General features: G+C 42.5%; 3 protein-coding genes across 8 annotated transcripts; 1 reads left to right on the forward strand and 2 right to left on the reverse strand.

Moving 5' to 3' along the window:
- Positions 1-1,203: 1,203 nt before the first annotated feature.
- On the reverse strand, positions 1,204-68,674 carry LOC115192295 (myosin light chain kinase family member 4). 2 transcript variants are annotated; one of them, XM_029750620.1, is made up of 15 exons: positions 68,410-68,674; positions 53,492-53,786; positions 11,116-11,212; positions 10,540-10,897; positions 10,170-10,396; positions 7,723-7,828; positions 6,150-6,243; positions 5,422-5,531; positions 5,002-5,143; positions 4,322-4,392; positions 4,072-4,200; positions 3,630-3,782; positions 3,420-3,498; positions 3,244-3,294; positions 1,204-3,113 (listed from the first exon to the last, which is right to left on the reverse strand). In XM_029750620.1, the coding sequence occupies exons 1-15, from the start codon at positions 68,472-68,474 to the stop codon at positions 3,051-3,053; spliced, it is 2,040 nt and encodes a 679-aa protein (XP_029606480.1). In that variant the 5' UTR covers positions 68,475-68,674; the 3' UTR covers positions 1,204-3,050. The 2 variants fall into 2 exon arrangements, with proteins under 2 accessions (XP_029606480.1, XP_029606481.1); XM_029750621.1 differs by lacking the exons at positions 53,492-53,786; positions 68,410-68,674 and adding an exon at positions 36,126-36,537.
- On the forward strand, positions 3,680-102,659 carry LOC115192296 (leukocyte elastase inhibitor). 2 transcript variants are annotated; one of them, XM_029750622.1, is made up of 8 exons: positions 3,725-3,801; positions 89,572-89,610; positions 91,289-91,471; positions 92,614-92,751; positions 93,059-93,176; positions 97,390-97,532; positions 97,839-98,006; positions 102,066-102,659. In XM_029750622.1, the coding sequence occupies exons 1-8, from the start codon at positions 3,763-3,765 to the stop codon at positions 102,471-102,473; spliced, it is 1,236 nt and encodes a 411-aa protein (XP_029606482.1). In that variant the 5' UTR covers positions 3,725-3,762; the 3' UTR covers positions 102,474-102,659. The 2 variants fall into 2 exon arrangements, with proteins under 2 accessions (XP_029606483.1, XP_029606482.1); XM_029750623.1 differs by lacking the exon at positions 89,572-89,610 and having other exon boundaries at positions 3,680-3,801.
- Positions 102,660-106,786: 4,127 nt separating this feature from the next.
- On the reverse strand, positions 106,787-118,723 carry LOC115192297 (elongation factor 1-delta). Of its 4 annotated transcripts, XM_029750626.1 has the most exons (10): positions 118,604-118,693; positions 118,085-118,094; positions 113,880-114,000; positions 113,589-113,660; positions 112,954-113,010; positions 112,251-112,335; positions 109,632-109,741; positions 107,633-107,833; positions 107,251-107,445; positions 106,787-107,033 (listed from the first exon to the last, which is right to left on the reverse strand). In XM_029750626.1, exons 3-10 carry the CDS (start codon positions 113,994-113,996, stop codon positions 106,995-106,997), a joined length of 876 nt encoding a protein of 291 aa, XP_029606486.1. In that variant the 5' UTR covers positions 113,997-114,000; positions 118,085-118,094; positions 118,604-118,693; the 3' UTR covers positions 106,787-106,994. The 4 variants fall into 4 exon arrangements, with proteins under 4 accessions (XP_029606486.1, XP_029606485.1, XP_029606488.1 ...); XM_029750625.1 differs by lacking the exon at positions 118,085-118,094 and having other exon boundaries at positions 118,604-118,723; XM_029750628.1 differs by lacking the exons at positions 118,085-118,094; positions 118,604-118,693 and adding an exon at positions 114,482-115,848.
- Positions 118,724-144,179: the final 25,456 nt, after the last annotated feature.

Raw genomic sequence — 144,179 nt, forward strand, 5'->3', positions numbered from 1 at the left:
TTCTATCTAGGAATCATCACAGAAAAACAAACTTGGAAAAACAAGTCACATATTTTTGAACAATTCACAACGCTTTTCCACTTTGAAAGGGTATAAGGAGAACAACTTCATATCATGGAGGGCACATCTGACCAAGAAATAATCTGACAATCAATCAATATCTGACCAAATAATAATCAACCCACTATCCACAGTTTGAGAATAGCGAGGCAATAATACACACATTTTTATTTTATTTAGATCTACAGTAGAATTACTCAAACACTTCAAATGTAATCGGTAGAACACAAATAAATAAATGAGCTCTTCTTTTATGTGTTTATTCTCTCCTGGGTCTTATATACTATTATATACCCTTCTCATGGACGCTAAGCCTTGCGTTTCAAGTAAAATCTGTTGAGGAACCAAGACAACTCATGAACATAAATTCTAACTTCATAGCCTGGTCCCAGATCAGTTTGTGCTCTTGCCAACTTCATTGCTGTCAGTGTCAAGCTAATTATAATTGAGATGACAATGAGTGACAACAACTTGATGTGAGAGCACAAGTAGACTGGCACTGGTTGAATCAGCATTGTTTCCACGTAATTTCAACCCCAAAAATCTATGTGATGATGTTGAATCAACATGTAAAACTTTACGGAACAAAAATATAAACGCAACGTGCAAAAATGTCAACTATTTTACTGATTTACAGTTCATATAGGGAAGTAAGTTAATTGAAAATAATAAATTAGACCCTAATCTATGTATTTCACATGGACTGGGCAGCCATGGGTAGGCCTGGGAGGGCATAGACCCACCCACTGGGGAGCCAGGCCCAGCCAATCAGAATTAGTTTTTCCCCACAAAAGGCCATTATTAAAGACAGAAATACTCCTTAGTTTCATCAGCTGTCTGGGTGGCTGGTCTCAAACAATCCCGCAGGTGAAGAAGCCAGATGTGGAGGTCCTGGACTGTTGTGATTACATGTGGTCTGCGGTTTTGAGGCCGGTTGGACCTACTGCCAAATTCTCTAAAACGACGTTGGAGGTGGTTATGGTAGAGAAATTAACATTCAGTTCTCTGGCGGACAACAGCTCTGGTGGACATTCCTGCACTCAGCATGCCAATTGCACGCTTCCTCAAAACTTGAGACATCTGTGGCATTGTGTTGTGTGACACAACTGCACATTTTAGAGTTACCTTTTACTGTCCCTAGCACAAGGTGCACCTGTGTAATAATCTGGGGTGCAACTTTGGTTTTAGAAGTGGGGGGGACCATAATTATGATTATTATTTTATAACTTGTTTTCAGTTGGATAAACATTCCTAACAGCCTACCAGACTGCCCGGAGGCATCCTAAAACACACCGTTGCCTTGTTTTGTATCACATTCCAATGATAAAACTGGGGGGGACAAAAATGCAATTTCAGAATGTGGGGGGGACATGTCCCTTGTTTCAGCTTATGAAACATGTGACCAACACTTTACATGTTGCGTTCATATTTTTGTTCAGTATAATTGGATTTGCGTTATCAACATAAAGGCATTTAGTATTTTTTTCACCAAACTTTTAACCTAAATCTTTTAGCCTAAAAAATGACTGAATTCACGTTAGTTGGCAACTGAACGAAATGTAAATCAAAACTAGACGTTGAACTGACATCTGTGCCCAGTGAGTGGCTACTAACTTCAGTGATAAACATGAATTATTCAATTATATAGGTAGTGTTCTGTAGATCAGTAGTATGCCTTCATGGAAGGTGAGAGGGCTACTCCAAATGGCCAAAGCAAAGCAGGGTCAAAGGTCAAGCCAACAGCATGCAAGCACAGAGGTGGTTTTATAGTAAATTCACACCAGTGGTGCCAGGAGAAAGTAAAGTTAGCAGCAATGGGAAGAGCCAATACTAAGGAATAATCTGTTAATTTTCCAATTTCAATCAATTAATACAACAAACTTCAATGGGGCAAATAAAGAAGAAATGGACAGTATTGTCAAATGTAAAGAAAATAAAAGCACTCCTAACTCTAGAAACTATGCTAGGAAAATACCAGGAAAAGAAATGCTCCCACATTAGACTTCTAATTCAAAACCTCTCAAATAAATAAAAAGCAATGGTATGACAAGACTTGGTAAACTAGACCTATGATAAGGTATTTCACATCCACAGTATGCTGAAATGTACATAAATAATATGATGGGGGTTCCGTTTGTATTTGATAGAGATCCATTAAAGTTCAGGGCATGATGCTTATAACATGTGACTATGCAAAATACCTTTATTAATTACACAAAACTATTATGAAGGTAGCCATCATATTAACACATACGTTTTCTTTATCAAGTAATGTCGAGTTTTAGGTACCTGTTACACCACATTAACTGCAATATGATAAATACTACATTAATACTGGGTACAATTTCTACTGGGGGAAATGGGCACTCCACTATTTCACTCCACGCCTCATCTTTCATTCAGCAGGATGATGCCTACTGGGTCCGAGGGGCTGTGCGTGATGTCCTCTCAGACTAGAAGCCCTCCTCCTAACCCTCAGCCCAGGGGCTGCACACGTCAGCCCTGTCCCAACTGAGTTCTTTCAGTTACCAACTGAAGCTAGGACAGCAATACACTGGCCCATAAGGGACATTCAGCTGTTGAACAAAGTTGTTGGCCACCCCACCTGCAATCCCCTCTTCCCTTGTCATGGCGAAGGTCCCTTCTTATTGTGCTTGCAGGACTGAATGACCGCATGGTGCACCGTGCCACTGTGGACATTGTTAGCCGGGTTGTTAGCTGAGTGTCTTTGGTGATGTTGTGGCCAGAGTAACAGAGTGGGATGGGGCTGGGGTTGGAGGTAGAAATGTAACCCTAAACTTCCTGCCGGCCTCACACCCTCCCATCTGTGGCGAGAGCTATAGCGAGCCGCGGTGCAAAGCTAACGGATGCGAGGATGCGAGGCAGCGCAGAGAGTAGTGATCGAGTAGCCGTACAGGTACAGCAGTGTTGGTCCAGTGTTGGGTCCCGCCCCTGGCCCCAGTGTCATCAATAGGCAGCGGCCCATGTCATCATAAGGCGCCCACAGGGTCTTGGGCGTCATTTTGGAGGGGAGACTCATTCTGGATGGGGGACTAAACCAATAGAAAAGAAAGACTGAATAAGCCCCTGATGTTTGGCACCTACAGTATATTTGTGAATATAGATGAATGAAAAGTCAATAAGGTTTGTGAGCTGGTTGGCTGGGGGGTTTTGAGGGCTTACCTGTCTAGATTTTCGGGGAGGGTGAGGGTGTGTTGAGTGGCACTTATTTTTCTGTAAGAAAATGTACTGTGTATTTACCATGTTAGTGTATTGTGATACAAATGGGTTAAATGCATCATACCAAACAAATCTCAAGGATGGAAAGTAGTGTGTGTGCGTGTGTGTGTGTGTTTTACCTTCTGATGCAGGCGGTAGTGAAGATTACGGTCCGACAGCCAGGAATGTTTCAGTGACTGTGAGGCACTCATCCTCCAACTAGGGAACACAACCACAAACACACACATGCATGATTAAAACACACACAATCACAGGGATACACAGGTCTACAACTGAATAATACTACAACCTTAGATAGCACACACAAAGTAACACACAGTAACTTTCACCTATTGCTCTTGATCAGCAGGCGCGCGATGAAGTCTTTGGCCTCCTCAGAGATGTCTGTAAACTCCTCCTCCTCAAAGTTCCACTGACAGGCGAGGATGTTGTTCAAAGTCTCGTTGTCATCATCACCCAGGAATGGAGACAGACCAGTCAGCCTGGAGGCACAGCGGAGAGGTGAGCCACAGTGATGACATTGAGGATAAGTGATCACAAAAATTCTGACAAAGGCTAGGAGGCTGAAACGTTAGCTATTAATACGATGCAAGCTCCGCTCCCCGGGGAGCTTGTTTCCTTTGAATAGTGTTATTTAGGTGTCAGCACATTGAGTTAAAACCATGTCACTGTAGTGTATTTTTAATGTCACCCATCCACATCTTAGGGTAGGTAGCCTGTGTATTGTATGTGAGTATGAGAACGTAAATGTTATTGTTTATGAGGACTCACAGCATGTATGTGATGACTCCCAGACTCCACATGTCTGTAGGGAATGAGACAAATTCATAGTTGATGACTTCCGGAGCTAGGAATTCCGGCGTTCCAAAATTAACCCTCAACTTTTCCCTGGGCTTATACCTGAGACAGGGACAGAGGAGGGAATGAGGAGAGAAGAGTGTTAAGAACGTGTAGAGAATGCCCCTAAAGAGAGACAGAGAAATAGACCATATATACTGTACTGTAGATATTTGTATCTTACCTTCTTGCAAGCCCAAAGTCTATTATTTTGATCTTGTTTGTAGCTCTGCTCACACACAGAATGTTCTCTGGCTAGGAAAGGAGACAAAAGAGTGAGACAAAGAAACTAGCTACCTGTTCTAAGCCAATGACCGAAAGCTGGTGGTACAGGCATGGTCATCAAAAGATAAATAGGGAGGAGTGCACAGGTGGAGGAGAAAATGGGAAAGAGATAGATCCTCAAAAAGTTCTACAGCTGCACCATCGAGAACATCCTGACAGGTTGCATCACCGCCTGGTATGGCAACTGCTTGGCATCCGACCGTAAGGCACTACAGCATGGCAAGCGGTACCGGAGAGCCAAGTTTAGGTCCAAAAAGCTCCTTAACAGCTTCTACCCACAAATCCATAAGACTGCTGAACAATTAATCAAATGGCCACCCAGACTATTTACATTTACCCAACCCTCGTATATTGCCTCCCTGTTGTTATTTTATTGTGTTACTTTTAATTTTATTTTGTACTTCAGTTTTTTTAGTAAATATTTTCTTAACTATATTTCTTGAACTGCGTTGTTGGTTAAGGGCTCGTAAGTAGGCATTTCACAGTAACTTATACACCTGTTGTATTCGGGCGCATGTGACAAATAAAATGTGATTCGATTTGAATAGCAAATGAAGACCTAGAGAGTGGGTCATATACCTTGAGGTCTAGATGTAAGATGTACATCTTGTGCATGTACTGTAATCCCTCACAGATCTGTCTGATGAACAGCACTGTGTCTAGCTCTGTCAGGTTGTAGTTCTCGTCTATGATCCGGTCAAACAACTCCCCTCCATCCACACTGTATAGAGGTGAGAAATACAGTCACACACATTCTGGATGGTAGAGCAGAGAGAGATACCGTCACACACAGGAATAGAGACAGGTGATATATGGTGTAGCGCAAAGAGGAGAAATACACACACTTTAGATATTTGATTTGAATCTTCAAATCACACTACAAACAAAAGGATTCAAACATTTCAAAGGCCACAGATGCAAACTCATGAATACACACACACACACACATATATATACCTGTATATATACAGAGAAAAAGAGAGAGAGAGGGAGACCCACTATTCCATGACGAGGATGATGTCGTGGCTTGACTCGAAGGCAGCGTAGAGCTGGATCAGGTTGGCGTGATTGAGTTGGTTCATCACCTGGATCTCATTCTTCACCACATCCTGGGAGACAGGCCAATACGTTAGACATTAGATCCACAGACAGACTAACAGACACACAGACACACAAACCCAGCGAGGTCCGTTATTGAGACCTACAGTATCACACAGAAACTTGAGCCAGCTACGGCTTTGAACCTGGTTTCGGTAGGCTAACTAGACTTTATGAATATCTGAAATGATAACGTAGCCATTCAGCGATGCACTGCCACAGACATCTGACCGCTATCTCATCTCACATGGCACACTAAGCTGAGATGAGACTGACTCATGTGCCGTGAGTATTAGGGGGGATTAAGCTATATCTATTTAAAAATGTTTCTCTATTCTTTATGGCGTTGTGCTATTATAAAATATCCTTCCATCTTCATGGAGGGGACATTGGACACATACTGTACAACTGATATAATGGCTTCTTTCCAAATGGCACTGTATTCCCTATGTAGAGCATTACTTTTTACCAGGGCCCTGATCAAAAGTAGTGCACTAGATAGGGAATGGGGTGTCATTTGGGATATACAAATTCTTTATGACATATGCTATCAATGTCTGAAATGTACACCTGGGAGGCCTCTATTAAAGTATCTGTTTCAGGTCTAATATTTAGATCAAGGTCTTTACCTTCTCTTTCTGGCTCCTGGCTTTGATAATCTTGGCGGCAAGCTTCAGTCCAGAAGAGTTCTCTACGCATTTATGGACTTGTCCAAAACGTCCCCTATGAACCCAAAGTCACAAACAGAGAAACACGTTCATAAACAATGATGACACCCTGTTCTTTCTGTCTAGGCTAGGCTAAGGATAGTACAGTAATAACCTTATAGTAATGTTTATTTTCTATATCAGGCTTTTGGGGTTGTCATTGTAGGGCGTAGGCATGGCAAATGCACTCTCTCTCTCTCTCTGTAATGACGTCAATCAGTAATATGAATTATGTGTCACTATTGCAGCTATCTGGGAGATGTGTTCGCGTGCAGAGCAGTAATACAGTAATCAGCAGATACAGAGCCTGGGTTTAACACTGGCTGACTGGCTGGTTGCATCAGAGAGGCCTGTCACACACACACACACACACACACACACACACACACACACACACACACACACACACACACACACACACACACACACACACACACACACACACAGGCTTTAACACTGGCTGGTTGGCTGTTGCATCAGAGAGACCTGTCACATACACACACACACACACACACACACACACACACACACACACACACACACACACACACACACACACACACACACACACACACACACACACACACACACACACACACAGGCTTTAACACTGGCTGGTTGGCTGGTTGCATCAGAGACCCCTGTCACACACACACACAGTGGTGTAAAGTACATTAAAGTACTACTTAAGTCGTTTTTGGGGGGTATCTGTACTTTACTATTATATTTTTGATTACTTGTACTTTTACTTCACTACATTCCTAATGAAAATAATGTATTTTTTACTCCATACATTTTCCCTGACACATTTTGAACACTTATAAAAAATGCTTCATTTGTAAATTATGTCTGAGTCTTGGAGTGTGCCCCTGGCTAACCGTAATTTAAAAAAACAAGAAAATTGTGATGTCTGACATGCTTAAATATAAGGAATTTAAATTATTTACACTTTTACTTTTGATACTTAAGTATATTTAAAACCAAATAATTGTATACTTTTACTCAAGTAGTTTACTTGGTGACTTTCACTTTTATTTGAGTAATTTTCTATTAAGGTATCTTAACTTTTTGACAAGTATGACAATTGTGTACTTTTTCTACCACTGTGTGCGCGTACTCACACACACACACATTCTGTCATTGCGTAATAAATGCCCCCTGGGCCGTCTAATCATCTGCCATTAAGAGGGCATTTAAAACAGCTCTGGAAAATACTGTAACTGGCCCCACCACAAGTGTGAGATTTCCCCTGATTTCATTCCAGCTGGGGGGGAGGGGCGGGGGGGGGGGGTTCACATACTGTGGAGTAAAAATAAATGGCCTGACTGTGATGTTATGAGAGCTGAGGTTGGGGGTTTCAGTGTAGTGTGTGTTTGAGGGTCTACTTGAACTGTGAGTGTATTATGGATGCCCTGCCTGGGCCTGCCATCCTCTCTCTCTCTCTTTCTCTCTCCCTGTCTCTCTCCATGTCTCTCACACTCTCCTCCCAACTCACCCTCCTAGGACCTCCTCTCTGTTAATGGCGTAGAAGGTAGTAACCTGGTGAGGTTTAGGAGTCACGATGCGGTGGTCAAAGGGGGCTGCTGGTGGAGGGCTAGAGTCTGGAGAGAAGAGAGATAGATGGAGGAAAGGAGAGGGATAAGGGATATCATGTACATGGGGAGAAAGGGTGTGAGGGGACAGAAGTGGGGATAGGGAGGAGCATACAGAAGATAGAATATTTTCTGTTCTTAGTAACCAAACAGATCATATGGCGTAATGCCAGCATTTCATAATCCAATATGCCAGCTGTGTCATGTGCGTGAAGTTCATACATGCATGGTGTTAAAGAGATACTTTCGGATTTTGGCAATCTATTTCCCCAGAGTCAGATGAACTCGTGGATACTATTTTTATGTCTCTGCGTGCAGCTTGAAGGAAGTTGCTAACTAGCATTAGTGCATAGTCTGGAAGTCTATAGGTACAGTTGAAGTCGGAAGTTTACATACACTTAGGTTGGAGTCATTAAAACTCGTTCTTCAACCACTCCACAAATTTCTTGTTAACAAGCTATAGTTTTGGCAAGTTGGATAGGACATCTACTTTGTGCATGACACAAGTAATTTTTCCAACAATTGTTTACAGACAGAATATTTCACTTATAATTCACTGTATCACAATTCCAGTGGGTCAGAAGTTTACATACACTAAGTTGACTGTGCCTTTTAACAGAAAATTATGTCATGGCTTTAGAAGCTTCTGATAGGCAAATTGACATCATTTGAGTCAATTGGAGGTGTACCTGTGGATGTATTTCAAGGCCTACCTTCAAACTCAGTGCCTCTTTTCTTGACATCATATGAAAATCAAAAGAAATCAGCAAAGACCGCAGAAAACAAATTGTAGACCTCCACAAGTCTGGTTCATCCTTGGGAGCAATTTCCAAATGCCTGAAGGTACCACGTTCATCTGTACAAACAACAGTACGCAAGTATAAACACCGTGGGACCACGCAGCCGTCATACCGCTCAGGAAGGAGCCGTGTTCTGTCTCCTAGAGACGAACATACTTTGGTGCGAAAAGTCCAAATCATTCTCAGAACAACAGCAAAGGATCTTGTGAAGATGCTGGAGGAAACAGGTACAAAATCATCTATATCCACAGTAAAAGGAGTCCTATATCAACATAACTTGAAAGGCCGCTCAGCAAGGAAGAAGCCACTGCACCAATACCGCCATAAAAAACCCAGAATACCGTATCATCATTTTTTGAGAAATGTCCTCTGGTCTGATGAAACAAAAATAGAACTGTTTGGCCATAATGACCATCATTATCTTTGGAGGAAAAAGGGGGAAGCTTGCAAGCCGAAGAACACCATCCCAACCGTGAAGCACGGGGTGGCTGCATCATGTTGTGGGGGTGCTTTGCTGCAGGAGGGACTGGTGCACTATACAAAATAGATGGCATCATGAGGTAGGAAAATTATGTGGATATATTGAAGCAACATCTCAAGACATCAGTCAGGAAGTTAAAGCTTGGTCGCAAATGGGTCTTCCAAATGAACAATGACCCCAAGCATACTTCCAAAGTTGTGGCAGAATGGCTTAAGGACAACAAAGTCAAGGTATTGGAGTGGCCATCACAAACCCTGACCTCAATCCTATAGAACATTTGTGGGCAGATCTGAAAAAGCATGTGCGAGCAAGGAGGCCTACAAACCTGACCCAGTTACATCAGCTCTGTCAGGAGGAATGGGCCAAAATTCACCCAACTTATTGTGGGAAGCTTGTGGAAGGTTACCCAAAACATTTGACCCAAGTTAAACAATTTAAAGGCAATGCTACCAAATACTAATTGAGTTTATGTAAACTGGGAATGTGATTTAAGAAATAGAAGCTGAAATAAATCATTCTCACTACAAATTTTCTGTTATTTCTGACATGTCACATTTTTAAAGTAAAGTGGTGATCCTAACTGACCTAAGACAGGAAATGTTTACTGGGATTAAATGTCAGGAATTGTGAAAAACTGAGTTTAAATGTGTTCCGACTTCCGACTTCAACTGTATCTACTAGCATACTAGTTAGCATTGGCTATTGAAATTTCCTTTAATTTCCTGTATTCTGGACACAGACATAAACATGTTATACACGAGTTAATCTGGCTCTGGGAAAGTAGTCAGAAGAATCCCGAAGTATCCCTTTAATGTAATGTGATCTGTGGTGTGAGTGACTGAAAGTCGAATGTCCCTAACTAGAAATACAGTAGTAGTTAGGGTTTCTGAATGTTTATCAGCCTGCTTGCGCATCCAGGGTAATATCAAGATACTTAACTTAATTTACAGAAGATATCTCAATACCCTATTTTATTTTAGGAATTTTGCCACAATGGCTACAAAAGTCCAAATTAGCTTTGTTTTCAAACATTTGTCAGTTTCCCATTCTGCAAAATGATGAACCTCACCAATAATGTACTCATTTGGCTGTCCATCATCCACCTCCTCTTCCTTCTCCGTCTTCTCTGCCTCTGATTGGGCAGCCTGAAGCTCTGAACCCTCAGGAACTCCTCCTTCCTCCTCTTCCCCATCTTTCCTTTCCTCCACTCGACTCTTTTTCAAGTTGTCTTTCACCCAATACTCCTCTTGGACGCCACGTTTACTGCTGGCAGCCACCTCACCTAACTCCTCGGAACTAAATAATGAACAAACATCAAAACGACTATCAATTGTGTTAAGTAAGTAACTTCCAGTAGTTCTTTTGGTAAGCGTGTACAGAAGTTGAGATTTACAGTCATAGTAGTAACGTCATAAGATGGGTTGAGTGTCGAAAGGTACCTTTCTAGAGGTTCTGATGACTCTTTCTCCCCTCCTTCCCCTCTCTTCTCCCCGTCTTCCTCTTGAACGTGCTCCACCTTGATCTTCAGTGCCTCTCCCTCTCTTCCCTCCTCTTCCTCAGGGTCAGATTCACCAAATATATCCCCCTCCTCTTCCTCTTCTTCCCTGGCCCTCTGCTCTTCCTCCTGGTCAGGGGTTTTCCTCTTCTCCTCCTCCTTCCCCTCTAGCTCTTCCATGTCCTCTGGTTGGACAACGGGGATGCGGGGCATGTCCAGAACCACCCCATTACCATGGGAACGCTCAGCATTCTGCCTGTTGAGCTTCTCTACCTGGTCTAGAAGGAGGGCCTCTACAGAGTCTGAGGAGGGACAAACAGAGCAGACAACATCATGCTTTGGGGTAGATTGACCCCATCAACATCTTTATTTTCCTGAAACAATCATCCTTACTTTCAAAGAGCAGCCTTCATTGGATGTGTATTACCAAAGGGCACTCCTGCTCTAGTTCATTTACATTTATTTGACTGCTTCATTGTGTTAAAAGTTGAGGTGAAGTTTGTGTGTCTATCTCTGCTACCTGATGCATCTGGAGGCTTCTTCTTCTTCTGGGCTTTCAGGCACTTCAGGCTGAGTTTGGCCTTGTCCTTCCCATCCCTCATCCCATTGTCCTTCAGCTGACAGGGAGAGAGGAGGAGACAGAAACATTAAACTCTCATAGCAAACTGAAGAAATCCCCATCAGAAGCTGTCTGTTTAAGCTAGAGATTTTCGTTTCTTTGCATGGGCTGCGTCTCAATCCCCCACATCCTCCAATGTCGGCCTTCTGCATCTTAGCTAGAAGGTGGCCAAGCTACAGCTGTCTTTGTCAGACCAGAAGACATGTCCGAACGGTTTGGCCTACAAACTAATATGGAAAGATGAGACTCAACATGGACACTGACATGTCACCTGTTTTGCTCAAGGACACCAACAAGCATCACGGGACACCTCTGAAGTCGGTACCGCCGATCTGCCAACTTCTGTTTGTAGCGTCCGAACAGTTTGGGCTACACACTAATATGACCCCTCTATGGAAAGGTGAGTATTGTTTTGCTCTAGAACACCCACCAGCCTCACAAGACTCGCCTGAAGGCAGCCTGGTACCAGTTTTTTTTTTTTTAAAGTGAAGTATACAGCGCCTTCAGAAAGTATTCAAACCCCTTGACTTTTTCCACATTTTGTTGTGTTAAAAATTAGGATTCAAATGAATTTAATTGCTGTTTTTTTGGTCAACGATCTATACAAAATACTCTGTAATGTCAAAGTGGAAGAAAAATAGGAACATTTGTGAAAAATATCATGAAACATAAAACACTAATATATCTTGTCAATACATGTTAGAATCATCTTTGGCAGCGATGACAGATGTGGGTCTTTCTGGGTAAGTCTCCAAGTGCTTTCCACACCTGGATTGTGGAACATTTGCCCATTATCATTTTTTAAATGTTTCAAGCTCTGTCAAATTGGTCATTGCTAGACAACCATTTTCAGGTCTTGACATAGATTTTCAAGCAGAGTTAACTATGTAACTGTTTTAAAGTCACCATTGGCCTCATGGTGAAATCCCTGAGTGGTTTCCTTCCTCTCCGGCAACTGAGTTAGGAAGGACGCCTGTATCTTTGTAGTAACGGGGTGTATTGATACACCATCCAAAGTGTAATTAATAACTCATAACTTCATGCTCAAAGGTATATTCAATGACTGCTTTTTTAATTAATTTTTTTACCCATCTACCAATAGATGCCCTTCTTTGTGAGGCATTGGACTCCCTGGTTTTTGTGGGTGAAATTCACTGCTCGACTGAGGGACCTTACAGATATTTGTATGTGTGTGTGGTACAGAGATGAGGTAGTCATCAACAAATAATGCTAAACACTGTTATTGCACACAGGTTGAGTCCATACAACCTATGATGTGACTTGTTAATGCTATGATAGTGAATGTAAAGAGAAGGGAGTGATGGAAAGAAATTTAGAAGGGAAAGATTTGAGACTCCAAAAGTGTTGGCACATTCATTTGCACCTCCCATTACCAACAATTCGCACGTATGGCCAGGATGCTTTAATTATCTGTGAAAGCTATTAGTTCAGATTTCATGCATGTATTATATAACATAGTGTGTATACAGCAGCACATTTCCGATAGCAACAGTTAAGTTGTATCTTCACTACTCATAAACAGATGCATGTGTTTGTAGCCGTTGCTATGGTTGCCATCATAACTGAAGCATGGTTGTCATGTCATGGCGGACAGATCCTCTCCTCGACAGGAACAGTAGAGGGCTTTCATGTCGTGTGTGTGTGTGTCTGTGTGTGTCTGTGTGTGTGTGTGTGTGTGTGTGTGTGTGTGTGTGTGTGTGTGTGTGTGTGTGTGTGTGTGTGTGTGTGTGTGTGTGTGTGTGTGTGTGTGTGTGTGTGTGTGTGTGCCTCTAACTCGTCTTGTGGGGACCAGAAGTCCCCACAAGAATAATTAACAAACAAAAACTGGAAAGGGTTAGGTTTAGGGTTAGAGGTTAGGGGAAATAGTATTTTGAATGGGAATCAATTGTGTGTCCCCACAAGGTTAGTTAAGCAAGACTGTGTGTATGTTTGTGTGTGTCAAATTTTATTTTATTTTATTCGTCACATGCGTTGAAAACAACAGGTGTAGACTAGCAGTGAAATGCTTCACTCCGGTCCTCCCCAACAATTTATTTATTTATTTTTATTTCACCTTTATTTAACCAGGTAGGCAAGTTGAGAACAAGTTCTCATTTACAATTGCGACCTGGCCAAGATAAAGCAAAGCAGTTCGACAACATACAAAAACACAGAGTTACACATGGAGTAAAACAACATACAATCAATGATGAGGTAGAAAAAAATAAGACTATATACAATGTGAGCAAATGATGTGAGATAATGGAGGTAAAGGCAAAAAAAAATGCCATGGTGGCAACAATGCAGAGAGAAAGAAAATAGAGAAATAATAGAAATGTAAATATATAATAATAAAACCCAAAAAATACAATATGAGTAATGAGAACTTGGCTATTTACACAGGGTACCAGTCAGTGGCGGTCGGTGCCGTTTAAGATGAGGGAGAACAATCTTTTTTTTTTATGAGCATGGCCTTATTTCTATTACAGCATGTTGGATGACTGTCATTCATATTCCATTCACACAGTTCAATGTTACATCAATAGGTTTAGGCGACTACATGATACTCAAATATTTCCTATGCCCATCATGGGGTTGCTACAACCTAGCATATGTTGGTGACACAGGTTGAGAGAAAAGTGTGAGGTGACAGACGGTGACACATGGATAGACAGTGACACATTCAATGACACTTTGCACACACTTGCCTGCATCTAGCTGATATAGGGTGTAATCATTAGTTGCAGTTGCAAACAAGAGTTTCTATTGGACAAATGCAGGTATGTTTATCTCCGTTTTATTCCATTTGCTTCCGTTTAAGAAACGTTTTTCAACAAAACACCCCTGGTCACAAGTAAACACAGTTCACTTTCATAGCAGCCATCTACGCACTTTCCTCCTCTCACCTTTTCCATTCATTTGTGGACTTCAATGCAAAACACATCAGCTGTCTGGGACTAGGCGACAACAAAAAAATCCAACAAAAACCTTGATAACGTAACCGCTAACCGCTACACACAGGCTGCATCGTTGTCACCATATTAGTTAAAGTAACGTCATTGTCAGCATAGCTAATATAACTAATGCATTAGTAAACCCACTACAATCATGCAGTACTGTGTACAGTCAGTAAGCAGTTTAGCAGTTACACTAGCGGGCCCCAGTGGCAGTAAATTAGTAAAACCAAAAGCTTACCTTGACTTGGAAGAGTTCCAGTGTTGGATAGTCATAGCCAGCTAGCTAACATAGCATGACGTCTGTTTGAGCCGGGTGTTTGAGTAGTCTAAACTAGCAAGCTGCATTAGCTAGCTAAGTAAGTGAAAGTGAAAGTGGAAAAAAATATTGCTAGTGCTCTCTCTCGCTCTCTCTCGCTCTCTCTCTCTCGCTTCTCCTTCATTTCTGAAGAAATTGATTTGTTCAAAACTGTTCAACTATTGTCTTTCTCTCTCTTTGAGTCAACTACTCACCACATTTTCTGCACTGCTAGCTAGCTTATGCTTTCAGTACTAGATACATTTTCTGATCCTATGATTGAGTGGACAACATGTCAGTTCATGCTGCAAGATCTCTGATAGGTTGGAGGACGTGATCCGGAAGTTGTCATAATTACTGGGTAAGTTTATGGAATGGGGGAAGAACCATGAGCATCCTAGGTTTTGTATTGAGGTCCATGTACCCAGAGGAGGACGGAAGCTAGCTGTCCCCCAGCTACACCATGGTGCTACCCTACAGAGTGCTGTTGAGGCCACTGTAGACCTTCATTCAGCTCTTTTGTCTTGCTGACGCTGAGGGAGAGGCTGGGATGATGGTGTTGATGTGAGTCCTGACTTTCAAAGCATTTCATGGATACAGATGTGATTGCTACGGGGCAATAGTAATTTAGACAGTGTACCATGGCGTTCTTGGGAATAGGGACTGTGGTGGTCTGCTTGAAACATCTAGGTATCATGTAGGTATTACAGACTTGTTCAGAGAGAGTTTGAAAATGTCAGTAAAAATACTGGCCAGCTGGTCAGCGCATACTCTGATTATCTGTCCTGGTAATCCATCTGGCCCTGCAGCCTTGTATATGTTAACCTGTTTAAAGGTCTATCTCACATCGGCAATGGAGAGTGTGATCACACAGTCGCCCGGAACAGCTGGTGCTCTCATGCATGGTTCAGTGTTGCTTGCTTCAAAGCGAGCATAAAGGTATTTAGCTCGTCTGGTAGGTTCACGTCACTGGGCAGCTCGTGTCTGGCTTTGCATTTGTAATTTGTGATAGTTTGCAAGCCCTGCCACATCTGACGAGCGTCAGAGCCGGTGTAGTATTGACGTTCTGTCTACATGATGGTTTGTCGGAGTGTGTAGCAGGATTTCTTATAAGCTTCTGGATTAGTGTCCCGCTCCTTGAAAGTGTCAGTTCTAGCCTTTATCTCGGTGCTGATGTTACCTGTAATCCATGACTTCTGCTTGGGATATGTACTTACGGTCACTGTGGGGACAACGTCGTCGATGCACTTCTTAATGAAGCTGGTGACTGATGTGGTAAACTCCTCAATGCCATTGGATCAATCTTGGAACATAGTACTTCCTGTTTGAGTTTTTGCTTGTAAGCAGGAATCAAGAATATAGAGTTATGGTCAGATTTGCCAAATGGAGTGCGAGGGAGTGCTTTGTATGTGTTTCTGTGTGTGGAGTAAAGGTGAGCTAGAGTTTTTTGCTTCTAGTTGCACAGGTGACATGTTGGTAGAAATTAAGTAAGACGGATTTCAGTTTTCCTGCATTAAAATCACCGGCCACTAGGAGCACCTCTGGATGAGCATTTTCTTGTTTGCCACTGAGCATTTTCTATACCACTCCTTGTATGTGGTTTTAGTGCCAGAATCGGTTTGGGCGGTGAATAGACAGCTACAAAAAATATAGATGAAAACTCTTGGTAAAAAGTATGGTCTACAGCTTATCATGAGGTATTCTAACTCAGGCGAGCAGAACCTCGAGACTTCCTTAATATTAGAGATTGTGCACCAGCTGCTGTTAACAGAGACACACACCTCCCCACTTGAGCTTACCCGACGCTGCTGTTCCGTCCTGCCGATGCATAGAAAAAACAGCTAGATGTACAGTACATTAAACATGTCCTTGTTCAGCCATAACTCTGAGAAACATAGGATATTACAGTTCTTCAGGTCCCGTTGATAGGATAGTCTTGAATGAAGCGTGTCCAGTTTGTTCAACAGTGAGTGTATAGAACGGATAGAACGGAGGTGGATGAGGTTTATGTACTCGCCGATGTAGTTTCGTCAGGGTGCCTTCACATCGGCCTCTCTTACACTGCCTTTTTCTCTTCCGAGTCTTGGGGATTAAGGCCTGGTCCCGGGTGAGGAGTATGTCCTGTGCCTCGGATTCGTTGAAGTAGAAATCTTCATCCAAATTGAGGTTAATGATAGCTATTCTGATGTCCAGAAGCTCTTTCCGGTCATAGTAAACAGTGTCAGAAACATTATGCAAGTTACGATCAATGCAAAAATAAATACAAAATAGCAGAATTGGTCAGGAGCCCGTAAAACGGCTGCTATCCGTTACAGGGGTACATGCCATGTCCCTACAAGAGCTACTGAATCAGCAGAAGGCAGGTATAAATGATACCGGTACCTCAACACACGCACACGAGCACACACACACACACACACACACACACGCACGCACACTTTCGCACATCACGCACACTCGCACACACACACAGGGAGTACAGTATTGTTCAGTTCACACAAACTTACAGACACACAACGATAAACACAATGTAAATATGAAAATAGCCTGAATACATAAGCACAAAGAAAACAGACACACATGGTATACGGTTCGACATTTGTTAAACCCAAAATATGTTGGCTGCTTCTAAAGTGTTAATAAAATCGACACCAGTCATCTAAAACCCCCACAAGCGCTCCAAATGCCTTTAGTTCTAGGTTGGGGCAATATTATCTCAGCCTTGAGAATAGGACTTCCATACGCCCTCCAGACAATGGTTGAAGGATAGTCAAATGACTAAGCATGGCTGACATGCACAGTGTAATGCTGGATATGTGGATATGCCTCCACAAAGCCAACTGTCCAACTGGTAGACTGATGAATCATGAGAAGTCATGTCACACATTCAGAGAGTTATCCACTAACACAATTCTCCTCTATAAATATCTGGCTCAGTCTCTATGACTTCTAGACTCCTTCACTGGACAGCGTGAATTTAGCTCACATAATGCTGAGGAACCCTAATCTTAACTTTCAGAGACAAATGATTTATCTCATTTCACAGACACTATAGTCCTCTCCATTGCTGTGTAGATGATATGACCAGGGTTGAATATGGGCATTTAAAGATTTGAGTGGTGATTCAAGCTAGCATATACATCTACAACCTAGCAAAGCCTCTGATGAAGATACAAAGAGGACCAGCAATGGTGTGTGTCAGCCCTGATATTAAGATACAGAGCCCTGATATTAAGATACAGAGCCCTGATATTAAGATACAGAGCCCTGATATTAAGATACAGAGCCCCGGCTTCAATATAAAAATGGAAAAAAAAGGGTCAGCACTCAATTGATTATGATTTACAATTTAAGCTTTTAATTTTCTTTCATAGCAACATGTCTTTATACACCACACACTGGCATGCGTTTCAGCTAATGCCTTCCTCAGGGCATGTGTGGTATGTGTAGTGTCCCATACAAACTCACCTTCCTGGCTTGTTTGGCCTTAGCCCCCTTACAGCCTCCAGGCTTTTTAAACAGCAGCTCAGCCAGCATAGAGCTCTTCACCACCTCTCCGATGAAACCGATGACCTGATGCATGCCCTCCACCAGCCTCTCCACTCCCTCCAGCCTCTGCCCCTGCTGCTCCACTCGCTGGCTGGCCTCCTGCACCACCCCCTGGAGCACCCTACAGGCCGCAGCCACCTCCTGGGCCTGACCCTCCACCTCCACCCCCTGGGTCTGGGTCTTACCCTGGGTCTGGCCCAGACCTCCAGCTGACCCCCAGGCCCCGGCCCGGAGAGAGGCCACCTCCCTCCCCACGCCCCCCAGGTCCCGGGACAGGCCGTCCAGCCGGGTGAGGACGGTCTCCTGGAGGTTAATCAGACGCTCCATCTGGCTGCTTAGAGAGTCCATGCGGCTTTCAGTCTCAACGCACCATGTAGCAATGACCGGAGAAGAGGAGGAGGAGGAAGAGGGTGAGGACGGTGTCTGGGGTTGTTTGTCAGGTCCAGTGGGTGAACGTATCAGCTTTGTCCCGGCTAGTTTCTGACCATGAAGAGGGTTGGGGTCGTACACCTTGGCAAGAGAGTTGACCAGGCTGGAGCTCATGGTGGGTTCCGCAGCAGAGCGGTCAACCATGGTCAATGGCTGGTTAAACCTGTGTTCTTCACGCACAGCAGCTACGGTAGGTCTTCCCTGCTCTTCTCAAACACAAGCAAGTTCCTTCCTTGGTTAAACAACAGTCAATGGTTGGTTGAAATGAAATGTAACCCTCCTTGTCCTGTATTTACTCTAAATGGGAACCCAGGGTGATTGTTCCTTTTCCTTATCTTAAACCAGCACCTCTTTCAGAGTCCAGTCCACTAATTACAAGATGATACTCTTTCACTCAGCAGCTAGCTCATCTCTTCCCTGCTCTCCTCAAACACAGAAAACTCTCTCTGTGGTTATAGTCCAAACAGAAAACCGTCAGATCGTCCAACCAATTGACTGTTCGACCACTGTACCCTCTTCACAATTGATTAAAGTCCAATAAGTCCAGTTCCAGCTTGTTTATGAAGAACAATGAAATTAAAATAATTTCCCAAAGACAGAAATACAGTCAGAGGAGACTGTGAAGAGAGACAGAGAACAGAGAGAGATGCCAGTATGTCCTCTTTTCTACACAGCTCAACAGAGGTAGAGTTTTAAGAATAGAATGGGGCGTAGAGGGTGTCCTCCGAAATACAGTGCAGCCCGCATCTGACGTCAGAACCTCACAGTGGTGAGTGGCTAGTGATGGGCACTAGAGGCTGGGGGTTGAGCACTGGTGGGTGCGGAGGGGGATGCAAGGGATATCTGTGTGACATCTGAGATGCTTCAAAAGCTTCCAGTCAGATGTCACTATCCTGAGAATGTTCTTTTGAAACACAAGCCACGTCTACAAAACAAATCAGCCAACATCCAAAGACAAAAAAAATAGAAATACAAACAGCCGCTGCAGTGAAGAGGGAAAAAAGCGAGGGACAGTTCAGACCATTTGAACCCCGTTGGTTTGAAGACAGGAAGTTGATTATTTAATGTCTTGGTTGGTGTGTAAGTTGTTGCTCTCACATTGTTTGTGTGTGTGTGTGTGTGTGTGTGTGTGTGTGTGTGTGTGTGTGTGTGTGTGTATGTGTGTTGAATGCATGCAGTAACAGGTGGGAGTGCATGCAAGGCCACTAAGACTCTATTAACTCTTCTGAACCTGTGTTACAAACACTACACATCGGGAGTATTTCTGAACCTCTCCAAATGCCAACCGGTCATTTCCAGGGTCAAATCTTTCCTGGAGAGCCTGCCTTCCGCTGATCTTCCTGCCTCCCGTGTGGCTCAGTTGGTAGAGCATGGTGTTTGCAACGCCAGGGTTGTGGGTTCGATTCCCACGGGGGACCAGTATGCAGAAAAAATGTATGAAATGTATGTATTCACTAATGTAAGTCGCTCTGGATAAGAGTGTCTGCTAAATGACTAAAATGTAAATGTAAAAATGTAAGTCTCGACGCCTAATTCACGTTGACATTAAAAGTTTTCAATGAGCAACTATGATGAGACGAATAGTATAATTGCTGAGTGAATACAAAAATGAATAACAGACAAGAGTAGGTTTCCAACTTCTTTACTTAAAGGGATAGTTCACCCAAATTACAAAATGACATGTTGGTTTCCTTAGTTTGTAAGCAGTCTATGGACAAGGTATGACAGTAATCAATGCTTTGGTTTAGTTTCCCTGGCATTGTTTCCACATGCTAACGTTTGAGCATTTGTGGCACAAATCCCACTTTAAGTCATGGGATGGATATTAGCATTTTTCGCGTATCATGTTCACATGATCTAAAAGTGACTTTGTTAAGCTTCACAATCAATTTGAGATACTTTTGAATGATTTGGACATGATGTGCAAAAAATGTAATATCGGTCTTATGACTAGAATCGGATTTGTGCCACAAATGCTAAAATGTTAGCATGTGGAAACAGTGCCAGAGAAACTAAACCAGGGTTACTCATCAACTAAACCAGAAACTAAACCAGGGTTACTCATCAAGACCAAGAGACAAAGTCAATACACAATGCTTATTTTAATCTAGATCATCTGTATTCTGCACACCATCCTGTAACACTATACGCCATCAGCTATCCCCTCAGTCAGCCCACAGTAATAGACTGAGTTCACAACATGGGAGGAGGGACTGGGAGCATACCTCAGCCTGAACACAAGGCTACAATAATAGCCTCAGATGAAGAGGAATAGAATTAAGCCCCGCTAGCTAGTCATGCTAAAATAAAGGTATCTGTTACATTGCATAGAAGGTTCAGACTACACAGTATGAGATAGCTTAGCATAGCCACTTGCTACATAATTAGAATTCAGTTTTGGGTTACATATAGGAGATAGTGTAGCATAGCTTAGCCACTAGCTACAATACATTAATAGCCATTGTAGATTACTTATCAGGTAGATGACTTGTCTAGAATGTGAAGGTAGAGAAGGAGAGACATCAGTAAGAGTGGACAAATTGTCAGAATAAAAACAAACACACCCCACACACACAAGCCTAACATGTCCTGTACACTAGCACCCTCAACCCACAACCCATCTCTCAAGCCTGACATTATGTGTCACTGGCTTGTTTATGTTTGTCTGTTTGTTACTAGTATGTATCGGTATGTCCTTTCATGGTCATGCTGACTGGACTGTGTCAGTGACGTCCAGATATGACACGTTCTTCATTCTGAATGTCTAAATGACCTCAGAACCTGATTTAGTTGAGAGATTGTTTCCATGTAGAGGTAGCTAGTGATGTCAGCTTTGTGAGCTGCTCGCTGACCGACGGGCTACACACTAAATTGGCCACTCTTGCGGACACACACACACATTAAACACACAAACATAAACACACAATGACCTGATAGTTACTGGTTCCCAGGATTATATTATGTAACTTTGCTTATGCCTTCAAGACAACTGTTCGGAAAAGAAGTACCCATGAGCCGGGTATTCTGGGTAAACGGTGCTTTCTGACCCTGTGGTATGAGCTGTGGGACTGACTTCTCCTCCTAGCCCCGACACATGCATGCACACACACACGCGCATACACACACAAACCAAGGCCACACCGAGAAGGCCAGGGTGTTAAAAGAATAATAACTCTAGCCATCCTCAGTTACCCAGTTACCAGTTACCCCTGGTGAAACTTGAGATACTTAAAAACCAAAACACATACCAAACTCATAACAGGATATGATTTAGAAACGTACTGCACATACCTAACTTTACAAACTACCGTCAAAGGACAGTCTAATGCAAGTCAGCATACTCTATCCTGGTTCTCACCTGTAATTAAATCTTAAGTGTCAATCAAACATTAGCCAATTAGCTGGATTAGTCAAGAACCATCACTCATCTTTCGCTCCAACTGGAGTCAGAGAGGGTTACACAGAATTAGTTACTCCTGTCCTTCCTTCCCCGACCACTAGAGATCAGGAGAGACACACAAACTCTCCAGGATGCTACAGAACTGGCCTGGTCAGTCACACCGACTGAATCGTTTAAGTACATGGTAATCCATTGGTGTCCCTGGAAATGTTGTTAACTAATCATACATCAGAGGGGTATAGCTGGGTTGGCTCTGTAGTCAAGTGGTTGAATAAGAATAGAATACAAACATCCCACTGGGTACAGACGTCAGTTCAACATCTAGTTTTGATTTACATTTGGTTGAATTTAAATGGGAAATCAACAAAAAATGTCACCATGTCATTGGATTTAGGTAAAACACTGGGGGTAAAAAAATTATTGAATAAATGCCCTTGCATTAATGACTTTTTGAAATTCCAATCAGTTTTCCACGTTGATTCAATGTCATCACATTGAATTTTTAGGTTGAAATGACGTTGAAACCACATTGATTCAACCAGTTTTTTTCCCAGTTAGATCGCTTGTCCATGTTCACTGATGTCTACTTGTATATCCTTATCCTCTGAATTCTCTCTGTCTCTATCTATCAGTCTGTCTCTTTCATATCTATCCGTCTATCTCAGTCTTTAAAAGCCCAACGCGCTGACAGCCCATAAAGTGGGACTGCAGTAGAATAGCTCTTTAACTACCTGCTGTGATCGTGTGTCAGTCAAAAGCTCAATTCAACCCTTTTCTCTCCTCCCTCTCTCCCTGCTCTTCCTCTTCCCATTATCCCTCCTCTTTGTCCAGTGCTACATGGGTGATGTAAGAAATAGACACTCTTCTGCCCCTTTGACACTCACCTTCCCTCCTTCACCTCCCTCCCTCGAAACCCTCAAAATGTCTCCCTAGCTTCTACTTCTCCCACAATCTCTCTCCCCTTCACACTCACTCGGTATGTTTGCCCCTCTTCCATCCCTCCCTTCCCATCTCGCTATCATTGGCCTTAGGGAGACATGGGATGCGGCTGGGCTGGTCACATGACTCCGGGTTGTTGGGGAGACACACACACACACATACAGTGGGGGAAAAAAGTATTTGATCCCCTGCTGATTTTGTACATTTGCCCACTGACAAAGAAATGATCAGTCTATAATTTTAATGGTAGGTTTATTTGAACAGTGAGAGACAGAATAACAACAACAAAAATCCAGAAAAATGCATGTCAAAAATTGTATAAATTGATTTGCATTTTAATGAGGGAAATAAGTATTTGACCCCTCTGCAAAACATGACTTAGTACTTGGTGGCAAAACCCTTGTTGGCAATCACAGAGGTCAGACGTTTCTTGTAGTTGGCCACCAGGTTTGCACACATCTCAGGAGGGATTTTGTCCCACTCCTCTTTGCAGATCTTCTCCAAGTCATTAAGGTTTCGAGGCTGACGTTTGGCAACTCGAACCTTCAGCTCCCTCCACAGATTTTCTATGGGATTAAGGTCTGGAGACTGGCTAGGCCACTCCAGGACCTTAATGTGCTTCTTCTTGAGCCACTCCTTTGTTGCCTTGGCCGTGTGTTTTGGGTCATTGTCATGCTGGAATACCCATCCAAGACCCATTTTCAATGCCCTGGCTGAGGGAAGGAGGTTCTCACCCAAGATTTGACGGTACATGGCCCCGTCCATCGTCCCTTTGATGCGGGGAAGTTGTCCTGTCCCCTTAGCAGAAAAACACCCCCAAAGCATAATGTTTCCACCTCCATGTTTGACGGTGGGGATGGTGTTCTTGGGATCATAGGCAGCATTCCTCCTCCTCCAAACACGGCGAGTTGAGTTGACGCCAAAGAGCTCCATTTTGGTCTCATCTGACCACAACACTTTCACCCAGTTGTCCTCTGAATCATTCAGATGTTCATTGGTTCATGTGGTCATTCTGACTTCTGTTACTAAACCTAAGCAATTTGAATATCTGTCTTTCAACCTAAACCTTGGCTCATCTTTAAATATTATAGAATGGAATAGAATCTTGCTGTTATAGACCTCCATCTGCTACTGTTGGCTCTCTGGATTGTATTTTCAAATTGTTATCACAGAATGTCAATTCTGAGTTTGTCCTGATGGGTGATCTGAATCAGGACTGGCTAACGTCTAGCTTTGATTAACTTAAAATTCTGTGCAATACCTGCAATCTTACTCAGATTGTCAACACTGTAACTAGGTTGAATATAAAATATCCTCTGAAATCGTCTTTGATTGATTTGATCTTAACCAATACTCCTCATCGTTTTAATGCTTCTGGTATTTTTGCAAATGACATAAGTGATCACTGTGCTATTGCCTGTGTGAGAGATGGTAAAATTCCTAAGCATTCTCCACGTGTCATTATGAAAAGAAACTAGAAGTGGTTTGATATTCAAGGTTTTTTTTACATGATGTATCTAGCATTGAATGGAATAGAATGGAATTAATCCCTGATGTTGAACTAGCCTTTTCTTACTTCCACAACGCATTCCAGGATGTATGCAATAGGCATGCCCCTTTTAAAAAATTCTGGATAAAGGGCAGAGAGAACAATTGGTTTACTAAGGAACTTACAAAAATCATAAGGGAACGAAATGCTATGTGGGCTAAAGCAAGAGAGACTGGTTTGGCAGATGATTGGATGGCTTTTAAACGTCTTCAAAATATGGGTGTGGCTATGATCCATAAATTGAAAGCAGACCACTACCTGAAATCTACTTCACAAAATGTAAATAATCCATCCAAATTTTGGCAAGTAGTGAAAGGTTTGGAGTGCAGAAAAGATACACAGCTTCCTAAACAATTGTTGGTCGACACTCAGATTGTAACTGAGAGAACGTCCATTCTGAAAGCCTTGAACCAGCATTTTTTAGATGCAAGTAGTTTATTTGAAAAGGTGAAAGGTATAATTGAGCCCCCTATAAATTTACCTGACACCCCTGTGCACTCCTTCACCAGGTTTTCCTTTTCATCCTTCTCTGTTTCAGAAGTGTGTAAGGCCCTGAAAGAAATTGATAAAATAAAACCCCTGGCCCTGATGAACTAGACCCCCGCCTCCTACACCTAGCCACTGACATCATTGCTCCCCCTTAACATGTATTTTTAACCTTACGCTTGATGTTAAGGAAATCCCCAAGTTATGGAAATCTGCTTTTGTACTGCCTCTCCTGAAAGGTGGAGATCCCTCACTACTTGACAACTATCGACCCATTTCAAAATCGTCTGTACTGGAGTCCTTGGTTAGTAGGCAGCTAAAGATCTACTTCCAAGAAAACAATATCTTAAATGGAATGCAATCAGGTTTTAGGTCTGGCCACAGCACTGTTTCAGCAACATTGAAGGTTTTAAATGACATCCACTGTGCTCTTGATAAGAAGTTACATTGTGTGTCTGTTTTTATTGATTTGTTGAAGGCTTTTGACACTGTGGACCATGCTGTGTTAGTGCAAAGGTTAAAATGTTGTGGAAGTACTGGTCATGGTTTATAAATTACCTATCAAATCGTACACAATGTGTAATGGCGGATGGTTGCAAATCTGAGTCCATAGAGGTGTGCTCAGGTGTTCCTCAAGGTTCTATTTTGGGCCCACTGTTGTTCATTTTGTATATCAACAACATTGGGGATCTTATTGAAACAGCGGATATTCATTTTTATGCAGATGATACTGTTCTTTATTCAAGTGGTAGTAGTTTATCTTTAGCTTTTGAAAATGCCCAAAGAGCATTTAACATCATACAACAGAATCTGTATGATTTAAAGCTGATTCTAAATTCGGGTAAAACAAAATGCATGGTATTTTCAAATGCCAGGCATGTTACAAATCCTGTCATTGCTACATTGGCTGGACATAATATAGAGCAAGTTAAGGTGTACAAATATTTGGGTGTGTGGGTTGATGATAAGCAGAGCTTCACTGTGCATGTAGAGAACTTGATAAGGAAGCTCAAGCTGAAAATAGGATTTTATTACCGGCATAAGGCTGTTTTTCTTTTGAGGCCAGGAAGGAGCTGGTACGATGTACATTACTGTCGGTTTTAGATTTTAGTGATGTTATATATATGCAGGCGTCAACCACTACCCTGAGAGCACTTGATTCAGTGTATCATGCAGCCCTCAGGTTCATTACAAATCAGAAACGTCTAACAAATCATTGTGATCTCTACAGCGCTGTTGGCTGGTCGTCATTGACCTTGCGTATGCTTAAACACTGGTATACACTGATTTATAAGGCCATATTGGGTAAAATGCCATTTTATCTCTGTTGTTTTTTTAGTTAGGTCAGTAAATAAGTATCAATTACGGTCCCATTCTGATTTGCTTCTAACAGTACCAAAAATTAGAACAGGTCATGGTAGAAATAGTTTCAGTTACTTAGCACCGTGGTCCTGGAATTCTCTTTTGAACATTTTAAAATGTGATGATCTAGTTTCGTTGGTGGAGTTCAAACACTTGATCGATGTATATATCATAGAAGAGTGTAATTGTTTTTAGGCCAGCTGTTTTTAGTCAAGATGTTTGTGTTTTTAAATGTCATATGTTTTTGTTGTACTGTATGTGTGTTTATAGTTTTGTTTAATGTTGTGTGAGTGTATGTAATTTGGTTTGTCTGAAACATTGTTCCCCTTGCTGCTATTGGACCAGGTCTCTCTTGGAAAATAGATATTTATCTCAATGAGAATAAACCTGTATAAATAAAGGTAAAATAAAATAAAACATAAAAATTGGCAAACTTCAGACGGGCATGTATATGTGCTTTCTTGAGCAGGGGGACCTTGCGGGCGCTGCAGGATTTCAGTCCTTCATGGAGTAGTGTGTTACCAATTGTTTTCTTGGTGACTATGGTCCCAGCTGCCTTGAGATCATTGACAAGATCCTCTGGGCTGATTCCTCACCGTTCTCATGATCATTGCAACTCCACGAGGTAAGATCTTGCACGGAGCCCCAGGCCGAGGGAGATTGACAGTTAATTTGTGTTTCTTCCATTTGCGAATAATCGCACCAACTGTTGTCACCTTCTCACCAAGCTGCTTGGCGATGGTCTTGTAGCCCATTCCAGCCTTGTATACGTCTACAATCTTGTCCCTGACATCCTTGGAGAGCTCTTTGGTCTTGGCCATGGTGGAGAGTTTGGAATCTGATTGATTGATTGCTTCTGTAGACAGGTGTCTTTTATACAGGTAACAAGCTGAGATTAGGAGCACTCCCATTAAGAGTGTGCTCCTAATCTCAGCTCGTTACCTGTATAAAAGACACCTGGGAGCCAGAAATCTTTCTGATTGAGAGGGGGTCAAATACTTATTTCCCTCATTAAAAATGCAAATCAATTTATAACATTTTTGACATGCGTTTTTCTGGATTTTTTAATTGTTATTCTGTCTCTCACTGTTCAAATAAACCTACCATTATAATTATAGACTGATAATTTCTTTGTCAGTGGGCAAATGTACAAAATCAGCAGGGGATTAAATACTTTTTTCCCTCACTGTACGGATAGACCACAGGCAAGAGCTACTAAACACACTCACTTTCACACACACACGAAACACAACTGGCACAGTTTGCAATCATTATAACTTATTGCATGAGATACTGCAAGACTACATACATAGTAAGCGATAGAGGCACCTGTTTCTATGTGTGTGTGTATACGATTTCCTGTATGTGCATCTGCACAGGGTGCATCTGTTTGTGCTCTGAGTTCTGACTATGTGTCAAGCAGCAAGCCAAGTAGGTGCCAGGCTGATCTGCGCTAGTAATGAGTTATGCAAACGTTCCATTACCTGACACCAGAGACACACTGGCGTAACACAGTTACTCTGGACCCCCGCAAAGATGGAGTTCGAGCCCTCCACCCCTCTCCCCCCTCCACAAAGTGTAGACTACCAATCACTGCCTATGGTGCGGTCTATGGTGCTGAAATTGTGAAATGTCTATGCGGGGGCATATCTATTGAATTGATGATACGCTTTCTTTAGTGCCAGGGCATGTATAGCTTTTCTTTAGCTAATGGATACATGTTGATTAACAGGCCTATTTGGTGGTCATATTCTTATGTTAAGCCTGACATTTCACAAAACTACAGTGGCTTGCGAAGGTATTCACCCCCCTTGGCATTTTTTGTATTTTGTTGCCTTACAACCTGGAATTAAGACTTGGTTAAAAACAGTGAAGTCCAAAACAGTAAGACCGCTCTCACACAGTGTTTGTAAGAACATCATTTTTTCACATTGAGGTTTATTTTTCCATATATAGTTAAACCGTATTTTATCTAATAGGGAGCAAATAGATTTTGGACTGTCAAGACAAAATAACACATAAGAGGCTCTAGACAAAACTTCAGCCTTAGTCACCAAAACTCTTCCTTGAATGGACAAATCTCTGCCTAACCATGAGTTGAACTTATTTTTCTATAGCTGAGACAACTGAGGAAAGATTAAAGGTTCTTCATTCTCTCCTTTTCTTTTGTAATTTGTATCCCTAAATAAGTCACTGTGCCTTTGACTGGAATACTGCAAGCTTCAGTGATATCAGTACCTGTCGATGCTAAAAATGTCACACTTTTTCAAATTCAGATTTAAACCTGAGATCTTTGAAAAAGTTGTAATTACGTCAAGGGCTGGAGAATGGACTATTTGGGCAACCTTGCCTCACTCCTCTGTTGACTTCAAATCTAGGTGATGTACCATTGGCAACTTTTACTTTTTACTATTTAGCTGCTATTTATGAACAAAATAAATAAAACACACATCAAATAGCCTAACAATGAGGAAAAAAGTAGTCTGAGGATAAATTCAGCCACTATTTATTGTTGAACTCAGCAAATTTTGTCTGGCTAATAGCCTACACAAATGGGATGCATTATTCAAGGTAAATTCAATTCAATTAAATCTAACTTGAGAGACTCCCCTGAAGTCCTCAGGAGACTAGGTCCAGGTTGCGGCCCCCACTGTTTTCAATACTGAATATTGCCAAGCCAGACAGTCTTTCCCGAGACATTGTGCTACACACAATTTAAACTTAGTCTTGAATAATGCATGCCAAGATATACCAGAGATAAGGAACTGTTTAAAGCCTAAAGAATCAAACACTTCCTGGCGCATACGGAAATTAAAAAAGTTTATGAATTACTTTTTGCGTGGGTATCCAGTACACCAGTGCAGAAACACCAGATAGAGGCCAGAGGAAAGAGAACTCCTCTGGGTGAAAACAGCACATTCTCAAAGGGTCCTGATATGACAGAGAGAGAGAGAGAGAGACACACACAGAGAGAGAGAGAAAGAAGGAGCGAGAGAGCCAGAGAGAGAAAGAAGAAGCGAGAGAGCCAGAGAAAGAGACAGAGAGAGAGAAAGAGAGAGAAGAAGCGAGAGAGCCAGAGAAAGAGACAGAGAGAGAGAAAGAGAGAGAAGAAGCGAGAGAGCCAGAGAAAGAGACAGAGAGAGAGAAAGAGAGAGAAGAAGCGAGAGAGCAGAAGCGAGTGAGAGAAGAAGCGAGAGAGAGAGAGAGCGAGTGAGAGAAGAAGCGAGAGAGAGAGAGAGAGAGAGAGAGAGAGAGAAGAAGCTAGCGAGAGAGGGAGAGAGAAGAAGCGAGAGAAGAAGCGAGAGAGAAAAAGCAAGAGCGAGAGAGAAAAAGCGAGAGCGAGAGAGAGAATAAGCGAGAGAGTGAGAGAGAGAAGAAGCGAGAGAGAGAGAGTGAGAGAAGAAGCAAGAGAGAGAGAGAGAAGAAGCGAGAGAAGAAGCGAGAGAGAAAAAGCGAGAGAGCGAGAGAAAAAGCGAGAGAGCGAGAGAGAAGAAGCGAGAGAGAAAAAGCGAGAGAGCGAGAGAGAAGAAGCGAGAGAGAAGAAGCGAGAGAGAGAGAGAAGAAGCGAGAGAACGATAGAGAGAGAGGAAGCGAGAGAGCGAGAGAGAGAAGAAGCGAGAGAGCGAAGAAGTGAGAGAGCGAGAGAGAGAGAAGAAGCGAGAGAGAGAGAAGAAGCGAGAGAGTGAGAGAGAGAGAGAAGTGAGAGAGAGAGAGAGATAAGAAGCGAGAGAGAGAAGTACTCTGCACATGTACTCTACTGTATGCTTATTTTTATTGATCAATGTATGGTTATTTTGACCCTTGGTTATTGTTGTTACTGTTGTCCCATTGACAATTTTGATTCTCATTTTTTTTCATATTGTAAATATCCAAAATAAGCTTTGGCAATATGTACATTGTTACGTCATGCCAATAAAGCAAATTGAATTGAATTGAGAAGAAGTGAGAGAGCGAGTGCGAGAGAGAGAATCATGCCGTTTTGGGGTCTCTATTTTTTTTCACAGGACCTTGCAAATACACAGGTTCTATGGGCCTAATAGTAAAGACACATCATTTAACTGTATATTTTTGTTATTACCTTTTAATTTAACCAGTCATGATGTTTTCATCATATTGTCAAACAAATCAATTCAAAAAGTAGGCTACCTGAGTATAACACCTGAAAAGGTGCTGAGATTCGGGACTGTCCCGGGGTGACAAGTGCAACGACATTGATATCTTTTTTTTTAACATGACACAGAGGTGGGGGTGTAAACATTGTATTAATGTTTACCACTGTAGCCGTACAAGTTGCATTTTAAACAAATAGGAGAATGGTTAAATTAGCATTATTTAGAGATCCCCAATGTTTGACTTTTTTGAATTTAGGGGGTCTGAGATTGCCCTGGGTCCCCCGTAATTCGCACTCTGGCTGTAGATGAACATAGAGAGAGTAGAAAAGAGAGAGGCAGACAGAGATCTTCACATCTTCTGGGTAAAGTGAGAGAAGTCAAGCTTGTTCTTTAACTAACGTGCCTGTGGTCACACGGTATTACCGGACACACTAATGACGCGCATAGACCTCACAGGAACACATGATGACATATTAAGCTGTGTTCTTTCGCCACTGACACATACCAACCACATACCCACTCACTCAGTCTCTCTGACATACACAGACACGCTCTCTCTTTTTTTACCTCTCAGCTACTGTAGCTGTTTGCCACCCTTCACAACCCAATGATTTGCAGATTATATAGAGTCTAAAATATGATCATCATACTGCAGATAGAGTGCATTCGTAAAGTATTCAGACCCCTTGACTTTTTCCACATTTTGTTGTTACAGCCTTATTCTAAAATTGATTAAATTGTTTTGCTCCTCAATCTACACACAATACCCCATAATGAAAAAGCAATTTAAAAAAATTTGAAAAACAGAAATACCTTATTGAAATATTACATTTACGTAAGTATTCAGACCCTTTACTCAGTACCTTGTTGAAGGACCTTTGACAGCAATTACAGCCCCGAGTCTTCTTGGATGTGACGCTACAAGCTTGGCACAATCTGTATTTGGGGAGTTTCTCCCATTCTTCTCTGCAGATCCTCTCAAGCTCTGTCAGGTTGGATGGGTAGCTTTGCTGCACAGCTATTTTAGGTCTCTCCAGAGTTGTTCGATCGGGTTCAAATCCGGGCTCTGGCTGGTCCTCTCAAGGACATTCAGAGACTTGTACCAAAGCCACTCCTGCATTGTCTTGGCTGTGTGCTTAGGGTCGTTGTCCTGTTGGATGGTGAACCTTCGCCCCCCAGTCTGAGGTCCTGAGCGCTCTGGAGCAGTTTCTCATCAAGGAACTCTGTACTTTGCTCCGTTCATCTTTGCCTCGATCCTGACTAGTCTCCCAGTCCCTGAAAAACATCCCCACAGCATGATGCTGCCACCACCATGTTTCATCGTAGGGATGATGCCAGGTTTCCTCCAGACGTGGCGCTTGGCTTTCAGGCCAAAGAGTTCAATCTTGGTTTCATCAGACCAGAGAATCTTGTTTCTCATGGTCTGAGAGTCTTTAGGTGCCTTTTGGAAAACTCCAAGCAGGCTGTCATGTGCCTTTTACTGAAGAGTGGCTTCCATCTGGCCACTCTACCATAAAGGCCTGATTGGTGGTGTGCTGCAGAGATGGTTGTCCTTCCGGAAGGTTCTCCCATCTCCATAGAAGAACTCTAGAGCTCTGTCAGAGTGACCATCGAGTTCTTGGCCACCTCCCTGACCAAGACCCTTCTCCCCCGACTGCCCAGTTTGGCCGAGTGGCCAGCTCTAGGAAGAGTCTTGGTGGTTCCAAACTTCTTCCATTTAAGAATGATGGAGGCCACTGTGTGCTTGGAGACCTTCAATGCTGCAGAAATGTTTTGGTACGCTTCCCCAGATCTGTGCCTCGACACAATCCTCTCTCGGAGCTAAACTGACAATTCCTTCGACCTTGTGGCTTGGTTTTTGCTTAGACATGCACTGTCAACTGTGGGACCTTAAATAGACAGGTGTGTGCCGTTCCAAATAATGTCCAATCAATTACCACATGTGGACTCTAATCAAGTTGTAGAAACATCTCAAGGATGATCAATGGAATCAGGATTCACGTGAGCTCAATTTCAAGTCTCATAGCAAAGGGTCTGAATACTTATAAGGCAAACATTTCTAAAAACCTGTGGGGGGGTATTGTGTGTAGACTGCTGTGGACTTTTTTTTGTATAATGCATTTTAGAATAAGGCTGTAACGTAACAAAATGTGGAAAAAGTCAAGGAGTCTGAATACTTTCTGAAGGCAATGTACGTTTGTGTAGCGTGTGTGTGCTAGCGTTTGTGTGTATCTGTGTGTCTGTACCTTTGTCTGTGTCTCTTCACAATCCCCACTGTTCCATAACGTGTATTTTTAGCTGTTTGTTTAGTCTGATTCTACTGCTTGCATCAGTTAGTTGATGTGGAACATAGAGCCATGATTACATGGAACTATGTAGTACTGTGCTTCTCCCATAGTCTGTGGCATGTCTTGTGGGGTATGCATGGGTGTCCGAGCTGTGTGCTAGTAGGTTAAACAGACAGCTCGGTGCATTCAGCATGTCAACACTTCTTACAAAAACAAGTAGGGATGAAGTCAATCTCTCCTCCACTTTGAGCCATTAGAGATTAACATGCATATCATTAATGTTAGTGCACCATGTACATTTAAGGGCCAGCCGTGCTGACCTGTTCTGAGCCAATTGTAATTTTCCGAAGTCCCTCTTTGTTGCACCTGACCACATGACTGAGCAGTAGTCCAGGTGTGACAAAACTAGGGCCTGTAGGACCTGCCTTGTTGATAGTGTTGTTAAGAAGGCAGAGCAACACTTAAGTAAAGTAAAGATAGTAAAGATTGAAAAAACTAAGGGGCCTAGACAGCTGCCCTGGGTAATTCCTGATTTTACCTGGATTATGTTGGAGAGGCTTCCATTAAAGAACACCCTCTGTGTTCAGTTAGACAGGTAGCTCTTTATCTACAATATAGCAGGGGACGTAAAGCCGTAACACATGTTTTTCCAGCAGCAGACTATGATCGATAATGTCGAAAGCCGCACTGAAGTCTAACAAAACAGCCCCACAATCTTTTAATCATCAATTTCTCTCATCCAATAATCAGTCATTTTGTGTAAGTGCTGTGGTTGTTGAATGACCTTCACTATAAGCGTGCTGAAACACTTGTCAATTTGTTTACTGTAAAATAGCATTGTATCTGGTCAAACAGAGTTGGTTACAGGCTGATTGGTCGGTTATACTATTCTTTGGTAGCGGAATTACTTTTCCTTCCCTCCAGGCCTGAGCACACACACTTTCTGGTAGGCTTAAATTGAAGATATGGCAAATAGGAGTGGCAATATCGTCCGCTATTATCAACAGTAATTTTCCATCCAAGTTGTCAGACCTCGTGAGTCTGAGTCAGGCTTAAAACTGGGAGCATGTAAACAGTGTGCAGCAACTCCAGTGGCGGTATTCCGACAACTCTCCATTTGACATCAATCAATGATTTACTCAAGTTGTGCACACTTACTACCTCTGAATTGGACACAATGTCTTTGTCATGGTTTTGATCCTCACCAGATCTGTAGCTGCACCATGAAAGCAGACCCTTTTTTTCAGATCTCTCTGAGAGAAAGCTGTCTGTAACTAAATGCAGCCACTGCCACCCTCAGATCACATGGACATAGTTCAGATGAGAGATGGCCAGGTCTTCTTTCCAAGGCCTGTGACATGATCAATCAAACATATCACAGTCTACCCAGCACGTTGTCTCGCCTGGCAGTTTGAGCCTAGTTGTCTTTCCAACATGGTCTCAGAGCATTTTGTATTATTCTGTACATAAATCTGAGAAACTCCATTTAGTATGATGTGTTACATATTGTACGGTATGTATTACCGTAAATTCCGGACTATAAGCCGCAACTTTTTTCCCACGCTTTGAGCCTCGCGGCTTAAACAATGACACGGCTAATATATGGATTTTTCCCGCTTTCAATTTTATTTTATTTTTAAAACACATTCTGTGACGTGCTCAGTTTTTTGGCGGCATGAAGCTTTCATTAGACCAATGAAATTGCCGAACGGGTTAAGGTCAAACAACTTTTTTGTTTACTGTTTAGATTAAATCGAGCGCTCTCAAACTTCCCATCATTCTGATTACGGTAGTCATTTTGTCACCCTCATCATGGCAAAGACACGGAAAAATGCATATGATGCAGCTTTCAAGTTGAAGGCGATTGATCTGGCTGTTGGAAAAGGAAATAGAGCTGCTGCATGGGAGCTTGGTCTTAATGAGTTGATGATAAGACGTTGGAAACAGCAGCGTGAGGAATTGACTCAGTGCAAAAAGACAACTAAAGCTTACTGCAAATGTTTTATTTTTTGTTACAAGCCGTGTTTCGTTAAAGCCTATTTATTTTTGTTACAAGCCGTGTTTCGTTAAAGCCTGTGTAAAGTTAATTTGTTTCAATATACCGGTAGGCACCTGTGGCTTATAGACATGTGCGGCTCATTTATGTTCAAAATATATATATTTTTTTAATTCAGTGGGTGCGGCTTATATTCAGGTGCGCTTAATAGTCCGGAAATTACGGTACTTTGTGGATGTCCATCACCTATTTCGTATGATATGTTACGAATTCAAATTCATATTATACACTACATGAACAAAAGTATGTGAACACCTGCTCGTCAAACATCTCATTCCAAAATCATGGGCATTAATATGGAGTTGGTACCCCATTTGCTGCTATACCAGCCTCCACTCTTCTGGGAAGGCTTTCCACTAAATGTTGTAACATTGCTGCGGGCACTTGCTTCCATTCAGCTACAAGAGAATTAGTGAAGTTGGGCACTGATGAGGGGGCGATTAGGCTTGGCTCGCCGTCGGCGTTCCAATTCATTCAAAAGGTGTTTGATGGGGTTGAGGTCAGGGCTCTGTGCAGGCCAGTCAAGTTCTTCCACGCAGATCGACAAACCATTTCTGTGTGGAGCTCGCTTTGTGCTGAAACAGGAAAGGGCCTTCCCCAAACTGTTACCACAAAGTTAGAAGCACAGAATCATCTAGAGTGTCATTGTACATCCATTTTCTATGTCAACCCAACCACCCTCTTTTCATTTTTGCCTTATATAAACATCTGCCTTATGTAACCATACCAAATGTAACATATCATACTAAGTGGAGTATCTCTGATTTACGTACAGAATAATACAAAATGCTCTGAGACCAGGTTGGTCTTTCCTAGCCATTAGGGCCTAGAATCGTATAAATTGATCCTGCAAACCAGAGCTCCCAATCCAGCTTAGTCCTGGATTTTAAAGCATGCACAATTGAGAATCTTCATTGAAAGTTATTTTTTGTCCAAAACTAGGCTTATTCTGTGTACAGGAAAGTCTCTTTCATGTAACGACAAAGACTACAAACTATCACTGTCTTTACATGTCAAGCCATTTGAGTATGCATTTCAAAGTCGCTATGGATTAACATGTCTGTTAAGGTGATAATGTGTCATCTTTCAAGACATCACTTCCGCCTACAGGCCAACTGGTACTCTCACTTTCTCTCTCTCTCTATCCTCTACCATCTCTACCAATTATGACAGGATGATGAAAAACATCAAAACATCCTGTGTAGAATTTGCTTCACTAACAAAAATGTCAAAATCTGATGAGTCAAAAGGCGAACAAAAACTCACCTCCGCAAAACGATTCTACCAGTCACACCTGCACTACCTGAGCATGCACAAAGCCCTGCAATCATGTACGCTTTTTACTCTATCATGCTGACCTAAACTATACTTTTTTATTTTTACATGGTCCTCCAGCAACAATAGTGGATGCATAAACCAGCCAGCACAGTACACTTTGGCTCAGCTCAGTAGTATGAATGAACCCATTAAGACAGCAAACTACTAGTACCTGTATGTCTGGGGAGGGTGTTTCCCTGCCCCTCTTCCTCTTGTAGGTGAATAAATTCCAGATCCGTTGCCATAGGAATGATGCCACCAGACACACGCTGCCTACTATCCAAATATCCTTATCCTTCAGAAAGTTCTCCATGGTAACTACTGGTGGTTTTAGATCTCAGAGTCGCTGCTCTTCCTCTTCCTCCTGCTCCTCTTTTTAGTCTCAGCTCAGGGCTGGATTATTTCAATCTGTCGCTCTCTTGTCGACGGCGGCGATCGGGTCTCGTGGGGCGATCGGCAGCGGTTTGGGGTTGTTGACATGGGCACCACAGTGGGCGCCAGCAGTTACGAAATAGTGAGGCCTATCTTTCTGTCTCTCTCTGACTGATCTGATCGCACTGTCATTCAGACACTCCCCCCCCACTCCTCTCAGTCACTCAGAACGACAGGCACGTCTCTGTCCAGTCACGCTGTGCCAACCCCCCCCCCCATTGACCATGTTCCCCTGACCCCCGACCCTCCACCCCGCCTGCCAAGGGACCTAAAAGGAGAGAACATGCTGTCTCAGAGACGAGAGGGGGACAGGTGTGTGTGTGCTACCGTTGGCTCTGTCCCAAATGGCACCCTATTCCCTGTAGAGTGCATTACTTTTGATCAGAGCCCTTTGGGTGCCATTTGGGACGCAGCTCATGCCTGGTATCCTTTAACTTCGTCCACAGCACTTCATGCCTGCAGAGTATATTCTCCATACTCTTGCCTACATCCACAAGGCACTAACTATTTCTGTTGTTGTGGAGTCGCTTGCTCCTCACCTCTATATCTTTCTCTCCCTCTATCGCACACGCACACACAAGCTACATACTCATATGCTCCTGTGTGGGCAAGGTGCTAAGTACATATCTGTTGTGCACCTCTCTCTCTCTCTCTCTCTCTCACTGACACACACACGCTCAGACCACACATTCAGTGCCTTCAGAAAGTATTCATACACCTTGACGGACGTATTCCACATTTTGTTGTGTTAATCCCTGAATTAAAAATGTATTAAATATACTGTAGTCCAAAAAACATAAATAGGACAGCACTCTTCAGCGTGCAAGGCAATGACAATCAATGTCACAACATTTCAATTTAAGTTTATTTATAGGAGTGGTGTCCTATTTCTGTTCTATAGTTTCTGCTCTGACCGGCACTGTCAACTGTGGGACCTTATATAGATAGGCGTGTTTCTTTCTAAATCATGTCAAAGCAATTGAATTGGTCACAGGTGGACTCCAATCAAGTTGTAGTGACATCAAGGATGATCAAAGGAAATTGGATGCACATGAGCTCAATTTGGAGTGTCACGGCAAAGATTGATTGTCTATTGAACAATAGCAAGGGATACTTGTGTAAATAAAATAATAAAAAATTATTATCTGCATTGTTGGTTAAGGGCTTGTAATTAAGCATTTCACATAAATGGCTACACCTGTTGTATTTGGCGATTAAATAAAATTTGATATTTCTGTATTTAATTTTCAATCAATTTGCAAAAATGTCTAAAAACGTGTTTTCACTTTGTCATTATGGGGTATGAATTCAGGCTGTGAAACAACAAAATGTGGAATTAGTGAAGGTGTATGAATACTTTCTGAAGGCACTGTTAAAAAATGGCAGGTAAAGCGATGACTTGGGGGACTGCATATTGAGACAGGTCCACTGTCACTGATATCGCCACCCTATCTGGACTGCGGTCTCTGGCACCTATCTGTCTGACCAGAGGGGTTGATTTACGGTCGACCGTGCGACGCCACCTCTACACACTGTGAACCAAATCCCAGCAGTGGTCGAAACCTGGTCTCCTGGACCTTTAACAGGCAACAGCAGGTGGGAGAGCATAGAGCAGGTGTGCTCCCCAAATGGCATCCTATTTCCTACATAGTGCACTATTCCCTGTGGGTCCTGGTCAAAAGTAGTGTACTATATAGGGAATAGGGTTCCATTTGAGATGTAACCAGGGGTTAGAGAGCAATACCTCTTAGATGTATACTTGAAAATAATCTGACCTCAGTAAGGAACAGTGGCTTCATTTATCAAAGATGCGTGTGTACAAAAAATACTCTAAACCTAGCATGCGCCAGTTTTCCCACAAAGGTTGGCATTTATAAATGTTGAACTTGATGGGAAAGTGTCTCCATCTCAGGTCATGCATATGCACAACTTCTAGTGCTTGATCAACTGTATTACAAGCATATTGTTCTTTGGGGGAAATGGAGGTGTTTGATGCATGGGAACAAATATTAGGCAACCATTTATCCAGTGCTCATTCAATAGCCAACCATGCTTGAAAGTAAATAGACTGCTACGGAGGGCACTGTCATTTATCTCATAGGCCTAATATTACTGTAGAGCTATAGCCGCGGAACGACTGTAGTTTGGGGGTGGAGGGGGCTGTGATTTTTGGGGTGATTTTTCTCCAAAATGCTATTTGGAAAAGAGCAAAAACAAACAGAAATGACCACAGACATGAAGCATCACTGCAATATTAGGTTTATATTAGGTTCAAAGGTCTGCGGAATGGCGTGTAAAATGTACTACTCAACCTCATCATACATAGGCTACATTGACTCATTTACTTGTGGAACAGGCATACAGTGCAACACGAAATAGATGCATAAAACATGCTATCAAGGCCGACTTCAAACACCAACATCAATGTGAAAGTAACCAGAGCATAAAACAGCTGACTGTGATTGCAAACTGTGCCAGATAAATCCTACACATGCATTAAAATAAAAAGGCATACATCAAAGGACACACTAAGGCCTACAATCGACAAGGACAAATAAAGACAAACAAATCCGACCAAGGAATTAAGAAAATCATGAAATACAAAAGTAAAATATACACATTAAGGCCTTACCTGTGATTCAGCACCGTATCGGTACAGGTAGGCATAGTGGAGCTCTGTGGCGTGTTGCTGAATGAACAGCGTCTCTGTCTTGTAGCCAGCTACAATTATTCCTTTAGTGGGCAGTTAGACATTTTTTGGGGCACATTTGAGTAGCCTACAATGCTTATATGAACATCATAACTGGCATGCAGAACTTTAGAAATGGTAAGATCAATTATAAATTGGTACTCGTAAAAAAGGTTACAGAACCCCTGCAATAGGCTGTACTTGTGGAACAGCACATGAAGTATAATATGACAGTGTAATTGTGTTGTGCGCTTCCCACCAACATTGTTGCTCTGCATTCAGAGATGTTCCTTATAATGTTTTTCATTTGCCTGTCTACAGTACATTATTCACCAGAGAAATGAAACATTCTGATAATATTGAAGCATTGCATCAACAAGGTGACTCTGAGAGTATTGAAATATTGTATCAACAACAAACAAGGCAGCTCGGAGAATATTGAAAAATGGTCTATCAACAAGAAGGTTTCAAGATACTAATATTGCAACATTGCAGCCACCCTAAAAAATCAGTTTGTCTCTCTCTGATATTAATGTAGTAATATAGACACATACATACATATATATATAGTACCAGTCAAAAGTTTGGACACACCTACTCATTCAAGGGTTTCTCTTTATTTTTTACAATTTTCTACATTGTAGAATAATAGTGAAGACATGAAAACTATGAAATAACACATATGGAATCATGCAGCTTTTCCAACAGTCTTGAAGGAGTTCCCACATATCCTAAGCACCTGTTGGCTGCTTTTCCTTCACTCTGCGGTCCAACTCATCCCAAACCATCTCAATTGGGTTGAGGTCGGGTGATTGTGGAGGGTATGATGCTACAAGCTTGGCTCACCTGTATTTGGGGAGTTTCTCTGCAGATCCTCTCAAGCTCTGTCAGGTTGGATGGAGAGCGTCGCTGCACATCTATTTTCAGGTCTCTCCAAAGACGTTCGATCAGGTTCAAGTCCAGGCTCTGGCTGGGCCGCTCAAGGACATTCAGAGACTTGTTCCGAAGCCACTCCTGCGTTGTCTTGGCTGTGTGCTTAGGGTCATTGTTATGTTGGAAGGTAAACCTTCACCCCAGTCTGAGGTCCTGAGTGCTCTGGAGCAGTTTTTCATGAAGGATCTCTCTGTACTTTGCTCCGTTCATCTTTCCCTCGATCCTGACTAGTCTCCCAGTGCCTACCGCTGAAAAACATCCCCACAGCATGATGTTGCCGCCACCATGCCTCACCGTAGGGATGGTGCCAAGTTTCCTCCAGATGTGATGCTTGGCATTCAGGCCAAAGAGTTCAATCTTGGTTTCATCAGACCAGCAAATCTTGTTTCTCATGGTCTTTTGGTGCCTTTTGGCAAACTCCAAGTGGGCTGTAATGTGCCTTTTACTGAGGAGTGACTTCTGTCTAGCCACTCTACCATGCTGCAGAGATGGTTGAGCATCTGGAATGTTCGCCCATCTCGACAGAGTAACTCTGGAGCTCTATCAGAGTGACCATCAGGTTCTTGGTCACCTCCCTGAGCAAGGCTCTTCTCCCTCAATTGCTCAGTTTGGGCGAGTGGCCAGCTCTAGGAAGTATCTTGGTGGTTCCAAACTTCATCCATTTAAGAATGATGGAGGCCACTGTGTTCTTGGGGACCTACACACAATCCTGTCTCAGAGCTCTACGAACAATTCATTCAACCTCGTGGCTTGGTTTTTGCTCTGACATGCACTGTCAACTGTGGGACCTTATATATAGACAGGTGTGTGCCTTGTGAATCATGTCCAATCAATTGAATTGACCACAGGTTCACTCCAATCAAGTTGTAGAAACATCTTAAGGATGATCAATGGAAACAGGATGCACCTGAGCTCAATTTCGAGACTCATTGGTATTTCATAAGGTATTTCTGTTTTTTGTTTTTTTATAAATTAGCAAAAAATTCTAAAAACCTGTTTTTGCTTTGTCGTTATGGGGTACTGTGTGTAGATTGATGAAGAAAAAACAATTATTTAATCAATTTTAGAATAAGGCTGTAATGTAACAGAATGTTGAAAAGGTGAAGGGGTCTGAATATTTTCTGAATGCACTGTATCTCCCCTGACGTGGGCATGTTTTCAATACAAACTCCTTTTGTCGTACAGTACTCCATATAAGGCATCCAGACCTTTTGAAAGTTGCACAGTATGCCTCTTGTAATAAATCAAATCTAGTGAAACATGACTTGACATATCTGCCATCTATTGTGACATTGTGGGAGGATAACCAACCGTCTAATTAATGGCAATGCATTTCTTAGCTGCAATAAGTGCTAGGTTACACAGTCTCTTCTGTCAGTCTCCAGCATCAACATTTCCAAGCAAACAAAAACAGGGAGGAGGGAGAATCTGTAGACATGCTGAGATGAAAGAACATACTCTTTGCCAGAATTCAGCCAGCCTTCACGTGAACATAACATATGCGAATATGTCCCCTTTTGTGTTTTACACCTCCAGCAGAATTACATCTTTGAGTGCATGATATTCAGTTTAACTGTCATATAGCATGTTCTATAGATGGTCTTAAACTGCAATAATTTATGTCTGATATTATATGAACATGACTGGGCATTCAAACATATCTGTATCCATTCATCATCATCACTTGTGTCTCCCAGGTCTCCCTCACATTTTTGGTTCACATATTTTGTGTCCCCAGGAAAAGCCTCTATCAAACCTTGATACATTTTGGAAATCAACTTTAGAAGTCTGTCAGACTGCCTTAAAATAGTTTCAATCTTTGAAGTTTCTGGCATGTCCAGTGTTTTCTGCACAGAGAGACAAAACTGCGTGACAAAACTGCACATTTAAAAGTGGCCTTTTATTGTCCCCAGTACAAGGTGCACTTGTGTAATGATAATGAATTTCTTGATATGCCACACTAGCCAGGTGGATGGATTATATTGGCAAAGGAGAAATGCTCACAAACAGGGATGTAAACAAATGTGTGCACAAAATGTGAGATAGATGAGCGTTTTGTGCATATGATACATTTCTGGGATGTTTTATTTCAGCTCATGAAACATGGGACGTGTAAAGTACTTAAGTAGTTTTTTGGGGGTATCTGTACTTCACTTTACTACTTACATTTTTGACAACTTTTGCTTTTACTCCACTACATTCCTAAAGAAAATAATTTACTTTTTACTCCATACATTTTCCCTGACACCAAAAAGTACTTGTTACATTTCAAATGCTCAGGCAGGACAGTAATATGGTCCAATTCACACACCTATCAATATAACGCGTTGTCATCCCTACTGTCTCTGATCTGGCGGACTAACTAAACAAAAATACTGTGTTTGTAAATTATGTCTGAGTGTTGGAGTGTGCCCCTGGCTGACCGTAAATTTAAAAATTTGTGCCGTCTGGTTTGCTTAATATAAGGAATTTTATGCATAGTATTTACTTTAACTTTACTTTTACTCAAGTATGACAATTGAGTAAAAAAAAACGAATAATGCAAGCAGAGTAGAATTAAGCTGATACCCGCTAAAATCCAGAAAAGAGCCGTTAAATTCTACAACCCTCTAAAAGGAAGCGATTCCCAAACCTTCCTTAACAAAGCCATCACCAACAGAAGAGCCCCTTAAGCAAACTGGTCCTGGGGCTCTGTTCACAAACACAAACAGACCCCACAGAGTCCAAGGACAGCAAAAAAAATTGACCCAACCAAATCATGAGAAACTAAAAATATAATTACTTGACACATTGGAAAGAATTTACAAAAAACAGAGCAAACTAGAATGCTATTTGGCCCTAAACAGAGACGACACAGTGGCAGAATACCTGACCACCATGACTGACACAAAATTAAGGAAATATATTGTACAGATTCAGTGAGCATAGCCTTTCTATTGAGAAAGACCGCCAAATGCAGACCTGGCTCTCAAGAGAAGACAGGCTATGTGCACACTGCCCACAAAATAAGGTGGAAACTGAGCTGCACTTCCTAACCTCCTGCCAAATGTATGACCATATTAGAGACACATATTTCCCTCAGATTACACAGACCCACAAAGAATTCCAAAACCAATCCAATTTTGATAAAATCCCATATCTATTCATGAAATACCACAGTGTGCAATCACAGTAGTGAGATTTGTGACCTGTTGCCACAAGAAAAGGGCAACCAGTGAATAACAAACACCATTGTAAAGACAACCTTTATTTATGTTTATTTATTTTTCCTTTTGTACATCAATACAACACTGTATATAGACATAATATGACATTTGAAATGTCTTAATTCTTTTGGAGCTTTAGTAAATGTAATGTTTACTGTTTATTTCACTTTTGTTTATTATCTATTTCACTTGCTTTGGCAAATGTAAACATATGTTTCCGAGAGAGAGAGAGAGAGAGAGAGAGAGAGAGAGAGAGAGAGAGAGAGAGAGAGAGAGAGAGAGACAGAGAGAGAGAGAGAGAGAGAGAGAGAGAGAGAGATCTGATTTAAATAGCCAGGAATCTTGAGTTACACTTACATGCAGCCCAGAGTCTAATTGGAACCTTTCCTTGGGCTCTCATTGGCTGTTGCTTGGGCAAACAGTGGTATAAATAGAAAATGAAAGCAGAGCACAGTTCATTTGCTGCTCAGCCTGCTGTGGTGCACAAACAGCTATTTTGTAAGGAGATTTTACTTGAAATGATCTTGATAATTTTGCCTACTTTAGTTGTACGCACTGACAAAAATACATCGCTGTGACTAGACCACTTCGTTTGGATATCTGACCTCTACAAGTACACACACTTATGGGCACAAGTAAAAAAAAATCAACACAGATACACTATAGCGGAAAAACAATTATGGCATGTTCAGTAGCAGCACATTACTGTGGCTTTCTGGTTAACTATTGTGAAATATCCCTACATTTTACTCAGTCCCTAGACACCACCTTGTGGCTCTAAATAGTTATATGCTGGATTCAGTGCCGTCCTCACCATAATTACACTGCAGCTTGTGAGAGGGGCTCTCAATGCAGATTCACAGAGCCATAGCCTCCACCAGCGTTAGAAGTGAGGTATTACATCAGCCTGTGTGTGCTGTGTTGCATGTTCGGCCTGTTCCACATAGCGAACGTTCATGTAAACTTGTGAGATCAGGCAGCTTGCGAGGCTAGAATAGATCCTGCTACGTCCCAAATTGGTCCATATTCACTACTTTTGACCAGGACCAATAGGGTGCCATTTGGGATGCTTATTTAAAGCAGCTGGGATCCTACGTAAAACAAGCTGGTGATACTGATGGGTGTGTAAACGTAGGGCTTAAAAAATAAATGAAGGAGAGACGCACACTCTAGGAGCTCAGATGCAAAAATGTTAGGTCCAACGTTTTGACAGACAAGCTGTCTTCATCAGGGTAAATGTAGCTGCCATTTTTCACCAACAGAGGGCAGTACAACACCACAGTAAGAAAGCACCTGTGCCTGTACAGTACAGAATACATAGAGAAATAAATGCACACCAGTGGAGGCTGCTGAGGGGAGGACAGCTCAAAATAATGACTGGAGCAGAGAGAATGAAATGGCATCAAACACATGGAAACCATGTGTTTGATATATTTGATACCATTCCACCTATTCAGCTCCAGCTATTACCACACGCCCGTCCTCCCCAACTAAGGTGCCACCAACTTCCTGTGATGCACACATACACAGAAAAACACACACACACAAACAAACACATACATAACCGCAGGCTAAAAACAACGCTCTGAATAGGAGAGTGAACACACGGTTTAATGCTTGTCCTCAACAGGGCCACTTTTAGGCTCTATTGGTGGTGAGGGTGTAAAGATAGGGGTAATAGTGGTTTTGGCAGAAATCCTTTGATTGGCCGTAGGGCCAGACAGATTACCAGGACGTGTACTCCGAGCATGCGCTAACCAACTGGCAACTGTCTTCACTGACATTTTCAACCTGTCTCTGACTGAGTCTGTAATACCAACATGTTTTAAGCAGACCAACATAGTCCCTGTGCCCAATAACACTAAGGTAACCTGCCTGAATGTCTGTAGCCATAAAGTACTTTGAAAGGCTGGTAATGGCTCACATCATCACCATTATCCCAGAAACCCTAGACCTACTCCAATTTGCATACCACCCCAACAGACCCACAGATGATGCAATCTGTATTGCACTCCTCACTGCCGATTACACCCTGGACAAAGGAACACCTATGTGAAAATGCTATTATTAATTAACTACACTCAGCGTTCAACACCATAGTGCCCTCAAAGCTTATCACTGAGCTAAGGACCCTGGGACTAAACACCTCCTTCTGACAGGCCGCCCCCCCCCCCCCCAGGTGGTAAGGGTAGGCAACAACACATCCGCCATGCTGATCCTCAACACAGGGCCCCCTCAGGGGTGTGCTCAGTCCCCTCCTGTACTCCCTGTTCACTCATGAATGCATGGCCAGGCATGACTCCAACACCATCATTAAGTTTGCCGATGACACAGCAGTGGTAGGCCTGATCACCGACAACGATGAGACAGCCTATAGGGGGGATGTCAGAGACCTGGTCGTGTGGTGCCAGGACAACAACCTCTCCCTCAACATGATCAAGACAAAGGAGATGATTGTGGACTACAGGAAAAGGAGGACCGAGCACCCCCCAATCTCATAGGACGAGGCTGTAGTGGAGCATGTTGAGAGCTTCAAGTTCCTTGGTGTCCACATTCCCAACAAACTATCATGGTCCAAACACACCAACACGGTTGTGAAGAGGGCACGACAAAGCCTATTCCCCCCCAGGAGACTCACAAGATTTGGCATGGGTCCTCAGATCCTCAAAAATGTATACATCTGCACCATCGAGAGCATCCTAACTGGTTGCATTACTGCCTGGTATGGCAACTGCTTGGCCTCCGACCACAAAGCACTACAGAGGGTAGTGTGTACGGGCCAGTACATCACTGGGGCCAAGCTTCCTGCCATCCAGGACCTCTATACCAGGCAGTGTAAGAGGAAGGCCCTAAAAATTGTTGAAGACTCCAGCCACCCTAGTCATAGACTGTTCTCTCTGCTACCACACGGCAAGTGGTAACAGAGCGCCATGTCTAGGTCCAACAGACTTAACAGCTTTTACCCCCAAGCCATAAGACGCCTGAACAGCTAATTAAATGGCTATCCAGACTATTTGCATTGCGCCCCCCTCCACCCCCCCACCCCACCCTTATACTCTGCTGATACTCTCTGTTTATTATCTATGCATAGTCACTTTAACTCTACCTACATGTACATATTACCTCGACTAACCGGTGCCCCTGCACATTGACTCTGTACCGGTACCCCATTTATATAGCCTCGTTATTGTTATTTTACTGATGCTCTTTAATTATTTGTTACTATTATTTTTTATATTTTACTCATCTATTTTTGACTTAACACTTATTTTTTCTTAAAACTGCATTGTTGGTTAACTTCTTCGGCATACAGGGCAGTGTTCGGAATTTCGGATGATTGATGTGCCCAAAGTAAATGCCTGTTACTCAAGCCCAGGAGCTAGGATATGCATATAATTGGTAGCATTGGATAGGAAATACTCTGACGTTTCTAAAACTGTTACAATAATATCTGTGAGTATAAAACAACTGATATGGCAGGCAAAAACCCGAGTAAAATCCATCTAGGATTTTTATTTTTTGAGGTCACAGGCCATTTCAATGCTAGCCTATGGGATATACAAATAGATAGGACCCAGATTGCGGTTCCTATGGCTTCCACCAGATGTCAACAGTCTTTAGACAGGGTTTCAGGCTTGTTTCTTGAAAAATGAACAAGTAGTTGTAGTTTTTCCAAGGTGTCTCTCATTAGAAAAGTAGTCTTGTTGACGCGTGAATGAGGTGTGCGCTCTTATTTATATTTCCTATTGAACATACTATTCTCTGTCTTAAATAGTATTGTTTATTTTGATATTAGAGTACCTGAGGATTAATTAGAAACATTGTTTGACTTGTTTGGACGAACTTTACCAGTAGCTTTTTGGATTTGTTTGTATGCAAGTTGAACGAGTGGATTACTGAGATCATTGGCGTCAACTTAACTGACTTTTTTGGATATAAAGAAAGACTTTATTGAACAAAACGACCATTCATTGTGTAGCTGGGACCCTTGGGATTGAAAATAGAGGAAGATCTTGAAAGGTAAGTGATTTCTGATCCTCAGATAATCGCATGGTATGCTTTCGCCGTAAAGCCTTTTTGAAATCTGACAACGCGGTTGAATTAACAAGAAGTTAGGCTTTTAAATGATGTAAGACACTTGTATTTTCATGAATGTTTAATATTACGATTTTTGTATTTTGAATTTCGCGCTCTGCAATTTCACCGGATGTTGTCGTAGGTGTCCCGCTAGCGGTTTCACTGTAAGGTGAAATAACATTTGATTTGATTTAGTAGGAAACAACTTTGCCAACATTATCATGTCATCAAATGTACTTTAAACAGATGAAAATGTTACAGTATCATGAGCTATGTTGTTGATGTAAATTGAGAAGAGCGTGGGGCCTAGGATCGAGCCTTGGGGTACTCCCTTGGTGACAGGCAGTGGCTGAGACAGCAGATCTGATACACTGCACTCTTTGAGAGAGGTAGTTAGCAAACCAGACCAAAGACCCCTCAGAGACACCAATACTCCTTAGCCGGCCCACAAGAATGGAATGCTCCACTGTATCAAAAGCCTTGGCCAAGTCAATAAAAATAGCAGCACAACATTACTTAGAATCAAGGGCGATGGTGACATCATTGAGGACCTTTAAGGATGCAGTGACACATTCTTAACCTGAGCGGAAACCAGATTGCATACCAGAGAGAATACTATAGACATCAAGAAAGCCGATCAGTTCATTATTGACACATTTTTTCCAACACTTTTGATAAACAGGGCAAAATAGAAATAGGCATATCACAGTTAGGATCAGCTTGATCTCCCCCTTTAAATAAAGAACGAACCTGCCTTCAAAGCAATGGAAACCTCCCCAGAGAGGAGAGACTCTCAAAAGGTCAATCGATAGGCTTGGCGATGATAGGGGCAGCAACCATAAAGAAGAAAGGGTCTAACCATCTGACCAAGATGTCTTTTGGGGGTCAAGTTTAAGGAGCTCCTTTAGCACCTCAGACTCAGTGACCGCCTGCAGGGCGAAACTTTGTTATGGGCCAGGGGAAAAAGAGGGAGGAGCATCGGGGCTAGAAGCATTAGAAGAGGTGGGAGATGAGGAAATGTTAGATGTTAGATGGGCTGAGTCAAATAGGAATCCTGACATAATGAAGTGGTGATTAAAGAGCTCAGCTATGTGCTTCTTGTCAGTAACAACCACATCATCAATATTACAGTGACTTGCGAAAGTTTTCACCCCCTTAGCATTTTTCCAATTTTGTTGCCTTACAACCTGGAATTAAAATAGATTTTTGGGGGGGTTGTATCATTTGATTTACACAACATGCCTACCACTTTGAAGATGCAAAATACTTTTTCTTGTGAAACAAACAAGAAATAAGACAAAAAAACGGAATATTCACACCCCCAAAGTTAATACTTTGTAGAGCCACCTTTTGCAGCAATTACAGCTGCAGGTCTCTTGGGGTATGTCTCTATAAGCTTAGCCACTGGGATTTTTGCCCATTCTTCAAGGCAAAACTGCTCCAGCTCCTTCAAGTTGGATGGGTTCCGCTGGTGCGCAGCAATCTTTAAGTCATACCGCAGATTCTCAATTGGATTGAGGTCTGGGCATTAACTAGGCCATTCCAAGACATTTAAATGTTTCCCCTTAAACCGCTCGAGTGTTGCTTTAGTAGTATGCTTAGGGTCATTGTCCTGCTGGAAGGTTAACCTCCGTCCCAGTCTCAAATATTTGGAAGACTGAAACAGAGTTTCCCTGTATTTAGCGCATCCATCATTCCTTCAATTCTGACCAGTTTCCCAGTCCCTGCCGATGAAAATCATGCCCACAGCACCACCGTGTTTCACAGTGGGGATGGATTTCTCGGGGTGATGAGAGGTGCTGGGTTTGTGCCAGACATAGTGTTTTCCTTGATGGCCAAAAAGCTCAATTTTAGTCTCATCTGACCCTAGTACCTTCTTCCATTTGTTTGGGGAGTCTCCCATATGCCTTTTGGCAAACACCAAACATGTTCGCAAATCTTTTTTCTGGCCACTCTTCCGTAAGGCCCAGCTCTGTGGAGTGTATGGCTCAAAGTGGTCCTATGGACAGATTGCAATCTGTGTTACTAATAGAGAGTCAGAGTCCCGAGTGTGGGAACAAACATAGTCTGTCCCATGGTTGGGTAACAAAGAAAGTTCATAGTCAACAAAGCATGTAGGAGTCAAAAAGCAAATAGAAAAATATCAAAATGCACAATAATTTTTTTAATATATAACAACTTGGCCATTGTGAGTTCAGTCACTCGCCCCAACATTGTGTACGTGCTGGAGCCGAGCAAAAGCTCGGGAGAGAGGGGGGAGTGTGGTAGAGGTACCTGTACCAGACAGGGGGAGACAGGCCAGGGCAGATGGTTAACAGATCACCAGGTGGAATCCAAGCAGCAGTGCAGCAGGCAACGGGAGTAGGTGTCACACCCTCTTGGGAGAAGCTTTCATTTCTGGAGGTAGATTTCTTGTAGAAGATGGCAGTGGATGGTCTCTGAACAGCGAGAGGGGACTTTAAAGGTCTCTGGATAGAGCAGGCTGCAAGAAACTCCTGCCACTTGTTGGGCCCAAAGGCATCGACACCTCTCACTTCACACCTCAGTGCTAATTGAAGTTGTATCTGGTCTGTCCTAGCAAGCTTGGAAGCCTTAAAAGGATCTGACCCTATTTTTAAATTTTTGCCTAAAATGACATACCCAAATCTAACTGCCTGTAGCTCAGGACCTGAAGCAAGGATATCTATATTCTTGATACCATTTGAAAGGAAACACTTTGACGTTTGTGGAAATGTGAAATTAATGTAGGATAATGTAAGACATTAGATCTGGTGAAAGATAATACAAAGAAAACACTTTTCTTCATCATCTTTGAAATGCAAGAGAAAGGCCATAATGTATTATTTCAGGTTAGGTACAAATTAGCAGTGTATGTGCAAAGTGTTGGACTGATCCAATGAATCATTGCATTTATTTTCAAAATGTTGTTTCAAGTCTGCCCAAATGTGCATAATTGGTTTATTGATACATTTTCAAGTTAATAAATGTGCAATCTTCTAAAACGATAGCATGGTATTATTTCACTATCATAACTAGATTAACAGTTAGATTAACACAAACGTAAGCTTTCTGCCCATATAAGATATATCTATGTCCTGGAAAGTTTTCTTGTTACTTACAACCTCATGCTATGCACATTAGCCTACATTAGCTCAACCGTCCCGCGCGGGGGAGGGGGGGCACACCGATCCCGTAGAGGTTAACTCAGCATTCAGACCCCATAAAGTAAAATATATAATTGTCATGTACTTAATTTTTCATTTTTTCATTTTTCTTCTTGGCTTTCAAAATAGCATCAGACCAAACACTACTCACTCAGTTCCTAATATAACAGCAATAATCATAATAGGCAGCCATAGCCTATATACAGTTGAAGTCGGAAGTTTACATCCACCCTAGCCAAATACATTTAAACTCAGTTTTTCACAATTCCTGACATTTAATCCTAGTAAAACATCGCTGTCTTTGGTCAGTTAGGATCACCACTTTATTTTAAGAATTTGAAATGTCAGAATAATAGTAGAGAGAATGATTTATTTCAGCTATTATTTTTTTCATCACATTCCCAGTGGGTCTGAAGTTTACATACACTCAATTAGTATTTGGTTGCATTGCCTTTAAATTGTTTAATTTTGGTCAAACGTTTCGGGTAGCCTTCCACAAGCTTCCCACAATGAGTTGGGTGAATTTTGGCCCATTCCTCCTGACAGAGCTGGTGTAACCTGTGAGTCAGGTTTGTAGGCCTCCTTGCTCGCACACGCTTTTCAGTTCTGCCCACACATATTCTATAGGATTGAGGTCAGGGCTTTGTGATGGCCACTCCAATACCTTGACTTTGTTGTCCTTAAGCCATTTTGCCACAAATTTGGAAGTATGCTTGGGGTCATTGTCCATTTGGAAGACCCATTTGCTTTAACTTCCTGACTGATGTCTTGAGATGTTGCTTCAATATATCCACATCATTTCCGTCCTCATGGTGCCATCTATTTTGTGAAGTGCACCAGGCCCTCCTGCAGCAAAGCAGCCACACAACATAATGCTGCCGCCCCCGTGCTTCACGGTTGGGATGGTGTTCTTTGGCTTCCAAGCCTCCCCCTTTTTCCTCCAAACACAACGATGGTCATTATGGCCAAACAGTTCTATTTTTGTTTCATCAGACCAGAGGACATTTCTCCAAAAAGTACGATCTTTATCCCCATGTGCAGTTGCAAACCGTAGTCTGGCTTTTTTCATGACGGTTTTGTAGCATTGGCTTCTTGCTTGCTGAGTGGCCTTTCAGGTTATGTCGATATAGGACTCCTTTTACTGTGGATATAGATACTTTTGTACACGTTTCCTCCAGCATCTTCACAAGGTCATATGCTGTTGTTCTGGGATTCATTTGCACTTTTTGCACCAAAGTACAATCATCTGTAGGAGACAGAACGTGTCTCCTTCCTGAGCAGTATGACGGCTGCATGGTCCGATGGTGTTTATACTTGCATACTATTGTTGTACAGATGAACGTGGTACCTTCAGGCGTTTGTAAATTGCTCCCAAGTATTAACCAGACTTTTGGAGGTCTACAATTTTTTTTCCGAGGTCTTGGCTGATTTTTTTTGATTTTCCCATGATGTCAAGCAAAGAGGCACTGAGTTTGAAGGTAGGTCTTGAAATACATCCACAGGTACACCTCCAATTGACTCAAATTATGTCAATTAGCCTATCAGAAGCTTCTAAAGTCATGATATCATTTTCTGGAATTGTCCAAACTTTTTAAAGGCACAGTCAACTTAGTGTATGTAAACTTCTGTCCCACTGGAATTTTGATACAGTGAATTATAAGTGAAATAATCTGTCTATAAACTATTGTTGTAGAAATGACTTGTGCCGTGCACAAAGTAGATGTCCTAACCAACTTGCCAAAACTATAGTTTGTTATCAAGAAATTTGTGGAGTGGTTGAAAAACAAGTTTTAATGACTCCAACCTAAGTGTATGTAAACTTCCAACTTCAACTGTAGACTAGGCTATGGCTGTGAGTCAAAATGCAAGCTGAGTGCAGTTCTCTGCTGGGTGTGGGAGATCAAGTGCGCAATGTATTGTCTGACATCAGTTAAATGATCATTAGCCTATAGTGCCTAACTATTGCCTGTAGTGCCTCCTACTCAGTGGTGTAAAGTACTTTAGTGAAAATACTTTAAAGTACTACTTAAGTAGTTTTTGGGGGTATCTGTACTTTACTATTTCTATTTTTGACAACTTTTACCTTTACTTCACTACATTCCTAAAGAAAATGATGTACTTTTTACTCCATACATTTTCCCTGACACCCAAAAGTACTCATTACATTTGGAATGCTTAGCAGGACAGGGAACTGGTCCAATTCACACACTGATCAAGAGAAAACCCCTGGTCATCCCTATTGCATCTGATCTGGCGGACTCATTCAATTATGTAAATTAGGTTTGAGTGTTGGAGTGTGCCACTGGCTATCTGTAAAATATACTTTCACTACTCAAGTATATTTTAGCAATTACATGTACTTTTGATACTTAAGTATATTTTTAAGCAAATACTTTTTGACTTTTACTCAAGTAGTATTTTAATGGGTGACTTTCACTTCAGTCATATTCTATTAACATAACTTTACTTTTACTCAAGTATTACAATTGTGTACTTTTCCCACCATTGCTCCTACTGGCTCTCCAACACCACTTCCAGTAGCAGCTGGTCTCCCATCCAGGGACTGACCAGGACCAAAGCTGCTTAGCTTCAGAGGCAAGCCAGCAGTGGGATGCAGGGTGGTAAGCTGCTGGGTATGAATCGGGGTTTGGGGTTGAGATGAGAGGATGAGGGGGTACAGGTGAGGAGATGAGGGGTACAGGTGCAGGTGAGGATTTGGTTGCAAGACTTACCTTTTGGAGAGGGATATAGGTGAGGATCTGGGATGATAGCCTTACTCTTTACAGGACTGTTGGAGCTAGAAACACAAGCATTTCGCTGCACCTGCAATAACATCTGCAAATCTGTGTAGGCGACCAGTAAACTTTGATTTGATACAGGTGAGGAATGGGGTGAAGACCCTACCTGTCGAGGGTAAAGGGTAAGAGGATGGATGGGTATAGGTTAGAGTATATAAGAGGGTTAGGGTATGAATGAGGTTTGGGGGTACAGAGCAGAAGATGAGGAGTACAGGTGAGTGGTCGGGCGTAAGGTCTACCTGTTGTGGGTCTCCCTCCAGCTCTACGTGCTTCAGCTCCCAGAAGATCCTCATGGTCTCCACCTTCTCCAGGTGTCTGAAGAACGCCAGACGACCCAGGCGGAGGCTGTTGCTATGGTTACGGATCACCTTTAGCCGCTCCATCTTGTCCCCAGCAGGGGAGGAGTTGGAGCAGGGCTGGGACCATGGCAGCCCCGACGTCTGGGTCTGATGGACTCTTCCGTATTGCTTCCTGCTTCCTGAGGTCGACTCACTACTACAACCCTCAGAGCACGGAGGAGGCTTCTTATCTGACCTACAGCAGCAACGTCAAACAAACAAACAAAATGAGATCAGTTAGAAATAGAATCAAATATTATACTATTTTAATGCTCCTGAGAGGGAATTTGTTTTTCTCATCTGATACTGAATTGCACATTTACAGGTCCTAATACAGTATCATTCAATCATCCATCAGTTTCCAGCTCTGTTGAAGCAGTCTATATCTGGAGATGATGGCAGTGCTTTGAAATACCGGTAGCTGTAAAGCTCTCCCTCACTAATCTTGCTAATCCTCCATGCCAGTGGGACAGTTTTACAATCTAACTCTGTTGAGTGATGATACGGAGGAGGCATCTATACTGATACCCTCTGAATGGCACACATACAATTCATGTCTCAATTATGGATTTAACAAGTTACATCAACAAGGGATCATAGCTTTCAGCTGGAATCACCTGGTCAGTCTATGTCATGGACAGGTGTTGCTAATGTTTTGTACACTCATTGTATGTAACTGCGTAGCGGCAATGATGTCCCAGGCTTTACAATTACAAAGGTAATCTCAACAAGTGTATATAGCATGACAAGTCCTTTGGGGTGAGTTTCTACAAAGCTTCGAAACACTAAGTAACATAATTTTTGTCCGTTGCCTATAATAGATGTAAGATGATCTTTGTGCTTTCAGGAAACCCAATTTTGGCTGGTTTTGATGATTTGGGAACTTGACTGTTCCAAACAACAACTTCAAATTATTCTTAATAGTTCCTAAACTTGCATGAGTCTGTGAGACACTTATATCACCAGATCAGCAAGTGGTAAGCAGGCTCAAGTTAGTATTGTGCTGACCTTAATCATACTGCACTGGTGTAGATATTATCTTATTACACTGTCCATTCCAGCAGGGTTTCCAGCAACTACAGTGTGTTCATGAGCAGGCCAGAACAGTGCAGCTTGGCTCGGCTCATTAGTGTTCATAAAGGATTTTACAGACGTCATCGAGGGCCAGTGGTCTGCAGGTTCAGGTTATCACTAGTCCTACCGTCTCCGTCCCATCCTAAACCTCCCCCTCAAGGTCCTATTTCTTCTTCCTCGGAATCAAGGGACTATATCTCAGTGTTGGATTTCAAGACAATCTCAGTCAGCAGTGTTGAAACCACACAGCCTGTCAGAAACGCACCTGTTCTTCCTGGCTATTTCTGTCCTGTTCCACACACTGTTTATTTTTCCACATTTAATGTAACTTCTACATTATATAAGAAGACACAGGCCTGGATACTATTCCTGCAAGGTTTCACATAGATTCTGCTGAGCAAATTGCCTCTTGTATTACGCATGTCGTTAATCACTCTCTTGAACAAGGCTTCTTTCCCAGGGACATGAAACACACAAAAGTTATACCTCTGTATTAGAAGGGGATAAAGTCTGACCCTGGGAATTATAGGCCTGTATCTATCCTCAGTATAACATCAAAGATCCTGGAGAGATTTGTACATGAGAAAATGTATGAATTATGTCAACAAAGTCTAATGTATGATTTTCAGTCAGGTTTTAGTAAAACATACTCCACTGATTCATGTCTACTTTACTTGACTGACTACAAGTTCCTTGGTGTCCATGTCACCAACGAACTATCATGGTCCAAACACACCAAGACAGTCTTGAAGAGGGCACGACAACACCTATTCCCCCTCAGGAGACTGTAAAGATTTGGCACGGGACCTCAGATCATCAAAAAGTTATACAGCTGCACCATCAAGAGCATTCTGACTGGTTGCACCGCCGACCTGGTATGGCAACTATTCGACCTCCGACCGCAGGCACGACAGAGGGTAGTGCGTATTGCCCAGTACATCACTGGGGCCAAGCTTCCTGCCATCCAGGACCTCTATACCAAGTGGTGTCAGAGGAAGGCCCTAGAAATTGCCAAAGACTCCATCCACCCTAGCCATAGACTGTTCTCTCTGCTACCGCATGACAAGTGGTACCGGAACACCAAGTTTAGGTTTTATCCCCAAGCCATAACACTTCTGAAAAGCTAATCAAATGGCTACCCAGACTATTGCATTACCCCCCCATCCCCATTTTTACACTGCTGCTACTCTCTGTTTATTATCTATGCATAGTCACTTTACCTCTACCTACATGTACATATTACCTCAATTACCTCAACTAACCTGTGACCCCCCACATTGACTCTCTACCGGTAACCGCTGTATATAGCCTACACTTATGTTATTATATTGTTGCTCTTTCATTTTTTTTTTTTTTTTTATTATTTTTTACTTTAGTTTATTTTAGTAAATACTTTCTTAACACTTATTTTTCTTAAAACAGCATTGTTGATTAAGGGCTTGTAAGTAAGCATTTCACTATAAGGTCTACACTATAAGGTCTACACCGGCGCATGTGACAAATAACATTTGATTTGATTTGATTCGTCTGGAAAGAGATTGATGAGGTAAATCTCTGTGGAATGGTACTGCTTGGCCTACAAAAGGCCTTTGATACAGTTAACCACTGTAGTCCTATTTATCAAGTAGAAGCAAGTAGTAGAGGTTAATGGTTCATTGTGTCAGGCTAAACCAATGAGTTGTGACATTCCGCAGGGGAGGGTGCTTGGGCCTCTACTGTTTTTACTGTATATTAACAATATGAAAGATGGTTGTTCTTGTTGTCTTTTTCTTTATGCATATGACTCTACACTTCTGGTGTCTCACAAAAGTAAAACTATGTTGGAGAGCATATTTAGCACAGAGCTTACTAACATTAGCAAAGGGTTTGGAGATAATAAGCTATCTCTGCACTTAGGTCAAACTGAGGGAATTGTTTTTGCATCCAGACCTAAATTGAGTAGGTCCTCTGAAATCAGAGCGGAGTTCGGGTTGAGGTGCTGACTACTAAAACATCTGATAGCTACCTGGGATGCATCCTTGATGGAAGCTTGGGAGGTGTGAGCATGGCCACTAAAGTGCTAGGGAAGGTTGATGACAGGACAAAATGTGGTCGAGAAAGTCCAAGCTGCTTGATAAGGACTCCATGAAAGTGCTAGCCACTGCCCTCATTCAATGACATTTTGACTACGCTAGTACTTCTATCTAAGCTTATGAAGGGGAAGCTCCAGATATCCCAGAATAAGCTGACCAGGGTAGTATTGAAGGTGAGTTCACATACTCAGATAGGCAGGAGCTGCTTTCAGGAACTCAACTGGCTGCCTGTTGAGGCTTGGGTATCCCAGGTTAGACTGGGTTTGGTTTACAGGAGTATTTATGGTTCTGCGCCCAGATATCTAACTGATTACTTTCCCTGTTTTAGGAATGCACACATTCACAGCACCAGATCAGGTGTTGCTAATGTGTGCTTATACAGGTTCAGGTATAATGCTGGGAAAGGTCATTTATTGTATACTGGAGCCTCAGAGTGGAATGAGTTGCCTCTTCCCATAAAAATGACGTCCTCTCTGGGCAGCTTTAAAAATAAAGTAAAAAACTGTATTTTATGCCCATATGAATGACCCCTAGGATGTAAATGCAATGATGAGATAGATGTTCTTCTTTGTTTTTTGTTTTATTATCTCGCTGTCCTACTGTGTTCAACCGTGTTCGATCTTCCCTAGCCATCTTGCTTCAAGAGGACCACAATGGAAATAAGTCCCAGACTTTGTTTATAAGTCCCAGACTTTGAAAGTCACTGACATCTTCAGCAATGCCATTCTACTGCCAATGTTTGTCAAAGGAGATTGCATGGCTGTGTGCTCATTTTTAATACACCTGTCAGCAAAGGGTGTGGCTGAAATAGCCGAATCCACTCATTTGAAGGGGTGTCCACATACTTTTGTATATATAATGTATGTCCCGGCAGGCCCAGTTATTCTGTAAAGTTTAATGTGTGTATTCTGCCTGTCTCTTCTCCTCTTCTCCAAGGTTCCTCGCGCACCTAGAACCTAATGCTTCAATATATCCTAAATATGTATCATTTAACTTTTTAAATGCATTAGCTTTTATATGTGGCATAAATACAACCAGTCACAATGTTTTAATCTAATTAGCCTACTAGAAAGGGCTCCTGTAGGCATATGTACATTTGTCCAAAATATACTGGACAAAAATATAAACACAACATGCAACAATTTCTAAGATTTTACTGAGTTTCAGTTCATATAAGGAAATCAGGCCCTAATCTATAGATTTCACATGACTTGGAAGGGGCGCAGCCATGGGTAGGCCTGGGAGGGCATAGGCCTAGCCACTTGGGAGCCAGGGCCCAGCCAATTAGTTTTTTCCTCAGCACCCCCTCCTGATCAGGGTAGTGACATGATGATCGATGCTTGGCTATCTCTTGACCAATAAAAATAATTCCGCAGTTTTGTCCATAATAATCTCATTATGTAGGTAGCCTACCCCCACTGTATCTGCAAGCTGTTGGCTAGAGCGCATGTGCCAATACCAGAGTGGGCACATTCGCTATACCTATGAAACATTTGTTGTGACTAAACCATCAGTATACCTAGAGTTGAAAATGTGCTGGAAACCCATTTAACTTGTATTTTTTATTCAGTACATGGGAATTTAACCGCAAAAGGTCATTTTAAGTGCACTACGTATTTAGCACAGATTTTTATCTGCAACAAATCAATTTGATGGGGATGCAACTCTGATCGGAAATGTGGTTTTACGCAGATATTAGAAAATTCGCATGAAAGTCTGTCGCCAATTGGAAACCTAGCTATAGACACCCTAAAGACTCTAGCAAGTGTGGTAGTCCAGTGTCATTTTGATTATGCCTGCACATCATGGTTTACAAGCAGCTCCAAACATCTAAAGCAGGGTTCCCCAACTGGTGGCCCGCGGGCGGTTTTATAAATAACTACAAATTAAATAAACATTTTGGTATGGAATTTTCATTGTTGGACATAAGACTGTGAAAACACCAGGAAATCAGCTCAAAGTGATTTTAATTTAAGAAACATGTTCTCAAGTATTCCCATGCAAAATAGAGAGACATGTCCTTGTAATCAAATGTAAGCAAGGTTTGAAATTATTATGTTTTAGTCAAATATCATATCTATTTGGGCTTCTTGTGGTCAATTTGCAGTCTACAAATTATTCGTAATTATGTTCCGGCACCCCGACAATCCGTTCAAGAACAAAATTGGCTGCGGCTGAATCTGGTTGATGATCCCTGATCTAAAGAATAAGCTACAGACAAGCCAAAACCAACTTGTTAGAATTGTACTTTAACCCCCTCTCATCTGGAGGTTGAGCATTTATTTGTCTGAACCTCTGTAATATGTCTGTATCCATGTACATGTATTTATGCTAACAAAAAAAATGTACTACAATGGAAATAAGTCCCGAGGTAGGGAGGGATGTGTTTTCTGGTTGTTGAGATTGACATAGTCTATTTACTGGGTAGGCTTACAAGGTAGGGTGGTCCCGTGTGGCTCAGTTGGTAGCGCATGCTGTTTGCAACGCTAGGGTTGTGGGTTCAATTCCCACGGGGGACCAGTACGGAGAATTTTTATTTTTTGAAATGTATGCATTCACTACTGTAAGTCGCTCTGGATAAGAGCGTCTGCTAAATAATGTAAATGTTTTCTGGTTGTTGAGATTGACATAGTCTATTTACTGTGGTGTTGAAAATGCAAACTATGATATTGAAGTTCCCGAAGTCGGTATGCTTTGTTTATTGGTTGTGTGGTGCATTGGTACAGAAACCTGTTGGCGGAAAATGTGTTGCATATATTTTACATAATTATAAATATGGCATCAAAATGTTGAAAGTCTGATTTCCTCCTAGCTGATCATTGCCTGCAGCTGCCTCTGATCGACCTGTAATTAATGGAACAGGCAGGGAGAGTGAGGTCGTTTGCGGTGGTCGGTGATCCCTCAACCTTCTGGCCCATAGCCTTGCGTGCCATTGACTGTGTCACAAAAGCATGCGGAAGTGGCAAAGTTGATATCTACGTTTATAAACACAGGGTCGCTACAGTTATTTTTATTTGTGGTCGTAAACATTATTTTTAGTATTCTATGGGAGGGGAGGGTGTGTAGTTATTTTACGGTACAAGGGGAGAGTAATGTGAAAATAGATTCAATACTTGGAACAACAGATAGCCCCCCCGAAAAAATCTAAAGGAAGTTTGTTCTGAAGTGTATTTCCTATATCTGAGAGATACAAGAAAGATTAGGAAACATTTGTTATATTTTTTTTACATCTATTTAACCCTTATTTTTGTCACTAAACAGTGTCCATATAATGTACTTCCATTCATTTTTTTCACCTAGTACCAGGGGACCTTCAGACAAGTCTTGTGAGGCCTGTGGATAGGGAGCCACTTAGGACGCAGACCAGAACAGACCGCAGAGAACCTCAGGGACCTGAGTATTCCTCAAGGGGGCTTAGGGTCACCCTAGGGGGAGGTGACTGGGGGTCACCTGCTTTAAAGAGGGTTATTTTGGGGCATCAGAGGGGCAGAGTGGTGGCAGGTCAAAGGTTGTGGACAGAGGTTAAAGGGGTTAAAGGAAGGCAGGCTATCATCAGAAATGGAAAACTCCATTGTCATAAAGTAGTCAGGGAGAGTGTGGGATAGCAACAAAGTACTAAATATAGGATTGACATATAGAGAAGAAAAATGTGAGACAATGCTGTATGCGTTTCATAATGTGTGTATGGGTGGTAAATGTTTGCGCATGTGAGCGAGAAAGAGAGCGCACTAGATAAATAACAAGAGAAAGAGGCTAGAGACTTTGAAGGGGTATATGAAGCCCTGTACATAGCTTAACCATGCACACCGGGATCTTAAGCACAACAAATTCGGATCTGTATTTGAAAACTCAGCAAAAAAAGAAACATCCCTTTTTCAGGATCCTGTCTTTCAAAGATAATTTGTAAAATACAAATAACTTCACAGATCTTCATTGTACAGGGTTTAAACACTGCTTGCTCAATGAACCATAAACAATTAATGAACATGCACCTGTGGAACGGTCGCTAAGACACTAACAGCTTATAGACGGTAGGCAATTAAGGTCACAGTTATGAAAACTTAGGACACTAAAGAGGCCTTTGTACTTACTCTGAAAAACACCAAAAGAAAGATGCCCAGGGTCCCTGCTCATCTGCGTGAACATGCCTTAGGCATGCTGCAAGGAGGCATGGCCAGGGCAATAAATTGCAATGTCCGTACTGTGAGACGCCTAAGACAGCGCTACATGGAGACAGGACAGACAGCTGATCGTCCTCTCAGTGGCAGACCACCTGTAACAACACCTGCACAGGATCTGTACATCCGAACATCACACCTGCGGGACAGGTACAGGATGACAACAACAACTGCCCAAGTTACACCAGGAATGCACAATCCCTCCATCAGTGCTCAGACTGTCCACAATAGGCTGAGAGAGGCTGGACTGAGGGCTTGTAGGCCTGTTGTAAGGCAGGTCCTCACCAGACATTACCGGCAACAACGTCGGCTATGGGCACAAACCCATAGACGCTGGACCAGACAGGACTGGCAAAAAGTGCTCTTCACTGACAAGTTGCGGTTTTGTCTCACCAGGGGTGATGGTCGGATTCGTGTTTATCGTTGAAGGAATGAGCGTTACACCGAGGCCTGTACTCTGGAGCGGGATCGATTTGGAGGTGGAGGGTCCGTCATGTTCTGGGGAGGTGTGGCACAGCATCATCGGACTGGGCTTATTGTCATTGCAGGCAATCTCAACGCTGTGCTTTACAGGGAAGACATCCTCCTCCCTCATGTGGTACCCTTCCTGCAGGCTCATCCTGACATGACTCTCCAGCATGACAATGCCATCAGCCATACTGCTCGTTCTGTGGGTGATTTCCTGCAAGACAGGAATGTCAGTGTTCTGCCATTGCCAGCGAAGAGCCCGGATCTCAATCCCATTGAGCACGTCTGGGACCTGTTGGATCGGAGGGTGAGGGCTAGGGCCATTCCCCCAGAAATATCCCGTAACTTGCAGGTGCCTTGGTGGAAGAGTGGGGTAACATCTCACAGCAAGAACTGGCAAATCTGGTGCAGTCCATGAGGAGGAGATGCACTGCCGTACTTAATGCAGCTGGTGGCCACACCAGATACTGACTGTTATTGTTACTTTTGTTTTTGACCCCCCCCCCCCCCCCCCCCTTTGTTCAGGGACACATTGTTCCATTTCTGTTAGTCACACGTCTGTGGAACTTGTTCGGCTTATGTCTCAGTTGTAGAATATTGTTCTGTTCATACAAATATTTACACATGTTAAGTTTGCTGAAAATAAACGCAGTTGACAGTTAGAGGACGTTTCTTTTTTTGCTGAGTTTATTTATTAGGGATCCCCATTAGCAGCTGCCAAGTTTTTTATCCAGTTTTGGCCCTGACTGGCAGCTCCCAGGCTTTTAACCCAGAGACTAACGTGTAGATCTAACTGGCAGCTCCCAGGCCTTTAGCCAGAGTCTAATGTGTAGATCTCCAAATACCCCCGGACTAATTGACGACACTATCCAAACATGAACACAGTTTACCAGAAAGATCCCAAAGGAGGCCAAGTAGATTGTGTTTGTCCCTTGTCCCCTCTCTTTAGAGGCCCTCAAAGAGAGGATGTGTGATTGTGTGACGTTATCTCTCTAACTGACACTGTGACAGAGTCCACTTCACTAATTAATAGTAGGTTAATGCCAAATAAATTGAATATAATATGTGAGCCATCATCAAGTTTATTTTCTCCATTCAAGCCAACAACATTCCTTGACACACACACACACACACACACACACACACACACACACACACACACACACACACACACACACACACACACACACACACATCAGAGTATCACAGTATCATCACCGTCACTCTTACTGAAAGGCTGGACTGGGGGTGTATATGATTACAACACCTAAATGCTCCATAACCTAACCCCAAGTCTATAGGCCTGCATGTATGCGGCAAACACACATGAAGGCACATGAAACCATCTGAAACCATCTTCAAAGAGTATCTTAAATAATTCCACACTTGCACTTGACTCTTTCCCTCTTGGTAGCTCTTTCTCTATCTATCTCTTCTATCTCGCTCACACACACAAACACAAAAACACACACAAACACACTCGTTCCTCAGCCTTCACACCGGCGACAGCCAAGCAACCTTGCAGAAAGGTGTAACTGTACCCTTCTCCTCCCAACCAATGTACTTTTCCATTCCGCAGCAGAGAACAAAGAAGAGAGTGTCCTTATTTTAGTATGCAGCAGATGGACTCACATTCGCCATTACCAAAAATAATCATAATGGAATCTCACATTCAGATCTCCCTGCTGTGAATTCCTGCATGTGTACCTCATCTCTCTGTGCAGACATGTAAAACTGTAGCAGTTGTAGGTGTTGATGTTGTAGATTCTGCGTTATACTGCAGGTGCTATGGCACTCATTTGCTCCATTATTATTTGCAGTATAAGTAATTATATTGATAAAGTAAAAAAGTGAGGTATATTGAACTATAAGAAGTGGAGAAGTAGACAATATAGCATCTGTTATCATTGCATTTCAAAGGTTCAATTCAGTAAGCGTTCAGTACTGGCAGTTGAATAATTATTTGCTTCAAATATTCAATGATTTGTGTTGTCATATAATCTTAAAGGTGAATTCCCAAAAATGTATATATGCTAATAACCCATATTCTCTTTGATATGGACAACAAGGTGTTGCGGTAAATTAATACATATCTTGTGAGAGAGAAAAAATAACCATCCTTTAAAAAGCTATGACGTTATGAAGTGTCTTTCCTGTCAGTGTGGCCTGCTGACTACCTTCAGAGTACAGTGTTACAAGCAGCAGGGCCTTCCTGATTGTTTTTTGTTTTTGAGTTGAAATGTAAATGATATAACAAGACTTCGCATGCATGCAAATCATGTTTTTGGGTTCATAACAAAGTTAATATTCCTCACTAAGGGCTATACTGTATGCCAATAGTTAAAAAAATCTATTAAATGTTCCATGGGGCACCATGAAATCTACGATAGCTAAACTGTGAATGTTCCTGTGCAGAGTTTATTGTTAGCTATCACCTTGCAGGGGTTGAAACCAACACCATAGGGAAAGAGGTCCCAGCTAGCACATTTGGTTCCTTTGAAGTTGTGGGAATGCATGTTTTTGGTTTCACTTTGGTTGTAGGAACGAAGCCATACATTTGCTGAAAGAAAAGATCCCACACATTCATCCTATTTACCAAGTAAAAATAGCCTTTGAATGACCAAAACATTATAATATTTGTATGCTATTAAAATGTTCAGAAATGAAGAAATTGTACCTTTTCTCTCATCTCTAACTATCAGGAAGCCTGAGTGGGCGGGGAGCTTATATTCATGAGCTCACTTTGACTGATAGCTCCTTGAAACGCCCTTGTGGTCGTTGCCAGGTAACAAGATAAACAATGGCCACATGTAATTGAAGACAAGGCAAACAATGGGCGACATGTCACTCCGCGCCTAAAAAGTATGCCTCAAAAAATGTTCTCTTCAAAATAATCTCATGGTCAACAGAACTGATCATGGACTGTTGAATATCAGACAAAAAGCAGCAATACACAGTTGCATTTCTATTGTTTTGTAACTCATTACAGAATACAGTTCAGTGATACCTTGTTTCATAAGAATTAGTAAAGCCAGGGCCACCTTAAAAAAGTAGACATAAGGGAATGTACATGAAAACAGTATACAATTAGTGTACTCTGCAATATATTGGTGCCTCTGCCTTAATTAACATTATAAATGACAATTTGTTCAGAATTGTATGCATTGATCAGACATTTATTTGATCATATACAATTGGCCAGCATAGCTGAAATATTGATCAACATTAACACTAATGATAAATAAAGTTGAGAAATAATGGTGAGACATAATTTGACATTAAAATATTATTAGAGGCATAAGCCTAATATAGGCACCCGGCCGCCCATTGATTTGTATAATTTGTAACACTCATCTCCCATCCGAATACTTGGGGGAAAAAACTATTCAAAGTAACAAAAATGTGACATCATGTATCATATCACGTAAAAGTGAATTACTTTGGCTTTATGAGATGCAACCAACTACAGAGATTGATGGGGAGAGGAGTGGGAAAGGAGGGGGACCCATGTACCCTGCTTCAATCAAGCAGGCTTCAGTCACCCACTTGGCTTCAGTCACGCCCAAGATTGAAGTGGGAGACAAATCCAACTATGGCCTCCTCCTTATCAGGCCTCTCACACTGGGCAGCAGGGGTGACAAGCACCCCCAAAATATGAGGGAGTACAAAGTATGTGAGGATGGCTGGGGGGGGTGGTCCGGAAGGGGGCTAGGCCCCCTACTGGAAGTAGGAGGATTTGGCATTTTTCAAAGTAGGGGGTTACCTGTTGAACATGACATGTGTGTATTATAACTCAGGCTGATCTGAAATCCCGCAGCTGCAGCCTTGGACTGATTCATGTAAATGCCAGAAGTTATTTTTCGATAATGGATTTTATTGTAACTCCGGCCTTTCAAACCAACGTGGACATTCTGGTCAAACTGAATCTTGGCTAAAGAAGTCTATTCCGGACTCTGATGTGTATCTGACTGGTTATAATGTTTTTAGATGATAGAGTTGGCAGAGGGGGTGTCGCCATATACATAAAGAGCTATTTAAATGTGTTGGTATACATCACCAACTCTGTCCTTAAGCAATTTGAATGTCTAGTCCTAAATGTGGGACTTGGTAAAAATGCCAATCTGAAGCTAGTGGGAATTTATCGCACTCCCTCTGCCTCCATACTGTATGAGTTCTTAGAAAATAACATTTTTGACCTGCTTTCTAACTATGCTCAATCTGATTTACTGATAGTGGGTGATCTTAATCTAGATTGGTTGATGCCAGCATTTGATGGGCTGAAATATATTTGTACCTAGCTAAATCTAACTCAGCTGATAACTAAACCAACTCACCCCAACTTTAAACACCTTGGAAATCTACTCTATTAGATAGTATCCTAATTAATGCCTCTCATAAATTTACAGCCAATGGGATATTTGCCAATGAGTTTAGAGACCATTGTTCCTTTGCCTGTATAAGAGATGTTAAACTACCAACATTTTGCTCACACATTATTACAAAGATACATTTTAGGAATTTTAATGAGCATTTTTTTTTTGTCTGAGCTGAGGTTGAGTGACTGGGGGGGTTGTGTCAACTATCACTGACCTCGGATCAGGCTCTTAATTGTTTTATTTCCCTGTTTAACACTTTTGCAGATAAACATGTGCCGTACAAAAAAATGAAGGGTAAAAGACTGATGTTATCCATGAATTGTCTGAGAAATTACAGCAAAGAAATGTAGCTTGGGCTAAGGCTAGATGGACTGATTCTATGTCTGATTGGCAGTCCTTCAGACATTTGAGAAATAGATGTCTATCCCTGGTTAAAAAAATAAATCAACACATTTCTTGAGTTGTGTCTCAGAGAGTGGTGGTAATCCAGCCAACTTCTGGAAAGTGGTCGAATATTTGAAACAAAACTCTAATCCCTCATTGCTCCAGCAGGTTTTGACAGCCTGTGGTCCCATTCTAGACAAAATGGAAAATGGTAATGCTTTTAATAGCCATTTTGCTTCAGCTGGCCACCTATTTATTTTCATTTCAACCCTTTGATGTCTATGATGTATGAAGTGCTTTGTTAAAGATTGATGTAAAAAAAAAGCATACAGACACGTGATCCCTTCTTACCGCAGCTCTCTTCCCCACTTATTATATAACCACTGACCTATATTTTTAACTTGACAGTTGTTTCTGGTGTTATCCCTAAGATCTGGAAAGCGGCACATGCCTTCCCCCTACACAAAGGAGGAAATGCTTCTGACATAGATAACTACTGTCCAATTTACAAAGTTTTAGAATCCCAGACTAACTTTCAGTTAAGAATGTGCACCAATCTGGTTTTAGACCAGGACATAGTACAGTTTCAGCTGCTACGCTTGTTTTAGATGATGTATTAAATTGCTTGGATCAAAACAATCATTGTGCTGCCTTATTTATAGACCTTTCCGAGGACTTCAATACCATTGACCATCACATTCTTATCCAAAGGTTGACTGATTTAGGCCTGGATCAGGCTTCTTGTAAGTGGTTGGGAAAGTATCTGTCAGACAGGCTATTTGAAGGTAATTAAATAGCATTCTGAGAACATTCTCTAAATGTTGTGAAAAATTTGCTATGGTTCTTATTGAAAGTTTTCTTCAGACTCAAAATGTTTTTATTTTGAATTACACTGCTAGCTTATTTTGGGTAAACTTCTTTGAACTCTAAGCACAGTAGGACACATGGACATTCATTGAATTAGGCATTAATCATGGAAACCATTTATTTTGACATAGCATTTGAACCTATGATCTTCTGTTCTCTACCCCAGGAATTAGTCCACCGCACCACCAGGATGGAGCTAGCACACCATGTTTTTTATGCATACAAAGCTGTTCATTTTAGCACACCTGAACATGCTTAACAAGATAAAGGATAGAGATAGTTTTGTTGACACTGAGAACGGTACATATATGTTTTTAAATAACATTCTTAGAACCGTTTCTGAACGTTACTAAAGTTTTCTTGTGTTTTTTATGGAAATGTTTCTTCATTTTCTTAGAACGGAAAGTATATGTTTTTAAATAACATTCTTAAAACGTTTTCTTGTGATTTTTATAGAAAATTCAAGAACGGAATTGAAAGATATATGATGTTAACATGTAGAATTCAATTTTTTTTGGTTTACATTTCCAGAATATTGCCAAGAACTGCCATAATAGACAACCATATATTCTCTGGACATTTTGAGAACATCGCTTAAGTTACACCATTTTTTAGCACATTTCCAGAATGTAGTAAAAATATTACCATAAATAGAACTACATGAGAACTTGTGGGAATGTTCTGTGGAAGCACTGAAATTCCCACAAAAGAACGTTGTTTCTTAACATTCACGGAATAATTTGAGAACATTACTTAAAATAGAACCATGAGGAAACATGTAGGAAACGTTACGCAGTTGTACTGACTTTAAATAGAACCATGAGGAAACCTGTGTGAAATGTTATCCTTAAGTACTGAAATTCCCACAGTACTTTTCTTAACTATTTTAGAAACTTCCCAATGTCAAACCAATTTAAATTAAATGTATCCATATTTAAAATTTTAAGAAACGTTCTGTTAATGTTAAATATGCTGAGAATTCAAGTTCTGTAAATGTGCTGAGAATGTTCCGTAGACAAGCAACTATCCTGCACCATTCCAAGAAAGTTATGGGATGGTTGTATGCAAAATAACCATAGGACAACCACGCTCTCACCAAGCTCTGAGAAACACATGGATTTCAGAACGTTATTTGCTAGCTGGGGTGTTAACGTTCATAGCATTGTTATTGTGCATGCATGGGATTGCATAGAACCTCTGTAGAATAACAGAGACCAACACAGATACAACAAAGGCTAACAAGAGGTTAAACTTAAAGGGCTCTAATCTGTTTTCATAGCAGAATGCAAATGTATAAAAAAAGTCAGACTGGTTGAATTATTGTTTTGCATTATCAAAGTCTTCTTTTTCCGGTTATCACAGCTCAATTGTAAAAGCAAACTGGATTGAGTGACACTCACCCCTGGTATTTCGGAACATCAGTAATGCCCAAAATCTTCTTCTCTTTCCCTCCCATATCTCTCATCGATGCAGTTCCTCTTTCTCTTCTGTCCACTGTTTCTGTCCCTCTCTCCTGTGATGAGCAGTGGGCACAGTAAGCAGTGGGCACTTCCCAGCTCAGCTGAGCACTGGGGTGACAGGTCTGGTAATAGAAGAGTCTGTTCTGTCCTGTGTGTGTGTTTAGTAAGACAACTCAGTGTACAGGGCTGGAGTTGGAGTGATCTGTAGTGGCCCTGAAGGGATAAGAATCAATACTATGGAGGGGGTGAGGAGGAATATAGAGGGATGATGGGGTTGGGGGTGAGGAGGGGTACAGAGGAGAGGAGGGGTAGGAGAGGTATATAGAGAGAATAGGGGTTAAGAGGGGGAGGAGGGGTACAGAAGCAGGAGGGGGAGAAGGAGTTGTATAGTAGGAGTAGGGGGGCAGGAGGCATACAAACTAGAGGAGGGTCTATATATCTGCACCCCTCCAGGACCACAGGAACAGATGGGAGCGAGGAAGTGTTCCAGGGAATGTGGCTTGTTATAATGGAACGCCTGGAATGCTGTAGCGCCATGTGTCTCCCAACGGGGGAGAGGGGAACAAGGCGGGGGAGGGAGAAAGAGAGGGAGAGAGGGACAGGGGAGAGGGAGAGAGGGACAGGGAGAGAGGGAGGGGGAGACAGGGACAGAGGAATAAGGGAGAATGAGGAGAGAAGAGGGGAGACAGGTGTAAGGGAATTAAGGGTAAGAAAGGGCTGACAACTGGGACTTTGGGTGGTTTAAAGAAGGGACAGAGGATGGGGGTTTAAAGGCATGAACACAAGGGTAAAGGGAGGAACAACAGAAAGGGATTAAAAATGGAATAGAAGAATATACTGTAGGTCATTTTTTTATGTGTGCAGGATGGCTGGCCATAAAGATACGCATATAGTTCTATATGGGTTGTTCCACAGAAACTGTTTCTACAAGAGTTTCTATTGGATAAATGCAGGTAGGTTCCTACCTGTTTTGTTCTGTTTGCTCTAATTGACTCCGTTTGGTTCTTAAAACGGTAAATGGTTTCTGTTGCAAAACAAAATGAATACACCCCTGTTGACGCTGAGAATGGAATGAATGTTTTTAAATAACATTCTTTTCTGAATGTTACTAAAGTTTTCTTGTGGTTTTTATGGAACTTTTTCTCCATGTTCTGGGAACGGAATTGAGAGCTAATTGATGTTAATGTGCAGAATTCTTGTTTTTTTTTACATTCCCAGAATATTGCCAAGAAATTACATAAAGGAGAACTGTATAGTCTCTGAACGTTCTGAGAACATTGCTTAACGTTCTCTGAACAATTTGAGAACATGACTTTAAATAGAACCATGAGAAAACCTGTAGGAAACATTATGCTGAGGTACCCACATAAGAACGTTGTTTCTTAACGTTCTCTGAACTATTTGAGAACACTCCCAATGGCAAATCAAATGTATTTATATAGCCCTTCTTACATCAGCTGATATCTCAAAGTGCTGTACAGAAACCCAGCCTAAAACCCCAAACAGCAAGTAATGCAGGTGTAGAAGCACGGTGGCTAGGAAAAACTCCCTAGAAAGGCCAGAACCTAGGAAGAAACCTAGAGAGGAACCAGGCTATGAGGGGTGGCCAGTCCTCTTCTGGCTGTGCCGGGTGGAGATTATAACAGAACATGGCCAAGATGTTCAAATGTTCATAAATGACCAGCATGGTCAAATAATAATAATCACAGTAGTTGTCGAGGGTGCAACAAGTCAGCACTTCAAGAGTAAATGTCAGTTGGCGTTTCATAGCTGATCATTGAGAGTATCTCTACCGCTCCTGCTGTCTCTAGAGAGTTGAAAACAGCAGGTCTGGGACAGGTAGCACGTCCGGTGAACAGGTCAGGGTTCTATAGCAGCAGGCAGAACAGTTGAAACTGGAGCAGCAGCATGGCCAGGTGGACTGGGGAAAGCAAGGAGTCATCATGCCAGGTAGTCCTGAGGCATGGTCCTAGGGCTCAGGTCCTCTGAGAGAGAGAAAGAAAGAAAGAAAGAAAGAAAGAAAGAAAGAAAGAAAGAGAGGAAGAGAGAATTAGAGAGAGCATACTTAAATTCACACAGGACACCGGATAAGACAGGAGAAATACTCCAGATATAACAGACTGACCCTAGCCCCCCGACACATAAACTACTGCAGCATAAATACTGGAGGCTGAGACAGGAGGGGTCAGGAGACACTGTGGCCCCATCCGATGATACCGATGGACAGGGCCAAACAGGCAGGATATAACCCCACCCACTTTGCCAAAGCACAGCCCCCACACCACTAGAGGGATACTTTCAACCACCAACTTACCATTCTGAGACAAGGCCAAGTATAGCCCACAAAGATCTCCACCACGGCACAACCCAAGGGGGGCGCCAACCCAGACAGGAAGACCACGTCAGTGACTCAACCCACTCAAGTGACGCACCCCTCCTAGGGACGGCATGGAAGAACACCAGTAAGCCAGTGACTCAGCCCCTGTAATAGGGTTAGAGGCAGAGAATCCCAGTGGAGAGAGGGGAACCGGCCAGGCAGAGACAGCAAGGGCGGTCCGTTGCTCCAGAGCCTTTCCGTTCACCTTCACACTCCTGGGCCAGACTACACTCAATCATAGGACCTACTGAAGAGATGAGTCTTCAGTAAAGACTTAAAGGTTCAGACCGAGTCTGCGTCTCTCACATGGGTAGGCAGACCATTCCATAAAAATTGAGCTCTATAGGAGAAAGCCCTGCCTCCAGCTGTTTGCTTAGAAATTCTAGGGACAATTAGGAGGCCTGCGTCTTGTGACCGTAGCGTATGTGTAGGTATATACGGCATGACCAAATCGGAAAGATAGGTAGGAGCAAGCCCATGTAATGCTTTGTAGGTTAGCAGTAAAACCTTGAAATCAGCCCTTGCCTTAACAGGAAGCCAGTCTAGGGAGGCTAGCACTGGAGAAATATGATCAAATTTTTTGGTTCTAATCAGGATTCTAGCAGCCGTATTTAGCACTAACTGAAGTTTATTTAGTGCTTTATCCGGGTAGCCTGAAAGTAGAGCATTGCAGTAGTCCAACCTAGAAGTAACAAAAGCATGGATTCATTTTTCATAATTTTTGGACAGAAAGTTTCAGATTTTTGCAATGTTACGTAGATGGGAAAAAGCTGTCCTTGAAACAGTCTTGATATGTTCTTCAAAAGAGAGATCAGGGTCCAGAGAAATGCTGAGGTCCTTCACAGTTTTATTTGAGACAACTGTACAACCATCAAGATTAATTGTCAGATTCAACAGAAGATCTCTTTGTTTCCTGAGACCTAGAACAAGCATCTCTGTTTTGTCCGAGTTTAAAAGTAGGAAGTTTGCAGCCATCCACTTCCTTATGTCTGAAACACAGGCTTCTAGCGAGGGCAATTTTGGGGCTTCACCATGTTTCATTGAAATGTACAGCTGTGTGTCATCCGCATAGCAGTGAAATTTAACATTATGCTTTCGAATGACATCCCCAAGAGGTAAAATATATAGTGAAAATAATAGTGGTCCTAAAACGGAACCTTGAGGAACAACGAAATTTACAGTTGATTTGTCAGAGGACAAACCATTCACAGAAACAAACTGATATCTTTCCCACAGATAAGATCTAAACCAGGCCAGAACTTGTCCGTGTAGACCAATTTGGGTTTCCAATCTCTCCAAAAGAATGTGATGATCGATGGTATCAAAAGCAGCACTAAGATCTAGGAGCACGTGGACAGATGCAGCGCCTCGGTCTGATGCCATTAAAAGGTCATTTACCACCTTCACAAGTGCAGTCTCAGTGCTATGATGGGGTCTAAAACCAGACTGAAGCGTTTCGTATACATTGTTTTTAGGAAGGCAGTGAGTTGCTGCGCAACAGCTTTTTCATTTTTTTTGAGAGGAATGGAAGATTCAATATAGGCCGATAGTTTTTTATATTTTCTGGGTCAAGATTTGGCTTTTTCAAGAGAGGCTTTATTACTGCCACTTTTAGTGAGTTTGCTACACATCCGGTGGATAGAGAGCCATTTATTATGTTCAACATAGGAGGGCCAAGCACAGGAAGCAGCTCTTTCAGTAGTTTAGTTGGAATAGGATCCAGTATGCAGCTTGAAGGTTTAGAGGCCATGATTATTTTCATAATTGTGTCAAGAGATATAGTACTAAAACACTTTAGTGTCTCCCTTGATCCTAGGTCCTGGCAGAGTTGTGCAGACTCAGGACAACGGAGCTTTGGAGGAATACGCCGACTTAAAGAGGAGTCCGTAATTTGCTTTCTAATGATCATGATCTTTTCCTCAAAGAAGTTCATGAATTTATTACTGCTGAAGTGAAAGCCATCCTCTCTTGGGGAATGCTGCTTTTTAGTTAGCTTTGCGACAGTATCAAAAAGTAATTTCGGATTGTTCTTATTTTCCTCAATTAAGTTGGAAAAATAGGATGATCGAGCAGCAGTGAGGGCTCTTCGATACTGCACGGTACTGTCTTTCCAAGCTAGTCGGAAGACTTCCAGTTTGGTGTGGGGCCATTTCCGTTCCAATTTTCTGGAAGCTTGCTGTACACCAGGGAGCTAGTTTCTTATGACAAATGTTTTTAGTTTTTAGGGGTGCTACTGCATCTAGGGTATTGAGCAAGGTTAAATTGAGTTCCTCAGTTAGGTGGTTAACTGATTTTTGTCCTCTGTCGTCCTTGGGTAGGCAGAGGGAGTCTGGAAGGGCATCAAGGAATCTTTGGGTTGTCTGAGAATTTATAGCACGACTTTTGATGCTCCATGTTTGGGGTCTGAGCAGATTATTTGTTGCGATTGCAAACGTAATAAAATGGTGGTCCGATAGTCCAGGATTATGGGGAAAAACATTAACATCCACAACATTTATTCCACGGGACAAAATTAGGTCCAGAGTATGACTGTGGCAGTGAGTAGGTCCAGACACATGTTGGACAAAACCCACTGAGTCGATGATGGCTCCGAAAGCCTTTTGGAGTGGGTCTGTGGACTTTTCCATGTGAATATTAGTCACCAAAAATTAGAATATTATCTGCTTTGACTACAATGTCCAATAGGAATTCAGGGAACTCAGTGAGGAATGCTGTATATGGCCCAGGAGGCCTGAAAACAGTAGGAATAAAAAGTGATTGAGTAGGCTGCATAGATTTCATGACTAGAAGCTCAAAAGACGAAAACGTCATTTTTTTTTTTGTAAATTGAAATTTGCTATCGTAAATGTTAGCAACACCTCCGCCTTTGCGGGATGCGCGGGGGATATGGTCACTAGTGTAACCAGGAGGTGAGGCCTCATTTAACACCGTAAATTCATCAGGCTTAAGCCATGTTTCAGTCAGGCCAATCACATCAAGATTATGATCAGTATTTAGTTCATTGACTGTGACTGCCTTTGAAGTGAGGGATCTAACATTAAGTAGCCCTATTTTAAGATGTGAGGTATCACAATGTCTTTCAATAATGGCAGGAATGGAGGAGGTCTTTGTTCCAGTGAGATTGCTAAGGCGAACACCACCATGTTTAGTTTTGCCCAACCTAGGTCGAGGCACAGACACGGTCTCAATGGGGATAGCTGAGCTGACTACACTGACTGTGCTAGTGGGAGACTCCACTAAGCTGGCAAGTTGGCTAACAGGAGAACGATGCTAGAGCATTACAGTCCCACTCCTCTTGTATTTTCTGTTTATTGGATAGGATAGCTAGAGGAAAGATAGTAGCTAGAGGAAAGATAGTGGCAAGTGGTGTTGAAATAGCAGTAGGCTGGTTTCAAACCCATGATTCCGTATTCCAGAGACAGCAGCTTAAGACTGCTAGACCAACCTAGGCCACAGCAAATATGTAAAGGTGAGAGGCACCAGCAGTAGAAGACATTGTGGCCTTCAAAGGGCTGGTCTGTCCTGGGCTGTGTAGACTACAATTAGTTAGAGCAATTTATAGATCTCCATATAAACTGTACTGTATTCTGGAAGCATGCATAGCCTGAGATGGTGTGTAAACTGCGATAGATAAATCACTACATTTGAATGATATACTGAGTGTGTGTGTGTGTGTGTGTGTGTGTGTGTGTGTGTGTGTGTGTGTGTGTGTGTGTGTGTGTGTGTGTGTGTGTGTGTGTGTGTGTGTGTGTGCGTGTGTGTCTGTGTGTTGACAGATGATAAACAGTATAACCTGACACAGTTTACTAGCAGTTTAATAGGACAGATTCCTGTGGGATCCCTCAGAAGGTCACAGCTGTTTGTGTGTGCGTGTGTGTGTGTGTGTGTATGTGTGTGTGTGTGCCCGTGCACATGTGTGTGTGTGTGTTGGATACACTGGGCTGAGTCTGAGCATGAAAGCTGTCTGACCATCATGTGTAATCTTTTGTGCATGCATGCATGGACTAGGGTTTACAGCTTCCAAAATTCCAGCCACTTATAGTTTCCTAAAGTAATGTACACACAGCACCTTGACCTTAACCCTGTTCAGTTCAAAAATATGACATGCTCCGGCCCTAGCACACATATGCAAGATGTGAAACACTGCCATTTGCCTCGATATCTTCATATCTTTCCTGTCATCTCTACTGTGTGTGTGTGTGTGTGTGTGTGTGTGTGTGTGTGTGTGTGTGTGTGTGTGTGTGTGTGTGTGTGTGTGTGTGTGTGTGTGTGTGTGTGTGTGTGTGTGTGTGTGTGTGTGTGTGTGTGTGTGTGTGTGTGTCTAAATGTCCTGTGTTAGAGGACGTTGGTAGATAAATAACAAGGTAGAATCCCTTGTGCTTTCCATGATAAGCTGGCTTCCTGACAGGCCTGGACTGTATGTAACTCAGAAGGTTCATGGATAAGCCATAATAGCAATGAGGACTGTTTTAAAAGGTCAAACATTATTTGAGAATGGACATGTGTTAAAGCCTGTTGGAATTCACTTATCTCCCTAGTAACATACTAGACTGATCGCAGATGTTTTGGTAATGTCACTCCTTGTCACAAGTGCAGACAGCACAAACAGAACTGGGATCAGGCTAGCAACATACACTACATCTATCAGAAGCTGATTAACTAGCTGTCCCCCATTATGAGTATGCATCATTTGCAAAAACATACACCGTAATCACATTATTACAAATAAAAAAGTGTTTCCTGGTATTTTCCAACCTGTACACATTTTGTGAAATTTGAGCAGGAGGTAAGCTGTAATTTCTCAAATTTGTGTGCCGATCGCTGCACACTCCTGACCACGCACTGACACAAGTATTTCCGGGACTGGACACTTCCCAATTACACATTAACAAGGATTTCTGGGATCGTGCACACCGATTGTGCATTAACGTAATTTGTATTTTTTTGTGGTGTGTAAACTGCGTGACACTCGCGTTTGGAAAGAGGAAACATCTTAGTGTCATGTCAGTACACCCTTGACCAACTAGCTAGTACAACTCATGTTGAGGCGGGAATATTTTAATTTCAATGTCAGCTTACTTTTAGTCGTTTAGCAGACGCTCTTACCCAGATTTACAGTAAGTGCATTAATCTTAAAATAGCTAGTTGGGACAACCACACATCAAAGCCATAGTAAGTACACTTTTCCTCAATAAAGTAGTTATCAGCAAAGTCAGAGCTAGAAAGGGAGAGGGTCAAGTGAAAGTGTTGGGGGGGGGGGGTCGAGGTGAGGAGGGGAATTATTTAAAATACTCTTTGAAGAGGTAGGGCTTCTACTGTCCTAGCTTCAGGGGGGGAAGCTGGTTCCACCATTGGGGTGCCAGGACAGAGAAGAGCTTGGACTGGCTTGACTGAGTGGAAGCTACCTTCCCGTAACGGTGGGAAGGCCAAGAGACCAGAGGTGGCAGAATGGAGTGCTCATGTTGGGGTGTATGGTTTGAGCATAACGAAGGTAGGGAGGGGCAGTTCCTCTTGCTGCTCCATAATCAATCACCATGGTCTTGTAGTGGATGCGAGCTTCGGCTGGAAGCCAGTGGAGTGTGAGGAAGAGCAGGGTGACATGGGAGAATTCAGGAAGGGCTGCAGCATTCTGGATAAGTTGCTGGGGTTTGATGGCACAAGGGGGGAGCCCAGCCAACAGTGAGTTGCAGTAGTCCAGGCAGGAGATGACAAGTGCCTGGATTAGGACCTACACCGCTTTCTGTGTGTGGTAAGGTTGCACTCAACGGATGTTGTAGAGCATGAGTCACTGCTTTGATTTTGCAGAGAACGACAGGGTGTTGTCCAGGGTCATGCCACAGTTCTTTGCACTCTTAGGGGGCGACACTGTGGAGTTGTCAACCATGATGGAAAGGTCTTTGAGTGTGCAGGATTTCCCTGGGAGGAAGGGGCAGCTCTGGCTTGTCAAGGTTGAGCTTAAGGTGGTGGTCTGACATCCAAGCTGAGATATCTGCCAGGCACGCAGTGATGCATGTCGCCACCTGTGTGACAGAAGGGGGAAGGAGAAAAGTAGTTGAGTGTCATCTGCATAGCAATAATAGAAGAGACAACGTGAGGATATGGCGGAGCCAAGTGACTTGGTGTATAGAGAGAAGAGGAGAGGGCCTTGAACCGCCGTAACATACATTTTTAGAGGGTCTTAAAAAAAATCATGCCTGTCCTCAGTAGCTGTGATTTTAATGAGAAGACTTCAACAAGACTTTCAACAAAGTCGACTATGAAGGACTTTAAAAGAACTGAGGTAAGGGAACATTTGACACAGTAGGTCTAACAGTGTAGTGTCTCAACATCAAATGCTAGCTAGTTAACATTAGTCAGCTGAATGAAGTACCAAAGATTAACGGGGGAATTTCACCCTGGTTCTGCCACGACATATAGTCCTTACTATATTAACAACATTACGTTTTTGGTCAGAAACATCAAAATTAGCAAAACCACAAGCTAGAACGAGCGCTGTTCTACCTACCAGAGATTTATCCCGATGCTGCCACAGTGGCTTGCCGCTATCAAAAATAATGCTTACAGTGACCAAAGAGGGATTTTCAGGGGGAACTGATTTTTATTTATTTAACCAATATTTAACTAGGCAAGTCAGTTAAGAACAAATTCTTATTTACAATGACGGCCTACCCCGGCCAGATCTGTCCGCCGTCCTGTGGGACTCCCAATCACGGCCAGTTGTGATACAGCCTGGAATTGAACCAGGGTCTGTAGTAACACCTCTAGCACTGAGATGCAGTGCCTTAGCCCGCTGCACAACACGGGACCCCCATCCAACTGATGGGGAATTCATTTGGACGATAGCAGAGAAGTAATGCAATAACATAATTTTTTTCCCTCACAACAAAACAGAAGATTCTTGATTAGCGATAACATAACATTAGCTAGCATGCTAGCCTAGCTGGACTAGGTAAGTTAGCTAACATTACAGTCCTGTATTGAACTCTGAAAGCCATCAGCTAAATCAAATAGCTAGCTAGCTATCTTTTGGATACACACTGTCAATCAATTTTGCCTATGCCATGGTAGTCACTGCTAGACTGGTACGTTCAGCAGAGTAAACATGTTTGTTTGTTCGTTCTATTTTTTTACTAACATTAGCTAACATAAGCTAGCTAACATTAGCAAATAAGAGTAGCTCAATCTGGTAGCTATCTATTCCACCCTGGTCTGGAAAACACTCTGTTACTAAAAATATAATTGTCGCTATAGCTTACTCACTCTCTGTTTGTGTGTTGGTAGCAATGATGAACGTGTATAAATCATCTATGGTTGGTTAGTTGGTTCTCAGCTGGCTAGCAGTCTTGCTGCCAATTTAGTGACACCAGCTAACAGCAAGCTGACAATATTGAAATGTCCATGTTAGGTGTGCTAAGCTAGCCAGTCTAATAGAGATCAATACAATTAGTGGGGTGATTCAATTGTGTATTGTTGTGTATTTTGTTGTGGGTGGTATAGAATCTGCATGTGCCTTCAACCCCTAACTCCGCACAAGGTGAATGTAAGTTGCCAAAAAATATTTACAACTGACGACTAATATAGCGCAATTTAGAGTAAGCATGGCATAAACATGAATTGGGTAGTGTTTGTATGGATTTCTGTTTGTGTTATGGGATTACAGGTGGTTAAATGTAACCTAAAGACCACTGAAATCTGCTAGACTTTGATGTCATTGATCTTAACCTATTGCTGAAAAAACGTAGGTGTTATGGATTTGCATCCTCTGCCTTGCTATCATTTGCGAGTTACCTATCTAATAGAACACAGAGGGTTTTCGTTAATGGAAGCCTCTCTCATGCAAATTCAGTTGAGTGTGGTGTACCACATGAGAGTCGGCTAGGGCCATTATTGTTTTCTGTTTTTACTAATGACCTTCCACTGTCCTTGAATAAAGCCTTTGTGTCTATGTATGCTGACAACTCAACATTATACACGTCGGCTGCAACAGTAAAATAACTGACACCCTTAACATAGAGCTCCAGTGAGTTTTAGAATGGGTAACTAGCAACATGCTAGTGCTAAATATCAAAAAAAAAAAAGCATTTTGGGACAAATAATTTGCTCAATGCTGAACCTCATTTAGATCTATTATTGAATAATGTGGTGATTTAGCCAGTTGAGGAAACTAGAAAGATGTCATGGTGAAAACATATAAATTCAATGATTGCTAAAATGGGAAGAGGTCTGTCCATGATAGGGCGTTGATCTCCCTTCTTGATATTTCAGTCGACCAAGGCCCTAGTTTTGTCACACCTGGACTACTGCGGCAAAAATGTGCGACAAAAAGGGACATAAATTGCAGTTGGTCCAGAACAAAGCAGCATGTATCGCACTTAGATGTACATGGAGGGCAAGTGTCTGTAACATGCATGTCAATCTCACCTGGCTGAAAGTTGAGAAACGAATGACTGCATCACTATTGGTCTTTGTGCAAGGTATTGATGTGTTGAAGATACCGAACTGTCTGTTCAAACAGTTGGCACACAGTTCAGATACTCATCGGAAAAACACAAGACATGCAACCAGAGGTCTCTTCACAGTCCCCAGGTCCAGAACAGAGGCTGGGAAATGCACCGTATTAAATAGAGCCATGACTACATGTAACTCTGCCACCCCAGATAACTCAAGCTAGCAATACAACCAGATTCAAAAAACAGACAAAAGAACACCTTCCTGCACAAAGGGGATTGTGAAGAGAAAGCAATTTTATATATATTGTATTGTAATTTGCACTGTTATATATTAGACCTAGATATTGTGTGTATGTACGGATATGTAGGCTGTGTGACGTTAAACATTCATGTAGTTTAGTTCTTGATTAATAATGTTCTGTACTATGTATTATGTCATGTTTCATGTGGACTCCAAGAAAAGTAGCTGCTGCTTTTGCTTAATAAATACCAATTCCTGTCACGTCCTGACCAGCAGAGGGAGTAATTGTATTAGTTTTGGTCAGGGCGTGGCAGAGGGTTTGTGTTGTGTATGCATTTCTATGTTTTGTCTAGTTTAGTTTTTCTATGTTTAGGATTGGGTGTTGGACTCTCAATTGGAGGCAGGTGTTTGTAGTTGCCTCTGATTGAGAGTCCTATATAGAGGTATGTGTTTGGTTTGGTTATTTTGTGGGTAGTTGATTTTGCACTGCTGTATGTAAGTACCTAGCCTGTAAAACTGTCGGTCTGTCGTTCTCTTTTGTTTATTGTTTTTTCGTGTTCACGTGTATTGAATAAATTATCATGATGAGCACACAACCCGCTGCGCCTTGGTCTTCTCTCCAGTACGACAACCGTTACAGAACTACCCACCAACACAGGACCAAGCAGCGGAGGAAATCTGGCGAGGACCGGGGAACACGGTTGGTAAGGGAGTCCGAGAGGCAGCCCCAATAATTTTTTTTGGGGGGGACACAAGGGCAGATTGGCGGGGCGAGGATGGAGCCCCAGGCCAGCTCCCCGTACCCTTTTTGGGCAGAGACAAACTGGACAGGTCCCGTGCTTTGGGGTGATGGGTACGGTGGCGAGGCCGAGCATTTTCAGGCCAGTACGCGCAGTACCAGCGCCCCGCATGTGCCAGGGGAAAGTGAGCATCCAGCCAGTAGGGGTGATGCCAGTCCTGCGCTCGAGACCGCCTGTGCGCCTCTACGGTCCAGTGCGTCAGCCCAGCCCGACTCGGCCTGTTCCCGCACTAGCCCTGAGGTGCGTGTGCCCAGACTGGCACGTCCAGTACCAGCCCCACGCATCAGGCTTCTAGTGCGTCAGCCCAGCCTCGCCAGTCCAGAGCCGCCAGAGCCGCCAGCCAGTCTGGAGCCGCCAGAGCCGCCAGCCAGTCTGGAGCCGCCAGCCAGTCTGGAGCCGCCAGCCAGTCTGGAGCCGCCAGCCAGTCTGGAGCCGCCAGCCAGTCTGGAGCCGCCAGCCAGTCTAGAGCCGCCAGCCAGGCCGGAGCCGCCAGGGTCAGCAGCCAGGTGAGCGCAGCCAGGGTCGCCCGCCAGCCTGGCGCAGCCAGGGTCGCCCGCCAGTCGGGCGCAGTCAGGGGCGCCCACTAGTCCTCCGACGCGGCCAGGGGCGCCACCTAAGTGGGCGACGCCGAGGGTGGAGCAGGTCCATGTCCCGCACCTGAGCCGCCTCCAATATAGGTGGGTTGGGGAGGGGGGGTGTAGCACAGTGCCGTCGTTGACGGCAGCCACCCTCCCTTCCCTCCCTGTAGTTTAGGGGGATTTTTCTGTTTGTTTTGGGGTTTCTGTGTTTTTCTTTTGAGGTGCATTCAGGGTCTGCACCTTTAGGGGGGGGGTACTGTCACGTCCTGACCAGCAGAGGGAGTAATTGTATTAGTTTTGGTCAGGGCGTGGCAGAGGGTTTGTGTTGCGTATGCATTTCTATGTTTTGTCTAGTTTAGTTTTTCTATGTTTAGGATTGGGTGTTGGACTCAATTGGAGGCAGGTGTTTCTAGTTGCCTCTGATTGAGAGTCCTATATAGAGGTGTGTGTTTGGTTTGGTTATTTTGTGGGTAGTTGATTTTGTACTGCTGTATGTAAGTACCTAGCCTGTAAAACTGTCGTTCTCTTTTGTTTATTGTTTTTTCGTGTTCACGTATATTGACTAAATTATCATGATGAGCACGCAACCCACTGCGCCTTGGTCTTCTCTCCAGTACGACAACCGTTACAATACCACAGGGTACCTAATCAAAAGGGGACCCTCATGCTCTCCCAGAAGCTTGGCTGGTGACCACAGAGTACCTTCCAGACCATGTAATCAATTTAGTCAATCCATTTTCTCTTTGTAAAACTCCGGTTATCTGGGCAAGTCAGTTAAGAACAAATTCTTATTTACAATGAGCACCGTGCCCTGCTGAAAAATACACCAAACGGCAGAATTCTGGGTACACGAGCGTGACAGAAGGGACACACCTTGCGTTTATGGAGCACATAAAGATTGTGGGCCAAAAACCAGCAAGGTGCACTGAAAGGTATAAAATCAAGACTAGAACAATAATGACACAACCACCTCATTCTTCTCTGCATATTCTCAAAACAAAATACAAAGACACGTCTACAAAACAAGACCATTCGCCACAAGCACAAACAGTCTCAGCTTTCACAAGCCACCATGCCAAACACCACTGCCAGTGTATTGAAGCCGGATAAAGGACTATGGCTGCGTCTACACAGGCAACCCAATTCTGATATCTTTTTCACTAATTGGTTCTGAAAAAGATCTGATGTAATTGGTCAAAAGACCAATTAGTGGAAAATATATAGAATTAGGCTGCCTGTGTAAATGCAGACAGTGTGGCTCAGCATAAGACCATATAGAACACCATTGATAGAAAATATCCATATTTAATCTTCCAAACTTGTCTACCTTTATGGAATCACAGAAGATATAAATAAGCTGTACAAGGCTCTTTAGCATCAAACAGATGGTAGACATTCAGATATTTCTAAATAATGTTTATTTGTCAAAATCTAAAATACAGGGGAGTGTACACTATTTAATGCTAACTCAAAAAGAGAACTGGGTATTCAACAAGAATGTTATGTGGCAAACTAACATCAGTGGTGTAAAGTAGTTAAGTAAAAATAATTTAAAGTACAACTTTTTTTTGAATATCTGTACTTTACTTTACTATTCATATTTTTGACAACTTCTACTTGTCAAAAATAATCAACGTTTTACTCCATACATGACACCCAAAAGTACATGTTACATTTTGAATGCCTAGCAGGACATGAATATGGACCAATTCACAAACTTATCAAGACAGCATTCCTGGTCATCCCTACTGTCTCTGATCTGGAGGATTCACATAACACAAATGCTTAATTTGTAAATTATGTCTGAGTGTTGGAAAATTGTGCCAACTGGTTTGCTTAATATAAGGAATTGTAAATTATTTATACTTTTACTTTTGATACCTAAGCATATTTAGGCATTTACATTGATGTTTAATAATTAAGTATATTTGAAACCAAATATTTTTTTACTTTTACTCAAGTGGTATTTTACTTGTTAATAGATGCATGCCAGAAAAGCCACAACACAACGCAACGCAAAACAACACTAAACAATACATTCATTGGACTATAACGGTGACCACAAACTGTTAGGGCCAAACAGCAGTCCCAACATCTTACCACTGTTACACCTGCCTATCAGCAGAGCCTTGTCTGTCAGCGAAACAGTTCATTCAGCCTCATTTACTGTCTTTTAAAAAAACATAGCTGATATGGCTGACTTTCTTAAACAAATGTGGTTTCTACTGACAATTGAGATGTACAAACTATGGTATAAGGGGACGATGAGTGCATAAGAGGAAATCCGTCATTTTGATTAAGACATTAATGAGCAAGCTAGGACAGACGTAGTCAATATAACTATTTGTTAAGCACTTTTGAAATGTACAGCGAGAGAATTCAGAACAAGGGCCGTTCTTACCGTATTCTCCCTGTATACCAAGTCAGCACCGTAGAATAAATAAAGGGGGTACTGTCACGACTTCCACCGAAGTTGGTCCCTCTCCTTGTTCGGGCGGTGTTCGGCGGTCAACGTCACCAACCTTCTAGCCATCACTGATCGATTTTTCATTTCCAATTGGTTTTGTTTTGTCTTCCTTCACACCTGGTTCCAATCCCATCAATTACATGTTGTGTATTTAACCCTCTGTTTCCCCTCATGTCCTTGTTGGAGATTGTTTATTGTAAGTGTTTGTGTACGTCTGTACTGGTGTGCGTCAGGTTATGTTAACCCATTGATTTTTATTATTATGTTTTCCGGTGGGTTTTTTGTAATAAACTGCGCCGTTGGAAACACAGTTATTTCTCTCCTGCGTCTGACTTCTCTGCCGCCAGTTAAACACCCCTTACAGGTACAGTTTAAGTCGAAAGTTTACATACACCTTAGCCAAATACATTTAAACTCAGTTTTTCACAATTCCTGACATTTAATCCTAGTAAAAACTCCCTGTCTTAGGTCAGTTAGGATTACCACTTTACTTTAAGAATTTGAAATGTCAGAATAAAAGGAGAGAGAATGATTTATTTAAGCTTTTATTTCTTTCATCACATTCCCAGTGGGTCAGAAGTTTACATACACTCAATTAGTATTTGGTAGCATTGCCTTTAAATTGTTTAACTTGAGTCAAACGTTTTGGGTAGCCTTCCAGAAGCTTCCCACAATAAATTGGGTGAATTTTGGCCCATTCCTCCTGACAGAGCTGGTGTAATTGAGTCAGGTTTGTAGACCTCCTTGCTCGCACAGGCTTTTTCAGTTCTGCCCACACATTTTCTATAGGATTGAGGTCAGGGCTTTGGAATGGCCACTCCAATACCTTAACTTTGTTGTCCTTAAGCCATTTTGCCACAACTTTGGAAGTATGCTTGGGGTCATTGTCCATTTAGAAGACCCATTTGCGACCAAGCTTTAACTTCCTGACTGATGTCTTGAGATGTTACTTCAATATGTCCACATAATTTTCCACCCTCATGATGCCATCTATTCTGTGAAGTGCACCAGTCCCTCCTGCAGCAAAGCACCCCCACAACATGATGCTGCCACCCCCGTGACTCACGGTTGGGATGGTGTTCTTCGGCTTGCAAGCCTCCCCCTTTTTCCTCCAAACATAACGATGGTCATTATGGCCAAACAGTTATATTTTTGTTTCATCAGACAAGAGGACATTTCTCCCAAAAGTACGATCTTCATCCCCATGTGCAGTTGCAAACCGTAGTCGGACTTTTTTATGGTGATTTTGGAGCAGTGGCTTCTTCCTTGCTAAGTGGCCTTTCAGGTTATGTCGATATAGGACTCGTTTTAATGTGGATATAGATACTTTTGTACCTGTTTCCTCCAGCATCTTCACAAGGTCTTTTGCTGTTGTTCTGGGAATGATTTGCACTTTTCGCACCAAAGTACGTTCATCTCTAGGAGACAGAACACGTCTCCTTCCTGAGCGGTATGACGGCTGCGTGGTCCCATGGTGTTTATACTTGCGTACTATTGTTTGTACAGATGAATGTGGTACCTTCAGGCATTTGTAAATTGCTCCGAAGGATGAACCCGACTTGTGGAGGTCTACAATTTTTTGTCTGATTTCTTTTGATTTTCCCATGATGTCAAGCAAAGAGGCACTGAGTTTGAAGGTAGGCCTTGAAATACATCCACAGGTACACCTCCAATTGACTCAAATTATGTCAATTAGCCTATCAGAAGCTTCTAAAGCATGACATCATTTTCTGTTTAAAGGCACAGTCAACTTAGTGTATGAAAACTTCTGACCCACTGGAATTGTGATACAGTGAATTATAAGTGAAATATTGTCTGTAAACAATTGTTGGAAAAATGACTTGTCATGCACAAAGTAGATGTCCTAACCGACTTGCCAAAAAATGTGTGGAGTGGTTGAAAAACGAGTTTTAATAACTCCAACCTAAGTGTATGTAAACTTCCGACTTCAACTGTGTCCAAGTCCTGGGAAATGTTCATGTTACTTACAACCTCATGCTAATCACATTAGCCTTCATTTACTTAACCATCCTGTGGGAAGGGACAGCCAATTTTGTTCTTCGAATCATAGTTGCACCTCATGTAGCCTAGCCCATAGGCTTACATGTTTTCATAAGGTTTGTATCACAACTAAAGTGGCCAAATAACTTTTTAAAATGTAGCATATTATTCTGCTTTACAATGGGTGTAGTGTTTAACTGGCATACATAAGCAGCGCGTGAGTTACAAGTTTGGGAGAGATCATTTTCACCATAAAAATGCACCTTTATAATAAAAGCATTACATGCATATTTGCATTTGCATTCACTTTTGATAATGGGGTTTTCCGCTGATGGAACATTCACGCTTATAGCCTACTGCCATGTGCGCATTGATGCGCTTACAATGTGAATAAGTAGCCTAATAGTGTATCAACATTTTAAGCTAAACATTCTGATCTGTTGCATCAGCCACATTGCATAAAAAAAGTATTTTGATGCCCTTGGTTGTATTCATTTGGGTTCTATCGCATCCCACTATTGTCCCAGACTATGTTTGGAATATTTATTTCTCGCACAGAATAGAATAGGTCGACCTTTGTACTCTGGGGGATAGTAGATTGACAAAGGCTATTGCTTTTGCTGTTCGTTAGGCCGACTCATCTTGTTGGCTGACTAAAAGTAAATGTGGACAGTTCTTCCAATATCTTCAATATGCACTTCGGAATTGGATAAGGCCACGTGCAGTTGCGTCCCGGATGTGTCTGTCATCACTTGTAGCATGTGAGAAAGACCCAATCATGTGATGGAGCACAGCATTCAGGGAGAAGGGCACACCGCCACTGGCCGCAAAAGGTACAATTTTTAGGGTGCTTTACTACACGCAAAGGGAATGCCGCCGTGAAATTCTACGCATTATCAAGTGCTTGTCAAATTGTGAATGAGTGACTGATGTACGTGTACAGCAGAGTTCATGCCTTTCAAGCGATTTTTCTCAAATAATCATTAGTCACATCATGTAGCCTTGCAATGTATTAAAAATCTAAACATATAGCCCAACGTTTGTAGAACAACTAAAGTAACATTTAATAACTCTAAATTAAGCATATAGGAATACCTATTACTTTGTTTACGGCTCAACACAGAATAGCCGCATGGGCGCACACTCAAATATTTTAGATTTTTTTCCGCTTTGTTTAATTGTATTCTTCATACTATAAAATAATGCCTCGGAATTCTAAGCAAATCTTTTCTGCTAAATTAACTAGTGTAGCCCACAGCCATTTGGCATAGCCAGATCAGGACCTAACATAAGGACAACTCAAGAGTATGTTATTCTGTTGTTCTGAAATAGACTACATTTTCTGCATATCATGCTTCTTTAGACCTGTCTAAAATAAATAATGGATTTATTGTGAAGATGTAGGCTATATTACATGGATTAATTAGACCTTTTAATATGTAGATGTCCCAAATGTGTGGAAGCCAGGAGATGCCAAATGTGTTTATGTTAATTAACGGTCAATTACAATTATTTGCTTGACAATCACCGGCTGACGAAATTTTGTGATCCCACAGCCCTATCTCTAAATGTCCTTGAGTGGCCCAGCCAGAGGCCGGACTTGAACCCAATCGAACATCTCTGGAGAGACCCATAATGGCCCATAATGACAAAGGAAAAAATATATTTTTTTACATTTTCGCTATATAAAAAAAATAATTAAATATCACATTTACATAAGTATTCAGACCCTTTACTCAGTACTTTGTTGAAGCACCTTTGGGAGCGATTACAGCCTAGAGTCATCTTCAGTATGACGCTACAAGCTTGGCACACCTGTATTTGGGGAGTTTCTCCCATTTTTCTCTGCAGATCCTCTCAAACTGTCAGGTTGGATGAGGAGCATTGCTGCACAGCCATTTTCAGGTCTCTCCAGAGATGTTAGATCGGGTTCAAGTCCGGGCTCTGGCTGGGCGACTCAAGAACATTCAGGGACTTGCCCCGAAGCCACTCCTGCACTGTCTTGACAGTGGAATTAGGGTCATTGTCCTGTTGGAAGGTGAACCTTCGCCCCAGTCTGAGGTCCTGAGTGCTCTGGATAAGGTTTTCATCAAGGCTCTCCCTGTACTATGCTCTGTTCATCTTTCCCTCGATTCTGACTAGTCTCCCAGTCCCTGTCGCTGAAAAACATCCCCACAGCATGATGCTGCCACCACCATGCTTCACCATAGGGATGTTGTCAGGTATCATCAGACCAGAGAATCTTGTTTTTCATGGTCTGGGAGTCCTTTAGGTGCCTTTTGGCAAACTCCAAATGGGCTGTCATGTGCTTTTTACTGAGTGGCTTCCGCCTGGCCACTCTACCATAAAGGCCTGATTGGTGGAGTGCTGCTGAGATGGTTGTCCTTCTTGAAGGTTCTCCCATCTCCACAGAGGAACTCTGGAGCTCTGTCAGAGTGACCATCGGGTTCTTGGTTACCTCCCTGACTAAGGCCCTTCTCACCCGATTGCTCAGTTTGGCCGGGCGGCCAGCTCTAGGAAGAGTCTTGGTGGTTCCAAAATTGAGTGGGGCAGCCATCTTAGGCACCACATCGCAGTGCTTGAGGCATCACTACAGACCCGTGTTCGATCCCAGGCTATGTCATAGACGGCCGTGACTGGGAGACCCAAAGGGGCGGAGCACAATTGGCCCAGCGTCGTCCGAGTTAGTGGAGGGTTTGACCGGCCGGGATTTCCGTGTCCCATCGTGACTCCTTGTGGCAGGCCGGGCGCCTGCAAGCTGACTTTGGTAGCCAGATAGACAGTGTTTCCTCTAACACAGTGCGGCTGGCTTCCGGGTTAAGCGAGCAGTGTGTCGAGAAGCAGTGCGGCTTGGCAGGGTCATGTTTCGGAGGACGTATGGCTCTCGACCCTCGCCTCTCCTGAGTCCGTAGAGGAGTTGCAGCAATGGGACAAGACTGTAACTGCAAATTGGATATCACAAAATTGGGGAGAAAAAGGGGTAAAACTAAAAAAAAAACTAAAAAAAAAATACGAACATTTGATGGAGGCCACTGTGTTCTTGGGGACCTCCAATGCTACAATCATACAATCCGATCTCAGAGCTCTACGGACAATTTCTTCGACCTCATGGTTTGGTTTTTGCTCTGACGTGCACTATGGGCTAACTAACTAACTATGGGCTGTTTAACTATTTAACTAACTGTTCATTGTATTTTCGCGCGTGAAGGTGCTGGAATTATTAGGGAATTAAGTCAAGGTCAGAAGCGTCAGGGTTTTCCAACCTTCTCCTCGGCCCCCCCCCCAGACATTCCCCCAAAAAATGTAACACTAAACTGACACACCTGATTCAATAAGTCAACTAATCATCAAGCCTTTGACTAACTGAATCAGGTGTGGCAGTTTCTGTCCCCTTGTCTGTATGTCCCCTTTCTGTCTGTTCCCTCATTTTGGTACTGTCGGGGAGGACGGGTGACCTCAGCCAAAAGAGAGAGAGAGAGAGAGGGGCGGAAAGGGAGGGCAGGGCGAGGTATTGATAGTGAGAATCAGTCATGTTTGTTCTGCATTGGTCACCATGGATTACCCCATTTGGAGTGACTGATAAGGCCGTCATTGTAAATAAGAATTTGTTCTTAACTGACTTGCCTAGTTAAATAAAAAAAGTAAAAAATAAGAAAGAAAAGGGTGGAAACCAAAACGGGACTGAGACAGAAACTCACCTGCCTGCTGTTGAAGAAGACAGGAATGTATCAGAGAGAACAAAAGTCACCTGGCTTAATATTGATGGGTTATTTCAAGGTGTGACTAGTAATGGTGTCTGTCTGCTCTGACTCTGCTTTGAAGTTGTGTATGTGTTAATCATTAAAGTCATCCTGAATTGTGGGTTCCCTGCTTGGACATCCTCTATCTTAGCAGGGCAGGTATGGCAGAGGGACCAAAGTCCAGCAGGTAGTAGCCTAGTGAAAATTAACTCACTCTTACTGACAATATCAATAAGCGAACTGACTTACGCAAAGTGGACAGGCCTGTATGTTCAGTCTCCACCCAGTTTTATGGCTCGGTAGAGCAGTGCATAGCCTATATTAAAGGACACACCAAATTACTTGGGCATGCGTCAAATTTCCAGGGCTTATTTGCAGTTCTCTGTTGAGGAAGGCATTACCTATTTGCTTTCTTTAAGTCTGTTTTGTTTCTCTTTCACTGGAACAGTGCATATCGAAGCTTTTCACACGCAGAGAAGCAGAACCGGTAAGTGACAAATATTAGTCATCCTAATCCCAAGCAACACTACAGTAGCATGATTTGTAGGCCTACACTTGTAGCCTACATGCATTTTGCTTTCAGCTATTGAATATACAGTGCCTTCAGAAAGTATTCAGATCCTTTGACCTTTTCCACATTTTGTTAAGTTACAGCCTGATTCTAAAATTGATTACGTTTAAAAATAATAATAATAATCCTCAGCAATCTACACACAATACCCCATAATGAAAAAGCGAAAACAGGTTGTTAGACATTTTTGCAAATTTATAAAAAATGAAAAACAGAAATACCGATGCATAAGTATTCAGACCCTTTGCTATGAGACTCGAAATTGAGCTCAGGTGCATTCTGTTTCCATTGATCACTCTTGTGAGGCTGTGTGCTGCCAGGACAACAACCTCTCCCTCAACGTGATCAAGACAAAGGAGATGATTGTGAAAAACAGGAAAAAGAGGACCGAGCAAGCCCCCATTCTCCCACGACGGGGCTGCAGTGGAGCAGGTTAAGAGCTTCAAGTTCCTTGGTGTCCACATCACCAACAAACTAACATGGTCCAAGCACACAACCTATTCCCCCTCAGGAGATGGGTCCTCAGATCCTCAAAAGGTTCTACAGCTGCACTGGTTGCAGCACTGCCTGGTGTGGCAACTGCTCGGCCTCCGACCGCAAGGCACTACAGAGGGTAGTGCGAACGGCCCAGTACATCACGCCAAGCGTCCTGCCATCCAGGACCTCTATACCAGGCAGTGTCAGAGGAAGGCCCTAAAAATTGTCAAAGACTCCAGCCATCCTCGTCATAGACTGTTCTCTCTGCTACCACACGGCAAGCGGTACCGGAGCGCCAAGTCTAGGTTCAAGAGGCTTCTAAACAGCTTCAACCCCGAAGCCATAAGACTCCTGAACATCTAGTCAAATGACTAGACTATTTGCATTGCCCCCCCTCCCCCCTCCACAGCACTGCCACTCTCTGTTGTCATCTATGCATAGTCACTTTAATAACTCTACCTACATGTACATACTACCTCAACTAACCAGTGCCCCCACACATTGACTCTGTACCGGCACCCCCCTGTATATATTGTTATTTTTTACTGCTGCTCTTTAATTACTTGTTACTTTTATCTCTTATTGTTATCCATATTATTACTTTTTGAATCTGCACTGTTGGTTAGGGGCTCGTAAGTAAGCATTTCACTGTAAGGTCTACACCTATTGTATCCTGTGCATGTGACTAATAACATTTGATTTGATTTGAGATGCTTCTACAACTTGATTGGAGTTCACCAGTGGTATATTCAATTGACTGGACATGATTTAGAAAGGCACACACCTGTAGCAATTGGTATGTGAGGGTGCAAGCACACTGGGTTAAAATGAACAATAACATTCTGCCTTAGAAGCTATTTATTTCTCTATTGTCAATGTCATTGAGTAGCCTATACAGTGTTGGCCCAAACTAGAGTGAATTGGATCAGAATTCATGCAGGATCAATGATAACTTTATTTCCAAAATGAAATAGGCTAGTGATGGGGAGATGTGTGGAGTAGATTTTGGTCACTTAAGATGCTGCAAAACTTCCTATTGTCACACTAAAATCAGTGTAGATCTGATGATCTGATTAGTCTGCATATGTCAAACAATACTGTAATCTCCTTTCTTCAGACAGATCAGTCATCCACCATGGCTTCTCTCAGCAGCTCTAACACAGCCTTTGCCTTGGAGCTGTACCGCACTCTGGGTCAGACCAACACAGGGAATGTCTTCATCTCCCCCTTCAGTATCAGCTCAGCTCTGGCTATGGTCTACCTGGGAGCTAAAGGAGACACGGCTGCTCAGATGGCAAAGGTAACGCACACATACTCAGATACACAGACATGGACACACGCACGCATACACACAGATACGCACAGAGACAGATAGACACACATACACACCCTTAAAGTAGGCTACATGTAAACATAGATGGAAGACATGACTAACTCTGACTATTGCTACTCAACTTGTACTTTGGAACGTACCACAGCAGTATCTACGTCAGGGAAGACACTGTCCAGCTAGTTACCATGGAGAGGGCTATAAACCCTCAGGTTACTTTTTCCCAAATGGCACCCTATTCCCTATATAGTGCACTACTTTTCACCAGGGCCCATAGGGCTATAGGCAGGGAATAATAGGGTGCCATTTGGGACGCAACCCCAGAGTCAGTCAGTGTCCAATCAAAGCTGTTCATTTACAGTAGCGTATTACACCATAACAATCTGTGTGTGAGATGTACACTGCACTTTATCTACACACAGTCCAAGCTTGATTTAGTCACCTTTATTAATTTCATCATCATCGCCCAAAGGGTTGCAAAGGGAGGGTATATTACTGATAACTTTCTAAGTTTACCAGTAAACTACCAGAATTTAGGAAACTTGGGTATGATTTAGACATTTTATAACGTAAAATATATAATATAAGAGGATTTTAAAATGTACATTTTTTTTGACAAAGCTGTAAAATATTATTCTAAATATAACCCATCAACTTGTTTAATAGCATACATTCGTATTTAATATGAGGAGTTCAGCATGAAATATTTTATTATTTTTATAGTCTTTTTTATTTTGCTATGTCAATATGTCTTTGTTGTAAATATTTTGGCACTTAACTGGTGGCAGTTGTGAAAAAAGTTTGAAGAGTTGAAAATGATTCCATTGTTAATTAGAATTCGTTTTTTCCATGAATTACGCTATTTTCTTATAGTTTATCCGTTAGAAACTCATGGACAATATGGACACAGATATAAAAATGAATATTTTGTACAAATACATTTTTTTAAAGTTATTCAAGTATACAGTATTTACCAAAGTTACCATCAATTGCAATAGATTAACTGTAAATGACCAAAAATTCTGGTAACTTTGGTAAATTACCAGTTGTTTTGCAACCCTAACCACCATCATCATCACTTTAACCATCTTTCCTCTCTGAATTCTCCCCAGGTTCTGTCATTCAACTTGACTAAAGACGTCCACACAGATTTCCAGACACTCAATGGAGATATCAACTCTCCCTCTGCATCTTACATCCTGAAACTGGCCAACCGTCTGTATGGAGAGAAGACCTGCAACTTCCTGACTGTGAGTTTCACTATAAACTATACTTTTCATGCAAGTAACAGCCACACTACCACTTTACAGTCTACTAATCTATACAGTCTTATCACATTTACGGATATGCTGAGGTAATAATTACATACCCGATGTTCTCTAGTAATACTAGTCCTGTGCGAATAGGGCTTTATTGAAACAGACAACAGACTGGCTGTGTTATTACTGACTCCAGAAGTTGTACTGTGTTTCCCTATATGCTTATTGAACTGTTCTCTCTGCTGTATGGGTTTTACTGTCCTCTATATGCTAATTGAACTGTTTCACTCTGCTGTAGGAGTTTTTAGAATCCACCCACAAGTTCTACCATGCAGACATGAAGGCAGTGGATTTCCTCGGCGCAGCAGAGGAGACCAGAGGACAGATCAACGGCTGGGTGGAGCAGCAGACAGCGAGTATGATCATTCAACATATCAATCAATCATTCAGTTAATAAATCACATACAGTAACAGTCACAAGTTTGGACACAACCTCTGGAATGAGTAGGTATCTTTTTTAATCTGTTTTCTACATTGTAGAATAATAGTGAAGACGTCAGAACCATGAAATAACACATGGAATCGTGTAGTAAGCAAAAAAGTGTTAAACAAATATTTTAGATTTCAGATTCTTCAAAGTAGCCACCGTTTGCCTTGATGGCAGCTTTGCACACTCTTGGCATTCTCTCAACCCTCTTCATGAGGTAGTCACCTGGAATGCATTTCAATTAACAGGTGTGTCTTGTTAAAAGTTCATTTGGAATTTCTTTCCTTCTTAATGCGTTTGAGCCAATAACTTGTGTTGTGACAAGGTAGGGGTGGTATACAGAAGATAGCCCTATTTGGTAAAAGACCAAGTCCATACAGTGCCTTGCAAAAGTATTTATCCTCCTTGGCGTTTTTCCTATTTTGTTGCATTACAACTTGTAATTGAAATGGATTTTTATTTGGATTTCATGTAATGGACATACACAAAATAGTCCAAATTGGTGAAGTGAAATGAAAATTTAAAAAAAATTAAAACGTAAAAGTGGTGCGTACATATGTATTCATCCCCTTTGCTATGAAGCCCCTAAATAAGATCTGGTTCAACCAATTACCTTCAGAAGTCACATAATTAGTTAAATAAAGTCTACCTGTCTGCAATCTAAGTGTCACATGATCTGTCACATGATCTCAGTATATATACACCGGGTTCTGAAAGACTCCAGAGTCTGCAACACCACTAAGCAAGGGGCACCACCAAGCAAGCGGCACCATGAAGACCAAGGAGCTCTCCAAACAGGTCAGGGACAAAGTTGTGGAGAGGTACAGATCGGGGTTGGGTTATTAAAAAATATCAGAAACTTTGAACATCCCACAGAGCACCATTAAATCCATTATTAAATATTTAAAGAATATGGCACTACAACAAACCTGCCAAGAGAGGGCCGCCCACCAAAACTCACCGACCAGGCAAGGAGGGCATTAATCACAGAGGCAACAAAGAGACCAAAGATAACCCTGAAGGAGCTGCAAAGCTCCACTCTGGAGATTGGAGTATGTGTCCATAGGACTCCCCAAACATTTGGAAGAAGGTACTATGGTCAGATGAGAAATCAATGTTGCTCTTTGGCCATCAAGAAAACGCTATGTCTGGCACAAACCCAACACCTCTCATTACCCCGAGAACACCATCCCCACAGTGAAGCATGGTGGTGGCAGCATCATGCTGTGTGGATGTTTTTCATCGGCAGGGACTGGGAAACTGGTCAGAATTGAAGGAATGATGGATGGCGCTAAATACAGGGAAATTCTTGAGGGAAACCTGTTTCAGTCTTCCAGAGATTTGAGACTGGGACGGAGGTTCACCTTCCAGCAGGAAAATGACCCTAGGTATACTGCTAAAGAAACACTTGAGTGGTTTAAGGGGAAACATTTAAATGTCTTGGAATGGCCTAGTCAAAGCCCAGACCTCAATCCAATTGAGAGTCTGTGGTATGACTTAAAGATTGCTGTACACCAGCGGAACACATCCAACTTGAAGGAGCTGGAGCAGTTTTGCCTTGAAGAATGGGCAAACATCCCACTGGCTAGATGTGCCAAGCTTATAGAGACATACCCCAAGAGACTTGCAGCTGTAATTGCTGCAATAGGTGCTGTACAAAGTATTGACTTTGGAGGGGTGAATAGTTATGCACACTCAAAATTTCAGTTTTTTTTCTTATTTCTTGTTTGTTTCACAATAAAACATATTTTGCATCTTTAAAGTGATAGGCATGTTTAAATCAAATGATACAAACCCCCCAGAAATCAATTTTAATTCCAGGTTGTAAGGCAACAATATAGGAAAAATGCCAAGGGGGTGAATACTTTCGCAAGCCACTGTATTATGGCAAGAACAGCTCAAATAAGCAAAGAGAAACGACAGTCCATCATTACTTTAAGACGTGAAGGTCAGTCAATCCGGAAAATGTCAAGAACTTTGAAAGTTTCTTCAAGTGCAGTCGTAAAAACCATCAAGCGCCATGATGAAACTAGCTCTCATGAGGACCGCCACAGGAAAGGAAGACCCAGAGTTACCTCTGCTGCAGAGAATAAGTTCATTAGAGTTAACTGCACCTCAAATGCTTCACAGAGTTCAAGTAACAGACACATATCAACATCAACTGTTCAGAGGAGACTGCGTGAATCAGGCCTTCATGGTCAAATTGCTGCAAAGAAACCACTACTAAAGGACACCAATAATAAGAAGAGACTTGCTTCAAAGTCTCGGGCCTAATAACACCAGTGCCTGTAATCTGGTTCAGGTTATTAATCAACCTACAAAGATGTTTACAGACACTACAGGAACAAGATCATCAACATGTATCTTATCACATTTTTACTAATACTGTAGAACTTTGTTCTAAAGCTGTATCCGTACCCATTGGATGCAGTGATCACGATATAGTGGCTACATTCAGGAAAGCCAAAGTTCCAACAGCTGAGCCTAAAATAGTGTATAAGAGATCATGCATTTTGCAGCGATACGCCATCCCATCTGGTTTGCGCTTAGTGGGACTATCATTTGTTTTTCAAAAGGACAATGACCCAAAACACACCTCCAGGCTGTGTAAGGGCTATTTGACCAAGGAGAGTGATGGAGTGCTGCATCAGATGGCCTGGCCTCCACAATCACATGACCTCAACCCAATTGAGATGTTTTGGGATGAGTTGGACAGCAGAGTGAAGGAAAATCAGCCAACAAGTGCTCAGCATGTGTGGGAAGTCCTTCAAGACTGTTGGAAAAGAATGCCAAGAGTGTGCAAAGCTGTCATCAAAGCAAAGGGTGGCTACTTTGACAAATATAAAATATTTAGTGTTTGTTTTTTGTTGTTTAACACTTTTTTGGTTAATACATGATTCTATATGTGCTATTTCATAGTGTTGATGTCTTCACTATTACTCTACAATGTAGAACATGGTAAAAATAAAGAAAAACCCTTGAATGAGTAGGTGTGTCACGATTGTTTGTAGAGAAGGACCAAGGCGCAGCATGAGTATTGTTCCACATCTTTATTAATATGTGAAACTTCACAAGACATACAAACTATAAACAAAATAACAAACTGTGACAACAGCGGTGTAACATGCACTAACTCACAATAAGATCCCACAAACAACAGGTGGGGAAAAAAACTGCCTACATATGATCCCCAATCAGAGACAACGATAGACAGCTGCCTCTGATTGGGAACCATATCAGGCCAACATAGAAATATAACATCTAGATTACACACCCTAGTCACACCCTGACCTAACCAAAAATAGAGAATAAAAAGATCTCAAAGGTCAGGGCGTGACAAGGTGTATAAATATAAAGCGATTGAATCCAAACTTTGGACTGATACTGTATATTGTCCAAGTTGGGAAATTTGTAGTGCAATACAGGGAGGAAAGAACACAACATAAATACAACAGCATACACTAAACACACACGTTAGATTAGATTAAAGAACAGCAACCATTATTATTTGGCCCTGCTGGTCAAATAACACATGATAACATACATATACGTTATAGATATGTGGTAGTAGAGTAGGGGCCTGAGGGCACACACTTAATATGTTGTCAAATCTGTTATGAATGTAATGTTTTTAAAATGTATAACTGCCTTAATTTTGCTGGACCCCAGGAAGAGTGGGGATCCATAATAAATACAAATACAAATATATGAACATTTGAACATCTTGAAGAACAATCTAGCCTTAATGGCCATGTACAGCCAGAAGAGAACTGGCCACCCCCTCAAAGCCTGGTTCCTCTCTGGGTTTCTTCCTAGGTTCCTGCCTTTCTAGGCTGTTTTTCCTAGCCACCGTGCTTCTACATCTGCAGTGCTTGCTGTTTAGGGTGTTAGGCTGAGTTTCTGTATAAGCACTTTGTGACATCTGCTGATGTAAAATGTGCTTTATAAATACATTTGATTGATTGAACCATCAGATCTGTAACTAGGACCAGCTAACATGGAACTCAACATAAGATTAATAAATGTGTCTTTGCTTAAATTACATAACTATAACCATATGGTACTTATTGTTTTAGAGTTGCTTTTGGTTTAGATTGTTTCATTTTGTGTGTGTATGTGTGTTTGTATGTTTGTGTTTACAGATAAAATCAAAGATCTGCTGAAGCCGGGGACAGTCAGTGTTATGACAAGGTTGGCTCTCGTCAACGCCATCTACTTCAAAGGAAACTGGCTGAATCGATTTGACCAAAAAGACACCAAAGAGATGCCCTTCAAACTAAACCAGGTCAATATTGTCAATAATATTTAGATAGATATCTATGCTCAGTAATTAAATAATGGAATTATAATATAATTATATACTACACTGCTAGAAGATATGATGAAAATGTATATTCAACCAAAAAGGACTCAAAAGCTCACTTTAAATGGACCTTATTTTTAGCAATGGTACAGGCAAAGATTTGACACATTTGTGTGTCATCCAAGAAACAAAACAAACCTTCAAGTTACACTGTATAGGCCTATAGTGAATTATATGGTGGTCAGATGAACTCATTCTCCTTGTCTGTTATATTCTGGGATTTTTTAGAATGAAAGCAAGCCAGTTCAGATGATGCACCAGATGAAGAAGTTCCCCTTTAACTACGTCCCAGACTATAACCTCCAGATCGTGGAGCTTCCGTATGTGGACGGGGAGCTCAGTATGTTTGTCCTGCTACCTGAGGAGGCCACTGATGGATCTGATCCTCTAGTGAAGGTATACACAACCTCCTGTAACCTTGTCACACTACTGAAGCAATCCTTACTAATGAGCCATGTTACAATTCCCACAAAGTGGGTTAACCCTATTGGCTCGATGCGTAGGGAGTTTTGCCTTTCATGCCAGCAACCCGGGTTCGCTTCGCTGTCCCTCTGTTTGATACACTACAAAACATCCTATAGTTAAAGTGATACTTCACCCAAATTACAAAATTACATTGGTTTCCTTACCCTGAAAACAGACTATGGACAAGGTACAGTGGTTCTTCCTTTGAAAGTTGTGTCATACTGCAGCACAGCTTGTGGGGTGCCGCAGAATTCTATGGCACGTTATTTAAGTGTTAGCCGTTGTTGCCATTAATTCTAGTTTGATCAACAGAGGGCATCTTTGAGAAGTTATGTTATTGAAATGACATGGAGCTGTAGACTTAAGAGTCCTTAAGAGCTGTAATAGCGTAACTTACTTATTGGCATACAGGCCTACTTCAATATACAGTATATGAATCATTCATTAATTAATTTGTGCGTGTCATCACACAGCATACAAGTCTTACATGTCTTTAAATACATTCAAGCATTTTAGTTATACAATGAAATAACAAAGGGAGCCATGAATATTTAAACAATTAATAAACCTCAACATGACGGCTAAAGCGATTGAATTCAGGAATGCATTTGCCAGTTTTTAATATTAAGAAAATATGGCGCTGTACAACGTGACCGGTCGGGAGTAGGCCTAGGCTACTAAGTGACTGCGAGTGAAGAGCAAAATAATCCTAACATTTCCCCCACATTTCCCATTTCCCTTATTAAAAAATAATATCTCATTGATTTATCAAGCCCAGTCCCCATGCTTGTCTTAGAGCAGCACACAACAGTGCTGAAATAGTTGACACACACGGGTAGGCTATTGCTTCAAATCCTATTATAACAATTGGATGACTTTGGGAGTTTCAGTAAGCAACAATTTGTTGCCTTCTTTATGCCTAGTTTATTCCAATATTTCTGTTATTCAGTGATATTTATTCCCATAGTAATTTGTTTTGGATCCATCCAGATGTGGTTCGAAAACAGTGCATTTGGTGGGCTATGCAAAAGTATGGGAGAGGTGACATGCCTCGCAAACATACATTAATGCATTTAAAGTCCCTAAACTCAGCAAGTGTCTATTGTCCGGCTGATAGCCTATCAAGGGTGGAAGGCTTCTTTTGTATTCAAGAACTCCAGCACAAAGAGAAAGGAGCCTTAAATGATTCAACAATGAATAAACCACAACATGTCAGCTAAAGCGATTGAATTCACTAATGCATTTGACTGTTTTAATATTGGCCATCAACCAAAAACACAGCATCTACGGTGGTAGAAATATGTTATGGAATTCATTTTTTTTTTACTATTTCGAAATGCGTATGTTTATTAGGCTACTGTGCAGTGTCTTTAAATACATTGGTCCCCCTACCCTCCTTTCCTATTGTCCTGCTAATGGCCCATCCTCAGTGGATGGCTTCTTTTGTATTCCAATGTATTAAATCCATTTTTTAATTACGGTCATTTACCATTCTCATTCTCGGAGAGTAAACGTTGTTAACAACCTGCTACACTTGTGTGAAAAACAAGCGTTTGAAAACATGTTTTCAAAATGCCTCCAACTGTAAATCAACTGTATTCTAAAAAATAAAAACAGGATCTGCAGTGGTACAAATATATTATTGAATTGGGTTTTAAAAAACTGTTTTAAAATGAATATGTTTACTAGGCTACTGTGCAGTCTGACGAAACCAACAGGGCAATGAGAATAGACAACAGAAGCAGGAACAGCATAGGGCTGAGTGACTTACTCATTCCTGGCTTTCGTTCAAAATAAGTTATATTATTAAAACAGCGTCTGGTGCTCTCTAATGTGTGGATAGGCCACTGGGAGTAAACGGATACTGTACTGCACTCTGGTCAAAGAGTGATGACAGACACAGAAGACCAGTCTAGGAGTTTAATGATGAACCAGAGTATACATGTGGTCTGTGTACAGAGGGAAACAGGATGAAAGAAATAGAAAATTACTACAATGTAAATCCAATAAACAATGTTACATTAAACACTAATGTCAACAATCTATATACACAATTGACAATAAGAGAAAAATAGCACACCATAGTTCCTCTCAAGATAATTAACATTACAGTTACACCAAATGGTAGGCTAATCACACAATTGTACAAAATGGTAAGAGAACTGGTAAAGAAAGTTACATACACATTTATTGTATTTACATATAACAATAGCAACAGGAATATTATAAAAGTGAAATTAGTATTTGTTCTGACTTACATTTGGTCAAAAACGCACAAATATCCCTGCAAATGAAAATAGTCTGATCTCCACAAAAGCCAACCTAACTAAGAAATACATTCAGTCTGTTGCCATGGTGAATAATCCAATAATAATTGGTAGGACACATAAAAGGAAACATCAAAGAGTTTACCGGAATCTCGAAATAAAAATACTGGCAGATCAATAAAATGTCCTTGTAAATCTTATTACATTTAGAGGATTATAAATGATAAAATATCTCAGGGGCTTTTATACAATTATAATGCAGGGTTAATAATAAATGTATATATTTGTAGGGGTTGATGCATTTTTTGTTGTTGGGGCAAATCTGGTTTTAGAGTACTTAAGCATCGAATACATTGTAAGTTTGCCCATTTTGGCCTTTAGGCTACACTTTACAACAGGACTCAACTCTGACTGACCGCACTATCTATTGGTAGTCTAAACTGTGGCACAAATTTGGGGATTTTTCACACCTAGCCGAGCTATTAGAGTATCTATCCTTTTGTGAAAAACAAGTGTTTGAAAACGTGTTTTCAAAATTCCTCCAGCTGTACATAACTACTGTAAATAAAAACAGCATCTACAGTGGTACAAATATATTATTGAATTGAATTTTTTTTTTATGTTTTGAAATGTATGTTTATTAAGCTACTGTGCAGTCTGACAAGTAAACATAGCCAACAGTACATAGTAAACATGGTAAAGTGCCTAATTCCTTACATACGGGAGAGCAGGCCATGTCCAGACTTTCTCTGTGACCTTAAGTACTCTTTAACTCTGTCTTTAATGCTTTTTCGGGTTCCATCAGTCATGGACAGAAACTTCTGAGACACACCCGGAGGTTCACTGGTAAGCCACATTTGTCTCGGGATCGATCCCAGTTGGTATTCTGTGTTCACTCATGGTATCTCTCTTTGGTTACACATCCTTGGAATAGCAGAACAGCATAACGGTCCGGATGGCCCTTGCTTGTGCCTGGTGAGCAGTTCGTCAAGTTTTCTTGTCAGAAGAGGAATGGAAATGTCAGGGTGAACCGACGAACTGACAAACCCACCACGTATGTTGACTCTGCCTGTCGGAGGTGGGGTTCCAGAGCTCACAGGTGTGCCTGGCATGGATTGTGACTCCATCTCGTAACTCGCCCTCTTCAACACGTCATTCTCCGCCTGACTCTCCGCCAATACCGCCTGGCTCTGGACCAATGCATCAGCTGTCGCCCTTATTTCTGCCCACAGAGAATGTTTCTCTTTCTGCTGGTTTGCCTTCAATGACTTAATCATTCTCTGACACAGACTGAAAATATTTCCATTAATTTACGAAAAGATAGTCCATTTGTGCAACAGTTTAGACTACCAAAAGATCAGCGTCCTAACTCCCCCTTGTGATAGTGTGGCGCAATGACAGAATCTACCACTAATGGTCACGGCCTAAGCTCTAAACTTTTAAAGAAGAACCACTGTGACAGCAATCCATGATTTGGTTTTGTTTCCCTGGCATGGCAAAATCCAATGCAAGTCATGGTACCTATATTAGCATTTGCCACGCATCATTTTCCACTAGGTGGTGGACTTGGCTCAGGCCCGGGTAGGCTGCTGAATATCACACTACTACAGTATCATCTGGCGTGTCAATGCTGCTACGCCTCTCTACACTGATTGGGTTTTAACTGTGTGTGTTTCACCTTCTTTATATACTGACTGGGTTTTAACTGTATGTACCATTTTAGCTGGAGAGAGAGCTGACCATGGAGAAACTGGACGAGTGGACCAGCAGGGACAACATGGACACGGGCACAGAGGTCATAGTTCACCTGCCCAAGTTTAAACTGGAGGAGGACTACGAGCTGAACGAGCCCCTGACCCAGCTGGGCATGAAGGATGTGTTTGAGGGGGGCAGGGCCGACCTGTCTGGGATGAACGGGGAGGGGGGGCTCTTCCTGTCTACGGTGGCCCATAAGGCCTTTGTGGAGGTGAACGAGGAGGGGACGGAGGCTGCCGCCGCCACTGCTGGGATAATATCGTTCTGTATGATCCGAGAGGAACACTTCACAGCTGACCATCCCTTCCTCTTCTTCATCAGGCATAACAAGAGCAAAAGCATCCTCTTCCTCGGTAGATTCTCCTCTCCTCAGTAGAAGACTGGTTAAAAAAGCATAGAGAGGATTTTGTTATATTTACAACATTTATTTGACAGGGACAAATGAACATCATTCAACATTTCTGTAAATGTGCCAGATTTAGCAAGCTAGCTAGTAGCTAGTTCCATCAGCCCTTGATTGAATCCGCAATAAAAAATTAAAAAATAAAGGAAAATGTCTACATTTGTCTGTTTGAAAAGTGTCATTGTGTGCGATCTTGGTTCCCTTATACACTTATTTTGACAACAGAGCAATCTGGGATTCAAATAACAAGGGGGGAGGAGTAAACAGCTGAGAGTTGGGGCTGGAGAAATGTAGTAAAGTAGCCTTGCACAAGCCGATAGACTGCTCATAGGAGCAGGAGCTTATCTTCTGTTTCTGTAGCGTGAGTCAACTTGTATACCCCCTGGACGCTAGTCTATTGCAGGGACTTACCCCAATCTGTCTACTTAATGCTGAGTGCTAAGCAGATATGCACTGGGTACTATTTTTACAGTCCTTGGTATGACTCGGCCGGGGATCGAGCCACTCAAAACACAAGGTCACTGAAATGGTTGAACAAATGCAACCACTCAAATACATAGGCAGAGCTATAGATGCAAGGACTGACCATCCATTTTTAACCATGTTTTGAAGCTGTGTTTGTTCACAATACCATGAGAAGGATGTATGAGTTATAATCAAAAATCAATGGCTATACAGTGCATTCGAAACATATCCAGACCCCACATTTTGTTATGTTACAATCTTATTCTGAAATGAATTAAATTAGTTTTTTTTCCTTATCAATCTGCACACACTACCTCATGATGAAAAAGTGAAAGCATTTATTCATTAAAAAAACAAAAAATTAATTGAAAAAACAAAAATACCTTATTTATTAAATAAGTATTCAGACCCTTTGCTATGAGACTCGAAATTGAGCTCAGGTGCATCCTGTTTTCATTGATCATCCTTGAGATGTTTCTACAACTCAGTCCACCTGTGGTAAATTAAATTGATTGGACATGATTTGGAAAGGCCGACACCCACAGTTGACAGTGCATGTCAGAGAAAAAACCAATTGTCTGTAAAGCTCTGAGACAGGATTGTGTTAAGGCACAGATTTGGGGAAGGGTACCAAAAAATGTCTGCAGCATTTAAGGTCTCCAAGAACACAGTGACCTCCATCATTCATAAATGGAAGAAGTTTGGAACCACCAAGACTCTTCCTAAAGCTGGCCGCCCGACCAAACTAAGCAATCGGGGGAGAAGGGCCTTGGTCAGGGAGGTGACCAAGTACCCAATGGTCACTCTGATAGAACTCCAGTGTTCTTCTGTGGAGATGGGAGAACCTTCCAGAAGGAGAACCATCTCTGCAGCACTCCACCAATCAGGCCTTTATGGTAGAGTGGCCAGATCGAGCCACTCCTCAGTAAAAGGCACATGGCAGCCCGCTTGGAGTTTGCCAAACGGCACCTTGTGCTCAGGTGCATCCTGTTTTCGGCAGGAAAGGGAAGGAAGCACCTTGTTTCTCAGTCCATGAGAAACAAGATTCTCTGGATGGAAGAAAACAAGATTGAACTCTTTACAGACAGATCCTTGATGAAAACCTGCTCCAGAGCACTCAGGACCTCAGACTGGAGCGAATGTTCACCTTCCAACAGGACAACGACTCTAAACACACAGCCAAGACAACGCAGGAGTGGCTTTGGGACAAGTCTCAATGTCCTAGAGTGTCCCAGCCAGAGCCCGGACATGAACCTTATCGAACAACTCTGGAGAGACCTGCAAATAGCTGTGCAGCGATGCTCCCCATCCAACCCGACAGAGCTTGAGAGGATCTGCAGAGAAGAATGGGAGAAACTCCCCAAATACAGGTGTGCCAAGCTTGTAGCGTCATACCCAAGAAGACGAGGCTGTAATTGCTGCCAAAGGCGAGGCTGGCTGAGGCTGTAATTGCTACAAAGTACTGAGTAAAGGGTCTGAAAACGTATGTAAATGTGTTTACAATTAAGGTATCAAGATGGCACCGAAGAACTAGGCTGACATTTTACATTCTCCCAACCAATTGTGCAATTTTGTAATTTGTTTTGTAACTTATATTTTACTTATTGGGTACATAATGTTGCTGCTACCGTCTCTATGAACGAAAATAACTTCTGGACATCAGAAAAGCGATTACTCACAGCGGACTGGAAGAAACTTTTCCCTTTAATAAGTCCGACGAGAAGAATATCCTGCTTTCACGGGAACAGGCCCAGATCCACACCTTTTGCGTGAAGAAAAGACACCGGAAAAGGGAACGCAGATCGGGGATCCTTCTGAGAAGCCGGAGGCGAGCGAGTAAACTCCCAATGTCTTCCATTCTCATTGCTAACGTGCAATCGTTTGAAAATAAAATCGATGACCTACTATTAAGATTATCCTACCATCGGGACATTAAAAACTTTAACATCTTATGTTTCACCGAGACGTGGCTGAATGGACAATATAGAGCTGGCGAGATTTTCCATGCACGGCAGAACAGAGACGCTACCTCTGGTAAGACGAGGTGTGGGGGTGTGTGTCTATGTCAATAACAGCTGGTGCGCGATGTCTAATATTAAAGAAGTCTCGATGTATTGCTTACCGTATGATAAGCTGTAGACCACACTATCTACCAAGAGTTCTCATCTGTATTATTCGTAGCCATCTATTTACCACCACAAGGTGAAGCTGGCACTAAGACCGCTCTCAACCAACTCTATAAGGCCATAAGCAAAGAAGAAAATGTTCACCCAGAAGCGGCGCTCCTAGCGGCCGAGGACTTTAATGCAGGCAAACTTAAATCAGTTTTACCAAATTTTTACCAGCATGTGCAACCAGGGGGAAACAAATCCTAGACCACCGTTACTCCAATCACAGAGATGCATACAAAACTTTCCCCCGCCCTCAATTTGGCAAATCTGACCACAATTCTATCCTCCTGATTCCTGCTTACAAGCAAAAACTAAAGCAGGAAGTACCAGTGACTTGCTCAATACGGAAGTGGTCAGCTGACACGGATGCTACACTGCAGGACTGTTTTGCTAGCACAGACTGGAATATGTTCCAGGATTCATCCAATGGCATTGAGGAATACACATCGGTCATGGGCTTCATCAATAAGTGCATCGATGACGTCATCCCCACAGTGACTGTACGTACATATCCCAACCAGAAGCCATGGATTACAGGCAACATCCGCATCGAGCTAAAGGCTAGAGCTGCCGCTTTCAAGGAGTGGGAGACTAATCTGGACACTTATAAGAAATCCCGCTATTCCCTCAGACGGACCATCAAACAAGCAAAGCGTAAAGTCAGGATTAAGAATGAATCCTACCACACCGGCTCTGACGCTCGTCGGATGTGGCAGGGCTTGAAACTATTACGGACTACAAAGGGAAACCCAGACGCGAGCTGCCCAGTGGCGTGAGCCAACCAGATGAGCTAAATGCCTTTTATGCTCGCTTCGAGGCAAGCAACACTGAAGCATGCATGAGAGCACCAGCTGTTCTGGATGACTGTGTGATAACACTCTTGGTAGCCGATGTGATCACAACCTTTAAACAGGTCAACATTCACAAAGCCGCTGGGCCAGACGGATTATCAGGACGTGTACTCAAAGCATGCGCGGACCAACTGTCAAGTGTCTTCACTGACATTTTCAAACTCTCCCTGACTGAGTCTGTAATACCCTCATGTTTCAAGCAGACCACCATAGTCCCTGTGCCCAAGGAAGCGAAGGTAACCCGCCTAAATGATTTCCGTCCCGTGGCACTCACGTCATTTTTCTGTTAACAAACTCCTCCATACAGTTAAGACTGAATTCCCTGAGGATTTCTACCCTGTGTTTTATCTTGGTTTGGGATCCACTGTGGGGATATGACAAAAGGAGAAAGAGCATGCAGCAAAGCCCCACGGTTACACAGATATTGATTATTATAAGTATTAAGATGTTGTTGAACAATGAATAATCATTATGTTAGCAGGAGATGGATGAGTTTACAGATAGGCGCTAAGGAATGGGCTGGGAAATCCCAGTCATTTTACCCATTCGTATAGCTGTAACTTCTTCTACTGTATGCCGTTTTGCTGTCAACTTTCAAAATAATTCACCCAAAAAAATTCTACATCCACCTCACCTTGTTTGAATATAGAAATGCACACAATGTAAGAACAGTTGATTTGATAAAGGGGTCCAGAGCCAAATGCATCTAGGGGATACATTTGACCCTTTATTTCCTACCATTGTTCCCCACGTGGCTGCATACATGTGTTAATACTCAGAGAGACAGACAAGAAACTAGTTAAAGTGCACCAAAAGCTCTTTATTATTAACCGTGTGACACAAACAGCAGCAAGGGACGGACTGGGAACATGGCTACGTCCCACATGACACGCTATTCTCTATATAGTGCACTACCTTTGAACAGCTCATAGGGCTTAAAGTAGAGCACTACAGAGTGAATGGAGTGCCACGTGGGATGGGCCCAATGAAGAGGAAGAAGGTCGGAATCAGATCTTGTTGAAAGCTGCTACGTCAACACTCTGGACCTGCAGAACAAGAGACTAGAGATAACATTCATCAAAAGAAAGTACATAACCATTTCTAATTTGGGTACGCTAACCTCTACAAAGTGTGCGTCAGTTACATTTTTATATTTCATTGTGGACCCCCGAAGGATTACGTTTGTGTGTGTGTGTGTCAGTAACATTTGTATATTTCATTGTGGACCACCGAAGGATTACGTGTGTGTGCGCCTGTACTCACAAAGTCCTCGAACTTTGTAATCTCCTCCTCTAGCAGGTCTGTCCCGACCTTGTCGTCCTCGACAACACACTGGATCTGTAGCTTCCGGATACCATAACCCACAGGAACCAGCTTAGACTGACCCCAAAGTAGACCGTCAGCGACAACAGACCTCACACATTCCTCCAGCTTAGCCATGTCTGTCTCATCATCCCACTGTAAGAGAGGGGTGGGAGGGAGGGAGGTGGGGTACAGAAAGAGGGCAGGGGAGAGAGGGATGGGAAGATAGTAATGTCAGGAACACAAACACAGAGGAAGAGACCAAAATAACATTAATATTTCTTAAATACTGTATAGTGATTGGAGAAAGTATTAGGAAGAGCGTGGGGTCTATGAGACATACAGGCTTGACGTCCAATAGGATGGAGGACTTTGCGATGAGGGTGGGTTTCTTTGCCTTCTTCTCTGCATACTCTTTCAGCCTCTGCTCTTTGATTCGCTCAGCTTCCGCATCCTCCTCTTCATCGCTGCCGAACAAGTCCATATCATCATCATCTTCATCCTCCACTGGGGGGCTGGTCTTCTGCTGCTGGACAGAGGTTCCCTGAAGAGAAGGGGAGAGGTGGATGAATACACACACACACACACACACACACACACATATTGTACCAGACAAAAGTTTGGACACTCTTACTCATTCAAGGGTTTTTCTATATTTTTAAAATGTTCTACATTGTAAAATAATAGCGAAGACATAAACTATGAAATAACACATTTAATATTCTTCAAAGTAACCACCCTTTGCCTTGATGGCAGCTTTGCACACTTTGCATTCCCTCAACCAGCTTCATGAGGTAGTCACCTGGAATGTATTTCAATTAACAGGTGTGCCTTGTTAAAAGTTAATTTGTGGAATTTCTTTCCTTAATGCATTTGAGCCAATAAGTTGTGTTGTGACAAGTTAGGGGTGGTATACAGAAGATAGCCCTATTTGGTAAAAGATCAAGTCCATATTATGGCAAGAACAGCTCAAATAAGCAAAGAGAAACAACAGTGTATCATTACTTTAAGACATGAAGGTCAGCCAATCTGGAAAATTTCAAGAACTTTGAAAGTTTCTTCAAGTGCAGTCTCAAAAACCATCAAGCACTATGATGAAACTGGCTCTCATGAGGACTGCCACAGGAAAGGAAGACCCAGAGTAAGCTCTGCTGCAGAGGATAAGTTCATTAGAGTTACCAGCCTCAGAAATTGAGGCCCAAATAAATGCTTCACAGAGTTCAAGTAAGACACATCTCAACATCAACTGTTCAGAGGAGACTGTATAAATCAGGCCTTCATGGTCAATTGCTGCAAAGAAACCACTACTAAAGGACACCAATAAGAAGAAGAGACTTGCTTGGGCCAAGAAACACGAGCAATGGACATTAGACCGGTGGAAATCTGTCCTTTGGTCTGATGAGTCCATATTTGAGAATTTTGGGACCAACCGCTGTGTCTTTGTAAGACAGAGTAGGTGAATGGATGATCTCTGCATGTGTGGTTGCCACCATGAAGCATGGAGAAGGAGGTGTGATGGTGCTTTGCTGGTGACATTGTCAGTGATTTATTTAGAATTCAACTTAACCAGCATGGCTCCCACAGCATTCTGCAGCAATATGCCATCCCATCTGGTTTGTGCTTAGTGGGACTGTCATTTGTTCTTCAACAGGACAATGACTCAACACACCTCCAGGCTATGTAAGGGCTATTTGACCAAGAAGGAGAGTAATGGAGTGCTGCATCCGATGACCTGGCCTCCACAATCACATGACCTCAACCCAATTGAGATGGTTTGGGATGAGTTAGACCACAGAGTGAACGAAAAGCAGCCAACAAGTGCTCAGCATATGTGGGAACTCCTTCAAGACTGTTGGAAAGGCATTCCAGGTGAAGCCAAGAGTGTGCACAGCTGTCATCAAGGCAAAAGGTGGCTACTTTGAAGAATCTAAAATATATTTTGATTTGTTTAATACTTTTTTGGTTACTACTTGATTCCATATGTGTTATTTCATAGTTTTGATGTCTTCACTATTATTCTACAATGTAGAAAATAGTAAAAATAAAGAAAAACCCTTAATGAGTAGGTGTGTCCAAACTTTTGACTGGTACCACACACACGGGTAGACATGTGAACATAATAAAAATATATTCCATGGCTACTTGTCTCGTAAGAATGACAACTGTCGAAAGACAATGGCCACTTAGCAGATTATTTTATTCAAAGCGACAGACTACAGTGAGTGCATGCATTTCTAGTATGTGTATGTGATCCTTGCGGTAATTGAACCCACAACCTTGGCATTGTGCGCACCATGCTCTTCCCGACTAAGCCACATAGGACCAGAGCGAGAGGGACTTACGTTTGTACAGGGAGCTGCAGAGACTGGGGCTGCAGCTGGCGACGGTGATTTCTCCAGCACCGCTACCCGACACTCCAATTTAGACAGAGCCAACCGCAGGTCCTCCACCACTTAAAGACACACAAAGGAGAGGAAGTCAGTAGGATTACAGATTGTCTAATCTGTATTACAGATGTTATAACTATTCTGTATACAAATAGGGAAACAAACACCTTTCAGTGACATTACAGAAGGGTAATTTGATCTCTATACATGTGGACACATACATACACTGAACAAAAATATGAAAATGCAACATTGCAACTATTTTACTGAGTTACAGTTCATATAAGGAAATCAGTAAATTTAAATGAATTCATTAGGCCCTAATCTATAGATTTCACATGATTAGGCAGAGGCGCAGCCACGGGTATGCCTGGGGGGGCATAGGCACACCCACTTGGGAGCCAGGCCCAGCCAATCAGAATTAGTTTTTCCCCACAAAAGTGCTTTATTACAGTCAGAAATACTCCTCAATTTCATCAGCTGTCTGGGTGGCTGGTCTCAGACAATCCCACAGGTGAAGAAGCCGAATGTGGAGGTCCTGGGCTGGCGTGGTTACAGTCTGCGGTTGAGAGGCGGGTTGGATGTACTGCCAACTTCTCTAAAACGACGTTGGAGGCCGCATATGGTAGAGAAATGAACATTCCATTCTCTGGCAACAGCTCTGGTGGACGTTCCTGCAGTCAGCCATGCCAATTGCACTCTCCCTCAACTTGAGACATCCGTGGCATTGTGTTGAGACAAAACTGCACTTTTAGTGGCCTTTTGTTGTCCCCAGCACAAGGTGCACGTGTAATGATTAGTGATGTGCCGATACTACATTTTTGGCCAATACCGATAACCAATCTTTTCCTTGCCAAAAAAAACGATACCCGATATTTAGAATTTTAGCTGCCTTTAACCATTCTAGTACAGTTAAATAGTTTACATACACACATACACCGACGCAGCGGTCTAAGGCACTGCATCTCAGTTCAAGAGGCGTCACTACAGTCCCTGGTTCTAATCCAGGCTGCATCACATCCGACCCTGATAGGGAGTCCCATAGGGCGGCACACAATTGGTCCAGCATCGTCCGGGCCGTCATTGTAAATAATCATTTGTTCTTAAGTGACGTGCCTAGTTAAATAAAAGGTTACACACACACCAAAAAGTAATTTTGTTGGCATTTACGCATGTCCCCAATACCAGTAAAACATAATCAAAACCTATTTTGTTCACTTACTTGCTGTGCTGTTTCTATTTGACGTGTCCAATAACAACAATCTCTTTCAGTAGCTATAGTTAGCTAGCTAACTATATAGCTAGGTGTCATCTAAAATAACTCTAATTTATAAGACAGTTCTTATTTTATTAATGGTGGTCGGACCCATCTGTGTGAAGCTAGCCACAATAAGGATTAGGCAAAAATATATAAAAATATGGCATAATTCTACTATTTGTATTCATTTGCATCACTGTCAATGACACTTATTTTGAAGGCAAACGGCAAATTCCACTATTGTGCCTAATCTTTATTGTGGCTAGCTTCACAACACATAACCCGTTCCGGTCCAGCCTCATTCGCCAGATAAAGCTAGCTGGCTGCTTACAATGTTGGCTTTGGGCAACAGGGTTAAGTAGCTGGCTAGCTATTTATTTTCATGAACTTAAGTTCAATTTCAATAGGCGAACAACAACTGGCAACCTAGCTAATACTTACTCACAATGATTCCTAAATCATTGCTAAGAATAATGAAAATGACAGCAGTTTCTACTGGTCATTGTTTTCAGGCTGGTTATATTGGTGCTAGCTAAGTACCAAGCTAAAGATAGCTATCCCAGAAGTTGCGGTTGAACAAATGATGCTTTATTACCAACGCAGTATTGTAAACACGTCATTTGTGGCCGGTGTTTGCTTGTTTGCAGACTTTTGTACAGCTTTGACAGTGCTACTGTATCTTTTTGATACGCAAAGACCCAAACGGCGTTCCATAGTATGTATGTCATGAAGCTAATAGCAGTGATGCTATTACTGTGTAACTCCGGTAGGGCAACATCTGAAAAATAGCGCACTTGGTAGTGTGTACCAGTGCTCGACCAGTCAGCGAAAACCAACATCACCCACGACAGAGAACGGTTGATTGTCAAGGGTAACATACTCTTTGAAATGACTGCTCGACTTGTTGACTGCTCGATTGACATTATTACGTCATGTACCTATGTTATATAGGTATGCACAGTAGCTTTGACATCGGTTTTTAACATCGGTGTTAAACTAGACATCGGGCCGATGTTGATGTCGGTATTTTTAGCTAATATCGGTCGATTCCGATATGTTCACCGATACGATATATATCATGCATCCCTAGTAATGATCATGCTGTTTAATCAGCTTCTTGATATGCCACACCTGTCAGGTGGATGGATCATCTTGGCAAAGGAGAAATGCTCACTAACAGGGATGTAAACACATTTGTGGACAACATTTTTATGTTTATGGAACATTTTTGGGGATCTTTTATTTCAACTCATGACAAATGGGACCAATACTTAAAATGTTGCGTTTATATTTTTGTTCAGTATACACACACACACCTTGGTTCAGACTGTGGTTCTCTAGCTCCAGGCTCTTAATCCGTGTGATGAGTTCGCCTTGATCTCCTGCCCCATTAGCTGCACTCTGAACACACACACGAAAGAGTGTCAGCATATCACTATAAGCATATCACCAGCGAACTCTAGTGGCTAAACTCAGGTACCACCACAACCAGTTAAATTGAGGAGACAGAGCAGACATGAATAGAATGAGCAACACATCATATCCCCTGTACACATAAATAACCACCATCACCTAGAGGCACAGATTGGACAACGACAGCTACAATTGCAGCTCATGCAAAGCTGTCTCACTCGGGAATAAAAGGTACTTTAGAGTCTGTGGTCATGATCAGAGGAAAGTTTCAGGAAATCCAGGTAACCCCTCTGGGGCATTTATACATGGAGGTGTCCAAATATTAGAATCCTGAAGTTGACCAATCACAACTCTTCAAAAACCAAAGAAACAAGTGTCCATCTCTGCACCACCTAGAGAGAGAGAGTAAGCTCAGTGGAGGGTGGACAAGGATAGGGCAGACTATGGAGACAGACAGAGAGAAAAGCAGAACCATCGTACAGGGAGAATGAAGGAGGGTGGTTGGGTTTGTTTGTTTGTGTGAGTGTGTGTGTGCACAAGTCTGTGACATTGCTCTTAGTGGGGGGGGGGGGGTCTAGCTACTGTCACACAGGGTGGGACACTTACGGGATGGGGGTTCTGGGGTTGATCAAAGCCTCTGCTAGGTAACAGCGAATTCTTCAGCTGGGGTGTGGGGAGGGAAGGGGGAAGGGAAAGAGGGAGAGAATTGAATGAGGTTGGAGGTGCAGAAGGGACACTGGCAGAAAGAGAGAGAAAGCTACAAAAAGGATCAAGCAGAGTTAAAGTATACCCAGGGTTGGTCTAAAGAGGAATCAGAGAAATTTAGGGCTAGCCAGCAATGCAAGAAATCATGCTTTCGAAAAATAAAATGGAAATCTTGCTTCATGAATACGACCCATGGTATTCAATGCTCTTAGCAGCAGTTCAGGGTCAAGGTATCCATACCTTGCGTTTCCCTGTGACATGTAGCCTTAGCCGTGTGGTCACATATAGCTGGTTCAGCCTAGCTTACACGTTTGTGTGTGTGTGTCTTTGAACATGTAACAGACAAACTAAACATACAGGGACTGCTGTAGAAAACTAGCCAGCTGGCTAATACTGGCATATTTACAGTTATGGTGTGCACTGTCCCTGTAAAATGACATTTAATAAAGTATCTTACTTTCAGTGCAGCTTTAAAAACAGATCATGTGAGATACATGGGTTGTATGAAGGCTCGGATGGGTTTATATTATACTCACTCCTGCTAGGGACTTCTGGATGTTCTCTCTGGCCCGGGCTATGTCCTGCAGTATGGTGTTGGCTCCCAGCTCCTATAGGGTACAGTACAGGAGACCAGGTCTGACAGGATGTAGGCATACACACACACACCAGAGACGTATCAAGTTTTAAGTAAAGTGAAACGCCTTTCTTGCTTCCCAACAATGCAGTAATCGATATCAGGTGGCGACACGTGTGAGGAAAAGACAGACAATGTGGGGGAGAGCATTGGCACACACCCACACAAACTAAAAGAAACACTCTCTACCTACCTGTGCTGGGTGTGAGCTGCTGTTAATACGTTCGTAGAAGTGTCTCTCCGCATCATCATAGCGAGGCTTATCAAACCAGATCTTCTCCTGGACAAAGTAGTCTACTGCTGAACTCATGGTGCTACACGGACAGAGAGAGAGGCACAGAGAGGAGAGGAGGCAGAGAGAGAGAGGGACAGAAAGAGGATAACAAATGGTTAGTAAAGTAACATTCAGTCCATCAAAAAGCTTGTGTCCCTCTGTTTTAACCATCTGTGTCCCACTATTTACAGACAAGACCACTTCTCTTTCCCAGTCACCCCCACACTATCATCCTTAGAAGTAAGCTACATCTTTCAAAACCACTAACATTGAGTAAAATAAATCAAGCATGCAAAAAAATAAATGGAAAAGGATAACATCTAAAACCAAATAAAACAACAAAGAGACAAATGAGCACGCAAAACACAAAGTTAAATAAATTATGTGAAACAAACAAATGAACCAAATCAAGACACAGACAACACTAAAAAGGAGGGGAAAAAATAAGGGGGGAAAAAGGAGAAAGAGTAAATGAAGCTGGCTGTGTTTGTAGAGGTCCAGTCTCCTGGGATGGGTCATACTTGTCCCTCAGAGGGCCGGTGCAGGCGACCGATGACGGTTGTGGTAACAATGTTGCCGACACCACAGCATCTTCTTGCCCACGAGCCCCCTCCTCTCTGTCTGCTACTGTTGACTCAGCAGGTACAATCTGGCGGTAACTGTAGAAACGGCTCTCTGCAGTCTCGTAGCGTCTCTGGTCCAGCCAAACCCTCTCGCTGTCTGGATGCAGGAAGTAACAGACTCCTCCCATCGACATGGCCACGCCTTCCTCCTCTGCGACATCAGCAGGCTCCTCCTCCTCCTGAATGGTGCGCAGAGCGTGGAAGATTTCGAGCTTCCCCTGTGAGACCACGGCTTCTTCTTCTACCACTTCTTCCTCCTCCTCCTCTTCAACAAGACTCTGTGGGTGGTCTCCACTACCTATGGAGGTTGAGGGAGCGTTGGGGTTGGTACGTGAGGTGGAAGCTCCTCCACCCAGGTTGTTGCCGGTGGGAGAGCGGTTGTTTCCATAGAGGCTCTGGTAGAAGGCTGCCTCGGCCCGGTCGTAGAGAGGTTTCTCCAGCCAAACATCCCTCAGCAGCTCCATGGGGAGACGGGGGAGCCCATTCACTGGCTGGCCAGGGGCCGGGGTCAGTGGGGATGTGGAGGCTGCCTGGGGGGTCTGGGCCAGGGACAGGTACCCCTCGTCTGGCGTGGCTGGTGTGCTGGGGCTGTTGGCAGGGAGGGCTAGGAAATCTGGGGCTGCTGGCTGCAGGGGCTCTGCAACAATGCAATGCTCTTTGGCGACTATGGGTGGATGGTTGCTGGGGTGGTTCGGGGCTTGGGGTGAGGGTGATAGTGAGGGTTGAGGGGAGGTGGGGTGGTTGTCAGTAGTCAGGGTTGGGGGTGAGCCGCTGGGCCGGGTCATCGCCCCGTTGGCAGAGTGTGCCAACCAGCACTGATACAGACTCTCAGCCTGCTCATACACACTGCGGTCAAACCACACTGAACCACACTCAGACCGCAGGCAGAGCAGGACCGCGCCGGCGGAGTCAGGAGCAGGGTCGGGAGAGGTGCGGCTACTGCCCCCGTGGCAAAGCTGGGGCTCCTCCCCTTTCTCCTGGCCAGGCGGTGGTGGTGGCAGCTGAGTCACCATGGCAACAGGAGCCGGGCGGTTATCGGGTTGAGCGGAGCGTTTACGACGGCGACGCCTCTTCCCACTGCGTTTCCCATTGCCGTCTCCGTTCACGCTGCTACTCTCTGGGGAGGACGAAGCGGCACCACCCCCATTCCTCTGACCTCCCTCCACTGCCACCTCAGTGGTACAGTCCACCTGGCAGCGTCTGGAAGGGAGATCAGGATCGGACTGATCCATTGCTGAACACAAGGGGTTCCTCTGAGGCATCATCTTTGATCCGAAGCAGAGAAAGAGAGTGACAGGGACAGGCTAGAGGGTTAGTTACACAGAGAGGAATTTAGAGAGACAGATTGATCCATATAGATTATATGTCTTTTAAACATCTAATTTTAGTATCTTTGTAAATTTTACTTACAAAGCAACTCTCAGTTTAACAGAGCTAAGAGAGGATTCAACGGACCAATCCCAGAATGCTTTTAGGCATGCAGGAAAGGAAGAGAGCAGAAAAGAATGTGAAAAGAACCAGATCAAGCAGACCAATAGATTATGAAAAATGAACTGAACGATGGATGATGTCCACTTCACTGGTTGTGTTTGAAGAACACAAACAAGAGAAAAAAAGTATTCAAAGTGTACACTAAGTAAGAGGCTAGTGCCTCTTTCACAAGTTTTACTCCCATTTCATGCCTTCTGAACACAACTCCTGATGTCCAATGTTACAATCTGGAGTTCTTGGGATTCTCATACTTCGGAGGCTACCCATAGTAGATAAACACCCCTTTAACCAGCCTGTCTCTGGACTACTTCTATTCAGGTCTACACAGAGGTAGAGGACACAACATTGTATCTTTCCCATTATGGAGTCTGTGAGAAAATGGGCAGCGCCATTGAGGCCATCTCCATTTTGAAGTAGTCAATTTTCTTATTTTATTACTTCTACGAGTTAGTAAACAAACTGAAAGGGTGCATACTGCCACCTGGAGTGTGTTGTTTGAACAGGTATTAGGCCAAGGTTGGCGATTTACAGCAACCTGCAGTTATGTAATGCTTGCTCATTTTATGTATTTGTTTTACCGTTATTTTACCAGGTAAATTGAGAGAGAGCATATTCTCATTTATAGCAACGACCTGGGGAATAGTTACAGGGGAGAGGAGGGGGTGGATGAATGAGCCAATTGGAGTATAATTCATTGGCTGAGTCCTCCTGATGACCTGGATGGAATTATGTGATGCCTCCTTAACCGATAGAAAGTCCCACCCAGTTGACTACTTCGAAATGGTGAAACTGTAAAGATGACTATCACAAGCAAATGCCAATAATGACAGCATATATCAACATGCAAATTCTGCATGCAAACTGAAAAGGTTTCTGCATAACCTTAAAGGGCAAAACATGTAATATGATCACTCAGCAAGGTTACTGGGCGGCCTTGGTGAATGAATGACGTGGTGTGTAGTGGTGAATGGTGATAACAGTAACAGCACTGGCATGCTCAGTCAGAAGTAATGCAGGTAAGACCAACTCGCACTGTGGAGCGGACCAAGTGGCACCCTATTCCGTTTATAGTGCTAGAGCTCTGGTCAAAAGTAGTGTACTATAAAGGGAATAGGGTGCAATGTGGGACAAATCCTGTGTGTTCTGTGTACACAGCATAGAAAGAGAATCATAGATTCTATACAGTAAGTCTACACAACATAACCTGCCACAGTCATTAGCAGTGTGGGGTGCAGCTGTGGTTTTGATGAAGGAGGACGATCCATGCATCATTCATGATTCACACAGTAGCATTGTGAAACAGGAAATACATTTCCTTATACCGATTTCCATGTTTTTTCCCCCCCAATTGTTTTTAGGCCTACTAATATCAAACTTGGCTGTAGGATACTATTGCTGAGCAATGTGATTTAAATTATATTTAAAAATATTTGTTTATTGTTACAATTATTCAAATCTTGATGAATTCACCATTCAGAAAATGATTTTGTGCATTAAAGGTGTGTGTATAGTTGACCTATATGAAACCCTACGTAACTCACCTTCCTTGGTGAGCATAAGACCAAAAACTGTCGTGATTAGATTAGAATGTTCAACATGTTCATCCATTCAGCAGCCACCAGCCATGAACAAACAAACAAACAAACATTATAGCCTAATACGCCATACAGACCTACCGGAAAAGCAACACTTTTGGGACTAGGGTACAGTATAGGCGTGTACAGTATGCTTACAGTAGCCTAAATGGTGGCAGCGTCATAATTAGTCTAAAGTGCCTTCACTTCCTTTTGGATCCTCCCCATGGAGCATGCAAGAGCAACGTGTGAAAGAGGAAATCTAAGGTATTCATTCAATGCCTGCCTTTGGAGCGGGGCCATGTGGGGGTGGGAAAGGCTATAAAGACTGCATCGTTGCAACGAAAACGTTTAGATTTGTATGTCATTAGCGGAATAATCAATAGCCTAAAGCACATTTTACTAATGTTAGGCTACACGTCGCAATCATACTCACTTTTCCAATTCTTGAGAACATAGAAAAGGGGACAGAGGCATACTATTAGAGGTTGTCGTATTGTAAACAGTGACAAGAAACAGTAATACATTATAGCTTGTTATTAGCTGACTAACAGCAACATTGTATCAACCGCGGAGCTATTCCTTTGTTTGATCGCTGTTACAATGTAACTATTTCAGGTCACCAGCTCGCACTGCCACTGCAGTGTCGACATCTTCAATCGCTCTCAAGATATCGAGGCAGGTTGTGACAAATTAAAACCTTAATACAGATCTATATTCATTAGCAATGAATTCGCTGAAAATGTTGGATTATTTTAATATTTGTTCTCAGTATATGTAGACATTCATTTTTAGCCGGTCGGCCCCGTCTTGGGCGCCCATCATGGCTCCACGACATTTCTCTTTCCTTAACCATTCGCATTATTTCTCCCTCCCACCAAACAAGTTGACTAACGACTCACATGTTAATTTCTCGAGAATCCCTAGCTCGAAAAGTGAACTGTCAGTTACTTACTGTTCTGTATGTCGGTGGTTAACCGGGCCGGTGGTCCTCGTGCGATTGTTCAGCTGGGAGTCTAGAACAGAAAGAGTGACGAGTGGGAGAATAAAATGCGAGTGAACCGAAGGGGAGGGGGAAAGGGCCCTGCTCTTTTAAACACCCGGTTATTTTACACTCAACCGCTGAAAATTGTATTTTTTTATCCACATATTATGAATGTCCAGAACAGTGTATTAATGATTTAATTTTTCATTATTTTTGTCCATCAGTTTTATTTAGGGTTGGTATGTTCCCACTGCACTTGCTCATGACAGAATCAAGAACTAAATCATAAATTATTTCGCCAGCAGGCTGAGTACGTTGACCATCGTTTGTCACCATCTTTCAAAGTGCGTGGCATTATGGTTATCAAAATATATTGTCAGACTTGAGACGACATGTCAACTGCATGCACTTTACATAAATCATATGATCAAAGGTCCGTTTTTGATATAGTCGCTGTAGTTGCTTCTCACTAACTGCACCATGCAGCCATCTTCCGCATTGTGAGAGGCACTATTTGTCAACCAATCATTGGGGTTGTTTGAACCACACTAACCTATCGTAGCAGGCGTAAAAGAAAACGGCTGAGCAGACTTTCCTCATCCAGTTTTCAGCGGAAACGGAAACTAGATTGAATTAGCTGTATCACTTATGTAGCACTATATTGCATCACTCCAATAGGGTATCCTTCCGCGCGGCAGGATACATTCCGAGTCATTTCAGATTAGTCCAGTGTAGCGGGGCACTACTTCCACCTCTTCATTTTCTCTGTTCATTCCAGAGGATTCGCTTGATAAGAGCTGTATGTTGGAGTGCATAATACCCGCAGATATTCAATAGCTCGGAGCAGTTAGCCTCTTCATCAGGGTGCTCTGCTGTCCTCCCACTCGGTGTGATTTGTGCCATGTCGTTTGGGTTTCGTCCTAGTGACAGTATACTAACTTGGGCGATACTCGGTTTAGTTTACTAGTTTTGCGGCGCTGAGGGTTGGTCTTAGTTGTCTGCATGACTTGTCAATCAACCGGAACCCTCCCGGTTATAGCCTTCAGGATCGTGGACCTCGCCTACCCCGCACGATCGGGAGACTATGTTTCGCTCCAGTGGGGTTGCAGTTCTCCCCTGAGAGTGAGCTAGGTGTCGCGAGGCGCACCAAAAGGGATCAATATCATGCCAATTATATTCACAAATTTAAATCACTTTCCACAAACACCTTTTTATTTGTAAATCGATATATTGCATTAGAATATTTTTTATAAGTGCAGATATGCAGGTCAACCTGCAACTCCATATTCGGCCTACAGTCCAAACACTTGAAAGACACCCTCACCCTGAGGGCATAGGGTGTGTCTTTTAAGTGTTTGGACTGCAGACTTGGAGGCACTTTGTTGGCATGTGGACTAATATGTTGTTGAGTTGTGTTCTTACACTGGTACAGTCATGCCCTATGAGAGATGTATGACTGCGCATGTGCGAAAATAAATAAAGTGCATTTTCCCCATTGTGGTTAAAACACCAATGATGAACATGTGTGTTTATTCCTCCGTTAAGTAAACCGGTATTCCTGTCCTGAAGATGTCAGCACCAACACACTTAAGTCACCGAACTTTTGGTAGGTATTTGACGAGAGACTACCCTGCAGCTCCATATTTGGAAGCACTTAGGTCACCTGACTTTTGGCGGGGATTTGACAATTGATGACAAGAAAAAGACAAAGGGTTGCAGTCCAAACACTTAAAAGACACACCCTATCCCCTCAGCCCTCAAATTAAGTGGGCCCTTCTATTGACGTTTCATGACATCTGACGAGTATACTCTTGCAGGACAAGGGGCGAGGGAGGAAGGAATGATTTTTAAATGGACCACCCTTGGCCGGAAATTTGTCACTAGCGATGATTGTGTTTTCAGCCACGGGTAGCTTGTGGTTGTTTATATGCGCTACAGTCAATTATGAGTACATGTCTGCTTATATTAAATATATAATTTAATATATGCCTACTGTATGATAGCTAGCAAATTAATTAGCTAACTAACGTTAGCCTGCCTAGCTGGAACTTCTGAAGGAAAACGTTTTATTTATACAATTTCCAAAAGATAACCAAACAAAAACATATGTAGTTTTTACGAGACGTGTTTGTGCCGTCATGTGCATCAGTAGCACAATTTCTAACATATTTGCATTTGTTTTTGCTTACACTTGTATGTTGACTTTTCCATTGATGTTGTTTTTAAGTTTTCACGGACTTCTCTTAGCAGATGTACAATCGTCGCAAATTGAATTATGGGGAGCTTCGACCCCGGAGTGAACATAATTGTACACTCGCAAAGCTGACTAAAAACGAGGGCTGAGGGGCTTACGTTGCAAACTTCCCTTGCTAGGCTAATCATTTGGACCGCCGTCCAAAATGGCGACAGGGATTCCTCCAAGGGCATAAGGCGAGGGTAAGTGGACAAGGGTGTGTCTTTTAAGTGTTTGGACCTCAGCCAAAAGATTCTCACACATATACAAAAAAAAGTTATCACGGTAGAAAAAAGTTATCACGCATATAAAGCGATTTGTATTCATAGAAAAAAGGTTTCGGCCATGTTGATGCCTGCTTTTCAAGGCTGCAGAAATTATAGTATGGTAACCATAATATGTTAACCATATGTGTAACTATAGTATGTCCAACGTAAATAATCGAAGCCCTAGATTACTCTATATTTGCAACACTATTGTGGTGTACACCTGTTCATCACCCAAATAGTTGAATAAGCTGGCCAGTGTGATAGCACCACTAAATGTGAAGGATGTACGTAATTATAATCCATCCACTGTCTCATGTTGCACAGACGATGAGCATTAAGGAGATATAAGTATTCCTGAGGCCTCTAACCATTTCCCCAGAAGAGGCATGCAAAAGGTAGAGGGGAGGTGTAGGATATAGGATCAGACTTTGTAACAGTATTGCTTCTGTCCCTCTCCTTACCCCAACCTGGGCTTGAACAAAGGGACCCTCTGCACACACTGACAACAGTCACCCTCGAAGCATCCTTACCTATCGCTCCACAAAAGCCACAGTCCTTGCAGTGCAAGGGAAACAACTATTTCAAGGTCTCAGAGCGAGTGACGTCACCGATTGAAACACTATTAGTGCGCACCGCTAACTAGCTAGCCATTTCACACCGCTTATACTCCTTCCCTTTGACCTCTTTTTCCGCAGCAACCAGTGATCCGGGTCAACAGCATCAATGGGATCAACTTTTTTTCTACGACTACAAATTGATTTCTATGCGTGAGAACTGTTTGTCTTTCTGGCAGTCATTTTACTTAAGACCCTTGGAATGACCTGTATATCTGCAAAAATTCTAATGCAATATATTGATTTACAAATACAAATGAAAATGTGTTTTGTTTGTGGATAGTGAATTGCATTTGTGGATTGGTGATTTACATTTGTGGATTGGTGATTTACATCTGTGAAGACATTTGGCATGATATTGATCCCATACACCACATTTCATCTCTCACAGGGCACAGCCGTCTTGCGTGTTCCGTGGTAAACAAGCTATGCAAAGTAGCTAGCTTAACGAGAGCATTGCAGGACTAAGTACGATTATAAACACACTTTCTCTCAAGTCCTGCCAACCAGCACCCCCACATATATAGCAAGAGATAACCGTGGCGTGAGATACAGCCGACCCACGCGAATAAAGCAAGAAATAAGTTATAAATGTGTGTGAGGTAGAATGCCTTTCCCCTCACGGTCAGGCAGTTTACAGTGTTGGCTTAATTATTTTTCCACAACGAAAAGCTACAGCCATTGGTGTCTCCTCTCCTTCAGATTGTGTATGAGACAAAGGCTGATACTGGGTCCATGGTAATATTTACTATTATACAGTATTGCGCAGTGTTTACTATAAACATAGTATATTACACTGTTGGGTTCATTTTTTTTCCACAAGGAAAAGGTACAGCCATTCACATCTCCTCTCCTTCAGATAGCGTATGAGACTAACGCTGATACTGTAGGTGCCATTCTATACTATCGTACAGTATTGTGCAGTGTATACTATAGAGGCAGTAATATTACACTGTTGGCTTCATTTTCTAGTATTGGGCTGAGTTTGTTAGCCCAACCGTAGCGTAATGTAGTGTTTTTTTCACAGTTGCTTGGTTGTGATTGTAACAAAAACTCTGTTTTACAGTACTACCGTAGTTTCCCTTGGAAACTCACTTTTCAGCTATTACACTGCGGTCTTGCACAGTGTGTAGCTGGGGTTACCAGTTCTGTTGTGCTTACAGTTAAGACAGTAACTGTCCTATTTTCCCTTAGAAACTCACATAACAACTAGATTACATTGCTGCTCTTAAGCAGTGTGTAACTGGGGTTGCCATGTTCTTTTGTTGTACTGCAGGGTATGCTACCCATCTCTTCTTCCCACAGGGAGAAACTGTGTCCGTAGCCACAGGCAGCGGACTGTGTCTAAGAAGGGTGGCACTCTGCAGTCACCCTGAGGTGCTTCCTGCTGCTTATGACGGTGGCTTCACTGTTGGTTCCGCTGGGCATTCTTCATCAGGCCACTCCAGTGATGGTTCAACTCCCACGGCCGGCACCCAAAACAACACAGACACCGGCAACTGTTGATGATGAGTGCATGTTTGAGGACCCTTTCGAAGTGCTATCCCACTCCTTCATGTTAAAGGGGGTGAGCCTGATCAGAGTCCAACGCAGAAAGCTGGTGTGCACTGAAGCCTCTCTGACGGGTTGAGGTGCCGTGTTCAAAGGCAGCTGGCTGCTGGATTCCCCCATGGAGTGGTCAACAAATCAATGTGCTGGAGCTCAGGGTGGTTCGCCAAGCCTTACCTGGAAGGACAGCATTTCCTGATCCAATGGCACAGGATGTCTTGCTGTCGGCCCAGACTCGCTTGGCATCACTGGGAGCAGCACATACCCCACGGGGTCTTGAACAATGTAGTGGACATTGTCTTGAGAGGCGTAGCTACATTGTGGGCACTACACCGAGGAGGTCCCCTCAATGACATTTGCGCCTCGGCCAGTTGGGCATCATCTAACACCTATTTCTTGGTAGTATCGAGTCATTGTTGCCCCCGCCAATGAGGTCGGAACGGCTGTGCTGGGTGTTGCCTCCGCTTCCCTGAGTGGGGACAAAGGGACATAGCAACTATGACTGCCTTGAGCTCAGTCCTACGGGACAGTCTGGCCCTTACCTAGTTTACCGATTTTAATCTGGTACTGTGGTACTATATTGGGGTGATCCAATATAGTGCTATATAACGGTTACGTATGGCATGGGTCCTCAGATCCTCAAAAAGGTTCTACAGATGCAACATCGAGAGTATCCTGACTCGTTGCATCACTGCCTGGTACGGCAACTGCTCGGCTTCCGACCGCAAGGCACTACAGAGGGTAGTGCGAACGGCCCAGTACATCACTGGGGCCAAGTTTCCTGCCATCCAGGACCTCTACACAGAGGAAGGCCCTAAAAATTGTCAAAGACCCCAGACACCCCAGTCATAGACTGTTCTCTCTACTACCGCACGGCAAGTGGTACTGGAGCGCCAAGTCTAGGTCCAAAAGGCTTCTCAACAGCTTTTACCCCCAAGCCATAAGACTCCTGAACAGGTAATCAAATGGCTACCCAGACTATTTGCATTTTGATTTGATTTAATAAGTCTGGCTGCACATCTGACTGGCTGACATACTGCAAATTGAGAAATTCTGTAACTAAACTCAACAAAAAGATGAACCTGTATTATGAAGCCAATATCAATGAAATAAAGAATGATGGGAAAAAACTTTGGAGTACTTTAAATGAAATTATGGGCAGAAAAAGATTCTTTCACAGAATCAAATGGCTTATTCATCACAAGACCATTTGACGTTGGCAATTATTTTAATGCCTACTTTGCCAATGAAGTAATCAAACTTAGGCAGAAAATGCCAACAACGAACAGCGAGCAATTGTATTCATGCATAAAAAACTAATAATGAAAGAAAAGCATTGCAAGTTTGAATTTTGTAAAGTTAGTGTGGGAGAGGTGGAAAATTGTTATGATCAATAATGACAAACCTCCTGGCATTGACAACTTAGATGGAAAGCTACTGAGGATGGAAGCTGACTCTATAGCCACTCCTATCTGTCATATTTTTAATCTGAGCCTAGAAGAAAGTCTTTGTCCTCAGGCCTGGAGGGAAGCCAAAGTAATTATGCTACCCAAGAGTGGTAAAGCGGCCTTTACAGATTCTAACAGCAGACTTATAAGCTTGCTGCCAGCTCTTAGCAACTGTTGGAAAAAATTGTGTGTTGACCAAACACAATGCTATTTCTCTGTAAACAAATTAATAACAGACTTTCAGCATTATAGAGAGGGCACTCAACATGTACTGCACTGACACAAATGGCTGATGATTGGTTAAAATACATTGATAAGAAGAAGATTGTGGGAGCTGTACTGTTTGATTTCAGTGCAGCCTTTGATATTATTGACCATAACCTGTTGTTGAAAAAATATGTTATGGCTTTTCAGCCTTTGCCATATTGTGGATTCAGAAATATCTATCTAATTTAACTCAAAGGGTTTTCTTTAATGGAAGCTTCTCTAATGTCAAACATGTAAAGTGTGGCATACCGCAGGGCAGCTCTCAAGGTGCTCTATTCTTTACTATTTTTACCAATGACCTGCCACTGGCATTAAACAAAGCATGTGTGTCCAGGTATGTTGATGATTCAACCATATACGCATCAGCAACAATAGCTAATGAAGTCACTGAAACCCTTAACAAAGAGTTGCAGTCTGTTTTGGAATGGGTGGCCACTAATAAACTGGGCCTGAACATCTCTAAAACTAAGAGCATTGTATTTGGTACAAATCATTCCTTAAGTTCTAGACCTCAGCTGAATCTGGTAATGAATGGTGTGGCTGTTGAACAAGTTGAGGAGACAAAATTACTTGGCGTTACCTTAGATTGTAAACTGTCATGGTCAAAACAAAAAGATTAAATGGTTGTAAAGATGGGGAGAGGTCTGTCCGTAATAACGCCTCCCCTCTACAACGCCTGGGCAGAGGAATGCTCCCCATGTCACACTGAGGTCGCGTTCCCCTGCTCTGACTTTGCATGCATCAACCAATGGTTGTGTGTGAAATCGTCGACCGTCTCCACCACCACCATCAACAAAACACAAAATGATGTTGTTTGTTGTGGAAGAATAGTGTCGCATCCCTCCAATATAGTTCCAGACACTTCTAGAATCTAAATCATGTTTGTGTTCTGAAATCTCAAGGAATCGCCGCCGCATATGCAGGTCAAAGTGAGATGGAGGGTGAGAAAATTGCTAAGGGTGAATACACAATTGTCTTCGGGACTCCTGAAACTTTTGTTGGCTCAGAGAAATGGCTATGCTTACTTCAAAAATAGTGTGTGATTGCGGCCCGTAATTCAAGGCGTTCCTGTATGTGGCCAGTCCTGTATGTGGCCAGACTTCCTCCCCTCGAGCATCCCATTAGTTCCTTCATGAACCCTCTCTCCCCACCCCTCCGAGCATCCCAGTGGTTCCGGCATGATCACCCCCCCCCAGCATGACATCTTCATGCTTGTGTGACACTTTTGAATGTGGGTCAAAAAAGGAAATAAAAGTATTATCAGAGTTTTTTTACCCGTCTTCTGTGTACCGGAGTCTTTCACCAAAAAGCTATTTTAAAATCGGACACCGCAATTGCATAAAGGAGTTCTGTATCTATAATTCTTAAAATAATTGTTATGTTTTTTGTGAACGTTTATCGTGAGTAATTTAGTAAATTCACCGGAAGTGTTCGGTGGGAATGCTAGTCACATGCTAATGTAAAAAGCTGGTTTTTTATATAAATATGAACTTGATTGAACAAAACATGCATGTATTGTATAACATAATGTCCTAGGAGTGTCATCTGATGAAGATCATCAAAGGTTAGTGCTGCATTTAGCTGTGGTTTTGGTTTTTGTGACATTATATGCTAGCTTGAAAAATGGGTGTCTGATTATTTCTGGCTGGGTACTCTGGCTGGGTACTCTAATGTTTTGCTTTCGTTGTAAAGCCTTTTTGAAATCGGACAGTGTGGTTAGATTAACGAGAGTCTTGTCTTTAAAATGGTGTAAAATAGTCATATGTTTGAGAAATTGAAGTAATAGCATTTCTAAGGTATTTGAATATCGCGCCACGGGATTCCACTGGCTGTTGACTAGGGTGGGACGCAAACGTCCCACCTAGCCCAGAGAGGTTAACCAATAGCCTAACAATTGAACAACTATTGAAAACATACAGACATCCTCTTTATCAAATTTCAGCTAGACCCCCCCCCCACCCCACACACAGTCTAGTCAATATCTCAACTCTCTCCCAACATAATTGCATCCTAGTTCCCACCTTGAAAAAAAAAATACACATACACTTCAAAATATACATTAACACACAAACAGCAAATCCTCCATATAATTATTCTCATAGGCCTAATATTACTGTTAAATTACTGGATAAATAATTTAAATTTTTTGGCAGCAGGGTGGAGGCACGTTTCTAGTCAAGATATGAATTCACTTGTTGGTCCTTGGTCGCATTAGCACGGCTAGTGCAGGGTCACAGTATGAGCCCACAATGGCTAGTTAGTATTATGTTGCCTGTCCTTCTGTGGATGTAGGTGCACGACAATGTATTCTTTGGCCTTGGTTGGGTCTAAGAGTGTCTTCTGCTCGCTGGAGGAAGTAGTGATCTTCAGTACAGCTGCGTAGAGAATGCCGAACTTGTGTCCAGACAGCGGTGTAGGAGCGCCCTCACCTCGTTGAAGGCTGACCTCTTCTTCATGACTGCCGCCGTGTAGTCCTGGTAAATGCGAATATTTTGGCCGTCGTGGGTGATGGGAGCCGCTCGCACTGCCTTACGGAAGACATCCTCCTTCTCCTGAAGGTAGTGGAAATTAACTACTATGGGTCTGGGCGGCTCCCCATTCTTCGGTGTGGTCTGTATGCTTCTGTGCGCATGGTCAAGGGTGGGGGTTTAATCGAGGCCTAGAATTTCCTGTAGCAGTTTAGCTATGGACAGGGTAGGCCGCATTCTGCCTACGGTCTCGAGTCCCTCTCTCACGCCGAAAATTCGACCGTTCCCCCGGCGCTGTCTGTTCTCGGGGTCCTCAACCTTGGAAGTGAGTTTGACGACTTTTGATGATAGCCGGGTGACTTGCTCTTCCAGTGTCACCACTTTGTCGGAGTAAATATTTGCGCCATCTTCCAGGCTATTTAGATGGGTGTCATGTCTCGCCAAGTCTTCGCTAACGGAGTCAATCTTTATGTTGATCTCGGTGGCGTGAATAGCTATTTGTGCGAACAGGTCAGTGGATAATGACTCCACCTTATCCAGCACAGTGTTCAGATTTAATGATAGCCGCCATTACCATGGCTAGGTCGGAGGGATCAGAGTCCGTGTCAGGTGAGCCCGAGGCTTCAGCAGAGGCCTGCTCCTTTGTGGCCCGCGGCCGTTGTTGTCTCGACATTTTACGATTAAAAGGCCAAACATTTCACAAAAAAAGGCAGATTAGTAAATTGGGTTCGATTCCAAGTTAAACGTTACAAAATGAACCCGGTGGGGGAGGTGTTGGTCAAATATTAATAGTAAATTGTTCGCCCTGGATCTGAGCACTGAGAAAACGAGTCTTCACATGTTGCTGCTCACCAGCGCCCCCCCCCCCCCCTTTGAGATGTTTCGGCAACTTGATTGGAGTCCACCTGTGGTAAATTTAATTGATTGGACATGATTTGGAAAGGCACACACCTGTCTATATAAGGTCCCACAGCTGACAGTGCATGTCAGAGCAAAAACCAAGCCATGAGGTTGAAAGAATTGTCCGTAGAGCTCCGAAACAGGATTGTGACGAGGCACAGGTCTGGGGAAGGGTATCAAAACATTTCTGCAGCATTGATGGTCCGCAAGAACACAGTGACCTCCATAATTTTTTAATGGAAGTAGTTTGGAACCATCAAGACCCTTCCTAGAGCTGGCCGCCCGGCCAAACTGAGCAATGTTTAAGGACAACAAAATCAAGGCATTGCAGTGGTCATCACAAAGCCCTGACCTCATCCTATAGAAAATTGGTGGGCAGAACTGAAAAAGCGTATGCGAGCAAGGAGGCCTACAAACCTGACTCAGTTACACCAGCTCTGTCAGGAGGAATGGGCCAAAATTCACACAACTTATTGTGGGAAGCTTGTGGAAGACTACCTGAAAAGTTTGACCCAAGTTAAACAATTTAAAGGCAATGCTACCAAACACTAACTTAGTGTATGTAAACTTCTGACCCACTGGGAATGTGATGAATGAAATAAAAGCTGAAATAAATCATTCTCTCTACTATTATTCTGACATTTCACATTCTTAAAATAAAGTGGTGATCCTAAATGACCTAAGACCGGGAATGTTTACTAGGATTAAATGTCAGGAATTGTGAAAAACTAAGTTCAAATGTATTCGGCTAAGGTGTATGTAAACTTCTGACTTCAACTGTATGTCAGGGCAATTCAAGTCAGTAGGAGAGGCATGCAAGGACAACAATTACAACCAAGACATAGTCTGGTCAGTGAAGAGCATAGGCAATACCTGAGAGAGAAATTACATGACGTTGCACTTGAAATGGCACACACAGGTGTTCATGAGAGTGTCTCTGTTTATTGCTCATCAGCAAATGAGGGTAATCCTGACAAAATCATCGACAACATTCTGAGCGCAAAAGTCCCTACTTTAAATCTTCGTCATACTTATTCTTCTTATTCTGCAGGCTACTGCTCTTACACCGTTTTAAGATAGAAACATAGTTCAAACTTTAAAATGTGAGGACTGGTCTGGCTTGAGTTGCTTACATTTAAAATATTACACTTTTTTTCCACGATCCACTTTCATAGGATTTCCTCATTGTTCTAAAGCTCCCCATTGTGACATCATGTCTTTAACATTCACTATAAACAATGTAACTTTTGGCACAAATCAGCTACTTTGACCACTTAGAGCATATGACATCTTGGTCTACTTCCTTCCTATTCAAATCTGGAATCGGAACATAAATATATTGTACAGATGTAACGATACCGCTGTTTCAGCAACCACATCAAAAACGTCAACATTTTCTGAAACAACTGCCGTTTTGACCACTTTCCGAAGAAGTTAGACAAAAAGTGTTTCCATTTATATTAGAAGAGTGTATAAAAGTGTAGTACGCTAGTATGAGTGTAGTTATTTGTGATGAAATATGTGATCTAACTGCCCCACAATCCAAAGTAATAAGGTTAATAGTGTAGTCTATCAAAGTAATCAGACCAATTATTTTACTAAATTTAACGTTGACTATATTTAACTGCTTGGCTTAAGTAAAACATTTAAACTTCTTCCACTACCACAAAAATACTTGTAAAGTGCTGAAGCAAGTCCCACCAATTTTTCTTAATGGAAAATTACCATCAACACTACATGTCCAGAAGTACAGTATGTGGACACCTGCTCGTCGAACATCTCATTCCAAAATCATGGGCATTAATATGGAGTTGGTCCCCCCTTTGCTGCTATAACAGCCTCCACTCTTCTGGGAAGGCTTTCCACTAAATGTTGGAACATTGGTGCGGGGACTTGCTTCGATCTCGACAAACCATTTCTGTATGGACCTCGCTTTTCGCGCGGGGGCATTGTCATGATGAAACAGGAAAGGGCATTCCCCAAACTGTTGCCACAAAGTTGGAATCACAGAATCGTGTAAAATGTCATTGTATGTTAAGATTTCCCTTCACTGGAACTAAGTGGCCTAGCCCGAACCATGAAAAACAGCCCAGACCATTATTCCTCCTCCACCAAACTTTACAGTTGGCACTATGCATTGGGGCAGGTAGCGTTCTCCTGGTATCCGCCAAATCCAGATTCATCTGTCGGACTGCCAGATGGTGAAGAGTGATTCATCACTCCAGAGAACGCATTTCCACTGCTCCAGAGTGCAATGGCGGCGAGCTTTACACCACTCCAACTGACACTTGGCATTGCGTATTGGGGATCTTAGGCTTGTGTGTCGCTGCTTGGCCATGGAAACGCCTTTCATGAAGCTCCAGACGAACAGTTCCTGTGCTGACATTGCTTCCAGAGGCAGTTTGGAACTCGGTAGTGAGTGTTGCATCCGAGGACAGATGATATTTAAGAGCAAAGCGCTTCAGCACTCGCCAGTCCCATTCTGTGAGCTTGTGTGGCCTTCCGCTTTGCGCCTTGTTGTTAGACGTTTCCACTTCACAATAACAGCACTTACAGTTGACTGGGGCAGCTCTAGCAGGGCATAAATCTGATGAACTGACTTGTTCGAAAAGGTGTCATCCTATGACGGTGCCATGGTGAAAGGCACTGAGCGCTTCAGTGCGGGCGATTCTACTGCCAATGTTTGTCTATGGTGATTGCATGGCTGTGTGCTTGATTTTATACACCTATCAATAACGGGTGTGGCTGAAATAGCCGAATCCACAAATTTGAAGGGGTGTCCAAATACTTTTGGCCATGTAGTGTGTATCCCATCGTCAACCCATTACTCATCATCACAGTCCTGGTCACAACCAATGAAATAATGTTTGGGTCAATTCTAATTCATTTGACTGAATTATACCCAACCCTAAATGATAGTAGGTTTTATAAACCCCGTCACAACTTCCAGTCCTCTGTTGCCCTTAGTTCCTTTCTTGTCATAGGCATCAGTTTAGAGCAGGTAGGTAATTTGTTTTTAATCACAAACATTTAAAAGACCAATTAACTCACTTTAAAGTGGCAATTTGCAGTTGCTTCATCCATTTTTGCACTTCTGAATTAATTAAATGTACCCGTTGATTCTTGAAGAATATAACTCAAGAAATGCCGCATGAGTTTTGTTCAACTGTCCTACCCCATCAGAACCCAGAGGGCGAGGGATGAAGGTAGAAAGATGGAGGGAAGGAGGAAGGACAAAAGAGAGGGAGTGTGACAGAGAACATAACATTCAATTATACATCAAATTACATTTTGTTGTCTTTTTCTTGTTTGCCCAAAAATTATAATCGCCAGATATCTGATCAACCAATTAAGCAACTCAAGTTACTCAGATTTCTGTGCAATAGTTTAAAAACACAACCCTCTCCTCAGGACTCACCCCCTCAAGCGTTGCCAGGGTTACACCTGCTGCCACGGAGATGATGATGCGTTTCCAGGTGACGTGGTCTGTGATCTCGCTGAGAACGGTCGCGACGAGTTGTGGTTTGACCGCCACGAACACCAGGTCACAGCTATTGACCAGCTCTGCATTGAAGTGGGTGGCCGACTCCCCCAACTCCTGAATACAATGAAAACAGAGGTGAATGGTAGCCCTGTGCACTGTGCATAACACACACGCACACACACAAATATGTAGAGCAATAGATTCACAAATGCAAATACAGTGATGGACATCGACTGAGGGGCGTGGAGGGGGAAAAAGTTGGTATAGAAAGAAAATAAACATTAGGCAAGTTAAGAGCCACACACACACAGAGACACACCCACCAGGTGAGGTTGGGGTGAATTCCAATTGAAGGCAGTCAATTCAGGAAGTAAACTGAAATTCGAATTCAGTATTTGAAAAAAGGGCATCTAAACTCAGCAAAAAAGAAACGTCCTCTCACTGTCAACTGCATTTATTTTCAGCAAACTTATCATGTGTAAATATTTGTATGAACATAAGATTCAACAACTGAGACATAAACTGAACAAGTTCCACAGACATGTGACTAACAGAAATTGAATAATGTGTACCTGAACAAAGGGGTGGTCAAAATCAAAAGTAAAAGTCAGTACCTTGTGTGGCCACCAGCTGCATTAACTACTGCAGTGCATCTCCTCCTCATGGACTGCACCAGATTTGCCTGTTCTTGCTGTGTGATGTTACTCCACTCTTGCAAGTTCCCGGACATTTCTGGGTGGAATGGCCCTAGCCCTCACCCTCCAATCCAACAGGTCCCAGACGTGCTCAATGGGATTGAGATCCGGGCTCTTCGCTGGCCATGGCAGAACACTGACATTCCTGTCTTGCAGGAAATCACCCACAGAACGAGCAGTATGGCTGATGGCATTGTCATGCTGGAGGGTCATGTCAGGATGAGCCTGCAGGAAGGGTACCACATGAGGGAGGAGGATGTTTTCCCTGTAACGCACAGCTTTGAGATTGCCTGCAATGACAACAAGCTCAGTTCGATGATGCTGTGACACACCGCCCCAGACCATGACGGACCCTCCACCTCCAAAATTGATCCCGCTCCAGAGTACAGGCCTCGGTGTAACGCTTATTCATTCAACGATAAGCACAAATCTGACCATCTCCCCTGGTGAGACAAAATCGCGACTCGTCAGTGAAGAGCACTTTTTGCCAGTCCTGTCTGGTCCAGCGACGGTGGGTTTGTGCCCATAGGCGACATTGTTGTCGGTGATGTCTGGTGAGGACCTACCTTACAACAGGCCTACAAGCCCTCAGTCCAGCCTCTCTCAGCCTATTGCGGACAGTCTGAGCACTGATGGAGGGATTGTATTTTCCTGGTGTAACTTGGGCAGTTGTTGTTGCCATCCTGTACCTGTCCCGCAGGTGTGATGGTTGGATGTACCGATCCTGTGCAGGTGTTGTTACACGTGGTCTGCCACTGCGAGGACGATCAGCTGTCCGTCCTGTCTCCATGTAGCGCTGTCTTAGGCGTCTCACATTACAGACATTGCAATTTATTGCCCTGGCCACATCTGCAGTCCTCATGCCTCCTTGCAGCATGCCTAAGGCACGTTCACTCAGATGAGCAGGGACCCTGGGCATCTTTCTTTTTGTGTTTTTTAGAGTCAGTAGAAAGGCCTCTTTAGTGTCCTAAGTTTTCATATCTGTGACCTTAATTGCCTACCGTCTGTAAGCTGTTAGTGTCTTAACGACCGTTCCACAGGTGCATGTTCATTAATTGTTTATGGTTCATTGAACAAGCATGGGAAACAGTGTTTAAGCCCTTTACAATGAAGATCTGTGGAGTTATTTGGATTTTTACGAATTATCTTTGAAGAAAAGGTCCTAAAAAAGGGACGTTTCATTTTTGTTTCTTTTCAAGGACTTCTTAAAAAGAGAAGCTCTTTATATCAGAATTTTTTTCTGTTATATTCAAATCGCTTGCTGACCAACTTCAATTCGATTTGACCCCAACCCTGACACACACACTAAATCACACACTAGATTATTCCGACCCTGTTGACTCCCTTATCCCGTAGGCCATGTTGCCTGCCCCGATGAAGCCAATTCTCAGGTTGGAGTCCATCTCAGGAGGAGTTTTTGGGATCTGTCTTGATCTGCATGGGGGGAATGAGGGGTTAAGATGTAGGTTGACACTGCTTTCATCTGAACTCGTTCAGAAACATTCAGTCAACCAGGGTGTCAACACTAGGAGACCCTGAGACATTAGAGGCGCCAGGAACTAAATATGTCTGACAAAAAAAAATGACAACCCCGGGCTACACACTGTGTAAGACCAGCAGTGTAATCTAGCTGTTATGTGAGTTTCTAAGGGAAACCAGGATAGTTACTGTCTGTACTGTAAAGTAGTGTAACAGAACTCTAGTAAACCCAGCTAAAGGAGGAAGGCCCAAGAACTTTGCACTCCAGTCACCCAAGTCATAGACAGTTCTCTCTGCTACCGCACGGCAAGTGGTGCCAAGTCTAGGTCCAAAAGGCTCCTTAACAGCTTCTACCCCCAAGGCATAAGCCTGCTGAACAATTAATCAAATGGCCAACCGGACTATTTGCATTGACCCCCCTCCCCCCTGCTGCTACTTGCTGTTTATTATCTATGTATAGTCACTTTACCCCTACCTACATGTACAAATTAACTCGACTAACCTGTACCCCCTGTATATAGCCTCATTATTGTTATTTTGTAGTTATTTTTTTATATATTTATTTTTTACTTTAGTTTATTTAGTAAATATTTTCTTAACTCTATTGTCTTAACTGCATTGTTGGATAAGGGCTTGTAAGGAAGCTTTTCACGTTCGGCACAATTTTATTCTCAAACGTGTATATATACAAATGTCTCAGACTATCAATCAATTATATCTTATATGAAATCAGGTAGAATGGGACTGAATCATTTACTGCATTTAACAGATTTGCAGATATCCGTAGTTCCATTAATAATTCATTATTCTAGCGATCAGTGTCTCGTCAGCAACACTAAAGTACATCGGGGTCACGGAATTTAAAAAGATGTCAAAATAAAAGGGTCTGTACAATATGTTCTTTACGTTCATTACTTAAGGTCCAACCATTTCTCATTGTACTCAACCTTATATTATATCTTATATAAAGTAGTAGTTTTGTTTAGTTCTGATTATTCCCCAATGTAGTTATAATTTGAACATTATGCACAATGCAAAGGTGCCAAAATGATTGATTTTGTATCATAAACATTGCGTTTTTCAGCAGACTTCTTTTATTTTGAAGGCAAAATTGGAAAACCAGACGTTGTTATATTGCTGCCAGGATACTAATGTTGCTGCCATGATGAAAATATTCTAGCGAAGCCAATTAACCAATTAACCACTATAATAATAACTGGAATCTGCGTCCAAAATGTCCGACCGTTGTTTATTTAAAAAAATTATAATTTGTGTTACTTTGTAGCAAGACTTATTTTTTGTATTTTTTTATTAACAGTAACATGCAAAACACCGACCGTTGTTTTCAAGGTAGTCTACTCGCGTTCAAATACGCAGATTCATGGACTGTCTATATCCGGGTTGCATCCGGTATACAGACCAACATCACATGCACAGGGAGCAGCGACAACATCATCACGTCATCCAAAAACATGGCAGACATTGGCTGAATGTAAAATGTTAATATCTTTGCCTGTGAGTGATGGGGGGAAGAATTTGCTTCAGCCACAATTATTTGAATAATTCAATGAATGTTTTGTGCACAAAAATTATGACTAAAGTGTCTTACTAGGAATTTTCTATGTGGCCATATATGGGAATTGTCTTTCTGGGCCTGGTGTCCGTTAAACTGCAGTACCAACGCAAAACTGTAGGAGCAGTCAACTGTGCTTCAAGACCTGAACCCTGTCCCCTTGTAACTAACAGGAGCTGTCAAAAAATGTACTTCTGGGTTTGGGGTCGGTTTATCAGTTGTATAATTTCAGTTTTTCTCCTCAGACCACAATATGACTGTGTTCCTGCAGTATCAGAACCGGACTGCTCAGTACTACACGGACCTAATGGGAAAACTGGAACACATGAATGGAATGCTGGGAACCATGCTGCGTTACCTTGACAACATGCAGAACTAGAGGAGGCTTTATGTTATCCAGGGCTACCTGGGCTGTGCTAGAAGAGTATGCATATGTACACACACCAATGGTGTAAAAATACTTTGAAGTACTACTAAGGATAGATTCACCTATTTTGAATGTTATATTATTTTGAGCGATGTTCTATTGATTCCCGGGGTCATTTCATGTGTATCTGAGCCATTACTGTTCAAGCAGGCAGAAATACAGCCGGTGTGATGAGTTTTACATCATACAAGTATGACAAATGGGTACTTTTTCCACCACCCACACATACAGTAGACTCACCTTTAGAATTAGATCAGGTAGATTGGTACACATTCCTAGATTCAGACCAGATTAGATGACTTTTTATTGCATTGGTCAACATGTGTATTTTTTTAATTGCAATAAGAACCAACATTTCAGTTAACAGTGCATAACAGGTACACACTCATTTTGCAGAATTGACATGCCATTGTTCTGTCCCTCACTGTGTTCCTCTCCTGCAGGTCTGAGCCTGGCTGCAGTATGGACGTGTGTGGTGCATGCTGGGTTCTTCCTGCTGTGGGCGGTAGTACTGACATTACTAAGCTGGTCCGCTTTCTCCCGAGCCATGCTGCTCTTCACTGTCTCGCTCAACGCTGTGGCCGAGGTCAACCAACAACCTGCCTTGTACCTGCCCGCCTCAGCATGCTGCTGCTCACACTCTCACTGGGTATAGACATGGCTGTGTGCATTTATACGTAAAAATAACATATTCACATACTGTATTTCAACAGTTATACAAACCTCCTTACTTTTTCCACATTTTGTCACGTTACAACCATATTCTAAAATTGATTAAATGTATTTTTTCCTCATCAATCTACACACAATACCCCATAATGACATTGACAATTTTTTGCAAATGTATAAAAAAATAAATAATGAAATATCACTATTACATAAGTATTCAGACCCTTTACTCAGTACTTTGTTGAAGCACCCTTGGCAGCGTTTATAGCCGCCAGTCTTCTTGGGTATGACGCCACAAGCTTGGCACACCTGCATTTGGAGAATTTCTCCCATTCTTCTCTGCAGATCCTCTCAAGCACTGTCAGGTTGGATGGGGAGTGTCGCTGCACAGCTATTTTTCAGGTCTCTCCAGAGATGTTCGATTGGGTTCAAGTCCGGGCTCTGGCTGAGCCACTCAAGGACATTCAGAGACTTGTCCCAAAGCCACTCCTGCGTTGTCTTGGCTGTGTGCTTAGGGTCGTTGTCCTGTTGGAAGGTGAACCTTCGCCCCAGTCTGAGGTTGTAGAAACATCAAGGATGATCAATAGAAACAGGATGCACCTGAGCTCAATTTCGAGTCTCATAGCAAAGGGTCTGAATACTTATGTAAAATAAGGTATTTCTGTTTTTAATTTTCAATACATTTCTAAAAACCTGTTTTCACTTTGTAAGTATGGGGTATTGTGTGTAGATTGCTGGGGGAAAAAATGCTATCCATTTTAGAATAAGGCTAACGTAACAAAATGTGGAAAAAGTCAAGGGGTCTGAGTATTTTCCAAATGCACCGTATATATGTGATCAATACATTTTCGCAATAATTAAATATATTCATAATTCATTGAAATATATTTTAAGATATCATTTTCCCGTGTGTGCGTGCGTTTCTGCCCCATCACCGGATACTACAGACGTGTGTGTGTGGTTTGCGCAACATATCACTGGCTGTCTGTTTGACAGGGATATGCATGATTAGCCCTGTTATGGGTGGTGTGATTACTGTTGTGATCCATGTAATGCCTTTGCCTCAGGTTATTGGTTAGTGTTGTGGGTGTGTTCTCAGATGAGAGGAAAGGAGGCCTCCAGCCTGCTCCCCCCTCCTCCCTCACAGAAGACCCTGGAACCAGAGAGCCGCCCCCCCCCCCCCCCCCCCCCCCCCCCCCCCCCCCGGGGTGTCTGGCATGATATCGTGGTTTCTGGTATGTATGAGTCGAGTCTGATGGCCTGTTTTTAAAGTGATTAAGCTAATACGCAATGCATTGTTGTACATTTATCCAGAAATCGCTCGCTGTTTCGTCAATCACTCAACTGTTCGATTTTTAATGAGAGATCTGAGTAAGATTAACTTTATATTAGATGCTCTCTCTGGCTGTGTGTGTGTTGGTTTCACTTACCTCCTCCTTACTTTCAGAGATGGGCTCATGAAACCAGGAGACCTGCTGGATCAGGACAGCTTCATGACTGGTGTGTAACATGCGCTATACACTGAGTATACCAAACATTAGGAACACCTTCCTAATATTGAGCCACCGCCCCCCTTCCCCTTCCCCTGCCCTCAGAACAGCCTCAATTCGTCAGGCTACGGACTCCGCAAGGTGTCGAAAGTATTCCACAGCGATGCTGCCCCATATTGACTCCACAGTTGTCGATTTGGCTGGATGTTCTTTGGGTGGTGGACTATTCTTGATTCACACATGAAACTGTTGAGCATGAAAAACCCAGCAGCATTGCAGTTCTTGACATGAACTGGTGCGCCTGGCACCTACTACCATACCCTGTTCAAAGGCACTTGTGTCTTACCCATTCACCCTCTTAATGGCACACATACACAATCCATGTCTCAAAGCTTAAACATCCTTTAACCGGTCTCCTCCCCTTCATCTACACTGATTGAAGAGAATTTAACAAGTGACGTCAGTGTCATGGAAAGAGTAGGTGTTCTTAATGTTTTGTATTCTGTGTCAGAATTCCCCTCAACATGAATGTAAAATCATTGTCATTGTTCTCGTTTTTGCTTTCTTTCATTATTTAAAGGTGACCCCTGCATAACAGCACTGTCTCCCTCCCATGCACACCACATGGCTGAGGCAATGTTTGTGCCTGTTATGGGCACACCGAACCACTCTACTCCCAGGTTCAAGGGCCGGACTAGTCTCTCTGCGGTGAGCATGAATTTAGAAGATTAATTTCCTCGAGAAAGAGGGATGAGGCCATTAGTGTCGTCATACTCAGGGATGAACCTAGGCCACGATTCAATCTGATCATGGGTTGTCGACAATACAGATTTTACAGGCAATGTCCCGTCTTCGCTGAGATCACCTTCGCAGGGAACGCTGTAGATGTCGGCTCAATCGGAAATTGCCTTTATATACCGCATTTGACAACCTGCAATCTGATTTGAATTCCGGCCTTAGTTATAAACCAGACACACACACACACACAGGGAACGCTGTAGATGTCGGCTCAATCGGAAATTGCCTTTATATACCGCATTTGACAACCTGCAATCTGATTTGAATTCCGGCCTTATGATTGGTGCTGTCGTCACAGACGTTCTGTTTTCTTATGGGCTATTCTTGACATGCTTTGTTCTGATTGGCAGGCTGTCCTCAAAGGTCTGCACCAAAGGAACCTAGGAGGAATGATGGATGCACTGAGTGAATCATGCAGCACCTGCACTAACCAATCCCTGGTCAGCAACAGGTTGGTAATCTAACTAAACCCCCACCTCAGATGTAACCAAGTCAACTCCGTGTGCAATACAATGTATATGATCCTTGTGTGTGTGTGTCTGACCCCCTGACTTAGTAAAACCAATAATGACACATACCGTATCACATTTGTGCAACACCACACCTATACTGTATGTTTATAGGTGTGGCTAGGATTTATAGGTGTGGTTATGGGTTGAAGGACAAGGGATTACTTGTGAGAAATGGACCGTTAAATCAACTTTAATGCATGGTTTATCTTGACCGATGCATAATATCAGATTGCATTATTATGCCGCACCACACAAACTGTATGTTTATAGTGGATCAAGGAATGACTTTACTGCCTGGCTTATCTTAGTGCAAGCAACGAACCACACCTTTGTTTCATCACAAAACCAGAGAGCAACCTCTGTCTGGTGAAGTCCACAAAGCATATTGCATGTAACAAACAGATATATTACCTACAGCATGGTCAAGCAAGTTAATGTTTGACATTTTCAGACTACTAAACAACTATTGAGTTCGAACCACAGAGAGTTACCGCAAGTCACAAAGAAAACAGGAGCTGCCTCCACTATTCCAGCATCATTTCAACATAATAAAATCATCTATGCTTAGTCTAATACAGTGACAACTAAAAGATACCAAAAACAATTTAGTCCAATCAATATAAGCTAAATAGCGTGTGACTTTCAAATTAAATACAATTTTATGTCACATACGCCATGAAATACTTACTTGCAAGCCCTTAACCAACAAGAGTTAAAAAAAACATTGACAAAATAAAGTAAAACATTTATTGTAATATATATATATATATATATATATATATATATATATATATATATATATATATATATATACATTTTTAACCTTTATTTAACTAGGCAAGTCAGTTAAGAACAAATTCTTATTTTCAATGACAGGCTAGGAACAGTGGGTTAACTGCCTTGTTCAGGGGCAGAACGACAGATTTTTAACTTCTCAGCTTGGGGATTTGATCTTGCAACCTTTCGTTTACTAGTCCAACGCTCTAACCACTAGGCTATCTGTATACAGTGGCTTTCGAAAGTGTTCACCCCCCTTGGCATTTTTCCTATTTTGTTGCCTTACAACCTGGAATTAAAATAGATTTCTTGGGGGGTTTGTATCATTTGATTTACACAACATGCCTACCACTTTGAAGATGCAAAATATGTTTTATTGCGAAACAAACAAGAAATAAGACAAAAAACAGAACTTGAGCGTGCATAACTATTCACCCCCCCAAAGTCAATACTTTGTAGATCTACCTTTTGCAGCAATTACAGCTGTAAGTCTCTTGGGGTGTCTCTATAAGCTTGACACATCTAGCCACTGGGAATTTTGCCCATTCTTCAAGGCAAAACTGCTCCAGCTCCTTCAAGTTGGATAGGTTCCGCTGGTGCACAGTAATCTTTAAGTCATACCACAGATTCTCAATTGAATTGAGGTCTGGGGTTTGACTAGGCCATTCCAAGACATTTAAATGTTTCCCCTTAAACCACTCAAGTGTTGATTTAGCAGTATGCTTAGGGTCATTGTCCTGCTGGATGGTGAAGCTCCGTCCCAGTCTCAAATCTCTCGAAGACTTAAACAGGTTTCCCTCAAGAATTTCCCTGTATTAAGCACCATCCATCATTCCTTCAATTCTGACCAGTTTCCCAGGCCCTGCCGATGGAAAAACATCCCCACAGCATGATGCTGCCACCACCATGCTTCACTGTGGGGATGGTTTTCCCGGGGTGATGAGAGGTGTTGGGTTAACGCCAGACATAGCGTTTTCCTTAATGGCCAAAAAGCTAAATTTTAGTCTCATCTAACCAGAGTACCTTCCAAATGTTTGGGTAGTCTCCCACATGCCTTTTGGCGAACACCAAACGTGTTTGCTTATTTTTTTCTTTAATAAGCAATTGCTTTTTTTCTGGCCACTCTTCCGTAAAACCCAACTCTGTAGAGTGTACGGCTTAAAGTAGTCCTATGGACAGATACTCCAATCTCTGCTGTGGAGCTTTGCAGCTCCTTCAGGGTTATCTTTGGTCTCTTTATTGCCTCTCTGATTAATGCCCTCCTTGCCTGGTCCGTGAATTTTGGTGGCCAGCCCTCTCTTGGCAGGTTTGTTGTGGTGCCATATATTTTTGAATAATGGATTTAATTGTGCTCTGTGGGATGTTCATAGTTTTGGATATTTTTTTTCTAACCCAACCCTGATCTGTACTTCTCCACAACCTTGTCCCTGACATGTTAGGAGAGCTCCTTGGTCTTCATGGTGCCCCTTGCTTGGTGGTGCCCCTTGCTTAGTGATGTTGCAGACTCTTGAGCCTTTCAGAACAGGTGTATATATACTGAGATCATGTGACAGATCATCTAACTAATAATGTGACTTCTGAAGGTAATTGGTTGAACCAGATCTTATTTAGGGGCTTCATAGCAAATGGGGTGAATGCATATGCACGCACCACTTTTCAGGTTTTAATTTTTTTGAATTTTTTGAAACAAGTAATTTTTTTCATTTCACTTCACCAATTTGGACTATTTTGTATGTCCATTACATGAAATCCAAATAAAAAAATCAATTTAAATTACAGGTTGTAATGCAACAAAATAGGAAAAACGCCAAGGGGGATATATACTTTTGCAAGGCACTGTACAGCTATTTGTCAATGTAAATAGTCTGGGTGGCCATTTGATTAATTGTTCAGCAGTCTTATAGCTTGGGGGAAGAAGCTGTTAAGGAGCCTTTTGGACCTAGACTTGTCGCTCCGATTCCGCTTGCCGTGCGATAGCAGAGAGAACAGTCTATGACTTAGGTGACTCGAGTTTTTGACAATTTTTTGGGCCTTCCTCTGACCTGCCTAGTATATAGCTCCTGGATGGCAGGAAGCTTGGCCCCAGTGATGAATTGGGCCATACGCACTACCCTCTGTAGTGCCTTACGGTCAAGTGCAGAGCAGTTGCCATACCAGGCAGTGATGCAACCAGTTAGGATGCTCTCGATGGTGCAGCTGTAAAGCTTGAGAATCTGGGGACCATGCCAAATCTTTTCAGTCTCCTGAGGGGGAAAATGTGTTGTTTTGCCCTCTTCATGACTGCTTGGTCTGTTTGGACCATGGTACTGTAGTTTGTTAGTGATGTGGACACCAAGGAACTTGAAACTCTCGACACGCTCCACTACAGCCCTGTTGATGTTAACGGGGGCTTGTTTGGCCCTCCTTTTCCTGTAGTTCACGACTGCACTTCATGGCTGCTGATGTGAGTGCTATGGGGCAGTAGTCATTTAGGCAGGTTACCTTCGCATTATTGGGCACAGGGACTATGTTGGTCTGCTTGAAACATGGGTATTACAGACTTGGTCAGGGAAAGGTTGAAAATGTCAGTGAAGACACTTGCCAGTTGGTCCGTGCATGCTCTGAGTACATGCCCTGGTAATCCGTCTAGTACGATTACCAATCTTAGCCCTGTATTGATGCTTTGCCTGTTTGATAGTTCATCTGAGGGCATAGCGGGATTTCTTATAAGCGTCCGGATTAGTGTCCCACTCCTTGAAAATGGCACCTCTAGCGTTTAGTTCGGTGCGGATGTTGCCTGTAATCCATTGCTTCTGGTTGGGATATGTATGTATGGTCACTGTGGGGACGACGTCGTCAATGCACTTATTGATGAAGCCGATGACTGAGGTGGTATACTCCTCAATGCCATTGGATGAATCACGGAACATATTCCAGTATGTGCTAGAAAAACAGTCCATAGTTCTGATTTGTGCACGTGTGGAAGTAGAAGAAACATGTTGACTCACGCTACTTGTAGAGAAACGCCAATGCCATCCTGTACTCTGTCATACAGTACACACTTTTAGTATTTGTTGTCCTAGGCTACCTGGTTAAAATGCTTGCTCACTAGCCTAACTTCCTTTCATGGGCAAAGTTAGCTAGCCTTTTTCAACATTAGCCTTCAACATCTAGCTACATATTGAACCCCCATCCTCTTAGGCCAGGGGCACAATGTATGAATTTAGGGTTGGATCAGAATCACCGTTAATCATTGGCCAGCACGGAGATTTAAGTAAAACCACAAGTTCAAATCCCAATCTCCATCAATGGCTAATTTAGGAAAGGGACCATTTTAGCTAGCTAACTGGCCACCGGAGGACAACAATTCAAGTTGTTTCTGTCAATGAGGTATTGCTCTTGATTTGATTGGAGGGAAGCCCTTGACACTTTTATTTTTTGGTACGCTACAACCATTCACAGTTGAGCTCACTCAGTGTAGCGCAACGCGTATTGACGATTGTATTATAAAAAAAATGTATCAAGGGAGATCAAATGCTCGCTGGTTTCCCTTGCATTCAATGCTACGGGTGGCAACAATGTCATACTCTTTGACGAGACAGCATCAGATAGACGGCCTACAGAGACAGAGGGGCGCTGTTTCGTTCGCATCAATAGCCTATAGTCACATCATGCAGCCCATATGTTTTATTTCTAATACATTAAGATTTGTATCATTCACAACTAAAGTTGCCAAATACGTCTATTACGCTAGATTTAGAGTTGTTTCAAATGATCACTTTTAGGCTCAACATATCCACTTCACATGCGCACTCGCTCCGGAATGGGATAAATATCCTTTCTATTTTATTCAGCTAAGTTCAATTATATTCTTCTTACTATAAAATCATATAAAATGGAACGAGACTTATACAAA

Source organism: Salmo trutta, chromosome 4, assembly GCF_901001165.1.
Source record: "Salmo trutta chromosome 4, fSalTru1.1, whole genome shotgun sequence".
NCBI lineage: Eukaryota > Metazoa > Chordata > Actinopteri > Salmoniformes > Salmonidae > Salmo > Salmo trutta.

Bases quoted from the DNA above. Each gene is read 5' to 3' on its own strand.
- LOC115192296 (XM_029750622.1), top strand. From the start codon at position 3,763: ATGGAGACAGACCAGTCAGCCTGGAGGCACAGCGGAGAG. The intron at 93,177-97,389 runs GTATGATCATTC...TTGTGTTTACAG, and splicing joins GGTGGAGCAGCAGACAGCGA to ATAAAATCAAAGATCTGCTG. The intron at 97,533-97,838 runs GTCAATATTGTC...GGGATTTTTTAG, and splicing joins TGCCCTTCAAACTAAACCAG to AATGAAAGCAAGCCAGTTCA.
- LOC115192295 (XM_029750620.1), bottom strand. From the start codon at position 68,474: ATGAGAGATATGGGAGGGAAAGAGAAGAAGATTTTGGGCATTACTGAT. The intron at 11,213-53,491 runs GTAGACCTTACG...TCTCCCTGTCAG, and splicing joins TGGAGGGAGACCCACAACAG to CTGAAGGACAATGGGATGAG. The intron at 10,898-11,115 runs GTAGCAGAGATA...GTCCCTCCTCAG, and splicing joins GAAGCCTCCAGATGCATCAG to ACTCTGTAGAGGCCCTCCTT.
- LOC115192297 (XM_029750628.1), bottom strand. From the start codon at position 115,848: ATGATGCCTCAGAGGAACCCCTTGTGTTCAGCAATGGATCAGTCCGAT. The intron at 113,661-113,879 runs GTAGGTAGAGAG...TGTACCCTATAG, and splicing joins GCAGCTCACACCCAGCACAG to GAGCTGGGAGCCAACACCAT. The intron at 109,742-112,250 runs GTGTGTGTGTGT...TGTGTCTTTAAG, and splicing joins GAACCACAGTCTGAACCAAG to TGGTGGAGGACCTGCGGTTG.